General features: G+C 45.7%; 2 protein-coding genes across 3 annotated transcripts; both read left to right on the top strand.

Annotated features, from left to right (window-relative positions):
* The first annotated feature begins 8584 nt into the window (after positions 1–8584).
* Positions 8585–14445, top strand: RPLP0 (ribosomal protein lateral stalk subunit P0). Its single transcript, XM_044275423.1, has 8 exons — positions 8585–8635; positions 10256–10361; positions 11014–11189; positions 11271–11358; positions 12145–12291; positions 12432–12617; positions 12705–12845; positions 14247–14445. The coding sequence occupies exons 2-8, from the start codon at positions 10308–10310 to the stop codon at positions 14397–14399; spliced, it is 945 nt and encodes a 314-aa protein (XP_044131358.1). The 5' UTR covers positions 8585–8635; positions 10256–10307; the 3' UTR covers positions 14400–14445.
* A 7567-nt stretch (positions 14446–22012) lies between these two features.
* GCN1 (GCN1 activator of EIF2AK4) lies at positions 22013–100678 on the top strand. 2 transcript variants are annotated; one of them, XM_044275420.1, is made up of 58 exons: positions 22013–22069; positions 28499–28601; positions 33331–33394; positions 33474–33605; positions 33684–33792; positions 34445–34543; positions 34655–34789; positions 35206–35274; positions 35354–35462; positions 41299–41373; positions 43627–43755; positions 43848–43898; positions 45558–45656; positions 46684–46857; positions 47163–47315; positions 48728–48820; positions 49295–49370; positions 49456–49615; positions 55633–55822; positions 55901–56025; positions 64555–64733; positions 64812–64905; positions 66624–66737; positions 74317–74515; positions 74645–74794; positions 75316–75494; positions 75585–75665; positions 75978–76121; positions 76271–76398; positions 79481–79670; positions 81425–81495; positions 81656–81821; positions 81947–82141; positions 82275–82521; positions 82613–82734; positions 84105–84219; positions 84382–84561; positions 84665–84885; positions 85215–85283; positions 85699–85837; positions 86080–86276; positions 86386–86528; positions 86630–86747; positions 86853–87068; positions 87573–87737; positions 87856–88017; positions 88143–88235; positions 88330–88473; positions 88913–89182; positions 89264–89377; positions 89463–89693; positions 91417–91610; positions 91980–92094; positions 92190–92286; positions 92980–93128; positions 93223–93330; positions 95323–95541; positions 100179–100678. In XM_044275420.1, exons 1-58 carry the CDS (start codon positions 22052–22054, stop codon positions 100302–100304), a joined length of 8007 nt encoding a protein of 2668 aa, XP_044131355.1. In that variant the 5' UTR covers positions 22013–22051; the 3' UTR covers positions 100305–100678. The 2 variants fall into 2 exon arrangements, with proteins under 2 accessions (XP_044131355.1, XP_044131356.1); XM_044275421.1 differs by lacking the exons at positions 91417–91610; positions 91980–92094; positions 92190–92286; ... (2 more) ...; positions 95323–95541; positions 100179–100678 and having other exon boundaries at positions 89264–89376; positions 89461–89689.
* The last annotated feature ends 9905 nt before the right edge of the window (positions 100679–110583 follow it).

Genomic DNA, 110583 nt, shown 5'->3' with positions numbered 1-110583 from the left:
AATTGCTAGGAACTCATTCATAACTTATAGCAGGAATAATAAAGGAATGGCACAGCGAAGAGTCATGAATGAATGGATGGTCCAGAATTATTACAAGGGGAATGCAAATAGTTATTACAAACATGTTACGAGAGGTGGCAGGCCCAGTTCAAACTTATCTGAGACTAAATCACACCTCCAGATGTGGCTGACCTGCGGTGGTCATGATGCCCGACTGGTCCTAGCTGCTGGATTTGGTGTGTGTGGCACCTGGATGGGCACTTCCGCTCCCCTATTTGCCAATATCAACATCCGTTGACATTGGAGGGGACACACGTGACCTGTGATTTGCGGCAGCGGTGATCTGCTCCCATTGTGTTACATCACATGTGACATAAGGGGTAAAGAGGGAGCAGAAGTGCCGGAGAGGGAGCCACACAGACCAGGTGAGTATCACCACCATGGGTCGACCTCTTCTGAAGGTCTGATTTGGTTTTGAATAACACCTAGGAAAGTGCAGATAGATTATTATAAGTGGATCCCACTGATGCATCCAAGGGGTAGGCTTGGCAGGGGCAGATTAACCATAGACCAGGCAGGGAAATTTCCTGGTGGGCCGATGCCCCCCCAGCCCTCCTATCGGGTGCTGGCTGGGTACATAATGAGCTCTCAACAGTAATTAACGCTGTGAGAATCAGACACTCGTGGATCTGGCCAGCGAACGCACATTCCCTCCTAAATTCAACTGCTGTGGCCCGCACCTCCTGGACCTAACCCCACTGCTCCATATCTTAATCAAAGGCAACTGGAGGAGGACAGCAGGTGGTAGCTATTGATGGCCACCACAGAGAGGTAGCTTTTGGGGCAGTATATTGTGGTGTTTGGTTCTGCTGGGATGGTATTTTGCACTATAGTATTGTTGCCCCACCGTCTGTTAATTTGGGTCTGCCTACAACATGTGGCCACTTTTAGTGTCCCCCTCCCTCTCTTTCCTGGGCCACTTTAAGTTCCCAGACCGCCCTTGAGGATTGGGATTAGACATATTGGATTTTTATATCATTTTTTGTTCTGCTGGGGGATAAAGCTGCTGTCAGATGGCAGCAACTTCATTTCCTCCCACCTATTAAATAGGCTGGGCCAAGCATGCATGTCTATGGGGAGGGTGGACGAGATAGCTGAAGCTAAGTACTACCACTAGACACCAATAAGCAACTATCTATTAATAATGGGCTCTAGAGCAGGATGTAGAATAGTGTGACTGTATATCTCTTATACAAAGTGTGGAAAATAATGGGGGTCATTTACATCATTAACGCTGGTCTTTGATTCCTCTCTGCTCTGCTGTAGGATTCGGCTAATTGATGAAGAGGCGGGAATCTCACGCACCTCCGGCAGTCTTTGCGCCAGCTGTGACCACTACTCCAGCCCCTGCCTGGAGTAGTATTCCTCCAACACTTACATAAATGTTAGTAAATTTGCTAGGGCAGATGTTCTGGCCCCCACCGCTCCCAAGTGTTAAATGAAGCATAAAAGTAACTATGCAACAAAATTTTGCGGCACAGATTTGAAAAAAAAAAGTTTTAAAACAGGCCTTGTGGCTATTTCTACACCAAAAATTAGGTTAATGATCAAAAATGATAGTAAATGACCCCCAAATAGTTTTTGCCTTCACCCAGAGGTGGGGAACCAAAGAATGCAGTTACAGAATAACCGTTTTAATTCTGTAGTAGTGTGCGCTTCACTCTGCAGCCGAACACTTAACATTTCCCATAAGTTCTCATATCCCGTGTTCAAATTCTTCATTTCAACTGTACATAGCCTCCTTTCCGGCCCACATCAACATCTTTTTTTATTGTCCCTTTATTTTCCAGTGTCATGTATGACCCACCTATTTTAAAGGGGTCCTGAGAGGCCGGTCGGGCATGCCTGTGCCCGCTCCATTCATTTCTATCTGTATTCCTGAGATAGCCACAGCGCTCGTCTATCTCTGTAACTCCCAAAGAAATGAATGGCGTGGCCACACGTATGTGCGGCTGGCGGCTCCGTTTGTTGCAGGGGGTAGAGTTCCCCCGTTCTCCCAGCGGTAGGACCCCCACTGATTTAATGGTTATGTGTGCTCCCATTTTTGGCACTGAATGTATAAACTAAGGGGTTGAAAATACTCCCATGGCACCGTATCCTGGGCAGAGAGACTGTTCCACAATAAGTTTAATATCTCACTATGATGATGGGGTAGTCACAGTTTGGCTCCTGATTCAGCAGCCCCATGCCAAACAAGTGACCAGGATTCCCTGCATGGTTTCTGAATGGCTTTCATATGCCTGCCAGGGGATTTCTCCAGTGTGGAGACTGGCATCTCTGTGAGCTTGTGCTATGTACCGCTCAGCACGACAGGTGCAGTGATGTCACTATATGGTGCCCGTCTGCTGGGAGAGTACAGGCTGGTGAATGGTGGAGCAGGGCGCTCCCTGCTTCACCATTGTAGTCAACTGTGTATACATCCTCAGGGCACAGATACAGTTACAATCAGGATGTACTGTACCTCAGCCGCCAACATTTGGGACGTTTCGGAGGTGTGTGTTCGTTCCTGATGTAAGCAATGAAGACCCACAGTCCAATATAATTCACGTAGTACAGTGTACAGGATGAAACAGCTGCGTATGCAGGGATGCTCAACCTGCGGCTCTCCAGCTGTTGTAAAACTACAACTTCCATCATGTCCGGCTGTAGGCTGTCAAGTAAAGGAGTTGTGCGGTGGCATAATATTGATGGCGTATCCTGAGGATAGATCATCACAATCAGAGATTAGTGGGGTCTAACTCCCAGCACCCCCCCCCCCCCCCCACGATCAGCTGGTTGAAGGGAGTTGTAGCGCTTGCTTAATCCCTGCGACCCCCTTCAAATAGCAAATTGAGTCAGAATCCCACCGATCTGATATTGGTGGCCTACAAAAAAACTGGCCATACTCACTATAACTACAATCAGTAAAAGTCTATATCCCTGATGTGATCCCAGATTTTTACAATCCTATTAGGGACATATCGAGGATATAGATATTGGTGACTTATTCTCAGGATACAGTCACAGAGCACCTTCACCAGTGTAAAACGTAACAGTTACTGATAATATTTAAAACTAACCCATCATATATATATATATATATATATATATTATAGTATCAGATATGGTCCTGTGCTCTGTGACTATATATATATATATATATATATATATACAGTACAGACCAAAAGTTTGGACACACCTTCTCATTCAAAGAGTTTTCTTCATTTTCATGACTATGAAAATTGTAGATTTATACTGAAGGCATCAAAACTATGAATTAACACCTGTGGAATTATATACATAGCAAAAAAGTGTGAAACAACTGAAAATATGTCATATTATAGGTTCTTCAAAGTAGCCACCTTTTGCTTTGATTACTGCTTTGCACACTCTTGGCATTCTCTTGATGAGCTTCAAGAGGTAGTCACCTGAAATGGTCGTCCAACAGTCTTGAAGGAGTTCCCAGAGATGCTTAGCACTTGTTGGCCCTTTTGCCTTCACTCTGCAGTCCAGCTCACCATAAACCACCTCGATTGGGTTCAGGTCCGGTGACTGTGGAGGCCAGGTCATCTGGAGCAGCACCCCATCACTCTCCTTCATGGTCAAATAGCCCTTACACAGCCTGAAGGTGTGTTTGGGGTCATTGTCCTGTTGAAAAATAAATGATGGTCCAACTAAACGAAACCGGATGGAATAGCATGCCGCTGCAAGATGCTGTGGTAGCCATGCTAGTTCAGTATGTATTCAATTTTGAAGAAAATCCCCAACCGTGTCACCAGCAAAGCACCCCACACCATCACACCTCCTCCTCCATGCTTCACGGTGGGAACCAGCCATGTAGAGTCCATCCGTTCACCTTTTCTGCGTCGCACAAAGACATGGTGGTTGGAACCAAAGATCTCAAATTTGGACTCCTCAGACCAATGCACAGATTTCCACTGGTCTAATGTCCATTCCTTGTGTTCTTTAGCCCAAACAAGTCTCTTCTGCTTGTTGCCTGTCCTTAGCAGTGGTTTCCTAGCAGATGAAGGCCTGATTCACACAGTCTCCTCTTAACAGTTGTTCTAGAGATGTGTCTGCTGCTAGAACTCTGTGTGGCATTGACCTGGTCTCTAATCTGAGCTGCTGTTAACCTGCGATTTCTGAGGCTGGTGACTCGGATGAACTTATCCTCCGCAGCAGAGGTGACTCTTGGTCTTCCTTTCCTGGGGCGGTCCGCATGCGAGCCAGTTTATCTGAAATAAATGAAAATAGTATCAACATACAAACGATGTGATAGATTCAAAAGAGAACAAGCACTGTTACATATTCCCCACACTCACCTGATGGCCTCAATGCAGAATGTAGATGGGAATTATGTGGATAGTGGAAGTGCGGTTGGCCTGCCAGATATGGGGGGCCTCGTTCATCCTGTTGAGTGTGGGGAATATGTAACAGTGCTTGTTCTCTTTTGAATCTATCACATCGTTTGTATGTTGATACTATTTTCATTTATTTCAGATAAACTTTTGGATAAGCCCAATGACCCTTTATCTATTTCATGGATGGAGCCGCCTATGGACCCCGGAACACGCCAGTGAATGAAGTGACCATAATGAGGAGATTTGATGGGCGGTGGCGGATATGTGTCCAAGTGGGCGCTTGGATGCGCAATATGTCTACTGACCTCGACAAGTTATTTTACAATTAGTGAACATTATGAGTGGATATACACTGATATTATAGTTTGCTGTGCAGATAGATGGGAAGGGTTTGTCCCATTGTAACTGCACACATAGAAAGAATACTGCAGTGGGGACCCGGTGGAGAAGATGTGATCACCTCTGGCAAGTTGGCCGAGTTAGATTGCTAACTTCCCCCCCGTCCGCCCTCCACACATTGAGGTTGTAGATGTATTGTGACATGTAATGTTATGCACCATTATCTATTCTGGCACTTCCGCGATCGCCCTCATAGAGATATGCATCTCACATCTCCTTGGACACTGAACACGCCCCCTGATGCTGCGTGACATTTGCCGTGTCACATGACCTGGCCCTCCTCCCCTCTGTGCTGTTGTTCCTGCGATGCGCTCCATTGGATGACGCGGCGGTCCACGGAGTTGGCACGCAGGTGCGCGGCGACGTCGGGGGCGGGACCAGTGACGTCTGACCCGGAGCATGCGCACTGCAGACTGAGGGACGCCAACGCTGGCTGGCTCTATGGGCACATGGACGGTGAGCTCCATCATGTTGTTTTTAAGTGTAGACTTGATGCAGCTGCATCATGGATAAAAGATTTTAACTCTTTATGCACTGAGCACATATGCACTTTATGTACGTTTTGGAGTTATGGACGCAAGGGACATAAACTCTGTTTAAGCTAGATGTACGTACATATAATAATTGGAATGCACATATTCATTGTAATTATGGATGATCACCATTTGTAATTTTTATACCTTTTTGTATGATTCATTTGTAAATGTTTACCACACACAAATGTCACGTGATGATGTAGTGAGAGATCATGTGACCTGATTGATGACATGTGTAATCACTGATTGTAATTGGTTTGTATTGAACTGTGGGTATATATACCTGGTTGTATGCACTGTTATGTAGCTTGATAAAGGCCTCATTGAGTAGGCCGAAACGTTGCTGGATTAAAGTTGTTTTGGGGTCTTCACCCTGCCACCGAAAGCTGGAAGTGCTGCCTCGTCATTTGTTCAGTGTGTATCTTGGAGGAGGGGCCGGCCTCTGTGAGGAATTGCACCCAGTGCACAACGCCTGACTGTGCTGCTGCAATATTTGTGATTCTATATATATATATATATATATATATATAATTAAAGGGCTTCTGTCACCCCACTAAACTGTTTTTTTTTTTTGTGTACTTTGCTAAAATCGTACTTTTATAATATGTAAATTGCCTGTCTACCAGCAAGTAGGGCGGCTACATATTATAAAAGTAAGTTTTTAGCAAAATCTACTGAACCAAAATGATTAATCACATTATGTATGGATAAATCGCATTATAGGGATTATAAGTACACAAAAAAAATATATAACAGTTTAGTGGGGGTGACAGAAGCCCTCTAAATTACACTAGTGACTGACTTGGATTTCTGATGTCCTTATTGATCAGAACTGTGATCTGATCACAGGATACAGTATTATGCCATTGCACAACCCCTATCAACTACCTGACACCTACATCTGATTGGCCACAGTCTGCTTTAGGTCTGAAGCCTACAATACGCTGGGTCCCAGCAGAGAGTGCACTGTCCCACTGCAGGTGGTGTGATGAGACCACACAGCACTGCCTGCACCAAGATGCTAACTGGGGGATCCTGGTGCGGTGAGTATAACTTGTAATATTTTGGCCATCTGTGGCTAGTACAGTCCTGATCAAAAGTTTAAGACCACTTAAAAAATGGAAGAAAATCAAATTTAGCATGGCTGGATCTTAACAAGGTTCCAAGTAGAGCTTCAACATGCAACAAGAAGAAATGGGAGTGAGACAAAACATTTTTTGAGCATTCAATTTAATGAAAACAACGAATAAACTGAAACAGGCTGTTTTTCAGCTGATCTAAAGTTTAGGACTACACCTCCCAAAAAAAACTAACCCCCCCCCAAAACAGAAATCCAACTTCCAAACATGAACTCAGTAATGAGTAGCTCCGCCGTTATTGTTTATCACTTCAAAAATTCATTTCGGCATGCTTGATGCAAGCGTTTCCATGAGGTGAGTGGGAACATTTCTCCAAGTGGTGAAGATGGCCGCACGAAGGCCATCTACTGTCTGGAACTGTTGTCCATTTTTGTAAACTTCCCTTGCCGTCCATCCCCAAAGGTTCTCAATCGGATTTAGACCAGGGGAACACACAGGATGGGACAAAAGAGTGATGTTATTCTCCTGGAAGAAGTCCCTTGTCCTGCGGGCATTGTGTAGTGTAGCGTTGTCCTGTTCAAAAACCCATTCGTAACCACACAGACGAGGGCCCTCAGTCATGAGGAATGCTCTCTGCAACATCTGGACATAGCCAGCGGCCGTTTGACGCCCCTGCACTTACTGAAGCTCCATTGTTCCACTGAAGGAAAAAGCACCCCAGACCATTATGGAGCCCCCTCCACTGTGGCGCGTAGAAAACATCTCAGGTGGCATCTGCTTGTCATGCCAGTAACGTTGGAAACCATCAGGACCATCAAGGTAAATGTTTTTCTCATCAGAGAATAAAACTTTCTTCCACCTTTGAATGTCCTATGTTTGGTGCTCTCTTGCAAAGTCCAAACGAGCAGTTCTGTGGCGATCAAGGAGACGAGGTCTTTGAAGACGTTTTTTGTTTTTGAAGCCCTTCAGTCTCAGATGCCGTCTGATGGTTATGGGGCTGCAGTCAGCACCAGTAAGGGTCTTAATTTGGGTCAAGGATCGTCCAGTGTCTTGACGGACAGCCAATTGGATCCTCCGGCTCAGTGCTGATTAATTTTTTGGGTCTTCCACTTGACTTTTTTGTTCCATAACCCTCAGGATCATTTAAGAAATTCCAAATGAATGTCTTACTGCTTCCAACCTCAGCAGCGATGGCGCGCTGTGAGAGACCCTGCTTATGCAGTTCAACAACCCGACCATAGTCAAAAAGGGAGAGTTTTTTTGCCTTTGCCATCACAACGTGCGACTACCTGACAGAAAATGACAATGAATCCACATCTTTGCACAGATTTGGCCTGTGGTCCTAAAATTTGGATCAGCTGAAAAACAGCCTGTTTCAGTTTATTCATTGTTTTCATTAAATTGAATGCTCAAAAAATGTTTTGTCTCACTCCCATTTCTTCTTGCTGCATGTTGAAGCTCTACTTGGAACCTTGTTGAGATCCAACAATGTAAAATATGATTATTTTTTTTTGCCATTTTTCAAGTGGTCTTAAACTTTTGATCAGGACTGTATACTTGTAGTTATGATGATGTTTATGATGTACAGTATTTGGTGGCATTGTGCCAGACAGTAGGTACAGTGATAGATGGGGCAGCAACAGGCACAGAAATGTGGGTAATAGTGGGAGGGTAGAACACGCCAACTGTAATCACTTATACAGCCTGCAGAACGTCTGTGTACAGCTGCTATGGTTACTGTATGGAGGTAATACTGGTCATTGTATAGTGCTCTGCGAAGTAACAGTATGGTAATATTGTGCTTTGGCATTCCCTGGGTTGGGTGCCTGCTCAGCTCTCAGATGTTTGGGGTTAATTAAAGAAAGCATGTATCTCCAGCATCTTCCTTTAATTGCTCTTTTACTGCTGCATGTTCTTAGATGCACTTTGCCTTGCAATGCTTTGAACATTCGGAATAAGCTGTAACTTTACATCCACTCCAGTAGGGGGCCCCCCATTTTATTCACTTACAAAAAGACAAACTTTTCAGTAGCATGTTCCTTTAAGAGTACAAGATTGAGTGATTGCTTTAATATCCAATAAGAAGCGAAAGAGCGAAATGTCATAGCCAATCAGCATCGTAGTCTCGTATTTCTAGCTTGCTGGTTGGTGGACACCGTGTAATATAAAAGCGGTGGGCCCGACTCACCCTTCCTTTTACCTCCCGGAGCCCTCGTGTGAGGTATGTTCGGCCTACCAGCACGGCGGCTGGAGGGTGTTCTGTGGCCCCAGTTTACGTCTCTGTACACGGCTCGTGTCTAATGTCTTGGCGCCGTGTCCTGCCGCAGGCTTCTGTTAATGTGTTCCATGTGAATGGCGGCCTGACGGCTTACAGTTAGCAGTGCTCGGTCTATGGGGCTTCCTCTGAATTGCCATGTGTTCTGTGGGCATTACCTCGTAGCTGCCTCCATGTAACAGTCTACGTGCAGGGTCATGTGATAGAAAGTACAACCTTCAGAAGTCTGTTACCGAGTCCTAGTGTGTAGGCCCCTAGAGTTGCATAGGCTCCACTGCCTCCTCTGGACCTGGCTTCCTAATGCTTTGGTCCCACTGGTTATGTAAATTATAAAGGGATCCTTTATCCCATCATGTGTACTTGGATAGGATATGCCATGCAGGTCCAACCTCAAGAACGGGGCGCCACTGAATGTCGGGGTATTTCAAAAATGTCCCCTTTATGATAAATTCAGTGATCACTTAGTGAATTAGTGATCACTTTGTTATTGGGATTGTCTATAGCAGAGAACCCCTTAAGGCTACTTTCACACTAGCGTTTTAGTTTTCCGGTATTGAGATCCGTCATAGAGGGTTCAATTCCAGAAAAAGGCTTCAGTTTTGTCCCCATTCACTGTCATAAGGGACAAAAACAGAACGGAGTGCTTCAAAATTGCATTCCGTTCTGTTAAGTTGTGTTCCCAGACCGGAGGGCAAACCGCAACATGTTGTAGTTTTCTTTCTGAAGACTGATCCGGCATGACCCATAATGCAAGTCAATGGGGACGGATCCGTTTTCTCTGACGCAATAGAAAACTGATTCGTCCCCCTCTGACTTTCAATGGAGTTAGTCTTGGCAATTTCAAAGATAATACAACCGGATCTGTTCATAATGGATGCAGATCGTTGTATTATCAGTAACGGAAGCGTTTTTGCTGAACCCTGCCGGATCCAGCAAAAACGCTAGTGTGAAAGTAGTCTTAAAAACCAAATGACACCGCTCCTCGTGCTCCTTTAATTCCGCTGGTAATTAACAGGCCCTTCTGGGTCTGCAAAAGGTAGGATGTTTTATCTTTGGCCTCATCTTGCAGATCGCAGCCCCATTGAAGTACATGGGTCTGCACTGCGATGCGGGGTGCCCACACCCGGTGTCTGTGTTTTGCAGATTCACTGTTGGGGTTTGCGGTCCACAAAACGGACACGGCCGTGAGATACACCCTAAAAGGATTTTCTGACACCATTGCACACCTCGCTGCTCCTGTTTTCCGGCTGCATTGCGGTGGGAAGGATGCTGTCCTTCCTTCACTGCCGTGCGGCTAGAGCGGGCAGCTGATCAGAACATACCGTGGGCGCGTTCTCTCAGTTGGACCTGCCACTAAACTACGCAATAGCACAGCTTAGTATTGAAATACTGACAGTACCGATAAGCAATAAAATGGTATTGTGTAGCTCCCTGCTTGTGGAGGTTTGTAAACCTTGCTCTGTATAGCACAGTACTGGTTTACAGCGGGTTGTAGTAGTAGTCCGTGCAGATAACTGTTATGTAATGTGCTGCTTCTCCAGCTGATGTAAGTATCTCTTTCACAAGATCATCAGGTCTTTAAACCCTTTTTGTGGCAATCCTTGGAAGCACTGACAAGATGCCCAGGGAAGACAGGTCTACGTGGAAGTCCAACTATTTTCTGAAAATCATTGTAAGTATTTTTGTTGTTGCTTCACTTGATTCTGTAAATGTGTAACTTTTATAGATATGTTAAAGGGGTTGTTTCAGGAGCTGAGACAATCCCTTTGAGGCTACTTTCGCACCTGCGTTAGGTGCGGATCCGTCTGGTTTTGCACAGACAGATCGCAACTATAATGCAAACGCTTTTATTTATTTTATTTTTTTCGTTCATGATAATGCAAACGGATCCGTTTTGACTTACACTGAAAGTCAATGGTGGACGGATCCGTTTTCAATTGCACCATATTGTCAGTGAAAACGGATCTGTCCCCATTGGCTTACATTGTAAGTCAGGACGGATCTGTTTGGCTCCGCATTGTCAGGCAGAGATCAAAACGCTGCAAGCAGGGTTTTGGTGTCCGCCTGCAGAGTGGAATGGAGGCTGAACGGAGGCAAACTGATGGATTCTGAACGGATCCTTATCCATTCAGAATGCATTAGGGCTAAACTGATCCGTTTTGGGCCGCTTGTGAGAGCCCCGAAACGGATCTCACAAATGGACCAGAAACGCCAGTGTGAAAGTAGCCTAAGTGATCTTGACCATTCTGGTACACATTTACAGATGGGCTACTAAGCCTGTAGTTTTACAGAATTTATACAAACGTTCTTGTTTTTTCTTTCAGCAACTGCTGGATGACTATCCAAAATGCTTTATCGTGGGGGCGGACAATGTTGGCTCAAAGCAGATGCAACAGATCCGTATGTCCCTGCGAGGGAAAGCCGTGGTGCTGATGGGAAAGAACACCATGATGCGCAAGGCTATCCGTGGCCACTTGGAAAATAACTCTGCCCTGGAAAAGTGAGTCTTGACTTTGCTTTTCATGAATGATGTATTTTCGTCTTCTTCAAGCAATTAATTTCAAATTTTTTTTTTTTGTAGGCTTCTGCCTCACATCAAGGGAAATGTGGGATTTGTTTTCACCAAGGAAGATCTTACAGAAGTGCGAGATATGCTACTTGCCAACAAGGTAATCACACCTCCATAAGGTAGAAGGTAACCTGTAGCTATTGGCAAGGGACCTCTTGGCTGTAGGAAATAGACTATCTCAGGGATGGACTGGGAGCTTAAAGTGGCCCTGCAAAAAAAATCTTTAAGTGACCCCATGTTGTATGCTGGTCCCAGTCGAAAGAAGTTGGGGGCAACAGAAGTAGGTGGGGCTAGCAGTACCGTAGTGCAGCACAAAATACTGACACCCCCGTTACAGTACTCAACTGTATTACCATTCTAAAAACAGCAGTACAGTTGAATTCAGTAGAGCGCCACTGGCCAGGAACAGAAGTACCTGATGGGCATAAGATCATTTTGTACCTTGCCAGTGAGCATGGGGAGTGCTTAGGCGGCCCTCTGGGATATTTCCTTGTAGAGTTTATGGCCAGTCCGCCCCTGAAGGTTCTACATAGTGGTTAATGTCAAGCTAAAATGATATCCTGCTGTAAAGTACAATTAGCTACCTTCACATGTATAACATGGTGTGTTGATTGCTTTTGGAATTGGTTAGACTGCATGGTAATTGCACATGGCTCATTCTTACTTCCAAGTAGCAGTTCTCACTATTGGCGATAAAAACTGAGGGATAAAGAACATTGTTCACACTGCAAAGACTGTACGTACATACCTGAAGTCTGATGCGGTGCACCTTTACTACGCAGAATGAGGAAAGATGTGTTTTAGCCGTATATAAGGAATGCCAAAGTTAGTTTGTTCATCAAAACTTTACACAGTGCCCTAATTTTTGAAAAAACTGTCTTGTTAGGTGCCAGCTTCTGCTCGTGCTGGAGCCATTGCACCTTGTGAAGTCACAGTGCCTGCCCAGAATACTGGTTTGGGTCCTGAGAAGACATCCTTCTTCCAGGCTTTGGGAATCACTACTAAAATCTCCAGAGGAACTATTGAAATTCTGGTAAGCAATGGTCTTGGTGGCCAAACTTAAAATGCATTTCTTTATAAATGAAAGCTGCAAATGAATTTGGTTGCGTAGTCTGAGTTTCTCTAGTTCATATAGGAGTAGGTGCAGCCTAATGGCAAAAACTTCTTCTGCAGAGTGATGTACAGCTGATTAAGACTGGAGACAAAGTAGGTGCCAGCGAAGCCACCCTGCTGAACATGTTGAACATTTCTCCATTCTCCTTTGGTTTGATAATCCAACAAGTCTACGACAATGGAAGCATCTACAGCCCAGATGTCTTGGATATCACAGAGGATGCCCTGAGAATTCGCTTTTTGGAGGTATGTTACCTATGCAAATTATAAGGTTCAAATATAGTTGCAAGCTCGTGTGACTTGAATCTACAATTTTATTTTTATTTTTAATAGGGTGTGCGCAATGTGGCCAGTGTTTGCCTGCAGATTGGTTATCCGACTGTCGCCTCTATACCTCATTCCATCATCAATGGATACAAGCGGGTTCTTGCTGTTGCAGTGGAGACAGATTACAGCTTCCCATTGGCAGACAAGGTAAGGCTACTTTCACATTAGCATTTTTTGTGTATCTGTCATGGATCTGCAAAAACACTTCATTACAATAACACAAGCATGCATCCGTCATGAACGCCATTGAAAGTCAGAGGGATGGATCCGTTTTCTATTGTCAGAAAACAGATCGGTCCCCATTGACTTACATTGTATGTGTCAGGACAGATCCTTCTAGCTCCGCACCACATTGCAGACAGAAAAATGCTGCTTGCAGCGTTATTCTGTCTGCGATGTGAACGCAACCAAACAAAATGCATTTTGATACGTTTCGTTCAGTTTTGTCCCTATTGACAATGAATAGGGACAAAACTGAATTGTTTTCTTCCGCTATTGAGATCCTGTGAGGCAGGTTTCAGCAGGGAGCAATAGGACGTGCATGAAGATGATTCTAGATAGGTCTGCATCCAAAGAAATCCTATCACTGCTTGAACTTTAAAACCTGCTTTGGAAGAATGGTCAGTCTGACCGATGCCTAAATAAACTGCTCCAACAGTCTCCTGCTGCCACCCCGCTCCAATGTACTGGTAGTATTAAAGGGGTTGTGCTGGGTTTTAAACTTCTCCCTGCCCCATTCCTCTCATTGTGACTGCTATAGAGAAGCAGGCTACAGCACTCGGTTATCTTCAGCAGTCCAATAGAGATGGAGTGACTGCAAAATGTGGTGCTGCGCATAGGCCCTAACTCTAATCTATATTTTTATTTTTTTGGTACAAAATTAGAGTTCTGTGAAATAGTCAACTTTTCTATGCTAGGAAAGGCATAGAAGTCTTCAGAAGTTTCCCCTTAATGTTCATTAAGGCTTTTACCACTGGGGTTTTTGGACCTTATTGATCAGCTGGTTGTGTGGATGGGGACAACCCGTTTAAAAGGGTCATCTTGGAATAATACATTTATAGCAAGTGCCTGCAGCCTGCCTCTCTAAACAGAGGATTCATACTTTTCTGCCCCCCGCTGCTAATTCTTCACACTGTGTCCATGTTCTGGTCCTGCAGGGTTGACATCCGGCACAGCATGGTAACATGCTCCATTGCAGCCAATAACTGGTTTCCACAGTAACATAGCCACAGGTGGCACCTCACTGCTGCTTGTTTGCTGCAGTGGAGCATGTGTCCGTGCTGCATCGGTTGTCACCACGGCGGGGACTGGAACATGGACATGGTGGAATTTATTGTGGAGGGCCAGAGCTGCAGAGAGCAGGTGAGTATGCATCTTTAGTTTAGAGAGGCAGGCTGGGGGCACTTGATAAAAACTCATTATTCCCAGAGAACCTCTTTAAAGGGGTTATCCAATACTATGCCTGTTGTGCTTTAGTTCGCATAGTCAGTCTGTCTTGGTCTGCTTTATATGATCGTGTTGGTATTTACTGGGCCTTCTGTTTTGCAGGTCAAGGCTTTCCTGGCAGATCCATCTGCGTTTGCTGTCGCTGCTCCTGTTGTAGAGGCTGCTTCTGCTCCCGCTGCTGCACCTGCTCAGGAGGAGAAGAAAGAAGAATCTGAGGAGTCTGACGACGATATGGGATTTGGACTCTTTGATTAAGATGTTTCATCGGTCAAATTACATCAATAAAATTCCATATAACTAACGCCTGGTGCTTTGTGATTTAATATGAAGGTGAAACACTGTGCTATTAGTTACTGACTGAACACAGTAGATCAGATCGAGCCCTACCAACTCCACACAAGGGTAGAAGGTGTGCAAATGAGCTCTTGCCAAGTTCTGCCTCGAATTCCACCAGATATAAGGCAGATACCTTATAAGTAAATATTTGACCTTTTTTAAAGGCAGACAGGTCTTCGATAATCAAGCCAGCATCTCATCTGCAGACAGCTGTAAAAGGTGGAACACTGACTTGTAGGATACACCTGCCTTAGATCTGCTGGCATTAGGCTGGGATTAGACCTGAGCGGTTTACAGCGCGTTCCTACGCGCTGTAAAACACTCAACAGGCAAGAACCAATGATTCCCTATGGGAATGGTTCTCACCTGAGCGTTTTACAGCGCGTACGATCGCGCTGTAAAACGCCCGACGCCCCAAGAAGTACAGGAGCTTCTTTGGGGCGTCTTGTCGCGTGTTCCCGTACATAGACTTTTGGGAACGCGCGACAATGGGCGTTCGCTTGTTCCGGAGCCGCGATTGTAAACGCGCATACAATCGTGCATAAAGGGCGTTCCATCCCGAACGCTTAGGTCTGAACCCAGCCTTAGAGGCAGAGCTTAAAGGGAACCGGTCACCAGGATTTTGTGTATAGAGCTGAGGACATGGGTTGCTAGATGGCCACTAGCACATCCGCAATACCCAGTCCCCATAGCTCTGTGTGCTTTTATTGTATAAAAAAAAATAAATGATTTGATACATATGCAAATTAACATGATACAGTTCTGATCAAAAGTTTAAGACCACTTGAAAAATGGCAAAAAATCTTATTTAGCATGGCTGGATCTTAACAAGGTTCCAAGTAGGGCTTCAACATGCAACCAAAATAAATGAGTGAGACAAATTTTTTTGAACATTCAATTAATTGAAAATTAAAAATACTAAAATAGTATACTTATTAGGTATCGCCACATCTGTGACAACCTGGTCTATAAAAATATCACATGATCTAACCTGTCAGATGAATGTTGTAAATAATAAATTAAAACTGCCAAAACAGCTATTTCTTATCTTGCCTCACATAAAGTGTAATATAGAGCAACCAAAAATCTTATGTACCCTAAACTAGTACCAACAATACTGCCACCCTATCCCGTAGTTTCTAAAATCGGGTAATTTTTTGGGGAGTTTCTACTCTAAAGTTGCATCAGGGGGGCTTCAAATGGGACATGGTGTCAAAAAAGTCCAGCAAAATCTGCCTTCCAAAAACCGTATGGCATTCCTTTCCTTCTGCGCCCTGCCGTGTGCCCGTACAGCTGTTTACGACCACATATGGGGTGTTTCTGTAAACTACAGAATCAGGGCCATAAATATTACATTTTGTTTGGCTGTTAACCCTTGCTTTGTTACTGGGAAAAATGGATTAAAATGGAAAATTTGCCCAAAAATTTTAATTCTGAAATGTAATCTCCATTTGCCAATAACTCTTGTGGAACACCTAAAGGGTTAACTACGTTGGTAAAATCAAATCTGTTTTGAATACCTTGAGGGGGTGTAGTTTCTTAGATGGGGTCACTTTTATGGAGTTTCTACTCTAGGGTTGCATCGGGGGCTTTAAATGGGACATGGTGTAAAAAAAAAAACAAAAAAACTGTCCAGCAAAATCTGCCTTCCAAAAACCGTATGGCATTCCTTTCCTTCTGCGCCCTGCCTTGTGCCTGTACAGTAGTTTACGACCACATATGGGGTGTTTCTGTAAACTACAGAATCGGGGCCATAAATATTGAGTTTTGTTTGGCTGTTAACCCTTGCTTTGTAAAAGTAAAAAAAAAAAAAAATGGAAAATCTGCACAATTTTTTTTTTGAAATTGTATCTATTTTCCATTAATTCTTGTGGAGCACCTAAAGGGTTAACATCAGTTTTGAATACCTTGAAGGGTGTAGTTTATAGAATGTGGTCATTTTTGGGTGGTTTCTATTATGTAAGCCTCGCAAAGTGACTTCAGACCTGAACTGGTCCCTAAAAATTGGGTTTTTGAAAATTTCTGAAAAATTTCAAGATTTGCTTCTAAGCCTTATAACATCCCCAAAAAATAAAATATTCCCAAAATGATCCAAACATGAAGGGGAATGTAAAGTAATAACTATTTTGGAGGTATTACTATGTATTATAGAAGTAGAGAAATTGAAACTTGGAAATTTGCCATTTTTTGCAAATTTTGGGTAAATTTTTTTTTTTTTTTTATAAATAAAAATGTTTGTTTTTTTAACTTCATTTTACCAGTGTCATGAAGTACAATATGTTGCGAAAAAAGTCTCAGAATGGCCTGGATAAGTCAAAGCGGTTTAAAGTTATCAGCACCTAAAGTGACAGTGGTCAGATTTAAAAAAAAAAATTGCCAAGTGCAGAAGGTGAAATAGGGCTGAGTCCTTAAGTGGTTAAAAGCCCAAATCTGTGCAAAGAATTGGATTCATTGTCATTTTCTGTCAGGTAGTCACACGTTGTGATGGCAGAGGCAAATAAAACTCTCCCTTTTTGAACATGGTTGGGTTGTTGAACTGCATAAGTAGGGTCTCTCACAGCGCGCCATCGCTGCTGAGGTGGGACGCAGTAAGACAGTCATTTGGAATTTCTTAAATGATCCTGAGGGTTATGGTACAAAAAAGTCAAGTGGAAGACCCAAAAAAAATTAATCAGCACTGAGCCGGAGGATCCAATTGGCTGTCCGTCAAGACACTGGACGATCCTCGACCCAAATTAAGGCCCTTACTGGTGCTGACTGCAGCCCCATAACCATCAGACGGCATCTGAGACTGAAGGGCTTCAAAAACAAAAAACGTCTTCAAAGACCTCGTCTCCTTGAACACCACATAACTGCTCGTTTGGACTGTGCAAGAGAGCACCAAACATGGGACATTCAAGGTGGAAGAAAGTTTTATTCTCTGATGAGAAAAACTTTAACCTTGATGGTCCTGATGGCATGACAAGCAGATCCCACCTGAGATGTTTTCTACGTGCCACAGTGGAGGGGACGCCATAATGGTCTGGGGTGCTTTTTCCTTCAGTGGAACAATGGAGCTTCAGGAAGTGCAGGGGCGTTAAACGGCCGCTGGCTATGTCCAGATGTTGCAGAGAGCATTCCTCATGACTGAGGGCCCTCGTCTGTGTGGTAACAACTGGGTTTATCAACAGGACAACGCTACAGTACACAATGCCCGCAGGACAAGGGACTTCTTCCAGGAGAATAACATCACTCTTTTAGCCCATCCTGCGTGTTCCCCTGATCTAAATCCAATTGAGAACCTTTGGGGATGGATGGCAAGGGAAGTTTACAAAAATGGAAAACGGTTCCAGACAGTAGATGGCCTTCGTGCGGCCGTCTTCCCCACTTGGAGAAATGTTCCCACTCACTTCATGGAAACACTTGCATCAAGCATGCCGAAACGAATTTTCGGAATGCTGATGCCGAACAAACAATAACGGCGGAGCTTCTCATTACTGAGTTCATGTTTGGAAGTTGGATTTCTGTTTTGGGGGAGTTTAGTTTTTTTTTTGGAGGTGTGGTCCAGCCTGTTTCAGTTTATTTGTTGTTTTCATTAAATTGAATGCTCAATTTTTTTTTATCTCACTCCCATTTCTTCTTGTTGCATGTTGAAGCTCTACTTGGAACCTTGTTAAGACCCAGCCATGCTAAATATGATTTTTTGGAATTTTTCAAGTAGTCTTAAACTTTTGATCAGGACTGTATGAGTCTTGTCCCTGACTCATCTCGGACAGGACTCATCTCAGGGTAATTTGCATATGTATCAAATCGGGTTTTTTTTACACAATAAAAGCACACAGAGCTATGGGGAATAAATATTGCTCATGTGCTAGCGGCCATCTAGCAACCCATGTCCTCAGCTCTATACCCAAACTCCCGGTGACAGGTTCCCTTTAAGAGCTCATTTGCATCCCTTTCTTTCCAGAATTCCAGAGGAGCATGTATGGCCTATAAGTGTCATCATGCGGTACATTCACACGACCGTATAATATACGCATTTTGTGGAATAGATGCGAATCCATTAATTTCTATGGGTGAATAAAACATGCGGACAACGTTCATTATGTTGTCCGCAAAAATATGAAGCTTGTACTACTATTGTCCGCAGAGATCTGTCCGCCGCCCCTTCAAGTCAATGGATCCGCAAATTGTGGTTTCCGTATTTTTGAAGGCCTAAATTTTTTTTTCTTTTTTCCTTCCGTTTTGTTTGTAGACTAAAAAACAGAACACAAACGGAAGTCATCTGTACCCAAAATGCAGACACACAGTTCTGTTATTTGAGGACCGCAAAACGTAAAGGATTACACACGGTCGTGTGAATGTACCCTAAGGGTGTTAGAGGCAGATGAAACTGCCCTGTCCATGTGAGCTTAGAATCTATGACAGGGGTGCACAACCTGCGGCCCCCTGGTAACTATGTATTTCTATGTCCTGTGGCTGCCCAAGTGTATTTTTCATGTATTCTCCTATTAGATGGGAGTACTAGAAGTGTAACTAGACATTTATGATATATACTCTATGTTCAATATGCCAAAAATATAGTATTTCCGTTAGAAGTACCTCTTTAATTTTTTTTTCGGCCCTTGGAATTGGTTTAGGCTGACAATGTGGCCCCCAACCAGAAAAGGTTGTGCACCCCTGATCTATGATATACAGGTCCTTCTCCAAAAATTAGCATATTGTGATAAAGTTCATTATTTTCTGTAATGTACTGATAAACATCAGACTTTCATATATTTTAGATTCATTACACACCAACTGAAGTAGTTCAAGCCTTTTCTTGTTTTAATATTGATGATTTTGGCATACAGCTCATTAAAACCCAAATGTCCTATCTAAAAAAATTAGCATATTTCATCCGACCAATAAAAGGAAAGTGTTTTTAATACAAAAAAAGTCAACCTTCAAATAATTATGTTCAGTTATGCACTCAATACTTGGTCGGGAATCCTTTTGCAGAAATGACTGCTTCAATGCGGCGTGGCATGGAGGCAATCAGCCTGTGGCACTGCTGAGGTGTTATGGAGGCCCAGGATGCTTCGATAGCGGCCTTAAGCTCATCCAGAGTGTTGGGTCTTGCGTCTCTCAACTTTCTCTTCCCAATATCCCACAGATTCTCTATGGGGTTCAGGTCAGGAGAGTTGGCAGGCCAATTGAGCACAGTAATACCATGGTCTGTAAACCATTTACCAGTGGTCTTGGCACTGTGAGCAGGTGCCAGGTCGTGCTGAAAAATGAAATCTTCATCTCCATAAAGCTTTTGCAGCAGATGGAAGCATGAAGTGCTCCAAAATCTCCTGATAGCTAGCTACATTGACTCTGCCCTTGATAAAACACAGTGGACCAACACCAGCAGCTGACATGGCACCCCAGACCATCACTGACTGTGGGTACTTGACACTGGACTTCAGGCATTTTGGCATTTCCCTCTCCCCAGTCTTCCTCCAGACTCTGGCACCTTGATTTCCGAATGACATGCAACAGTCCAGTGCTGCTTCTCTGTAGCCCAGGTCAGGCGCTTCTGCCGCTGTTTCTGGTTCAAAAGTGGCTTGACCTGGGGAATGCGGCACCTGTAGCCCATTTCCTGCACACGCCTGTACACGGTGGCTCTGGATGTTTCTACTCCAGACTCAGGTCCACTGCTTCCGCAGGTCCCCCAAGGTCTGGAATCGGTCCTTCTCCACAATCTTCCTCAGGGTCCGGTCACCTCTTCTCGTTGTGCAACGTTTTCTGCCACACTTTTTTTCCTTCCCACAGACTTCCCACTGAGGTGCCTTGATACAGCACTCTGGGAACAGCCTATTCGTTCAGAAATTTCTTTCTGTGTCTTACCCTCTTGCTTGAGGGTGTCAATGATGGCCTTCTGGACAGCAGTCAGGTCGACAGTCTTACCCATGATTGCGGTTTTGAGTAATGAACCAGGCTGGGAGTTTTTAAAAGCCTCAGGAATCTTTTGCAGGTGTTTAGAGTTAATTAGTTGATTCAGATGATTAGGTTAATAGCTCGTTTAGAGAACCTTTTCATAATATGCAAAATTTTTTAGATAGGAATTTTGGGTTTTCATGAGCTGTATGCCAAAATCATCAATATTAAAACAATAAAAGGCTTGAACTACTTCAGTTGGTGTGTAATGAATCTAAAATATATGAAAGTCTAATGTTTATCAGTACATTACAGAAAATAATGAACTTTATCACAATATGCTAATTTTTTTAGAAGGACCTGTACAGGGAATAGAAACTAGAGGTCAGGGAGGGGAGTACATTACATTGTAAGATGCCTGACCGGGTCATTGATGGGCACATGAGGACAATCTACAGGTGAAACTTGAAAAATTTGAATATCGTGCAAAGTTCATTTATTTCAGTAATGCAACTTAGAAGGTGAAACTAACATATGAGAGACTCATCACATGCAAAGCGAGATATTTCAAGCCTTTATTTGTTATAATTTGGATGATTATGGCTTATAGCTTATGAAACCCCAAAGTCACAATTTTGAGGTCCCCTTTGCTCAGGGGTATGGACTAATTAGCTGACTAGAGTGTGACACTTTGAGCCTAGAACATTCAACCTTTTAAAAAAAAAAAAATATTTTAAGCTGCATTAATGCAATTCCTTTTAAGTTGCATTACTGAAATAAATGGACATTTGCACGATATTCAAATTTTTCCAGTTTCACCTGTATTAGATATCTGGTTTCACAACAATTTGGTAACATCTGGTCTGAACCTTTCTAGATTCATACAGAATGCAATATATTTGATGATATTCCATCACACTGTATTTTATGGTTGCAGCCTTGTTTGCCTAATCTGCATTTACTGCAGTGAAAGTGATTGTAAGGGTAACAGCGGGGCAGGAGTCCACAACTCCCAGCAGGTGCACTGACTGCACTTGCTCAACTGTACTCAAAATTCACATAACTGAACAGGGTATACTGGGAGTTGTAGTTTCAAAAAAGTGTCAGATTGCTGACCCTGGGAGTACCGGATCTGTAGTGACATACATGATAAGTGACAGGTTCTGCCAATATTGGTGCGATTCATCATCTAATGTCTACGGCGGTGGCAGACACCTGACAACATAATGGGGAGCTCGGATGGAGACCCTGGCCATCATTGGCTTTCTCTCCAATTCAGAAGACATACATGCATGCTCAGCTGATCTGGCGATGCATGTGTTTGAGAGAGAATTACGAAAAAAAAGCCTGACACCTTAGAAGGAAACTACAGCTGTGTCTTATTGCTGTGCTGAGACGTCATGCTGTTCCTCTGACCTGCTAAGACGGAATTTCAAGCCAAGAAGTTAGAGGAAACTACAGCTTGGGCCAGCCCTTATCTCCCTGATATTTTCCAGGAATAATGCATCGTGTATCCGGAAGAGAGTGCATGGCCTGGTCGTACAGAATGTACTGCACAGACGTATACAGAAATCTGGCAGAACACCAGCCAGCTGTACCGGAAGTGACGTCCCGGGCAGGCGCCTCATCCTGGAACTACATGGCGGAAGCGCGCTGGTAGTGCTTCCTGGGTCAGCAGGGCCGGTAAGATGGCGCCGGACACGCAGGTTGGTGTGGCATTGGATGGGATGATTGATGTGTGACTTGATGTTCCTCTCTGGTAGATGCCCGTTGTGTAATGGCTGTAGTGTGCAGGTCTCTGAAGACGTGCATGAGAATGAGGCCCCGTGTGAGCTCTGCCCTACCATACGGGTCGCGCCTGCGGTTTTTCTAGAGCTGCCAGTGATGGGCGCAGTTCTGAAGCTGCTGACGAATCAGGAGCCCTCCCCCCTTCTGTTATTGATCACCCATCCTGTGGTATTCCGTTTGTTAAAAGTTACCTCCTCTGCATAGGCCCCCCACTGCTAAGAGAACTGGTACCCCCATACCTGGATTTGATGCAGACTTTCTGCAGATCGCTTCTTTCCAAAGAATTGGACAGCGGCGTGTGCAGGTAGCCTTACACAATACTGAGGGGTTGTTACAATCTGGTGGCTTTAAGGCCATCCACACACGTTAAAGGGGATGTCCCACTATAAGAACCTGTCCACAGGAGAGGGGATACCTAGGTGATCAGCAGGGGCCCCTTCCTTTTACTGAAAATGGACACACTTGTGTTTGCAGCTCCATTGAGCTCTATGGCAGTGTTCCTCAACTCCAGTCCTCAGGGCCCACCTACCGGTCAGGATTTGAGTGTATCCCACAGAATGAATACCTGTGGTAAGTCCTGATGCACTGACACTAATTATATCACCTGCTCAATACTAAGGAGATCTTGAAAACATGACCGGCAGGTGGTCCCTTAGGACTTGAGTTGAGGAAACCCTGCTCTATGGGACTGCTGGAGATAGCCGATTACAATCGCTGGGGCCCCTGTGGATCAGGGAATAAGTGCTTATAATGGGAAAACCCCTTTAAATGAATGTGGGCCCAATCTGCTGACTATCATATAGGTGCCTGACTCTGCCCTAGTGCCGGTGTTCCGGAATTTTCTGCTACCCACGTCACTTCCGGTAGTGACGTGGGAGGTGTGTCACTCACCTCGGCTCCTCATTGGCTCTGCCGGGGGTTTGGTAGCGCAGGCGCGGAGGATTCAGCCGTAGCGTGAACGCGCCGAAGGTAGCAGAAAATTCCGGGCCACTGCGCATGTGCGAAAGACGGCTGAACGAGCAGAAGATTCCGGTCTACTGCGCATGCACGAAGCCGGAATTTTCTGCTACCTTCGGCTCCGCCTGCTCCGAGCCGTCTTGTTTAGCAAGCAGAAGGTAGCAGAAGATTCCGGTCTACTGCGCATGCACGAAGCCGGAATTTTCTGCTACCTTCGGCTCCGCCTGCGCCCAGGACCAATGAGATTTGAACTACTCTAGGCGTGCATGCGCCGTGGCCTGTCATTTTAACCTCAGTGCAGCAAGCGAGCCTGTTATACTCGCGCTTGCGCATGGACATGTAAAAATTTGCGAGCCATTTAACTGACTCGGCGCTGCGCATGCGCGAAAAAGACGACCAGGCGCAGTAGCGCCGAGTCAGTTAAATGGCTCGCAAATTTTTACATGTCCATGCGCTTGCTGCACTGAGGTTAAAATGACAGGCCACGGCGCATGCACGCCTAGAGTAGTTCAAATCTTATTGGTCCTGGGCGCAGTAGGGGCCGAAGGTAGCAGAAAATTCCGTCTTCGTGCATGCGCAGTAGACCGGAATCTTCTGCTTGCTAAATAAGACGGCTCGGCGCAGGCGCAGTAGGAGCCGAAGGTAGCAGAAAATTCCGGCCCACTGTGCATGCGCGAAGCCGGAATTTTCTGCTACGTTCGGCCGTCTTTTTCGCGCATGCGCAGTGGCCCATAATTTTCTGCTACCTTCGGCGCGTTCACGCTACGGCTGAATCCTCCACGCCTGCGCTACCAAACCCCCCGCAGAGCCAATGAGGAGCCGAGGTGAGTGACACACCTCCCACGTCACTACCGGAAGTGACGTGGATTCCAGATGAATACTGTGCAGCACACCGAGAACAGGAGCAGATTTTTCCATTATACCGTATCTCTGTAGCCTACACACTGATGGAAATCGCTGACGTGTGAATAAAGGCTCCTTTGGGCTACATTCACAGGACCATATTTTGTTTCCGTGCACATTCGTTTTTTTTTTTTTTTTGTTTTTTTTTGTGGATAGGATGCAGACCTATTCATTTCAATGGGTCCGCAAAAAAATGCGACAGCACACGGTGTGCTATCTGCATCCGTATGTCTGTTCTGTAGCCCTGCAAAAAAACATGTCCTATTCTTGTCCGTTTTGCGGACAAGAATAGGCTAGGCATTGTTACAATGGATCTGAAAAAAAAACTAACGGATGCCTTACCGACGTCATTGGTTTTATTTTATTTTTTGTGCATCCACAATTTGCGCACCGCAAAACACATACAGTCATGTGAATGTAGCCTTAGGCCTCATGCACACGACCGTTGTGTGCATCCGTGGCCGTTGTGGCGTTTTTTTTCGCGGACCCATTGACTTTCAATGGGTCCGTGGAAAAATCGGAAAATGCACCGTTTTGCACCCGAGGCCGTGATCCGTGTATCCTGTTCGTCCAAAAAATATGACCTGTCCGATTTTTTGGACGGACAACGGTTCACGGACCCATTCAAGTCAATGGGTCCGTGAAAGAACACGGATGCACACAAGATTGGCATCCGTGTCCGTAGGTTGCTTTCATACAGACGGATCTGAAGATCCGTCTGCATAAAAGCTTTTTCAGATCTAAGTTTTCACTTCGTGAAAACTCATATCCGACAGTATATTCTAACACAGAGGCGTTCCCATGGTGATGGGGACGCTTCTAGTTAGAATACACTACAAACTGTGTACAAGACTGCGGCACCTGAAGGGGTTAATTGTACTATCATATCCCCCTGTAAGAGATCAGGGCTGCCAGGCAGCAGGGGGCAGACCCCCTCCCCTCCCCAGTTTGAATATCATTGGTGGCCAGTGCGGCCCCCCCTCCCTCTATTGTAATAATAGCTTGGTGGCCAGTGTGCGCCCCCCATCGGGCCCCCCCCCCCTTCCTCCCTCTATTGTAATAAATCGTTGGTGGCACAGTGTGCGCCCCCCATCGGGGCCCCCCCCTTCCTCCCTCTATTGTAATAAATCGTTGGTGGCACAGTGTGCGCCCCCCATCGGCCCCCCCTCCCTCTATAGCAGTAACAACATTGGTGGCCAGTGTGCGGCCTCCCATCAAAAAAATATGACCTGTCCGATTTTTTTGACGGACGAAAAAACGGTTACGGACCCCGTTTTTGCGGACCGTGAAAATAAACTGTCGTGTGCAAGAGGCCTTAGGCTCCTTTCACACTAGCGTTCGCTGGTCCGCTCGTGAGCTCCGTTTGAAGGAGCTCACGAGCGGACCCGAACGCCTCCGTCCAGCCCTGATGCAGTCTGAATGGAGCGGATCCGCTCAGACTGCATCAGTCTGTTCAGCCTCCGCTCCGCTCGCCTCCGCACGGACAGGCGGACAGCTGAACGCTGCTTGCAGCGTTCGGGTGTCCGCCTGGCCGTGCGGAGGCGAGCGGATCCGTTTAGACTTACAATGTAAGTCAATGGGAACGGATCCGCTTGAAGATGTCACCATATGGCTCAATCTTCAAGCGGATCCGTCCCCCATTGACTTTACATTGAAAGCCTGAACGGATCCGCTCAGGCTACTTTCACACTTAGAATTTTTTCTAAGTTATTAATGCAGACGGATCCGTACTGAACGGAGCCTCCGTCTGCATTAATATGATCGGATCCGTTCAGAACGGATCCGATCGAACGCTAGTGTGAAAGTAGCCTTACACTGATATATTTAGCAGGTGATTGTCGGGAAGGAAGTGTTCCTTCCTGCAAATCACCTGCTCATCAGTGAAGGAGAATGCTACTGTTACATGCAGAGATCTCCTCCACAGTATGGGAAGGAGTGATCACTATGCTATCACTCGTCCGCATACATAATCATTGCTTGCCGGCAGCAGAACATGTTTAGACAGCAGGATCTGCTGCTGGCAGACAACCATTTTGGTGCCCACATGAAAGGTGCGATTATCGGAAGAACGAGCGAATCGCTCATTTATTGGGTAATCGGTGGCACCTTTACACCGCCAGATAATCGATAACAAGCATTCCTATAAACACTTGTTAATAATTATCTGGCTAATGCTTGGCCTGTGAAAAGAGGCCTTATGGCCTACTCCTTAAAGGGGTATTCCAGTGTTAGAAGTTATCCCCTATCCAAAGAAAAGGGGATGACTATCAGATCATGGGGGTCCTACCTCTGGGACCCCCACCGATCACGAGAACGGGGGGCCCCATACCCCCTGTAGCCACCCTGAAGTCGCTCTATTCATTACTGTGGGAGTTCTGGAGATGGCCAAGCATTGTACTCATCTATCTCTGGAACCCTCTCAGAAATGAATGGAACAACCGAAACACCTCACTATTACAGCACTGTATAGAAGCCAGGTCATTTTTCACACTCCTATAAAGTGGCCCCTTAGCAGCATATGCTGACACACACAGCCATATGATAGCGGACTGAAGAAGCCTGATTCTATTAAAATTGTTTCAGCTGTTTTCCTGAATTCTGTTTCCCTCCATTTTTACCTGTAATTTCCTCTATTTTGAAGATTCATAATATCAATGTAACATGTTTGTGTTATTTCCATTGATTTCTATGGGAAGATTAAACCTTCATATGGCATATTAGAAGATACAAAATGTTCCTAGTAGTACAGTCTAAAAGAAATAGGGAGAGATTTATCAAACTGGTGTACAGGAAAACTGGGTTAGTTGTCCATAGCAGCCAATCAGATTCCACCTTTCTTTTTCCAAATGAGCTTTGAAAAATGAAAGGTGGAATCTGATTGGTTGCTATTGCCAACTAAGACAGTTTTCCTTCACACCAGTTTTGATAAATCTCCCACATTTAATATTCCAGCTGTGCTATAAAAAGTCTTACTTGTAGTCCGAGCGTAACTTTGAGATGCCCTTAAAGTGTCACTTGGCAAGCACTAATCTCTGAAGCACTGCCATTAAACAGAAGGGTGTTCTTGCTGCGCCGGCTCCCTTATTGCAGGAGGTTGTTTCTATATTAGACTGTATTTTCCCTTCTATCTTGCATTAATCTGCACGCCCTCATGTACCTGGTGGCACATTGGATCCACTGTTCTTCTGAAGAAAGCTTTATATACCTGTATGGATCCATGAACCCTGCATGTGTCACCTGTTGGAGCACCATGCAACAGCTAAGGCTACTTTCACACTGGCGTTTTGGCTTTCCATTTCTGAGGTCAGTCATGGGCTCTCACAAGCGGTCCAAAACGGATCAGTTTTGCCCTAATGCATTCTGAATGGAAAAGGATCCGCTCAGAATGCATCAGTTTGCCACCGATCAGTCTCCATTCCGCTCTGGAGGCGGACACCAAAACTGAGCCAAACGTCCTGGCACACAATGTAAGACAATAGAAAACGGATCCGTCTCCCGTTGACTTTCAATGGAGCTCCTGACTGATTAGTCTTGGCTATGTTACAGATAATACAAACGTGACTGATGCATGCGGTTGTATTTTTGTAACGGATCCGTTTTTGCAGATCCATGACGGATCCGCCCAAAACGCGAGTGTGAAAGAAGCCTTATCAGAAGGTGTTCTCCCCTAGAAGCAATGCACCTAGATGAGAGTAACTCTGCATCCACGTGATGCATGCCACTATTATTTGTCAGGTTCATATAGAAACTGACCAAGAAAAAACCATGTCAGAGCGTTTGATGAAAGTCTGTAAATGTTATTTTATACCAGTAATACACTCGTATGCATTGCAATGAAAGGGTTAATAATATATACGGTACCGTAATAATTTTCTTTGTACATTTATCTTACTGATTATAATTGCTGTCTCCTCTCCTGACATGTCTGTTTTAGCCACTACTTGCCTTCCCCATGCAATTCTGGAACATGTTTTCTCATGACATTGGCGCAGCCTTCCTCTATTACTCCTTCTAGAAGTTATGAATGAATTGCTAGCCGCCTACAATTAGGCTAGGGCTATACTGGTTGTGGCCATGGTCACACAGTATCTATCATCCCATAGAAATGAATGGTATCGCAGTGCAAGTGACCTGTGCTGCGAACCCATTCATTTCTATGGGATCACCGCTATTCTGTGATCCTATCTGTGACTAGTATATAGCCCTTGCCTAAAGGTCTAACTGGGAGTTACCAGTTTGGGGGTGGCGGTCCCTGTATACTGTGGCACTAGTCCAGTCTGTGCTGCCAGTGCCAGATAATTCATAAACGTCTAGAAGACATAATAGAGGAATGGCACAACATAGAGTTGTATGAAAAAAATGCTCCAAAAGTTATTGCATGGGAAATGCAAGTAGTTAATAAAAGAGACAGGTCCCCTTTAATGTAGGCACTTGGGCCTCTGTCTCTTCGCCCCTCTGCTTGGCTGAGAATGTACTGCTTGTTCTAGGTACAGGACACCCTGAAGAAATTTGCATCAAAGGTCACAACCTCAAGTGTGAAGGAACGGAAAGAGATTTTGAATGAATTGAAACTATGTATTTCTTCTAAAGGTGGGTATCATCCAAGTAGCAGCTCTGCCTACTAATGCTGCCAAAATGTTACCCTCCCCTTATTTCTATGCCACAGCGTCCATGTGTGACACTGTATGGACGGGGGTGAAATCCAGCGCTCCGCTGTCGTGGGATAAAATATTGGACCTAGTTGTCTGATCAGCCAAGTCTTCCACATTTGACCATACAAATAAATCCCACGGCCGGGCCTGATCATGATGAGATACAAATTATACCCGGTTAAAGGGAATCTGCCACCAGCGACCACCCTATCAAACGGTTTCCATAGACACCTATCATTGGTTCACCTGATTAACCCTTTCAAAACCGGGAGATTTTCGTTTTCTTTTGCTTTCACATTTTTACTCCCAGCTCTCCCAGAGCCATAACTTTTTTTTTTTTTTTTTTCATTCACATAGCCATATAAGGACTTGTTTGTGTGGGACAAAATGTGCTTTCTAATGGCATCCTTTACATTTGCATACAATGTGGTGGGAAGGTGGAATAAAAAAAAAAAAGTGGCTGGAACTGACTGGTTACTTTTATTCTCCAGTTCATTATGATTACAGCGATACCACATATGTATAGTTTTTCTTACATTTTATGACTAAAAAAATAATTTGGAAAAAAACAATTGCCATATTCTGACCCCATTTTTTACTTTTATGTGTACTGAGCGGTGTGAGGGTTCCTTTTTTTGCAGGACGATCTGTACTTTTCATTGATACCACTGGGCTGTGCATGAATTTTTGATCACTTTTCATTACAACCAAAAAACAGTGAATTGACCGTTATGACTCAACCCTCCCCCCATTTCGCTGTTTGCTGTGTGAACGCAGTCCACGCTCTTCTAACGTCCCAGCAGAGCTCCTGATTAGATAAAAGTATATACAAGCTCAGGAGAAACGCACAAGACCTGCTATGGTCTCAAGCAATTTCCCAACTTTATTATCAAAACATACAGTCTTATAGGTTAGCAGGACAAAAGAGGCACACCGCCAAGGGAGTGGAAATCGAAATTACTAATTAGATTAGTTATTCATATAAGGCAATACTTCCTGACCATACTAACGGCATCTTAGTAGTTAAGCTTCTGCATTATCTTATCTCAAGTTTAGCATTCTTTAGCAACATCATATGAAAGACAGAAAGATCTATCTGGTCTTAAGGTACGGCCTCTTGCACACGACCGTATGGCTTTTTCAGTATTTTGCCATCCGCAAAAAATACGGATGACGTCTGTGTGCATTCCGTCTTTTGCGGAACGGAACAGCTGGCCCCTGATAGAACATTACTATCCTTGTCCGTTATGCGGACAATATTAGGACATGTTCTATCTTTGAACAGAAATACGGAAACGGAAGGCATACGGCGTACCTTAATTTTTTTTTTGCGGATCCATTGAAATCAATGGTTCCGTATAGGGAACGCAGAAAATGGAACGTAAATGGGGGAAAAAAAAATGTTTGTGTGCGAGAGGCCTAACTGTGGGCGTACACAGCTTGACCACAGTTCAAACCATTTCCATCACAGCCGCATGGGATAAATATTTTTATATTTTAATAGTATGGGAGTTTCGCACTCAGCATTTCTCATGATGTTATTTTATTTTTTTTTTAATTTTGGGTAAAAGGGGCTGATTTGAATTTTTGTATTTTTTTTTTATATATTTTTTAAACTTTTCATTTTTTTTTTTTACATATTTTAATAGTTCCCCTAGAGGACTATAGCATGAGCTTTGGAGTCTATTAGAATTACACTATGCTCCTATAGAGCCCTTCCACAGACAGGTTCTCCAAAGGAACTAGTGTGCGGCAGCACTGTACCACTCCTGAGTACAGAGGCTTCCGCACACTGCATCCAGCTCCCCCGATCCTCGCCAGAGCAGTGAAGGAGGGGCTGGCCAAAGAAAGGAGTGGAGCTTGGGTGCAACAGGAGCAATGGTGACATCCTCATTGCACCAAAGACCTAATTTTTACTTATTGGGAACTGAGCCTCGAATGAACAAAAGAAAACAGCGGTTTAATCTGGTGAAGCGCAGCTATGTTGTCGGGAATATAAAGCAAATTGCTTTATATAAAATAAATGATCAAAAAAGATTTTTTTTTTAAAGGATATAGATCCTCGAGGTGGACATATAAACACCTCAAAAAGAGTTTGATCGGTTATTTAATTATATTGTGCAATCAGTAAAACAAGTTACAAGCATCAATGCAAAAATTTAGAAATGATTTATTATACAATAATTTAAAATAGAAAGATAAATCAATGTGAAACGAAAAATCTTAAATAATACACAGTGATATTCAGTACCCAAAATTTGCCACCAACACAAATACCAGCGTATACACAGTACCTCTCAGACAGAAGAAAATAATACAATCCATCTAAACCACAATTTTTAGATATAAAAACTTAATAATGTTAATAAAAAATACGAACCCTTGCTCTGCACCCAACTATGGCAAATCTTGGATAATGGGGTAGCAATATAAATTATCAATCCTGGTATTGACTATGGAATGAAGTTATTCCAATCAGAGAGTTATCTCTGAAATCAATATTTAGGTCTTTTATTCAGTAATATGCATAGTTACTGAGTAGTGACAATATTGATGTAGCACTTTTAACAACTATACATCCGCCAACAGCGGGGAGTTTGCTAAATATCAGGCTGATTAATTTATATCAATACTACACCAAAGTTATACATTACCGAGAGTACAGATGGTGTGCAGGGACTAAGGGAAGTCAGCTCTAAGGTACAATCTGGTCATTAGGATCTTTCTCCTGGGTTTTCTGTGTTTTCTCTTTTTTTCTTGTTGGTGGTCCCTTTCCTCAAGTGTGTGTGCTTTATGATCAAAAACTTATCAGTTAAGCACACCTTCCTAGCTTGGAGTTTTCCAATCATTGTCGGTTAGGCGTGTACATATGATTAGGTCTGTGATGTCATTGTATTACCCAAAATGCACTTCTGCATTTGGTGTAATGTTACTCATTTAGCCCTAAGTGACATTATTACCTAAGCTATTAGTATCATTCTATTAAGGGTTAAATATCCAAATATGACTATCTCTCACATTCTATACACATGACCTCTGGAACCTAAATCAAAGCTATAGCGATTAATTCTGACACTTCTTACCAATTAAGGACAGACTTCTAGGCGCTGCTTTGAATGTTTCTCACACAGTTAATTTATGGGACCGATAATAATATGAATGAGCTTTGTTTTTTCACAGAGATATCTGTGCCTCCTCTGCTACACCAACGGTTAATTGATTGTTAGTAAAAACACCACATTTTTACAGATACTCATTAACATTCCCAAAACTGTCTTCATCATATAATAGGAATATATGCGTTCCTAAGAATATATATATATATATATATATATATATATATGTATGTATGTCTTGTTGATTTTACGCGTATATAGATATCGCAGATTTTCTGCCTCATTAATAAATACGAAACTGTAGAGATAATTAGCACTAGTTGCATCTAGAGAGCACCCTTATCTCTTGTCATAAATCCATAAGGAGACAAGAAGGCCTCTTTTCAGACTGGTACATTCATGAGAAGAAATCTTACTAACAGTGTTTTAGAAGTAAATATTCTCCTAGCGAGAAAAATAAACAAGATACTGGATACATCAAGGTCCTTCATAACATATAACTATATAAAATAAGATATATGTCCTACTGATTATCTTATGATAAGAACTAACTAAAGCTCATTATATGAATACACAGTTACTATAGACTTTTGCTTAATTAAAAGGCATTAAATATAAGACTGATAGGTACCATATGTGCATAGAGAATCATCTTATCTCAGCCATAAACTTAGAGGAGGTAAGAATTTCTCCTCTCACACTAAGGCTACTTTCACACTAGCGTTCGGGCGGATCCGTTCTGAACGGATCCGCTCATAATAATGCAGACGGAGGCTCCGTTCAGAACGGATCCGTCTGCATTATTTTTAGCATAGAACAGCTAAGTGTGAAAATAGCCTAGTACGGATCCGTCCAGACTTTCAATGTAAAGTCAATGGGGGACGGATCCGCTTGAAGATTGAGCCACATTGTGGCATCTTCAAACGGATCCGTCCCCATTGACTTACATTGAAAGTCTGGACGGATCCGCACGGATCCGCACGCCTCCGAACGGCCAGGCGGACACCCGAACGCTGCAAGCAGCGTTCAGCTGTCTGCCTGTCCGTGCGGAGGCGAGCGGAGTGGAGGCTGAACGCCGCCAGACTGATGCAGTCTGAGCGGATCCGCCTCCATTCAGACTGCATCAGGGCTGGACGGCTGCGTTCGGGTCCGCTCGTGAGCTCCTTCAAACGGAGCTCACGAGCGGACCAGCGAACGCTAGTGTGAAAGCAGCCTAACACATCTGCAAGAATAAACACTGATCAGTAGTAACCTCCCCATTAACTTATATTCCACTCTACATGAAGGTTCACACAAGATATATATGAATATAATCCAACATGGCTATTATAGGCCATTAATATCCACTATAACTAGAATAATTATATAAATGTTTTATACACTTATGAAAAAGCACAACAATGTGTCTATGCAACCAGCTAGAGGTCACTGGTGATAGATTCCTTTTAATGGCAGTGTTTTATCTTGAGACACTGTAATCTATTTGGCAGAGGTATAGGATGCACTTTGCTTCATGCAGTATGTTTTAAGTGTGTTTTTTTTTTCTTCCAGATCTGCCAGAGGCTGCCGTTAAAGGTCTCTCCAAGTTATTCTGCCTAACGCTGCATCGATACAGGTGAGAGTTTCGTGGCTGCCGTAGTGCAGTTCTCTCCAAGTCTCTGTCATTGAGTGATGCCATGCTTGTTATTTCACAGAGATGCAGGGTCTCGTCGAGCTCTTCAGTCTGTTATCCAACAGCTGGTGGAATCCCAGCCAGATGCTACTGCCAAGAACATCCTGCAGTCTCTTCAGACGTCTGGAGTAGGGAACAAGAATGTAGAACCCAGGTAGTGTCTGCGCTGTGCGGCTTTACTGTTAGTAGAATGGCATTCAGGGTTATTCATTTATTGTCTCATATCTTGCAGCAAAAGCAGCAGCTCAGCAGCAGCCTTGGCCTTGTCATGGACCTCCGTCATTGCCAGGGTCGTATTTTCCATCCCTGACAAGCAAGAAGGGGATACATGGAAAAAATTGGTGTGTATTTATCTTATGCGTCAGATATATGATGATGGAAATTTGCGTGCGATTTTTGTGTTAAATGGTTTGTGGATTTCGATGTCAATTGGAATCCAGAAATGGCATTAAAGGAGATGTCTCCTTTTACGGCATTAATCCTATGCGGTAAAATGGTCAGTGTGATTACGGCGATACCACATATGTATAGTGTGTTAATACTGAGTAAGAAAAATAAAAACTTAGAAAAAAATGTTTTTTTTTCTTTTCATCGCCATATTCTGACACCTAACTTTTTTGTAGTTATGTGTATCTGCTGTGCAACCTCCTAGATGTTTCTCTTTAAATTGGCTCAGGGCTACTTCCACGGCTTAGCTGACAGAATGGGCTTTCCAGCAGTATGGATCATGTGACCGCCCACTGCCCTTCTGAAAATTGTATTTCTTAGGTGCACCCCACCTTTTGTGCATCCTTGTATATATCAGTAGGCGGTCCCCATTGATTTTCTTCATGGGCAACACCATGAATATTACATGATCCCTATTATAAAAGTCTCTTTGGGGGGGTACTAGTGGCCAGTCTTTTGTACACACTCGGCTTGTTCAATCATTTTTCCCTGGCTGATAAACTTATTATTTTTGTTTACTTTTTGGTATTTTGTCCCGCTTATTAGGTTGAGTGCCAGTCATTCCTATTGATGGATGTACTAGGAGGCTCACACAGGCATGCCGTGCTAGGTTCTTCAAAGAAGATAAATACATTATGGAAGGAGGTAACCATCTTTGATTTACCTGTACCAATGTGTTATATCTGTAATACGTAACATATTCAGCTCATAGACAAATATACTTGAGTCTTAACATGTATTTTTCCCTCTCCTCAGAATCCCGGCCTTGTGTCTAAATATCTGGATGCGCTTTTCAGCCTTGAACCCAACCAGAAATACGCTGGCATGCTTGGCCTTGCTGTCCAGTTTTGTGTGAAGCACAACGAGGTGGCCACTCTGAATAAGTACAGGGTAAGTGCGAGGAGCTTTAAAGGGTCCTTCAGGAATTATTTAAAATAGCCACCTCTACCTGAATGTGAGCAGTACTGGTTAGTGGGGAGAGGAGGCCTCATTACACTTTACACTCTTGCACTTGCATATAACACATATTAGTGAGTTGACCTGTTGGGCTGCTCAGCCATAATTACATATCGTAGGCAGGATCGCATCATTACCATCTGTTGTAGAGCAGTGCAGTGAGGTCTCAACCCCTCTTGGCAGCTCTGCAATTGGAGGCAACCAGTCCTGCCCATTCTAGGACAGGTTGCTGACAGTCATTTCAAATCTTTCCAGGAGAACCCCTTTAAAGTGTCTGCCATTGAAGTAGCTCAGGTGTAAGTGAAACAATGCTGTATTACAACTAGCCATTCTGTTACTTCCCCCTGCAGAGTAATCTCCTAGATTTCTACGTCAAAACGGTTCTGATGAGTAAGGTGAAACCGCCAAACTATATACAGGTGAGGAACTTTCTTACTGGTTGATTTCCCATAGTGTCAGTCACTGGCAGGTACTTACTGGAATGTGCTCTGCTTGTAGGAGAGTTGCACCCCACTTCTGCAACGTCTGTCACACGATGAATTTAAAGAACAAGTCTTACCCGTGCTACAAAAGTCTCTCCTACGTAGTCCTGAAAATGTGATTGAAAGTAAGTCTACCAGGAATTATTTCTTAATAAATAAATCCATTTGGAAGTTGAATAAGTGAATTTTCTCGCCCAGTTTCCTTGGGGGACACAGAAGACCTTGGGTATAGCTCATCTCCCTAGGAGGCGTGACACTAAGTAAGAACTGTTAGCCCCTCCTCCACAGCTATACCCTCAGCCTGGAGAGAAAGGCTGCCAGTTTTAGCTTAGTGTCCAAGGAGGCAAGACACTCCCTGCTACTGCAGGGCTGTTTTCTCCTTGTTTAAATTTTGATTTTTACTTTTTTCTTTTCTTTTTGTTCCAGATCATCAGGGACAACAGAGACGCACTAGACCTCTCTGTTTCTCCCGGGGTTGAGCTGCGCCAGTGCCGGTCATCCGCACTGCTGCCTCCCCCACAGAAGACAAGGTGGATCAGGGCAGCCCAGCTCCCCTACATCCCGCCAGCGCAAGGGTCGCCCGCACGCCAAGTCCCTCTTCCAGCGTCCTGCCACTACGGTGCCAGTAGCTGAAGGGGCGACCCTGCTGGAATGGACCGAGGGTGAAGACGACTATGGTGAGAGAGTGGCTTCTCCAGCCCTACGTCCCCCACCCCCCACCCTGGTCTCCTGCGTGCCTGACCCCCCATACTGGGCCTCTGGACCCTTCGGTCACTGCTGGACCTAGGCTGGCCCCTGGGGTGCTGCGGGGCGACATTCTACTCCTGCTCCCTCTCCTCCCTTCTGGCCCTCATGGGACGTTTTAGCAGCAGAATGCTGAGAATAGGCATTCACTTATCAGCGTCCCTCCTGGGAACGCTGTGCTCGCATCCTCACGGGCACCCAGTCTCAGGGTCCCCCCATCCCCTCACCGATGCGCTGCTCTGGACCGGGGGCTTTTTCCTGACGGCAGTGCTGCTTGGGTTTTTTACTTCCCGGCCTGCTCGGCCGCACCTCCGGCGCTTCTTCCCGGCCTGCTGGGCCGCACCTCCGAGCTGGGCCGCACTCCGGCACTCCTACCCGGCCCCCGACTGTTCTGGCCTGCGGGGTAGACTCCCGCGGCCGGCATCTGGCTGAGCACGATGCTCCAACGATTCCGGCCGGCCGTCGGCGACTTCCGGTCGGCCGGGCGCCGCAAATTTTGGCCCAGGCTTCGGGCCTACTGGGCCGCATTCCGGCGCTCCACCCGGGCCCCTGACTTCCGGTCCGCGGGGTGGGCTTCCGCGGCCGGTTTGTCCGGGCAGTCCGCTCCGGTTTCCTGTGCGGCCCCGGTCAGCCGGGTGCCGCAGAAAATTTAGGCCCCGGCTTCACGGCCTGCTAGGCCGCAATCTTCCGGCCTCTGTTGAGGGGGCGGGAACTTCTCCGGGCGCGAATCCTTCCCGCCTGGAGGTTCCCCGCCCCCAGGGGATCACGGCGCCGCCTCCTCCTCCCTTCCAGGTTGGTTGGCTGTTAACCCTTCGGGTACCGGCGGCTCCCGATGGGCCTATATGGCTGGCGCCCCTCCCCCCTCTACTTCTATGCTGGGCACCTGTATGGTGGCACTTCTTTCTGCCTCAGTGAGGCTATTTTTTATTTAGAAATGCATAAAATGGTTAACTAATGGATATCTTGTGCGCTGCGCAGGACGCTGCAGCCTTATCTCGGTAGCGCCGCCTGTATGCGTGCTCCTTCCATGAGCGGCATTGTGTCGCACTCCCCGGCTGGTGCATGTTTCCCTTCTAAGTGGTTCTTGCCCTCTCCGGGATACAGCGCTGGCCAAGTGCATGCGCTCTCTTTTTTTCTGTAGGCAGAGTTCGTCACCCTCCAGCTATGGTGCCTGCCATGTGCAGACAACCCCTTCCTAGGCGGGATACTGCACTCTCTCGGGTTGCAGGCTTGCCTGGTGCATGACCCCCCGCTTAGGTGGAATACTGCACTCTCACCGAATACGGTGTTGGCCATGTGCACGAGAACTCTGCACTCATTGGATTCGCTGCAGGCCATGTGCACAACCCCCTTCCATAGGCGGAATGCTGCACTCATTGGATTCGTTGCCGGTCTTGTGCATGTCCTCCTTCCATAGGTGGAATCTGCACTCTCACCAGATACGGTGTTAGTCTGGTGCACGACCCCCTTCCATAGGGGAACGCTGCACTTTCACTGGATTCACTGCCGGCCATGTGCGTGATTCCTTTCCATAGGCGAAACGCTGCACTCACTGGATTTGATACCGGCCATGTGCATGACCCCCTTCCATAGGCGGAATGCTGCACTCACTGGATTCGCTGCCGGTCTTGTGCATGACCCCCTTCCATAGGCGGAATGCTGCACTCACTGGATTCGCTGCCGGTCTTGTGCATGACCCCCTTCCATAGGCGGAATGCTGCACTCACTGGATTGCTGCCGGTCTTGTGCATGACCCCCTTCCTTAGGCGGAATACTGCACTTCATTGGTTATGGTGCTGGGCAGCCGGCCATGTGCATAACCCCCTTCCATAGGCGGTATGCTGCATTCTCATTGGATTCGCTGCCGGCCTTGGGCATGCCTTCGTCCCTCAAGCGCCATGCATACGCCCTCACTGACTGGGGTCGTTCTCTCGCTGGTAAGTTGCTGGCCGCGTGCATGACCCCCTTCCATGGTGGGATGCTTGCAACTCACTAAATCCACTGCCGGCCATATACATGTTCCCCCTTCCGTGGGCGGTGTACGGCACTCTTACTGGATTCGCTGCCGGCCATGGGCATGTCTCCTTTCCTCAGGCAACATACACACACTCTCACTGACTGTATTTGTTCTCTCGCCAGTGTGCTGCTGGCCAGGTGCCTGACCCCCATCCATGGCGGGGTGCTCGCATTCTCCCTGGTTGCAATACTGGCCATGGGCATGGCTCCCCCTTCTGGGCAGCATACTGCACTCTCACCAGATACGTTGCTGGCCTCTAAGATGGGTGGAATGCTTGCACTCCCATTGGATACGGTGCTGGCCTTGTGCGTGACCACCCCTCATTCCATGGGTGGACTTTTTGTGCGCTCACAGGACTCACAACTGTCCTTGTATATGCTGTGCTGGACTTGTACTTGTCCCCATTCATTGGCGGAGTAGTTGTACTCTCACAAAATTCGGTGTTTGGTGGATTATTGCACACTCACTTAATGCTAGGATTACCCTGTGCATGTCCACTTTTCACTAGGTGGACGTCCTGCTGGATGCGGTGTGGCCATGTGCATGGCCCTCTTCTGGGCGGAATATGGTATGTCTTACTTCTCTGAAGTAGGTGCTGGTCTTGGGCATCACCCCCTTGTGGGGCGGGCTTTGCACGCTTGCTGCCCGCAATGTTTGCCAAGTACATTGCCCTCTCTTCTGGGCGGACTGCTTGCGTTCCGTCGCATGCCATACTAGTCCTTTGTGTATGTCCCCCCTTCCGGTTGCACTTTGCACTTCTGTGGATTCTGTGGGACTCTGTGGCTGGCCCTCCTTGCTGTTTGACTATTTCGCAGTGGGCGGACGCTCTTGGGCACTCTGTGCGTTGTTGGGCCGTGTATGCCTTCTCCTTCCGTAGGTGGGTTGGCTTTCTCACTGCTTATGGGGCTGCTTGTACGTATGCCTCCATTCTTCCTGCGACTTGACGTTTTTCTCTTGGGATACGGTGATTGCCGCCGGCCTGGCATTCTTCTCTGAAGAGATCTTTCTGTTCACCTGGCCTGGACGGGCTCTATTGCTCTCTACTGCAGCGAGCTGGGTGGTATCCATTCTCTGTTCAGAGGGTATATTTGGTGTTTCCGTTGTGACGGTATCCACCATATTCGTTGGCCCTTCCGCCTGGGGAGTGTTTGTGGTTCCTAGATGTGTACCCATTAGTTAACCTGTGGCATTGCTTCCCAGCGCAAGCGGTCACATGGTCGAGAGTGCTGTCTCCAGCGTCCCTCGCAGTCTACGTTGGCTCTGGCGGGATTACGGTTCCCTCGCCTGTTGCCTTTCCTCCTCTTGGATGCGTTTTGGTTTGAGTCCTTCCTGTTGGCACCCTCCGTGCTTCAGTTTGGTTTGCTACCAGGTTCTAGCCGCTCTTTTCGAGCAGGTCGCCCAACTTCTCTTGGTTGCTCGATTACCCAGGTCTCAGGGACCTCCACTTTCGATTCGTTAGGGTATTCGCCTTCTGCGAATTGGTGAGCCGGACATCTCGGAGTAGCGGAGTTCTGCTTTTGAGCGGTCCTGTGGCTTCCCTGTTGCCCGCTCCTCCTTGCGGTTGGAGGCTGTCATCCGTCTTCTCGGCTATTTTTCTCTCGACGGCTCTGTTTTGGCTTCTCCGGGGTCAGTTTTACTCCGATGTGGCTTCTGCCCCGGCCAGGCTTCAGGGGCTGTTCCTTCACTGCCCTCCCCCCTGGGGAGACCATGGTTGTTCATATGGATGGTCCCGGTGTTCCTTATGACCTCGTACTGTCTCCATGGTTCACACTGGCTGTACTAGCTGTGTGCCTATTACCGGGTTTGCCGCATTCTGTCCTCCCGCTGGGTGCAGATTACTTTTACCATTCTGGGCGATGGTCCTACTTGGACTTTACCTTCTCGGTAACCTGGCGGGCCTACTTTCTTCTGTCAAGATTACCCTTCAGGCCCCCACACCGGGACTGTAGAACACCACCTTCTTGTGGTGGCTACAACGACAAGGACTTTAGCCTGACTTGTCCTGGAGTCTGTTGGATACTGGCCGGTCCCTTTCGGTTCCTTCCGTTTGTCCATCTGCTCCCCCACTCCGCGTGGATTCGGGACGGCGTTGCTCGGGGGCCGACGGGACCAGTTTTCCCGACCTTTTTGCCCGTGTCACTGATTTGCGCTTACTCGCATTGGGTTTCCTCCCGTCTGCCCAGACGAGTCCAGCGAGCACACTAGTGTTAGCTCCCGGCCGTGCTTCGTCCAGGTTCTGTTGTCTGACTTAGGGTCTTCCCTGGGGTTCTTTAGGAAGCTGGTCATTCACCCAATTCTGCCTTTCTCTTCCCATGATTCGGTCTTCTCCAGTCTGGCCTGGACCTGCGACTGGGACTCTGTTACTTGAGTTGTCTGCGGTTTTTTGTTTGGACGTCTCCGACTCTTGTCGACGCTCGGTCTCTTGTTTCCAGGAGGTCCGCGCCAAGGTTAACGGCTCCTGGGTGCTTTCCTCCGCTTTAACCAAATGGCTATTGCTGTGGTTACTGCTCAAGGGCAGGGTTCTGTTTTTTTGGTGTCACCGTTCATTTCACCAGAGCGGTTGGTGCCTCCGGGGCCGGAGGCCTTGGGCTTCAGCCATGTCATTGTGCAGGGTGGCCACGGTCTTCCTTGCACTCTTTACCAGGTTCTCCTGAGTGCGTACTCTGGCTTCGGCGGCGGCTGCTGCCTTGGGCCGCCTGGTTTTTGCAGGCGGCATTTCCTTGCTGCCTTCGGGTGCTTCGCCTTGGTGCTGTGGTCCCTCCCCTCTTGGACTGCTTTTGAACGTCCCAAGGTCTTCTGTGTCCCCCAAGGAAACTGGGCGAGAAAACGAGATTTTTGTATTACTTACCAGTAAAATCTCTTTCTCGCTCTTTCCTTGGGGGACACAGCACCCACCCATTCTTTGGTTTTCTCTGCACGGTTTCCGAGTTGTTTTACCCGTTGGGTAGTTGGCTTGTTGGTTCCACTTTTGGACTTTGCCTTTTTTCACTACTTGGACACGCAACTGGCAGCCTTTCTCTCCAGGCTGAGGGTATAGCTGTGGAGGAGGGGCTTAACAGTTTTTTCTTAGTGTCACGCCTCCTAGGGAGATGAGCTATACCCAAGGTCTTCTGTGTCCCCCAAGGAAAGAGCGAGAGAAAGATTTTACTGGTAAGTAATACAAAAATCTCGTTTTAATCCTTTTTTTTTTTTTATTTCAGCTATTTCCTCCCTTTGTGCTTCTGTGACTCTTGATCTGAGCCAGTATGCCCTTGACATTGGTAAAGGATTAGCTGGTATGTATCATTAAAAGGGTTTTCCGAGAGTTTTTTTATTTTATTTTTTATACTGCTGACTCAGTATGCGATCGATGGGGTTTCGACACCCGGGACCCCCACTGATCAGCTGTTTGGGAAGGTAGCGGCACTCTGTTTGGGAAGCGATGCGGCCTTTTCCAGATTTGCCTAGGCCATATTGCGTCTCATTCATCAGTCATGTGGCCTAGACGAAACCGGCCCCATTGGAGTCAATAGGGCTGAGCTGTTATACCAAGCACAGCTGCTATACAGTGTACGGCACTACGGCGAGCTTCTGTGCCTTCTTAAACAGCTGATCTGTGAGGGTCCCAGGTGATGGACCCCCACCAATCAGATATTGATGGACCTCTTCACATGCAATATGGAAAACGTCTTGTGTCTGACTAGAGTGCATATATAGTCATGAATTAAGTTTATCTAAACCCCCTTTGACCCAGGGAATAACAATTTATTTCTCTATTTGTTACATGCTAAGCTGCTTTCACACTGCCTGGAGTTAGGTCTCCCTCTCTTGGGCTCTTATAGATGATACGCTGTGCTCCTATACTATGTGTGGGACTGTAAAGGTAGCCACACACCTTTGACTAAAGTTGGCCGGACCAGCCGACCATTTAGTTTGTAATTGATGGTTTGGCCTATATTGGAACAGGATTGAGCATGTTGAAGTTCAGCATGTCCGTGCCTTAGTTCTTAAAGGAGATAAGCCTATGTCGGACAGCGGATTATCCCCTTTGCCCATTCAGAACACATGCATGCTCAGTTGAACCAAGCGTTCAACTGTCAGCTGAAAGGGGGTTGACCTACTGGCTATTGAATATGTATGAACACCTTTATCTTCTATATCCCCTACTTCATTATGTAACCAGTATGCTGTGACTAGTGAGGGGACAAAATAATGAAGCGTATTGCAAAAACACATTAGTTGGCTAGTGTTCCCCAAAATCTACATTTATTAGAGTGCCTCCAAATACAAATAAAATTGGTAAAATGTGTTAGTATTGATAACGTTCCAGCTGCCTTACTGAAGATGCAATTATGATTGAGTTCCATTAAATGGTCATTGCATGTAGCCATAGATTTATCTTTTAAATAGATTGGCCATTTGCTAATGTAATTTGTCTAAATTACATTAGAAATTGCCCAACCCCTTTAAAAGATAAATCTCTGGCTACAACGGCCACTCGATGGAACTCAAGGCATATCTGACTATATACAGTCTTCCAGCTGACCCAATGGAGGTGTTTAGCTGCCCCAGTGTTAGTTAGCTGAACAGATAGACCTTTCAACCTCCACGTGGAAGGCCTACAAGATGGTGGTGACAGCTTCCTCTGGCTGCCCCTGGGTCTTCACTGTTCTTTTGTAGTCGCTGAATAGCAAATGGATGCATCGGGTGCCTGCACATAAACAGGCAGCATAATCCCCTGTATTTGCGCAATCGCCAGATGAGTCCATGCCCTACAGAATACAGGGTCCCCAGGAGCAGCCATAGAAAGCGGTTGCTACCATCTTGTAGGCCATGGACGTGGCAGGTGACAGTTAAGGGCACTTTCACATTAGCGCTATTATTTCTGTGCTTCTCAGTTATAGAAGCAGAAGAACGAAAATAATGGAAGTGCCGGATTCGTCACATAACTGACAGGAACGGAGCCTTAACAGATCCCATTAACTATATTAGGATCTGTTAAGTTTCTGTTTGGGAGAACTTTTTTTGTGGATGAGAAAAAAGTTCTTAAGGCACTGAATGGAACTTCTGACGCAGATGTGAACGGAGTATTTTTACTTCACTGACAACTTGGGGCCCTCAATAGGTCAGCTGGGGGACAGAATACAGTAACGTATGTGGCATTTTGACAAATTACATTAGCAACTGCTTTCAATGTGAGGGACACATGAATATGGAGCTTTGTATATAATAAAATGGTTTCTTTGAGTAAAGAAATGTTACGTTTTTTGTTAAAAAAAAATTAAAATGAAACAGGCGTAACTGATGTAAGGGTTTGCTCCGGGAAAACTATGCTTTAGCAAGACTAGCGCTAATGACACATAGTGATGAGAATCGGGTTTGTCAGTGCTCCTCTTCTGGTAGATGAAACGATCAGGTGGTTGAAATCACCCTCAACAGCAGGCTTCAGGGTATAGTTGGGAGACCTACACACTTTTTAGATGTCAACAAGGAAGGTTCAGTTCTAAATGTATACTCGTTCCAAAATGTTATTTCCTTATCTTTTTAAGGGCAATTGAAATCTAACAACCCACAACTTATGGATGGAGCTGTGGTGGCTTTGCAGAACCTGGCCCACCAGTGCAGTGACCCAGCTGCTGTTGAAGCCCTGGGAAGGCATTTGTTTGCGATCCTAGGAGGTGAGATACATGTGTAATGTACAATGTGTGATGTTGGTATACGCACAAAGCCTCTGTGCATAATATAATATTGGTATAACATTATATTTCAGGTTCAGAAGGAAAGCTTTCAGCTGTGGCTCAGAAGATGAGTGTTCTTTCAGGTGAATATTTTTAGCTTTAAAGGCACATAATGCAGGGAAGCACACAAAGGTTCATGGAATACAAACTGGGTCTGCCATTTAGACCCTTGTTGTACCTTAAAGGGTTATTCCCATCGCAGACAATGGATGGAGGACCTGGGTTTCCCGGGGTCTGGCCACCACCAAGCGCTGCTCCCATACTGCCCCCGCTCCCATTCATTTTTATGGGGCCGACGGAAATAGCACGACTATTTTCGGCGGCCCCATAGTAATGAATGGAGGGTGCATGCGCAGTGCGCCCTCCACTACTTTCCCCACTCCATTGTCTGTGTAGGTGCGGGTCCCACCTATCAGGCAATCCTAGCGATATGCCTCCATTGTCTGTGATGGCAAAACCCCTTTAGTACTGTGATACTGCATGTGGTTTAGCATGCTACAATTTTTCCCATAGATTTTATAAGTAGAAACCTCAGTGACTTTGTGAAGAATCCTAGAGCATGGACCCCAAATATGTGTGTGTAAATGAGCCCTAATTCTCATACATTTTAGAAATTTGTGTAACCGGAAAACCCCTTTAAGCCTATCCTCTGTTACCTTGTGTCTACAATAAAGAAAGTCGCCCAGCACAGGGAATAAAAGGCCCATGTTTTATTTGAATCCAAATTAAAAAAAATCAAGTGCTTATTTGCATTTTTGCTGGATCCGGCAGGGTTCAGCAAAAATGCTTCCATTAGGATAGTACAACCGGCTGCATCCATTATGAACGGATCCGGTTGTATTATCTCTAAAATGGCCAAGACTGATCCGGCACTAAAACCATTGTAAGTCATTAGGCGCCGGATCAGTTTTCTTTTGTGTCCGCAAAAACTGATTCGGCTCCATTGCTTTACATTGTGTTTCATGCTGGATCCATCTTGCTCTGCAACCAAATGGAACGGAATGCATTCTGGTGAACTCAGTTCAGATTTGTCTGTCCCCATTGACAATGAATGGGGACAAAACTGAAGTGTTTTCCTTTGGTGTGGAGATCCTATGATGGATCTCAATACTGGAAAGGAAAACGTAGGTGTAATAGTAGCCTTAGGGTCCATTCACCACAAAACACGGACACCGGCATTTTGCGGACCGCACGTGGCTGGCACTATAAAAGTGGATGCGGACAAGAATAGGACATGTTCTATTTTCAGCGGGGCCACGGAACGGAAGTGTGCTGTCCGCATCTTTTGCGGCTCAATTAAAAAAGGATGGGTCCGCACCCATTCCGCAAAATTGCTGACCTTTTTTGCGGACGTGTGAATGGACCCTTAGAAATTCTTATGAAATCTATATTTGGAGATTGGCGAGCACAGTGCTCAACTATCTACAGCGGACCTATATAGAATGAATAGTGTGACAGTACACATGCTTGACTGCCGATCCATTAATTTGAGGGACTTTGGACCCCGATTCTTTTGATTGGTGGGGGTCCCATCTGTTCTGCCCCAGACCTGAATAGATACTTGTTGCCTACCCTGTGGATAGAAGATAATTTATAATACAAATCCTTATATATAACCCTTATTATATAATACACATGGATGCAGGTTGCGCTGCTTCTGTGGTTAATTGGTGACTATATACTGAAATTATCTGCTGAATAGTTTTTTTTCAGGCATTAATTGTTACAAGTTCTTTTTTAAGGGATTGGTGCTCTAAGTCGCCATGTTGTTTCCGGCACCTCAAGTCAGGAGCTGAGCGGGACAATTTCAGAATTATTTATTCCTTTTCTTCAGCAGGAAGGTAAGAACGTGTACCTTGACCAACATGATTTTGTTTAGTTTGAGGGATTGCTAATTTGCACCAGTGTTATATAACATACAGCACGTAATGGCACAGGCGCTTGCAGCTGGCACCCTTAACTCCCTGCTGGGATTGTAGATCCTGGCAGTTTAAACCCTCAGATTCCACAGTTCATAGGAAGACATAACAAAAACGATCTAAAAGAAATGTGTCGGCAGAAAATGACCTATTGTTTAAATCACGTTTTTTATGTTTAACATATTTTTATAGGACTTTTGATGATGTTAATTTTACTTTTCCATGTCAATATCTATATTTAAAGAAAAGCTATAACATCCTGCAGTTTTCCCACTGGCCACTAAGCCTAATAATATGCATCACATTACTGCAGTCACCTGCTTATCTGTCATCCTGATTCCTGCCTGTATTGAGATCACCTCTGTGTATAGATAAGACAGGATCCTCCATTTACAATAGGTGATTGTCAGAGCTCATCTATTCCTTCCTTGTACAATGACCTCTGCACAGGTCACAGAGCGTGCCCAGAAGACGCTACCATAGAAGTCAATAGTGTCCCCTTCTGACCATTGTGTCTATGGACCATGGAGCTGCCGTAAAGCAATTTGCTTAATGGTTTCTAAATGCTGTTAAGAACAGCTCAGGCAAGATGGCCGCTGGTCTTAAAAACCCATATATCCGGTTGTGAATTCGCTAGTTATGAAAAGACGCAGACCATTTTCTATGCCTAAAACGGGCATAGAAAATGATAAATAAGTCGGACCTGCCGGCCCATCCCCTATGGTTAGTAATTGACCCCCTTGGTATTTATACTTTTTGGTCTTTATTATTTAAACCCTGAATCGAAGAATTCATTTAGCTATGGTAGTAGCAAATCCAAGTGCAAATTTATTGGACTAGATTAGGAGTAAGTGTGCAATCGGTTAGAAACGCTGGCATAAAACCGTCCTTCATATCCTGTATGGGATGGAAAATGTCTGTTTGTAATACTACATTTCTTTTTCTGCAGTTCATGAAGGAACTCTTATTCATGCTGTTTCGGAGCTTGCTCTGTGGTGCCAGAAGTTCACTACTGAAGTTCCTAAGAAGCTCATAGAATGGTTTCAGAAAGCTGCTTCTCTCAAGACCAGCACCTCTGGAGTGAGGCATGCATATTGCCAGTGCATGCTGGTATCGTTCAAGGGTACGCTCAGCAGTGTTCTTCATTCATACATGACTACACATTAAAGGGGATTTCCACGACTTACAGACGGTTGACAGAGATGTGTAGTTTTGGTGCCCAGTAACGGACGGCGCTGGAGCATGTGAAAATAGCTGATCGTTGGGAGGGGGCTGTTAGACCATCTTGATGTTGATCCTAAGGATGCGTTTCATCAATAAGCACCTCCTGGAAAACCCCTTTAAACTATAGCATCATGTATATTTGTAAAAAATTGTATATAAAATTACAGAAAAAAAAAGTGATGGCTACTATTCTGTTTTTTGTAGGGGATACACTGGGGCAAGCTCTGGGACTTTTACCCCTTTTGATTCAAACTGTGGAGAAGGCGGCAGCACAAAGTGCACAAGTATCCATATTAACAGAAGCCCTGGCTGCGGCTGTGCTTGTTTGTCGGATTTCTGTCACCGAAAGTCAAGTTGGTAAGATTTTATATGTTACCTTCTGCCATCGTTTTAGGGATTTCACTGATAACAATTTCCTTTTAAAGTCAATTTTATCATTTTGGATGTAAAATCCACCACTTGCCTGTTGGGCTTTTTGCACAAACCAGATTCATTCAATCTGATGCAATTTATCATTTTATACACCAACTGCTGCTGACTCCCGACCGATCCTGGTATTATAGTGCAGAGCTGCATTCAAAATCCTGCAGTCTTTAGTTTAGAGCTAAACTTTCCCCCAAGTTCCAGTAACAACCAGCAGAACTGGGAAGGCATCTATGTACTATAATACCAATGTACTTGTGCAGCTATTATTGCAACGTAGTTTGCAAATATATTTATACTGAATAAAATAATGTTTATCCAGTTTCATGATATCGATAACCTATCCTCAGGATAAGTCCTCACTATCGGATCAGTAGTGCTCTGACTCCTGGCATCCCCAGAAAAAAAAAAGTCCAGATAAACGTAGAAGGGGATGCAGCGCTCGAAGAGCCCCGCCAAACAGCTCATTAGGATGAGGTGTGCTGGGAGTTGGATCCCCATCAATCTGATATTGCTAGATAGGGCCCTATTCACTAGAGACGAGAGAATTTCCGCTTATGAAATTAGTTTGCGATTCGTTTACTAGTAAAAGCAGAATTGCATTATCAATTCTGTTACCGCGGACCATAACGCAATTTAGAGACATTCCGTTATTCATTCCGTCATAATAGAAGTCTATGGGCGCTATAACGGATCCGTCCTGTTTCCGTTATGCAGCCTATAGACTTCTATTATGACGGAATGCCTCTAAAAGCATTCCGTCATGGAATTGCGTTTTGGTCCGTGGTAACGGAATCATAACTCAATTCACCTTTTACCACCAAAAGAAGTGTGAACGAATTTCAAAATATGAAATTTGCTCATCTCTAATCACAAGACTATTGTACTGTACTGACATGATAATGACTTGAGTACAGTATAGTAGACCCCCTATCAGATAAGCATTGACTATCATAAATCATTATGATGCCGTCTGGGTCAGATGAGCCACGGTTGGTCCGGGAGATGTGGCCGACACACAATCCGTGTTTCCTGGACTGAGCACGGTCATGTGAATCAAGCCTTATACTGTATATTCTCCTGTGCCACGGTGCAAAAACAAAAATACATAGTTGGAGATTGAATCTATTTTACATATCTGCAATCTTAGAAATGACAACAGCATTTAATGATTTGAAGGACATCTGTCCTTATAAAAAAAAAAGCACTGTGATCGATGGGGGTCGACGTGTTGAATCTCCCTCCTGTCGCCCTATTGTTCTTTCTATAATCCACACTCCGCTATATTTTAGATTGCATACATTCACCATTTCCTTTTTTATGTTTGATATTTCCTTTCTTTGCAGAAAACAAGCTGAACAACTTTTGGCAATTGCTGTCTGATGACAAGAGACAGATCTTCACTTCTGATAAGTTTATTTCCGTAGCAACTGAGGAGTGTAAGTAAAATGAATCTTCACTTGAATAGCCTGCTAATATGTTACACTGCTTGCTTTAATCAGCGTGTCCTTAGTTTCTAGTGTCTCATTTTACCCAGATCTGCCCTTCAATTAAAATGCCTTTTTTTTTTTTTTTTTTAACCAAACCTGCAAAATTGACGTAACCTTTTGTGCGTATTTTGGTAATGATCAACCTATAAAGTGAATGCCTTTTTTTATTAGTTCAGTAGTGTATATTCTTTTATGGTATATGCCATAAATGTCTGATAGGTGCGGGTCCCATCTTGGCATATGTGTTCTGAAAGTAGCAGAACCGTAGCAGTGAATGGAGAAAGCGGCACATGAGTCTCTCTCTCTCTACCTATAGGACATTAATGTCCTATCAATATTCCATATATGTCCACATTGGACAACCCCTTTACATCTCAGTACGTAATGAAATGATCATTGTATCTTAATGTTGTCTTTCTTTAGGTCTTTGCACACTTTTGCAGTTATGTGAGAGGCTTCTACTAGACCACATCCACAGGTTCCCTGACAACCGCGCTCAGTAAGTTCACAATTTATGGTGGCTTTATACATTTTGTTTCCTGTAATGACTGGAAGGTTTATTGTCCCTTTGTTTTGCCTTTTAGACCATACTACCATGCTTTGATTCTTGTCCTGCTGTCTCGCTCATGGAAAGTACGGAAGCAGTGTCAACAAACCATCAAGAAGCTGCTGGCCTCTCTTGGGGGTACCAAACTGTTGCATGGCCTCTTGCATGAGCTGAAGGTTGTCCTAAATTCAAACAAGGTAGGGGATTATATCTGCTTCCCCTGGGACAGGAGTTAAAAAATTATTTCTCGCCCATTTTCCTTGGGGGACACAGACCTTGGGTATAGCTCAGCTCCCTAGGAGGCGTGACACTAAGTAAAACTGTTAAGCCCCTCCTCCATCAGCTATACCCTCAGCCTGGAGATAGAGGCTACCAGTTTTAGCTTAGTGTCCAAGGAGGCAAGACACTCCCTGCTACTGCAGGGCTGTTTTCTCCTTGATATTTTATTTTTCTACTTTTGATATTTACTTTTTCCTAGGGATACCAGAGACGCATGGACCTCTCTGCTCTCCCGGGGTTGAGCTGCGCCAGTGCCAACTTATCTGCACTGCTGCCTCCCCCACAGAAGCAATAGGAGGATCTGGGCAGCAATGGCTCCCCTACATCCCGCCAGCTAGGGGGTCGCCCGCACGCCAAGCCCCTCTTCCAGCTTCCTGCCACTGCGGTGCCAGTGGCTGAAGGGGCGACCCTGCTGGAAAGGACTGAGGGTGAAGACGTCGGACGGTGAGATGGCTATTCCAGCCCATACCCCGTCCCTATCTGCAGCATCTACCCCTCTGGGTAAGGGGGGCACCCGTGGTCGCTCATTCTGAGCGCTCATCTGCAGGACAATGCAGCACAGCAGCATCCTCAGCACCCCCACGCCGTTCCCCCCCCACGCTGCTATCTTTCTCCCCCCCCTCCCCCTCCCCCTCCCCCTCCCCCTCCCCCTCCCCCTCATTCGGGGCTGACTCCATTTTTCACCCCCCCCCCCTTCCCGCCGAGAACGGGGGGCGGGGCTTAGCGGGCCCGGCAGGGGGCGGGGCTTACACACGCGTCATTTTGGGGGTGGAGCTACGTTCTCCTTCACAGGAGACATTTCAAGCGCTGGAGGGGGCGGAGCTTGTTCCCCGCGCTTTCTGCTGAGGTTTCCCGCGCTTCCTCACTCCTGACAGGAAGCTGGGACACGGTGGGGGACTCTAACCTCCTGTGTACATCGCTCGGCTTCTGTGGGCGCTCTCTGCTGCTCACTGCTGTTCACTGCTTCTCTGCTGCTGCTGATCTGGGCCATCTCCTGACGTTCTTCTGAGGCACTGGTAGGACAGTTAACCCTCTCCTAACCCTCCTGGTCATAGCTGCTATAACCCTTTGTGGTCTCTATATTAGAGTACAACCACACTTCAGCATGTCAGATCCCACAGGTGCCCCCAAACCCTGGTACCATGCCTGTACCGCCTGTAAGGAACTTTTTCCGCGTGGGCAATCTGGGCCGCATTGCCTTGCATGTCAGGCCCCGGTGCAGGGCCTGCTTCCCGCTGCGCCCCCCGGTGCCTCTGAACCCCCTGACTGGGCTAGGTCTCTGTCTCAGGCGGTGGAAAGCCTTACACACGTAGTGGGCCGTCTCGTGGATAGACCGCCTCTCCCGCAGGCTGCCACAATCCCTGTCGCACCCGCTGGGACTACCGTTTCTGCCGCCCCCACTGGTTCCCTGCCTCCCAGCGAATCTTCCAGGGCCCGGCATACTCAGAAACGTTCAAGGGTTGAGCGCACATCTTCTCCAGATGCTTCGCTCTCTCCGCCATGCGTGCGAGCTCAGTCAAGTCTATCCTCTCAAAGGGATACGCTTTCTGAGGGAGAACTGGCGGATTCGGACGTGGACATGGACTCAGAGCTTCCGTCCAAATTGGCGTCCGCGGTGGGGCATCTTGTCACTAGCATCCGTGATACCTTTCAGCTACACGATGACCCCCCCAGCTCTGAACAGGCCGGCGTGTCCTTTCTCCGCCCCAAACAGGCCTCCAAGGTTTTTTCCCATACACGCTGATTTTTCTTCTGTGGTATCCAAGGCTTGGACTCGGCCTAACGTCCGCTTTATTACACCCAAAAAGCTGGACATTTGTTATCCCTTTCCAGCGGATTCTGTGACCACGTGGACATCCCCGCCTAAGGTTGATCCTCCCGTGGCTCGCCTGTCCAAAAGCACTACTATTCCTGTACAGGACGGATCTTCCCTCCAGTCTGTTGAGGACCGTCGTACGGAATCCCTCTCCAAGGCCATATTTACTGCCTCTGGTTCGGCCCTTAGACCGGTCTTTGCCTCCGCCTGGGTTGGCAAAGCGGTCTCTGAATGGGGTTTGCAACTGGAACGGGAGTTGGGGTCGGACGTCCCTGTTCAGGACCTCCGTTCCTTAGCCCAACTAATTGTTCAGGCCGGAAAATTCGTCTGTGAGGCCTCCCTTGATGCGGGTGCCCTGATTGCCCGTTCCTCTGCCCTGGCAGTTTCTGTCAGGAGGGAACTCTGGCTGAAGGTTTGGGCGGCGGACGCCGCTTCCAAACGCTCTTTGGCCGGCCTACCATTCACTTTTCGGAACCCGTCTGGACGAACTTATATCAGAGGCCACGGGTGGGAAGAGTACTCACCTCCCCCAGTCCAGGCCAATGGGCGCCCCCCGTGGTCGCGCTGGTTCGTCCCGTTTTCGGTCCTTTCGCAAGCCCACCGGGTCTAGACCCGCGGCCAGTTCTTCTTCCTCTGGCCCAGCCCAGGATAGACGCAAGAAGCCGTTTTTTTCGGACGCAACCTACCTGGCGCAAGTCCCAGCCTGCACGGGCTCCCACAGGCCAGCAGCCCTCTGCCTGAAGGTGCGCCCCCACCCACCCGGGTGGGGGGCCGCCTTCTCCTATTCAGGAACGTATGGCGGGCCCACATCTCAGACGCATGGGCGCTCGAGATTGTATCTTGCGGATACAAAATCGAATTTGCGTCCATTCCGCCAGACCGTTTCTTCCGATCCCGTCCTCCGCGAGATCCCGTACGAGTGGCCGCCTTCTTCGCGGCCATTCACTCTCTAATGGACAAGGGTGTCGTCGCCCCCGTGCCTCCGACGGAAAGGTTCAGGGGGTTCTACTCGAACCTCTTTGTGGTTCCCAAGAAGGAAGGCTCAGTGCGTCCGATCTTGGACCTAAAACGCCTGAACCGTTTTCTCCGACTGCAGAGATTCCGGATGGAGTCTCTCAGGTCCGCAGTGGCCTCCCTGGAAAGAGGGGATTTCATGGCCTCAATCGACATTCAGGATGCATACCTCCACGTTCCGGTTGCTCCATGTCATCACCGCTTCCTGCGCTTCGCGGTGGGGGACGATCACTTCCAATTCGTCGCCCTTCCCTTTGGTCTGGCGACGGCTCCTCGAGTGTTCACCAAGGTCCTGGCCCCTGTCTTGGCCCTTCTACGTTCAAGAAGTGTTTTTCTTCTCCCATACTTGGACGACATCCTGGTCAAGGCACCCTCCTTCTCTCAGACATCCCGCAGTGTGGAACTCACTCTGGAGACCCTGACGCGGTTCGGTTGGATTATCAACCACCCCAAATCTTCCCTTACCCCCTCCAGACGGCTGATCTTCCTGGGGATGCTCCTGGATACAGAGTTGGCGGAGGTCCGCCTTCCGTCGGACAAGCGTCTGGCCCTTCGCGGGTCGGTTCGCAGTCTCCTCCGTCATCACCGCCCTTCCCTCAGATCCAGCATGCGGTTGTTGGGACAGATGGTTGCCTGTTTCGAAGCGGTGCCGTTCGCACAATTCCGATCCCGCACCTTTCAGAGGGCAATTCTGTCGGCCTGGGACAAATCACCGAGGAGTCTGGACAGGACCTTTCTTCTGCCTCCCCTGGCTCGGGCTTCCCTCGGCTGGTGGTTGCATATCCCTCTTGGGGAAGTCCTTCCTTCCACTGAACTGGCTGGTGATTACCACAGATGCCAGCTTACGGGGGTGGGGGGGGGGGGTTTTCCCTCCCCGGTCCGTCCAGGGCGTTTGGTCTCTATCGGAGTCCAGACTTCCAATCAATATTCTGGAACTGAGGGCGATTCTTCTGTCCCTCAGACACTGGACCCATCTGCTGAGGGGCCACCCTGTTCGGATCCAATCGGACAATGCCACGGCTGTGGCATACATAAACCATCAGGGAGGCACTCGCAGCGCTGCAGCGATGCAAGAGGTGACCCTCATTCTCCTCTGGGCGGAGACGCATGTGCCGGCCTTATCTGCGATTTACATCCCGGGGGTGGACAACTGGGCGGCGGATTTCCTCAGCCGGTCCACCATCGACCCGGGAGAATGGTCCCTGCACCCAGAGGTGTTCGAAGCCCTTTGTCTTCGCTGGGGTCGCCCCGACGTGGACCTCATGGCCTCCAAATTCAACCACAAGGTCCCCCTATACCTGGCCAGGGCACGGGACCCGAAGGCATACGGCGCCGACGCGCTCGTCCTTCCGTGGCGCGAATTCTCCCTTCTGTACGTCTTTCCTCCTTTTCCCCTCCTGCCACGGGTTCTTCGGAGGATCGCGGCAGAGGGCGTTCCCGCGATTCTAATCGCCCCGGATTGGCCCCGCCGGACTTGGTACGCCGACCTAATGTTGCTGTTGGCAGACGCACCGTGGCCACTGCCCTCCAGGGAAGACCTTCTCTCTCAGGGACCGATCTTCCACGAGCATTTAGGCTCGCTACGTTTGACGGCGTGGCTATTGAGACCGCCGTCTTAACGCGACGGGGTTTCTCCGCGGACGTAGTCCGCACCATGATCCAGGCTCGTAAGCCCGTATCCTCTAGGATCTACTATCGGGTTTGGAGGTCCTATCTGGGGTTCTGTGAGTCCCGGAGCATCCCACCTCTCCGGTTTTCTCTTCCCACAATCCTGTCCTTCCTCCAATCGGGTCTGGACCTGGGGCTGTGCCTCAGTTCTCTGAAGGGTTAGATTTCGGCGCTGTCTATTCTTCTCCAGCGTCCCCTGGCCCCTCTAGGGCCAATTAAGACCTTCTTACAAGGGGTGGCTCACTCTGTTCCGCCGTACCGCCCTCCAGTTCCTTCCTGGGACCTGAGTGTGGTGCTCTCGGCGCTCCAATCAGCCCCCTTCGAGCCTTTACGGGAGGTCTCCCTTCGCCTTCTGTCCTGCAAGGTCATCTTTCTTGTGGCCGTCACGTCTCTCCGACGGGTGTCGGAGTTAGCGGCTCTTTCTTGCTCCGAACCTTTCCTGATCTTCCACCAGGATAAGGTTGTGCTTCGGCCTGTCCCGACTTTCCTGCCAAAGGTGGTCTCCGCCTTTCACATCAATGAGGACATCGTCCTTCCGTCGCTCTGTCCCTCTCCTTCCCACCCCAGAGAACGGGAACTGCACCGTCTGGATGTGGTCAGGGCGTTGAGGATTTACTTGGGGGTCACCGGGTCCTTTCGGCGCACGGACTCCCTGTTTGTGGTTCCGGAGGGTTCGCGCAGAGGGTTGGCGGTCTCCAAGGTGGCTATTGCCCGTTTCATTAAACTGGCGGTGTCTGAGGCTTATCGAGCCAAGGGCAGACCTCCGCCTTTCGGCGTCACTGCTCATTCCACCAGAGCAGTCGGAGCTTCCTGGGCGCAGAGGCATCGGGCCTCGGCTGAACAGTTGTGCAAAGCAGCCACTTGGTCCTCTCTGCACACTTTCACAAAGTTCTATAGGGTGCATACGCATGCATCAGCGGATGCTGCTTTGGGCCGCCTGGTTTTGCAGGCAGCGGTTTCCTGATGCTCTGGTGGTGTTCCGCCTTGGGTTTGTGGTCCCTCCCTTCTTGGACTGCTCTTGAACGTCCCAAGGTCTGTGTCCCCCAAGGAAAATGGGCGAGAAAAGGAGATTTTTGTATAACTTACCAGTTAAATCTCTTTCTCGCTCTTCCTTGGGGGACACAGCACCCACCCTTCTGTGTTTGGTTACAGGGTTATGGTCTGGCGCCCCGTTGGGTTGCTGGCTGGTTGTTTCCGTTATTGGTTGTTATCCTTTCACTACTTGGACACGCAACTGGTAGCCTCTATCTCCAGGCTGAGGGTATAGCTGATGGAGGAGGGGCTTAACAGTTTTACTTAGTGTCACGCCTCCTAGGGAGCTGAGCTATACCCAAGGTCTGTGTCCCCCAAGGAAGAGCGAGAAAGAGATTTAACTGGTAAGTTATACAAAAATCTCCTTTTTGCTAGATTTACAAGCAACATTTCTCCTTTTCACAGCTGTTACCAGTTGATAATTCAGTCACCGATTCTGAGGAAGTAGCAGAGCCTGGAAAATGTAACCTCTCACCAAGGGTCCTCCAGGAAGCCATTCATGCTCTTACATGTGTCCCAGGGTTAGAGGCTGACTCTGCAGAAGCAGAAAATCTGGCACAAGAGCTTCTGGTGCTGGCTAATCACCAATTTGTTGGTAAGAAGAAGACAAATTTGAAGAAAAATAAGGGTGGCTCACTCCTTGTGCCTTCTAATGTTTTTCTTTTATATTCAGCCTCCTCATACAGGGACCTGTGGGTGGACCTTATGTACAAACTGAAGATTGACCCTGCTGAGTTCATAAACAAGAGATTTGATGATTTTCTACCTGTAATCACTTCTAATACTACTAGTGACCAGGTAAGTGTACATTACATTTAGATGGTGACGTATATGTCTAAAACAAATTACAGCTCATATTAAAGCTATAGCAGCAGCCATTATAGCCCCAAATCCTTGGTAGAGTTAGAATTCCTGTTTCATTTTAGTTTTCATCTGCAAAACCTGCCTGCTCATTCTCTACATTGGAACTACTGGCCTTGGGTTGACAGTATCAGCCTGACCTTGAAAAACCCATTGCAAAACTATGGAGGAGATTTACTAAGGCTGGCGTTTCTTATAATCTATGCCAGTAAAGCTTGAAATGTATTAATTTAAACATTCTGGGCATAGTGAGTGGTCTGTATGCACAGTCATAGAGGGACGGCTGTCAATCACTGATAGGACCGCCCACATGACTCCTAAGCCCAGAAGTTGAAATAAAAAAAAAATACACATTATACTGACTCTTCCAATAAAAATACCAGTCTGCTTAGATCCTCAGACTCTACAACATGCTGCCTGCAGATCGCATTGCATTTTTATGGTCACCGGTTCCTATTAACATCAACAGTTTTGTTTTTAAAATTATTTTTATTAGGGTGGGTTCACACTAGCGTTATGGAGTCCGTTATGGCTTTCCGTTATAACAAAGTCCAGCTAGGCAATAACCCTTTGTAGAAAGATTACACTTTTAATAATAAATGCCACAACAAAAGATCCACTGATGTCCCGAGGTGCAAGGATCCACCAGAAAAGGACATACTAATTACCTTGATAGGGGAACTGTCCCTAATTGCATGCCCTGAGGCTAGACCCTCTGCCCAGGGGTGAACCCTAATGGTGGGGACCCCCTGCCCTCGATCCTAGGCTAGCGACTCGAGGGCAGGGGGTCCCCACCATTAGGGGTCGCCCCTGGGCAGAGGGTCTAGCCTCAGGGCATGCAATTAGGGACAGTTGCCCTATCAAGGTAATTAGTATGTCCTTTTCTGGTGGATCCTTGCACCTTGGGACATCAGTGGATCTTTTGTTGTGGCATTTATTATTAAAAGTGTAATCTTTCTACAAAGGGTTATTGCCTAGCTGGACTTTAGTACTTACTACTCCTTAAACCATTACATATAACTCTATTTAGAATTGCTGGACTTTAATTCTTTCCGTTATAACAGGGTTATAAAGGAAAAATAACGGAATCCATAGGATATAATACAAAAGGGAAGCCTTTAAGAGGCATTCCATTTTGATTCGTCTTAATAGAAGTCTATGGGAAAACATAACGGATCCGTCTGGGTCCCGTTATTTAAGACTGAAAACAAAGTTCTGTCGACAGGACTTTTGTCTTCCGTCTTGCATAATGGGAACCATCCGTTTTGATTCCCATAGACTTCTATTTGGACAGAGAGCAAACGGAATGCCTTTTAAAGGCGTCCGTTTTGCATTCCGTCATAATGTAAGTCTATGGGCAGCAAAACGGATCCGCCCTTCCGTCTTATGGATTCCGTTATTTTCCGTTATAACGGAAAGCCATAACGGACTCCATAACGCTAGTGTGAACCCACCCTTAGTTTTATAAAATGACAAACATCACTTTACAATAATTTGCACAACACGTGCGAATACAAATACCAACATAATAAGTATGCCGCATTTGTAGATATCTGATTCCCCAATTTAAGTTTGATAAGGGAAAATGGTGACAATGTGCAGTGTGACATATTTGTAACACTTGGTATGCAAATAAAATATAAACTGGATGGGGTAAAAACAGGGAAGGGAAGAGTATAGGAAAAGAGGGGGAGGGATTGATGAGGGATCTTACATCGATTGAAGGGATGTTATACTCTCATTCAGTGGTCAGTGCACCAATGAAGTAGGCACACGTGGTTTAAAGTGAATACTATATATTAAGGACTCGCAAAACCTCGGAAATCCTTCCAGGGTTGCCAAATTGTTGCAAATTTGAGGGGTGTTCGCATTTCCCAATGTGCTAGTTGCTCTAGCCGATACAATTGGTCACCTCTGTTGATCCAGTGTTGAGCAGGAGGAGGCTATGCTTGTCTCCAGTATGTGGCAATTAGCAGTTTCTAATGAGACCTGGCAAAGGGTGTGTGTGTTTTTCGACCCTTTTAAAGCCAGTAAAAACACCAAATAAAATATTTTAGGGGTTACCGGTATTTTTGTCTTGCGAATGTTAGATAGCATTGTACAAATTATTGTTCTGTGATAGGAAAATAGGTTGGGGAGACCCAGACCCCCTCTGTTAGGGTGTTGGGTTAAATACTTTTGGGGTAGCCTAGATTTTTTACCACCCCATAAAAAAGATGTAAATATGCTCTGTAGACGTTAAATTTTTTTGGGGGGGTATTGGTATTGGTAAGGCCTGTAAATAGTATAAAACCTTGGGGAGCAATAAGGTTTTTAGAAGTGTTCTATGCCCAAACCAAGAAACAAAAGATATCTCCCAGGAACCTAATAACGCCTCCAATTTCTCTGGTACCGTATATCTGGAAAGTTTGTTGAGAATAAGGATGTGAAATCTGGGGTGATTTTTATTTTTTCCCCCCCGAAGAACACCATTGATTGAGTAGTCCATTGAAAGGGGGGTAGTTTTTTGTAGTTTATCTTGCAATTGTGTCGATAGGGAGACATTTAGTACAATAGACTTTGAGAAGTTAACAGAAAATTTTGAAAGGGAACCAAAAACTTGAAGGAGCGATGTGATCGCCGGGAAAGCCTGACATGGATTAGTATTAAATAGAAAAACATCGTCCGCGAATGCTGCTAGTTGATGGGTTTTAGAACCAACCTTGACATTAGTGATGAGCGAACTTCTGTTTTAAGTTCGGCGTCTAAAGTTTGGCTTCCGGTTAGCGGAGAATCCCGATATGGATCATGATATGGATTCCGACTTCCGTTGTGGTCCGTGGTAGCGGAATCAATAATGGCCGATTATTGATTCCGCTACCACGGACCACAACGGAAGTCGGAATCCATATCGGGATTCTCCGCTAACCGGAAGCCGAACTTTAGACGCCGAACTTAAAACAGAAGTTCGCTCATCACTACTTGACATCTTTCACCTCCTGTGATTGTCTAACAGCTTGCGGAAGAGTTTCAATAACTAAAACAAAAATTAACGGGGAGAGCGGGCACCCCTGTCTGTTTCCCCTGGATATGCTAAACAAAGAGAGCTTGCCATTCACCAAGACCCGAGCCGTCGGGTTGTTGTACATAACCATTACCTCCATCTTCAAAAGAGGTTGGGATACCAAATTTAGACATAGCCTGAGACATAAATAACGAATCAACTCTATCAAAAGCCTTTTCGGTGTCCATACTTAAGGCTAGTGGTGTTGAGGAGGTCTTGGCTATTTGTATAAGTTGGATCACTCTCGCAGTGTTGTATTTCCCATCTACCGGGAATAAATCCCACTTGTTCTGATGAAATGAGTTCTGGTAGATATATTTTCAATCTATTAGCGAACCTTTTAGCATATAGCTTGATGTAATTGTTCAGAAGTGATATTGGCCTGTAATTTGAACATAATGAATGTTCTTTGTTTGGTTTTGGTATAATGGAGATTTGCACTGACAGCATGTCTCTGGTGCACACTGCCAAGAAGTGGGGCAAAAGTATATTTTTAAAAGTTATAATAGTAGATAGGAAGACCATCAGGGCCAGAACTTTTATTCATAGGTGACTCTTCCAAATCTGCCTGAAGTTCTGTAAGCAGGAAAGAGGATTTTAATTTATGAATCTGTTCTGGCTTCAGTGAAGGCAGATGCAGTTTTTCTAGCCAATTTTGAATCTGTTGAGTTTTATTTCGACATTGAGAGGGAGTTAAGGGCTCACGTAGATTATATAGTCTACTATAATATTCACATAATTGCTTCGCAATAAGATCTGTTTAGCGATATTCCTGCGAATTAGAGGATCTAATAAGAGAGATAAAGAAGGTGACTCCTTTTTTTATTTGAGAGAGTAATATTTTCGACGCTTTATTACCATGAGCGTAAAATATTTATATTGCGTGGATAAGAACAATTTCGCAGTTTTGAGTGTTTAAAATGTTCCTCAGTTCTGATCTCATGGTGTCCAGACGTGCCAGGGTATCTGTAGCTACGTTTATTTTATGTTGAGATTTGCCTTAAAAGGTCTTGAATTTTTGCCCGTCGCTGGTTTTTAATATGTGCATGATGGGCTCCGATATCTTCCTGACAGGAATATATTGGCAAAAGTCTCAGCTTTTAATATCTGAATTTATGACTAGCCAGTATAGTCAGTGGCATATCCGTTTGGTGCATTTCTTCTGTGATTTATATGATTATATTTTCATCCGCACAATGCTCCGTTTTGTGTAGGATGCCTTTGTGGTGCATGTGGACCGCGCCGACATCCTCCACCGTATGCAACTTTTTTTGCTAGGGATAGTCGTTTGCTGCGGTCCACATGCGGCGGGGCTGCTCCCCCAATGAAAAACACGCTACAGTGTTAGGGGTTGAGCAGCTCCCCCAGATTTGCCACTATAATGCGATAGAGTGCCCGCCCCGCATGACTGATTTGTGGGCATCCCACAACATCGCTTTTGAGATGTTAGTGGCTTTTATTAATTGGAAATATTCTTCCATAAGACCAGCTAACTTAGAGATATGAGGGCCAGTGATCAGGGTTTCATTTAGTCTCCACCTAAATTCTGTCTTCTGCATGTTTGGTATTACAATACTAAAGAAAACTGGAGCATGATCGGATAATAGAATATTTCCGATTTGTGCAGAAGGGAATGAGTTGGAAAGAAGATATAATCCACTCTTTGGTAAGAGTGATGCGCTACAGAGAAATAGGTGTAATCTTTCTCATTGGAGTGCATTGCTCTCCATGCATCCACTAAACCTTGGGTAGCCAATGAATTTTTCATCTTACGTAGGGATGACAGACATCGTAGAAGACCCGGTCGAGCAATAAAGACTCTGGACCAAAGCCACATTAAAGTCACCACCTAACATGACCATGCCTTCTGCGAAATCTCCAAACTTGGCGATAACATCACCAAGCCAGTTCGCTTGGGCAGTGTTGGGAGCCTAGACATTTCCAAAAGTGAGCAGCTGAGGGCCTATAGTGCCCTTGATAAAGATAAATCTACCTTCTCCGTCAACCATAGTTGAATGATGGACAAACGGGGTCCTTTTATGTATAGCTATACTCGCCCCTCTTGATGCAGGGTGAGGTGATGGGCTATGATACCATCGATTGTATAGCAAATGTGACAGTTTAGGTATATGGTTGACTCGGAAGTGAGACTCCTGTATCAAAGCTACATCTACTTTCTTTTTGTGTGGAAAGTGCCAGATTGGGCTCCTTTTCGGCAGAGCGTTAAAGAGGACCTTTCATCGGTCCAAATATTGTGAACGAAGTATCATGACATACACAGCGGCGTCCAGGGATCTCACTGCACTTACTATTATCCCTTGGCGCTGCTCCGTTCTCCCGTTATGTCCTCCGGTATGTTCGGGGACTTGGTTATAGTAGGCAGAGTCTGCCCTTGTTCTGCTGGGCGTCTCCTTCTCCTAGGCTGTAGCGCTGGCCAATCGCAGCGCAGAGCTCACAGCCTGGGAGGTTTTTTCTCCCAGGCTGTGAGCTCTGCAATGCGATTGGCCAGCGCTACAGCCTAGGAGAAGGAGACTCCCAGCAGAACAAGGGCAGTCTCATCCTACTATAACCAAGTCCCCGAACATACCGGAGGACATAACGGGAGAACGGAGCAGCGCCAAGGGATAATAGTAAGTGCAGTGAGATCCCTGGACGCCGCTGTGTATGTCATGATACTTAGTTCACAATATTTGGACCGATGAAAGGTCCTCTCTAACATTGAAAGTACATACCTGCAAATTAGGCATAAAAAAAAAAAAACATAAAAGCACATTATTTGCTTGTTTGACCTGTTGCTGAGACACTGCGTCTCAGCAACAGAACCAGGTCAAACAAGCAAATAATGTGCTTTTATGGGGTTTTTTTATGGCTAATTTGCAGGTATGTACCTTCAATGTTAGAGGGGGAAGGGAAGACTAGAAAAGAGGTAGGGGAAAAATCATGACCAAAAAATACAACATTCAACAATAGAAGAGAACCTTGTAGGTCGCAGCTATTCAGGCTCCAGTATCGGTAAAGCCTGGGAGGGGGTCTATACACAGTAGACCAATATCCAGAGCGAGCATTAATTTCTGGGCTGAGTACATAAATGTTAGTACACAGGGTGAAAATGAAGATAAAGATAGAAGGGGTTATAAGGAGAAAGAAAAAGAAAATGAGAAGAGGTAGAGTAGCCGTGAGGTAGTAGCAGCGAAGCTTGACCGGTCAGGCAGGTAAGGCAATGGTGCTATTCAGTGTCCCTCTTATCTCGTTTGGTGGCTTGATGTTCCGAATTCTTGGATCTCTTTGGTATGGGTGAGGCTACTTGCCAGGAATCCAGCATTGGCAGAGGGGGAAGCGCAGCAACATTCTGCGCAGGGCACCAATCTGGAATTTCCAGACTAGAAATGTCCAAGGCATCATAGATCTTCTGTAAATCTGCGTGTGCTCGGACACGTGTTTACGATTTGGGGGTGTTAATCAAGAGACCAAAGGGATAAAGACATCGATAGGTAATCTGGCGTTTTTGCAGGACATCTAGTAGGGGTTTCATGAGACGCCTCTTCTTTAAAGTCATAGGTGACAAATCTTGGAAGATAGCGACGACTGAGCCTTTAATCTCTAACCCTGCTTTCACACCTGAGCGTTTCCAAAACGCGTTTTTGACGCGCGGTTGTTGTAATAGTAAAGCGCGTTTGACGCGCGTTTGTGTCATTGACTGCAGTGTCCTATGGCCACAAACGCGCGTCAAAACGCCCCAAAGAAGCTCAAGTACTTGTTTGAGCGTCGGGCGTTTTACAGCGCGATCGTACGCGCTGTAAAACGCCCAGGTGAGAATCATTCCCATAGGGAAGCATTGGTTTTCAAGTGTTGAGCGTTTTACCACGCGTTTGAACGCGCTGTAAAACGCTCAGGTGTGAACTTAGGGTTATGCTTTGGTGGAGCGGGCTGCAGCTAGAATTTGTTCCTTTACTAAAAAGCTGGTTAGGCGACAAATTACGTCTCTGGGAGGTTCCTGTGGCTTTGGCACTGGTCTAAGTGCTCTGTGTATTCTGTCCATTTCAAACACCTCAGGGGATTCTGTTGTAACCAGGTGTGCAAAACACTGCGCAATAGCCTGTCCCAGGACTAACGGATTCTGGGATTCCCTTAAAGGATAACTGTCATATTTTTATTTTATTTGCTAGTTTATTACAGCTAGGCATGTATACCTGAGTTAGTCTGTCAATGATTGTCAAAAGATCTGTAATTACCTTATAATAACAGCTTTCATTAATGTCCTCTGTCCGTTTTCACTGCTCCCTTAAAAGACCGTTGCTATGGCTTGGCTGTCTTCCTTTTAGTATAAACAGAAGACAGAGGGGTGGTCCTTCACACTGCATGCCTGCATTAGGCTTCAGAGTGAGGAGGCGTGTCTCTAAGAAATCCAATCTGATTGGCTGACAGGAAGCTGCTGGCTACAGCAAGTTTGTATGTGACCTGAGGGAATGCAGTTTTGTCCTCAGAGAACTGGCAGAGGAGCCATCTTGAGAAGATCCTCATAATGTAGGATTCAAAACAGCTGTAACTAAGGGGAAAACTCAAGGAAAACTGTGGTATGTGAAGAAACTAAAGATTGCTTTATGCATAATGCTTCTGCAGCAGTAACATATGCTAAAATAGATTTTTTTTTTATGAAAATATGACCGTTATCCTTTAAGCCGAAGTTTATTTCTTCTCCCTCCTATTATCATGGTCTTCGATTAGGGAGTATAGATACGGTAGTTAAGATGAGCTTGGGCGCTATCTAAATTATGGGAAACATGCTCACCAAATTCAGTAGTGGCGTTTTGGGCGGCTTCCAGCATCTCCACTCTAGCACCTAGTTGCCTCATGTCCTGCTTTATGTCTTTGAGGCCTTGACGTATAGATATTAAGCAGTTCCTTCATAAATGCTCTAGATATTGGTAAATCATCAGGAGAGGCCGCGTCATCTTGGTCGTGGTCTCCGTCGCCATCTTGGTTTCACTTCTCACCTCCGGTTTCTTAACAGATCTATCCATGTCGCTTTGGCTGGATGACATTTTTGTCTGCCCAGAGTTTCTTTACCCTTTTCTCTTGTAAGCTTGCCCATTTTATTTTTTTTATATATATTTTTTAAATCGGATCTTTTTTATTTATTTGACAAAGACATTTATACATGACATAGCTTTATTACGCTCGCTCTAGCTTGGTCTGCATCGGAGCTCTCTATGCTGCGTGCTTCCTGCTCGGCTGCCAGACTCCGCCCTTAACATCAACAGTTTTGATTGACAATGCTTTGACTATTGATCATATAATCTTCTAGAAAATGCTGGTAGCAAATACTTCTTGGTGTACAGAGGCTAGTGATTTACTTGCTCTGGGAATTGGTTTCTGATCTTTTTTTCTTGTAATAACAAAGTGGCATTACTTTTTTATTTCAGGCTGTCCTCAACGCAGCCGGGGCACTGTCTCGCATTTCTCCAGACCGAGTACTTCCCAGACTGATAGGTATTATAACGGAATCCCTGCAAAATCCTACTCTGTGTCAAGTTACCCGAGAAGAGTATGCTATAATGCGGACCCCTGAGGGAGAGCTGTATGACAAATCTATTTTACATAGGTAATTATTGCTATGAATTCTTGCATTTGGGACTTCAAATTTTGACCACAAATGTTTTTAACATTATTTTTCTATTAGTGCTCAACAGGAGAGTTTAAAAAAGGGAAATATGAAGAGAGAGAATAAAGCTTACTCATTCAAGGAACAAATAATTGAGCTGGAGCTAAAAGAGGTATATTCTTATTACTTATAGATTCATGCCATTCCATATTTTGTTTGAATGTAAGAACCATATTCTAGACATTCAGGAAATGCTTTGTGTGCCGAGGCATCCAGGTGGCGTTCTTCCTAAACTCCATCCTGCCCCACCCTCTGCAGAACTAAATGCGTCCTATTTAATCGGGTTATCCCGTGATTAAAAAATGAAAATCCGATATCGTATGGTACATGGCAATCTCTCTCTAACAAAGCTAGAACCAGCCCTGTACCTCACATGGATCCAGAGATCTCCACATTCATTGCTCCAATTGTTCTGCTAGATTTAGTTCAAGCTGACAGCTCGGGGGGGGGGGGGGGGGGGGGGGGTGTCCTTTCTGGTGCCGCTGGTGGCAGTTGAAGGATGGAACTGAGCATGTGCTTCCATCTCAGTGAGCAGAACAGAGAAATTAGAAGAAAGAAAAAAAAAAAAAACAGCAGGTGGCGATATACTTAAATTTCAGTGAACAACTCAGTGGCTATACTAATTTTTAATTATATATTATTATTTTTAATTATATGCAATTGCAAGAGTATTCAGATGTAGGTGCTGGTATATTATTATTATTTTTTTTGTTTTGTTTGACAATCCTTTTAGGCCTCTTTCACACGGGCGAGTTTTCCGCGCGGGTGCAATGCATGAGTTGAACGCATTGCACCCGCACTGAATCCTGACCCATTCACTTCTATGGGGCTGTTCACATGAGCGGTGATTTTCACGCATCACTTGTGCGTTGCGTGAAAATCGCAGCATGTTCTATATTCTGCGTTTTTCACGCAACACAGGCCCCATAGAAGTGAATGGGGCTGCGTGAATATCGCAAGCATCCGCAAGCAAGTGCGGATGCAGTGCGATTTTTCACGCATGGTTGCTAGGAGACGATCGGGATGGGGACCTGATCTTTATTATTTTCCCTTATAACATGGTTATAAGGGAAAATGGCATTCTTAATACAGAATTGCTTAGTAAAATGGGGATGGAGGGGTTAAAAAAAAAATATATATATTGGTGATGGATCATGTGACGGGCCATGTGATGAGCGCAGTGACGTCACCACAGGTCCTTTTCCTCAAAGAAGAAAAAAGAATAGAAACCAGGCTGCGCGAACAAGTGGATTAAGGTGAGTTTAATTTGTATTTTATTTTTTTTAACCCCTCCATCTCTATTTTACTAAGCATTCTGTATGAAGGCTTAGTAACGCCCGTGTGAAAGCAGCCTTAATGCAGACAGAATCAGAAATGTGAATTAAGTAAATATCCATAGTCTTAAAGGGGTTGTCCGGGTTCAGAGCTAAACCCGGACATGTCTCCATCTTCACTCTGGGCTGGGGCTTTTTTGTTTATATTATTACACTGCTAGGTGGAGGCTTCCGTCTAGCAGTGTTCCAGGTGACGTCACCGGCTCTGATGGCTCTAGCCCGTTTTACTGGCTAGTGCAGCGCTAAAGCCCGCCCATTAGCGCTGGTGACATCACCGGATCTCCAAAAAATGCCTTTGCCCTACGCGATTCCTCACTGGGCAAAGGCGAGCATCGGAGCATGAAATGCTCATGTCGGGGGGACTGGAGGGGTGAAGATGGGGATATGTCCGGGTTCAGCTCTGAACCCGGACAACCCCTTTAACTGTCTTTATGTAGAGTTTGCAAATTTCCGTGTGAAAATGTATTTTTATACTAACTATTGTGATGCTTTGCAGGAGATAAAAAAGAAGAAAGGCATAAAGGAAGAGCTTCAGCTAACAAGTAAACAGAAGGAAATGATTCAGGCTCAGATGGAAAGAGAGGGTCAAATCCGGAAGAGACTAAAGGAGGTGAGGAAACCAAAATATGAACTTCTAGTCTACCACAAAGCAGATGCCAGTTATGAAGGGGATGCTAAAAACACCAGTTAGTTGCAAATTCCATGTCGGTGGCCTAGTGAAGCCTTAGCAGATAGGTTTTGGATATAGCACACTATTGCTACAGTAGGTTGGCTCAGTACTATATAAGGTCCACCTTAGGCTCTGTTCACATCACTGCCATTTATTTCTTATTTTAGCCCATGATAGAAAACCGTGGAAGCTCTGGTTCCATCAAATGACTGAAAGGAATAGACGCAGTGGACCACATTGACTGACTGTATTGTGGTCTGTTGGGTTTCTGTCAGGGAACCGGGCATTTCACTAGATGAAGTGTTGCAGCATGCTGCACCATTTTGTCTGACGTTGGAAGCTGGAACGGATTGTGACGCAGATGTGAACACAGCCTAACCTATATATTGCATTAAAAAGACAGGGAATGTGTCAAAAACTATAGGAACCTTTTAGCTAACTTTGTTTGTAAGAGGCCCACTAGATGTTTTTAATTGTACAGTTTATGAATGCACCTTTTAACTTGAAAACTGGACAAATGCATACAGAGTAACCCTTTAAAACAGTTTGGAAGTCTTGTATGGGTCCACGCTAGGTCTCCACAGGCAGGCTTTCACTCACAGGAAGATTCTATGGAGATTCCACAATGTTACAGGCACATCTCCAATAACAATCCCGATACCGACCAGCAAAGTTTCTTTCCTCCTCTCCTTCAGGAGAAACAGAACATAGTGCAATACCCAGGGTGTTTAATATTAAGTAAGGTTTATTGTACTTACAAACATCAATAGGTAAAAAGCATGTGTAGATGCCCGACCCGGGTTTCGCCTTTGCCCCAGATGAAGCAAAGGCGAAACCCGGGTCGGGCATCTACACATGCTTTTTACCTATTGATGTTTGTAAGTACAATAAACCTTACTTAATATTAAACACCCTGGGTATTGCACTATGTTCCGTTTCTCCTGAAGGAGAGGAGGAAAGAAACTTTGCTGGTCGGTATCGGGATTGTTATTGGAGATGTGCCTGTAACATCGTGGAATCTCCATAGAATCTTCCTGTGAGTGAAAGCCTGCCTGTGGAAACCTAGCGCGGACCCATACATATGTACTTTGGCTGATTTTCTGGAGAAGGGACTTACTCCAAATTCTGGGACTGCTGCTTCACCTCTTCCTGATATCACACAGAAATTTTCTTTGTGTCTTATGTTTGGAAATCATAAAAGTTTTTTTCTCGCCCAATTTCCTTGGGGGACACAGAAGACCTTGGGTATAGCTCATCTCCCTAGGAGGCGTGACACTAAGTGAAAACTGTTAAGCCCCTCCTCCATCAGCTATACCCTCAGCCTGGAGAGAGAGACTGCCAGTTTTTGCTTAGTGTCCAAGGAGGCAAGACACTCCCTGCTACTGCAGGGCTGTTTTCTCCTTGTTTAAATTTTGATTTTTACTTTTTTCTTTTCTTTTTGTTCCAGATCATCAGGGACAACAGAGACGCACTAGACCTCTCTGTTTCTCCCGGGGTTGAGCTGCGCCAGTGCCGGTCACCCGCACTGCTGCCTCCCCCACAGAAGACAAGGTGGATCAGGGCAGCCCAGCTCCCCTACATCCCGCCAGCGCAAGGGTCGCCCGCACGCCAAGTCCCTCTCCCAGCGTCCTGCCACTACGGTGCCAGTAGCTGAAGGGGCGACCCTGCTGGAATGGACCGAGGGTGAAGACGACTATGGTGAGAGAGTGGCTTCTCCAGCCCTTCGTCCCCCACCCCCCACCCTGGTCTCCTGCGTGCCTGACCCCCCATACTTGGACCCTTCGGTCACTGCTGGACCTAGGCTGGCCCCTGGGGTGCTGCGGGGCGACATTCCACTCCCTGCTCCCTCTCCTCCCTTCTGGCCCTCATGGGACATTTTAGCAGCAGAATGCTGCGAATAGGCAACCACATCGCCTCCCTTCACTTATCAGCGTCCCTTCTGGGAACGCTGTGCTCACATCCTCACGGGCACCTGGTCTCAGGGTCCCCCCATCCCCTCACCGATGCGCTGCTCTGGACCGGGGGCCTTTTCCTGACGGCAGTGCTGCTTGGGCGACCGCACCTCCGGCGCTTCTTCCCGGCCTGCTGGGCCGCACTTCCTTCCCGGCCCCCGACTGTTCCGGCCTGCGGGGTGGACTCCCGCGGCCGGCATTTGGCTTGAGCACGATGCTCCAACGATTCCGGCCGGCCGTCGGCGACTTCCGCAAATTTTGGCCCAGGCTTCGGGCCTACTGGGTCGCATTCCGGCGCTCCACCCGGGCCCCTGACTTCCGGTCCGCGGGGTGGGCTTCCGCGGCCGGTTTGTCCAGGCAGTCCGCTCCGGTTTCCTGTGCGGCCCCGGTCAGCCGGGTGCCGCAGAAAATTTAGGCCCCGGCTTCACGGCCTGCTAGGCCGCAAACTTCCGGCCTCTGTTGGAGGGGGCGGGAACTTCTCCGGGCGCGAATTCTTCCCGCCTGGAGGTTCCCCGCCCCCAGGGGATCGCGGCGCCGCCTCCTCCTCCCTTCCAGGTTGGTTGGCTGTTAACCCTTCGGGTACCGGCCTCCGTGCTTCAGTTTGTTTTGCTCGGCTGATGGGCCTATATGGCTGGCGCCCCCCCCCCCCCCCCCCCTCTACTTCTATGCTGGGCACCTGTATGGTGGCACTTCTTCTGCCTCAGTGAGGCTATTTTTTATTTAGAAATGCATAACATGGTTAAGCTAATGGATTTCTTGTGCGCTGCGCAGGACGCTGCAGCCTTATCTCAGTAGCGCCGCCTGTATGCATGCTCCTTCCATGAGCGGCATGGTGTCGCACTCCCCGGCTGGTGCATGTTTCCCTTCTTTGCCCTCTCCGGGATACAGCGCTGGCCAAGTGCATGCGCTCTCCTTTTTTCGGTTGGCAGAGTTCGTCACCCTCCAGCTATGGTAACTGCCATGTGCAGACAACCCCTTCCTAGGCGGGATACTGCACTCTCTCGGGCTGCAGGCTTGCCTGGTGCATGACCCCCCGCTTAGGTGGAATACTGCACTCTCACCGAATACGGTGTTGGCCATGTGCACGAGAACGCTGCACTCATTGGATTCGCTGCAGGCCATGTGCACAGCCCCCTTCCATAGGCGGAATGCTGCACTCATTGGATTCGTTGCCGGTCTTGTGCATGTCCTCCTTCCATAGGTGGACTCTGCACTCTCACCAGATACGGTGTTGGTCTGGTGCACGACCCCCTTCCATAGGGGACCGCTGCATTTTCACTGGATTCACTGCCGGCCATGTGCGTGATTCCTTTCCATAGGCGAAACGCTGCTCTCACTGGATTTGATACCGGCCATGTGCATGACCCCCTTCCATAGGCGGAATGCTGCACTCACTGGATTCGCTGCCGGTCTTGTGCATGACCCCCTTCCATAGGCGGAATGCTGCACTCACTGGATTCGCTGCCGGTCTTGTGCATGACCCCCTTCCATAGGCGGAATGCTGCACTCACTGGATTCGCTGCCGGTCTTGTGCATGACCCCCTTCCATAGGCGGAATGCTGCACTCACTGGATTCGCTGCCGGTCTTGTGCATGACCCCCTTCCATAGGCGGAATGCTGCACTCACTGGATTCGCTGCCGGTCTTGTGCATGACCCCCTTCCAGGGGCGGAATGCTGCACTCACTGGATTCGCTTCCGGTCTTGTGCATGACCCCTTCCTCTAGGCGGAATACTGCACTTCATTGGTTATGGTGCTGGGCAGCCGGCCATGTGCATAACCCCCTTCCATAGGCGGTATGCTGCATTCTCATTGGATTCGCTGCCGGCCTTGGGCATGCCTTCTTCCCTCAAGCGCCATGCATACACCCTCACTGACTGGGGTCGTTCTCTCGCTGATAAGTTGCTGGCCGCGTGCAGGACCCCCTTCCATGGTGGGACGCTTGCAACTCACTAAATCCACTGCCGGCCATATACATGTTCCCCCTTTTGTGGGTGGTGTACGGCACTCTTACTGGATTCGCTGCCGGCCATGGACATGTCTCCTTTCCTCAGGCAACATACACACACTCTCACTGACTGTGTTTGTTCTCTCGCCAGTGTGCTGCTGGCCAGGTGCCTGACCCCCATCCATGGCGGGGTGCTCGCATTCTCCCTGGTTGCAATACTGGCCATGGGCATGGCTCCCCCTTCTGGGTGGCATACTGCACTCTCACCGGATACGTTGCTGGCCTCTAAGATGGGTGGAATGCTTGCACTCCCATTGGATACGGTGCTGGCCTTGTGCGTGACCACCCCTCATTCCATGGGTGGACCTTTTGTACGCTCACAGGACTCACAACTGTCCTTGTATGTGCTGTGCTGGACTTGTACTTGTCCCCATTCATTGGCGAAGTAGTTGTACTCTCACAAAATTCGGTGTTTGGTGGATTATTGCACACTCACTTAATGCTAGGATTACCCTGTGCATGTCCCCTTTTCACTAGGTGGACGTCCTGCTGGATGCGGTGTGGCCATGTGCATGGCCCTCTTCTGGGCGGAATATGGTATGTCTTCCTTCTCTGAAGTAGGTGCTGGTCTTGGGCATCACCCCCTTGTGGGGCGGGCTTTGCACGCTTGCTGCCCGCACTGTTTGCCAAGTACATTGCCCTCTCTTCTGGGCGGACTGCTTGCGCTCCGTCGCATGCCATACTAGTCTTGTGTATGTCCCCCCTTCCGGTTGCACTTTGCACTTCTGTGGTTTCTGTGGGGCTCTGTGGCTGGCCCTCCTTGCTGTATGACTATTTCGCAGTGGGCGGACGCTCTTGGGGGCTGCTACTCTGTGCGTTGTTGGGCCGTGTATGCCTTCTCCTTCCGTAGGTGGGTTGGCTTTCTCACTGCTTATGGGGCTGCTTGTACGTATGCCTCCATTCTTCCTGCGACTTGTCGTTTTTCTCTTGGGATACGGTGATTGCCGCCGGCCTGGCACTCTTCTCTGAGGAGATCTTTCTGTTCACCTGGCCTGGACGGGCTCTATTGTTCTCTACTGCAGCGAGCTGGGTGGTATCCATTCTCTGTTCGGAGGGTATATTTGGTGTTTCCGTTGTGACGGTATCCACCATATTCGTTGGCCCTTCCGCCTGGGGAGTGTTTGTGGTTCCTGGATGCGTACCCATTAGTTACCCTGTGGCATTGCTTCCCAGCGCAAGCGGTCACATGGTCGAGAGTGCTGTCTCCAGCGTCCCTCGCAGTCTACGTTGGCTCTGGCCGGATTACGGTTCCCTCGCCTGTTGCCATTCCTCCTCTTGGATGCGTTTTGGTTTGAGTCCTTCCTGTTGGCACCCTCCGTGCTTCAGTTTGTTTTGCTACCAGGTTCTAGCCGCTCTTTTCGAGCAGGTCGCCCAACTTCTCTTGGTTGCTCGATTACCGAGGTCTCAGGGACCTCCACTTTCGATTCGTTAGGGTATTCGCCTTCTGCGAATTGGTGAGCCGGACATCTCGGAGTAGCGGAGTTCTGCTTTTGAGCGGTCCTGTGGCTTCCCTGTTGCCCACTCCTCCTTGCGGTTGGAGGGTGTCATCCGTCTTCTCGGCTATTTTTCTCTCGACGGCTCTGTTTTGGCTTCTCCTGGGTCAGTTTTACTCCGATGTGGCTTCTGCCCCGGCCAGGCTTCAGGGGCTGTTCCTTCACTGCCCTCCCCCCTGGGGAGACCATGGTTGTTCATATGGATGGTCCCGGTGTTCCTTATGACCTCGTACTGTCTCCATTGTTCACACTGGCTGTACTAGCTGTGTGCCTATTACCGGGTTTGCCGCATTCTGTCCTCCCGCTGGGTGCAGATTACTTTTACCATTCTGGGCGCTGGTCCTGCTTGGACTTTACCTTCTCGGTAACCTGGCGTGCCTACTTTCTTCTGTCAAGATTACCCTTCAAGCCCCCACTTCGGGTCTGTAGAACACCTTACTGTGGTGGCTACAACGACAAGGACTTAGCCTGACTTGTCCTGGAGTCTGTTGGAAACTGGCCGGGTCCCGTTCGGTTCCTTCCGTTTGTCCATCTGCTCCCCCACTCCGCGTGGATTCGGGACGGCGTTGCTCGGGGGCCGACGGGACCGGTTTTCCCAACCTTTTTGCCGTGTCACTGATTTGCGCTTACTCGCATTGGATTTCCTCCCGTCTGCCCAGACGAGTCCAGCGAGCACACTAGTGTTCGCTCCCGGCCGTGCTTCGTCCAGGTTCTGTTGTCTGACTTAGGGTCTTCCCTGGGGTTCTTTAGGAAGCTGGGCATTCACCCAATTCTGCCTTTCTCTTCCCGTGATTCGGTCTTCTCCAGTCTGGCCTGGACCTGCGACTGGGACTCTGTTACTTGAAGTGTCTGCAGTTTTTTGCTTGGACATCTCCGACTCTTGTCGACGCTCGGTCTCTTGTTTCCAGGAGGTCCGCGCCAAGGTTCACGGCTCCTGGGTGCTTTCCTCCGCTTAACCACATGGCTATTGCTGTGGTTACTGCTCAAGGGCAGGGCTCTGTTTTTTTTTTTTTTTTTTTTTTTTTTTTTTTGGTGTCACCGTTCATTTCACCAGAGCGGTTGGTGCCTCCGGGGCCGGAGGCATTGGGCTTCGGCCATGTCATTGTGCAGGGTGGCCACGGTCTTCCTTGCACTCTTTACCAGGTTTTCCTGGGTGCGTACTCTGGCTTCGGCGGCGGCTGCTGCCTTGGGCCGCCTGGTTTTTGCAGGTGGCATTTCCTTGCTGCCTTCGGGTGCTTCGCCTTGGTGCTGTGGTCCCTCCCCTCTTGGACTGCTTTTGAACGTCCCAAGGTCTTCTGTGTCCCCCAAGGAAATTGGGCGAGAAAACGAGATTTTTGTATAACTTACCAGTAAAATCTCTTTCTCGCTCTTTCCTTGGGGGACACAGCACCCACCCATTCATTGGTTTTTTTCTGCACGGTTTCCGAGTTTTTGTTTACCCGTTGGGTAGTTGGCTTGTTGTTTCCACTTGTTGGACTTTGCCTTTTCTCACTACTTGGACACGCAACTGACAGTCTCTCTCTCCAGGCTGAGGGTATAGCTGATGGAGGAGGGGCTTAACAGTTTTCACTTAGTGTCACGCCTCCTAGGGAGATGAGCTATACCCAAGGTCTTCTGTGTCCCCCAAGGAAAGAGCGAGAAAGAGATTTTACTGGTAAGTTATACAAAAATCTCGTTTTTTGGTCTATTTTATATTGATGGCTATCGCCAGGATAGGCCATCAATATCAGATCAGCAGTACCCGAACCCTCACTGATCAGCTGTTCAAGGGTAGCTCTGGCACAGGAACAACACAGCTCTGTCCACTGTAGCGCTGTTCCCATTCACTCGAACGGGAACAATGCTGCAGTAACCAGTTACAGCCACTACCTTTTGAAAGACATTGTGTAGTTCTGTGGCCGGTGCTACCACCTAACAGCTGATTGACGGGTTGTCGGACCCTGCCAATCTGATAGTGATTCCCTAAGCGGAGGATAGTTCATCAGTATGAAAACTGTAGAAAGTCCCTTTAAGTCTCTGATATTAGAATTAACTTTTTTTTTTTTCTTTTTCTTTTTCTTTTTTTAGTTGGATGTGGAGCTTGAAAACGCCATTAGGCTCCTGGACTGTATCATACAGCAGAACTCCTCTGGGCTTTCTCAGCACATCCCGACACTGACCAGCAGCTTATTGCCTTTACTCAAGTCTCCACTAGCTGCCTTCCGGATACATGTACTCTTTGTGCAGTTGGCTGGCTGCGTCATGCCAGCCCATTTAAAAACATTTGGTAAACATCTTGATTTTTTCCCCTTCTCGTGCTTCTTTTAATAATGTCTGGAACAGGATTTGTCCTGTAATGAGGCTTTCCTTTGCATCTCTGAGAACTGGCAGTGATATCTGGCTTCTTTCTGCATAGGAAAATTGCTTGCCCACATTACTCTACGCTTGTTGAAACCAGAATGTACTCTGGATCCTGCCTGGTGCCAGGAAGAATTGCCAGTAGCTATGAAGAGAGCAGTAAACCTTCTATACGCTTATACAGTCCCCAAGCGAAAGGATGACCCAGGTGACAAAAGCATGGTTTTTATTTTTGTAGCTAAAAGGGGTTGTCATTCTTTATATTGATCGTCTAGTCTCAAGTTAGGCCATCAATATCTAATCGAGGTGGGTAGGTTGGGGTCCAGCACCCTGATCCCCCGCTGATCAGTTGCTCAGAAGTAGCTCCGGTGTTGGAAGTAGGTGCCGGGACTACACCGCTCTGTCCATTGTGTAGTAGGTGTAGCTGGTTACTGTAGTGCTGCTCCCATTCACTTCAATGAGATCAGGGGTGCAGTAACCAACTTCTAGCACATTACTATGTTGGACCGAAACCGGAAGAGCAGTGGGAAGTGGGACTTTGGGGCAGCCGTGATACTAAAATCATATTAGTGCAAATGCATTGAAAGCACTTTTGTCTGGTTGGGCAGTGCTTTTAAAGATGGTGCTAACATTATAACATAAGTAGGTGCTGGTGTATAGTTCATCTAACCAGTATTTAGTATCTTGCATTTGGATTGTGTGATGATTGGATGCTATTCTTTACTACAGGGACAAATCCTCTGTCTGCACCAGCATTTTCCGTCGTTTTCCCTCTCCTGAAAATGGTTCTAATGGAGACCACCAATAACAGTGAAGATAATGAAGAACTTCTAGTAGAAACATTGCATATTATCACTGTTCATTGCCAACTTCGGGCTTCCCAGAATAAGGCTAAACTTATTGATGAGGCAAGTCAATTCACCACGGCCTGTGTAATTATGATTTTCGGTAGATTTTTCTTAAGCCATTTATCTATTTGTCATTTTTGTTATCTTTAGAATGGTCCGGAGTTGCTGCCTCGCACAGATATGTTACTGTTATTAACTAGAGTTATAGGAACTGCCACCCCAAGGTTGCAAGTAAGTGTGAGCAGTACTTTGTTCAATTGTTTTCTCCATTTTTGAGGATCCATTTTTTAAAAATCTTTTTATGCTAAAGAATGCAGAAGTAACCACCCCCCCACCCACCCTATGCGTACCAATCGGTAGCTCAGCTATTAAACATTTGTAGTACAAACTGTTTAGTTGCCCTGGGAGCCATATTGAAATGGAAAAAGGAATCCTGGGTGAGGGGAGTTGAGTCCTTATTGTGTAATGGTATTGTCAAAGGCTTTTATTGCCTGTTGTAAGGTTTGCTTGCTCGTAGCCCATACTAAATTAAACTTCTCATAGGTCCTGGCTTCCAATGCCCTGACATCACTGTGCTCAAGCAGTGGCGGAGGAGCAGGATGTACATATGCAGAGCAGGACGAAATTGATGTTTTACTTACAGCTTTACAGTCTTCCTGCTCAAACGTGCGAGATGCTGCTCTGCGGGTAAGTACCGGTCACAGGTATACGCAGTTTTCTGCTACATTTCTCTATTGTTGTTAGATCAGTGTCTATACTTTATGTTTACGTTCAGTTTATTGAAGGTGACACATTCCTATTCAGCTTTACCCTGTGAAATTCTTATTGTACTTTAGGGGTTAATGGAACTTGAAATGGTGTTACCAATGCCAGACACAGATGAGGTGAATGGACTGGCCTTGTTGCACAGACTCTTGGTGATGAAGTTTGATGTTGAGGAAGAAATAAAAGCACAAGCTGAAAGGTGAGGCGATGTCGAAGGTGAGCACTATATGTCTGATTTGTTAGGCTACTTTCACACTTGCGGTGTTATTGCGGTATTGAGATCCGGCAGAGGCTCTCAATACTGGAATTAAACAGATCCGTTTTGATTTTGCACATCAGGGTGCATCCGTTCTGTTAGAATGCGGTTGTGTGAAATCAAAACGGTAAAAAAACGTCATTGAATACGTTGAAAGTCAATGGGTGACGGATCTTGTTTTTTAGGCTCCTACACCATTTATCCGTATTGAGATCCTCTGTCAGATCTTAAAACCAGAAAATAACGCAAGTGTGAACACAAGATTTTTATTCTTACTGCTTGTACTAATAACTATATCTATCTGTCGCTGCTGTAATAAATAGTGCAAGGTGCATTAAGGGTTAAAGTGGTATGGGAGGAGGCTCATAGAAGTCGCCGCCTGTTTTAGAGCCTGGGATCTGGGCTCGGACATAGTGTGTACCCTGTAGTAACAGGTAGGAGGATGAGGGGGGTAGGTTATAACCTGTAGGAAGGGAAGACAGAGCTTACCCGGCCTGTGTCCGGCCAGCTTGTCCAGAGGTGCCTTGAATCTGCATCCTCCTGAAGCAGGCGGTGGGAGTAGCGCAGAAAAGGCCCTAAGAATTTGCGGCAGGACACAGAGAAAGGAGGGGGAAGTGGAGGGAACTTCAATCCCCGCCCCCAAAATGTAGTCGGTCCCGGGCTATAATGCGGGGAAGAGCAGGCCCAATCCCTTTGTACCTCCTAAAGAGGCCTCCATTCCCCCCTCCCCTCCCCGCTTTCCAATATAGCGGTGCAGGTGCTAGGAACCCCGGCCGAATGGAGATGCCGGCCGGGTGTGAAGAGCACGCGGGGAGCCGGAGCTGTAGTAGGCCGCAGAGAAATCGGGGCCTCAATTACAAGTGGCCTCGGCGGAGGACAGGATCAGAACGCCACAATAAGGAGAGAAAGGCCCTGTAGAATGAAGGCATTGCGGCTACGCAGGGCTTTCCTTCACCCTCCAACTCCCAACAGGAGATAACACATGTAGGGGACAAGGCGTTGGTGGGGGTCACTCACTAAAGGTAACCTGAGAAAGGGAGGTAGGAGGAAGAAGGGGGTGTTTGGGGCCAAAATACTTAACCGTCTGGTGTGTTCTGCGCCACTGGTTCCAGCCAGGTCACCACCTTCGGTGTGCGGCCCCTTGGGGAGGGCCGCTTCACTGGAAACAGAGGGGACTTATCGTGGTCGACCATGGTGACCCGAAGGCTGGCTGGAAGCAGAGGCTTTGGAAACCCCTGGTCCTCCTTGTCTTCTGGAGACGGGGAAGGAGCAGCGGGCTTGAGGACCCCCTGGTCTCCCGTCTCCTAGGTGGGGATGCAGGCAGTTAGGACTGCCTGTAATCCAGCTGGAAAAAAGAAAAAATCAGACCTGCAAAGCAGGGAGGTCTGCCTCCTACAGACACTACGCTAAAAACTGATTTAGCTTAGTCCCTGTGGGAAGGGTATAGCTGGAGGAAGGAGCTCACACTTTTCTGCTTAGTGGCAACAGCTATACCCACGGTCAAGCCTGTGTCCCCCAATGATACGGATGAGAAAGTAGCCTTTCATTGCTTACTAGAATCACAGCCGTGGTGAAACACCTCATTTTTTTTTGTTTTGTTATGGTAATCACTGTGTCTGTGCTAGACCGGTCCTCTCTCTGGGGAACAGCGTAATTCAGAGAAACTAAGAAAAGATTCTCCAGAATTATACAACAGGAATATAATAAGTATTTACTAAGCCAGACCTGTCAGAAGAACAGACACCTCCTAGTTAAAGCGGTTGTCTCACTTCAACAAATGAGGTTGTCTCACTTCAACAAATGACATTTATCATGTAGAGGAAGTTAATACCAGGCACTTCCTAATGTATTGTTATTATCCATATTGCTTCCTTTGCTGGCTGGATTCATTTTGTCACCAAATTATACACTGCTCGTTACCATGGTTACAGACCACCCTGCAATCCATCAGTGGTGGTCGTGCTTGCACACTATAGGAAAAAGCATCAGCCTCTCTGGTGGCCGGGACCATGGGAGCGCACATAGTCTAGTCCAGGCATGTCCAAACTGCGGCCCTCCAGCTGTTGCAAAACTACAACTCCCAGCATGCCCTAATGGCTGTAAGCTATCCAGGCATGCTGGGAGTTGTATTTTGAAACAGCTGGAGGGCCGCAGTTTGGACATGTCTGGTCTAGTCCTTTTTCCTATATTGTGCAAGCATGACCACCGCCAATGATGGATTGCAGGGTGGTCTGTAACCATTGAAACAAGCAGTGTATAGGGTCATGGAAAAATGAATCCAGCCAGCAAAGGAAGCAATATGGATAAGGGTACTTTCACACTAGCGTTTTTCTTTTCCGGCGCTGAGTTCCGTCCTAGGGGCTCAAATCCGGAAAAGAACTGATCAGTTTTATCCTAATGCATTTCTGAATGGAGAGTCAGTCCTTCAGGATGCATCAGGATGTCTTCAGTTCAGTCTTTTTGACTGATCAGGCTTTTCAGAAAAACGTAGCATGCAGTATTTTTACCTCCGGCCAAAAAGCCTGAACACTTTGACTGAACGCCTGATCAGGCTTTTTTCCCATTGACTTGCATTAACGCCGGATCCGGCCCTGTGTGTTCAGTCAAAACGGATCCGGCTTTTGCATGTTAAACCCGAAAAATGTGAAAAAAAGTCAAAGTCCATAAATGGCGGATCCGTTTTTTCCAATGCATTTTTCCATTGTGATCGAAAGCCTGATCAGGATTCAAATGTAATCCGTTTTCACACGTTTTTCCGGATCCGGCGGGCAGTTCCGGTGTCGGAATTGAACGCCGGATTAAAACAACGCTAGTGTGAAAGTAGCCTAACAATACATTAGTAAGTGGCTTGTAATAACTTCCTTTTCATAATAAATGCCACTTGCTGAAGTGAGACAGCCCCTTTAACATTGCTACGAGCTGAGTGTGGGTTGGACTGCTCCGTGAGTACTAGACCTGTTATGTAATAAGTGTAACCATCTCATCGATTATATAAGGAGATTTTTTTTTTTCTTATTTTATTTAGATTTTGGGACGCACTGGACTTGAAATTACAAGCAGGCCTCTGTTCCTTACTAATTAAAGATGTAATTCATCATGAAGAAGCAGTACGACAGGCCGGCGCTGAAGCGCTTTCTCATGCTGTGGCTGCGTATCGTAACCAGGCCTCAGAGTCCATGAATAAGCTGATTCAGCTGTATCATGAGAAGCTTTATGTAAGTGTATGTCAGTAAAACATAAGGCGGGCAAGTCCTCACGAGGGGAATATTTCATGCTAGTCTGTGTTGATGTTCTTTACGCACCATTTTTCAAATTTAATATATGCTTAATAAATCTAAACCTGACACTTGTCTAGTAATGCTACTCCAGTTTTTCTACTCACCTACATTACTGGAGTAACTTGCCAATTTTTTTTATTTTTATTTTTTAAAGTCTCATTAGTAAATCTAGAGTGAAACATAGCTAACCTCACCCACCTTCCCATCTGTATTTCAAAACTGGAACTAATGGTGTAAAAAAGCAAAAGTCGCAAAATGTTTACGCATCAAGGCCAAAAAGTTGCAAAAGTCGCAAAATGTTTACGCATCAAGGCCAAAAAGTTGCAAAAGCCCCATTTTGGAACCTCTTTGATGCCAGGGAGTGATACATTCGACCAGTGTCTTATTGTGGAAAAAAACAACAGTAATAATTGTAAGCAACCAACTCCGCCATAAACATGTCTGCTCGGATTTTACATTTTTATGCATTTTTATATGGACGGCTCAGTGGTTAGCGCTGGAGTTCTAGGTTAAAATCCAACCAAGGACAAAATCTGCATGGAATTTGTATGTTCACCTCATGTTTGCATGGGTTTCCTCCCACACTCCAAAGACATACTGATGGGGTATTTAGGTTGTGAGCTCCATTGTCGAGAGCACTTGATGAGTGTCTGTAAAGCACTGCAGAATATGTTGGTACTATATAGCTAATAAATAAACCTTTACCATACCCGTAGGCCCCTTTCGCACGGGCGAAAAATTCAGTGCGGGTGCAATACGTGAGGTGAACTTCAATGGGGCTGTGCAGATGAGCGGCAATTTTCACTCATCACTTGTGCGTTGTGTTAAAATCGCAGCACGTTCTATATTCTGTGTTTTTTACGCAACGCAGGTCTCGCAGAAATGAATGGGGCTGTGTGAAAATTGCAAGCATCCGCAAGCAAATTTGCTAGGCGATAATAGTAAATTGCTAAAAGTCAATTTACTGTATTATTTTCCCTTATAACATGGTTTTAAAGGAAAATAATAACATTCTTAATACAGAATGCTTAGGGGTTAAAAAAATAAATTAAATTAACTCCCCTCATCCACTTGTTCGCGCAGCCAGCATCGTCTTCTTTCTTCTTCTTTCAAGACCTGCAAAAGGACCTTTGAGCGTGGTGACTGCAGTGCAGGTCCTGCTGAATGAAGATAGGACCTGCGTTGATGTCGACTGGGCGTGATTACGTCATCAAAGGTCCTTTTCCGGGTCCTGAAAGAAGTCTATGCTGGCTGCGCAAACAACAGGATGAGGTGAGTTAATTATTTTATTTATATTTTTTTAACCCCTCAAGCAACATTTTAGTAAGCATTCTGTATTAAGAATGCTATTATTTTCCTTTTATAACCATGTTATGAGGGAAAATAATAAAATTAATAGAACATCTAACCCAAACCCGAACTTCAGTGAAGAAGTTCTGGTCTGGGTACCACATTCACTCTTGCGGAAAAAACGGAAAATTGGAACGCAATCGCAGACAAAACTGACTGCAATTGCGTGCCTACTTGTGCGGTTTTCCTGCAATTCACACGCCTTATAGTGGTAAACACATCTGCTTTTGGGTGAGAGTAGATGGCCTCTGAGGACTTTTTTTTTTCTCCTGTGTGGTCAGCTTACCCCTATGGAAGTTGCAGAGCGACTTATGATTAACTCTATATATTCTTTGATTTAGAGACCACCTCCTGTGCTTGATGCTTTGGGAAGAGTCATTTCAGAGTCTCCTCCTGACCAATTTGAAGCAAGGTACCAAACCTGATAGTTCCAGATATATAAAAAATTCTATCTATCTATCTAATCTCAATATGTGTGTGTTTGTGTTTTTATGTGTGTCATGCATTTTTCTTCTATTTGTTATCAGGTTTCCGCAGCTAAAAACTTTGTTTCAAATTTTCTTTTCTTTTAGGTGTGGAGTAGCTCTAGCAATGAACCAGCTGGCTCAGTATCTAGACAGTTCCCAAATTAAGCCACTCTTCCTGTTCTTTGTTCCTGATGCCCTTAATGATCGACACCCCGATGTGAGAAAATGTATGCTGGACGCTGCGTTGTCTGCACTCAACACACATGGAAAGGTGCGGCAGACATCGTGGACTGGTGCTTCTCGTGCACCTCTACAGTTGCTGATAGTATTTTAGTCAAGTCTCTGATAGTCCCATGCCTGAATTAGCTGTTAAATGATACCATCTTTGTTTTTCAGGATAGCGTTGGCTCTTTATTGCCCGTGTTTGAGGAGTTTTTGAAAAACGCTCCAAATGATGCCTGCTATGATGCCGTCAGACAAAGCGTTGTCATTCTTATGGGTTCACTGGCAAAGCACTTGGACAAAAGTGATCCTAAAGTTAAGCCAATTGTGGCCAAACTAATAGCTGCACTCTCTACTCCTTCACAACAGGTATGTGTGTGTGTGTGTATATATATATATATATATATATATATATATATATATATAATTTATTTTTAACCAATTTTAGTATAATGTGGTTTTCGGTCTGTTATAGTCTTGACCTGGTCATGTCCTCTCACAGGTTCAGGAATCTGTAGCCAGCTGTCTGCCACCTCTAGTACCAGCTATCAAGGAGGACGCTGGTAGTATGATCCAGAACCTTATGACCCTTCTTCTAGAGTCTGATAAATATGCAGAACGTAAAGGCGCGGCTTATGGTCTTGCGGGGCTAGTAAAGGGATTAGGTATTCTTTCCCTGAAGCAGCAGGAAATGATGACCACCCTAACGGAGGCTATTCAAGATAAAAAGAACTTCCGGCGTCGGGAGGGTAGGAAATGGAAATTTTTTTATATAGATTTTTTTTTACAAGACTAAATCTAAATGCAAAAGTTTTAAATATTGGCGATTTTCTTTCCCAGGGGCGTTGTTTGCCTTTGAGATGCTCTGCAGTATGCTTGGTAAACTATTTGAGCCATATGTGGTTCATGTGTTGCCTCATCTCCTCCTGTGCTTTGGTGATGGAAACCAGTATGTGCGAGAGGTAAGAGTTTTATGACACATGAATATATGAAATATTGTTTTTGGTATCATTATTAAACCCTGAAGTACCGGGCCATTTTTTTATTTCGCATTTTCGTTTTAGCTTTTGGATGGTAGACAAGATAAAATGTTTAAAATTTTCGTTACTTTTCCGGAGGCAAGTTGTATTTTGTTTATTTTTTTTATTTACCATATTATGATCTGGAAAATGGGAGAGAAAAAAATTGTGAGGTGAAAAAAATATACTCATAGTTCCACATTTTTTTGGGGGTTTTGTTATTACAGAGTTTACTATTCACTAACCCTGGGTTCAGACCTGAGCGTTTTACAGCGCGTTCCTACGTGCTGTAAAACGCACAACAGGCAAGAACCAATGATTCCCTATGGGAATGGTTCTCACCTGGGCGTTTTACAGCGCGTACGATCGCGCTGTAAAACGCCCGACGCTCAAACAAGTGCTTGAGCTTTTTTTTGGGCGTTTGTCGCGCGTTCCCGCACATAGATATTCGGGAACGCGCGACAATGTGTGCACGGCTGTCTCTGTATGCGCGCTTGTAAACGCCCGTACAAGCGCGCATACAGAGCGCTCCTTTCGGAACGCTCAGGTGTGAAAGCAGGGTAAAAGTCACAACGATATGACTTCAACACCCAGAACGTTTTTTCCCATCGACAGAGCTTTGTCAGGGTTTTCTTTCTGCAGGGCGAACTGTAGTTTTTATTGGTACATTTTGGAACATGTACGTCCGTTGGATCACTTTGTATTCCATTTTTTTGTGGGGGGAAAAGATGACAAAAAATAATTTTCTCCGATTGTGTTTCCCATACCCTGCAATAGAATACTACTGCAGTCTGTGACAGGCTGCCTGTCAGGCCTCGGGCACAGTTTTTTAGGCAGCTCGCTATGACAAAGCTGGAAACCTTCACAAGGCCCCAGGCTGTCATTGCAAATTATCAGAGCCCTTTTTAAGGCTAGGTATACACGACGACATTTGTCGCACCAATGTCGCGCGACAATTTTTATAATGGAAGTCTATGGTGTCGCAATCCATTCAAGATGGATTTTTCTGCGACTGTCGCTTCGCATGCTGCAGTGCGACACCATAGACTTCCATTATAAAATTTGTCGCGCAACAAATGTTGCAGTGTAGTTGTGCCCTATCATGCGACAAATGTCGTCGTGTAGACCTAGCCTAATACAGCAGGCACCCGCCAGCAGTGATCTGCATCAGAGATTAACGTCGGTCCTGGTCATGGAACCCCTCAGATGCCAGTGTTGGTAGCAACCATGACCTGTCTTCACTACATTTAGCAGTGAATTTCATTGTGACAGATTCCCTTTTAAATTTGATTATTTATTTTATTTTATTTTAGGCTGCTGATGAATGTGCTAAGGCAGTGATGAGTAATCTCAGTGCCCACGGTGTAAAGCTTGTATTACCGTCACTCCTGGTGGCTCTTGAGGAAGAATCCTGGAGAACCAAAGCTGGTAATTTTATACTTGTCATTTTAGGTAGTTATGACTGAGCCAAAATCTGTGGGATTTCCATGACCATCTGCCACTGTGTTATTTTTGTACGTCAAATGCATGAATCATTGCGAGCTGAACTGTTTAGTCCTGATGGTGCTCTTTTCTCTTGTTTGCTTTAAGGATCAATTGAGTTATTAGGAGCAATGGCATACTGTGCTCCAAAGCAGTTGTCATCTTGTCTTCCAAATATTGTGCCCAAACTCACTGAAGTGCTCACAGATTCTCATGTAAAGGTGCAGAAAGCGGGTCAACAAGCCTTGCGCCAGATTGGCTCAGTAGTTCGTAACCCAGAAATTCTAGGTGAGAGGAGTGATTTCTTTTTTTTAATGAAGAAAATTTTATTAATTCAAGGGAAGTTTATTTTTTGTCATATTTTTAACCGCTGTGATGTTTTCTGTTTCAGCAATCTGTCCAGTATTGTTGGATGCACTTACAGATCCCTCAAGAATGACACACAAGTGCCTGCAAACCTTGCTTGATACAAAATTTGTACATTTTATTGATGCTCCTTCTTTAGCCTTGATTATGCCCATAGTCCAGCGGGCATTCCAGGATCGCTCTACAGATACTAGGAAAATGGCTGCCCAGATTATTGGAAACATGTACTCGCTTACTGATCAGAAGGTAGTATTGTATTTCATGTTATCAGAAATGGTGGCCTATAATGTAATACATTTATTTTTAATTTGTATGAAATATACTCACCAGCTTTATCTTATGTATTGCACACTAGTACGGGCAAAGCTCTATCTCCTAACCTGTCTAGTTTCCGTAGTATTTGCCTTTTCTGGTTACGTCATGACCTGTGTGTACTATAAATCTATTACCTATAGGTGTTCAACAATGCGCAGAAAATGAAGGTGTTTGATCTGTAAAAAGCTTGTTTATATTTGTTATAGTCATGATGATTTATGTAATGCACAATAGACATTGATGTCATTTCTTTCATTCAGGACCTGGCTCCTTACCTCCCAAGTGTCGTACCTGGACTTAAGGCTTCTTTGATCGACCCTGTTCCTGAAGTAAGTCCCATGGTCCTCTTGATTTCTCTTTATAGAATGATTTGGTAGATTCATAAACACTTTACTGATACTGTTTTACGGTGGATTCTGGGATACGGGAATACGTAGGCTTGAACAGTGGCTAAGTGAATACATGATTTGCTGAATAATAGCAGTTATAAAAGGCATATACAGCAGTTATATAAAGTTGTATAAAGTATAGAAACAGTCGCTTAGCTCGGCTCAAGTTTACCCTCTCTGATAATCAAGGAGTATTTATTAACCCTTAGTAATGGTCACAGAATATTCCAGAATGTTGCTTAACAGGTGTGTGCGTTGAAGCTTCTGTCTAAGCTAGAAGTTTAGAAGTAGTAGAAACAAAAAGAGCAAAAATGAATCCTTCCATCCAGATACTAAATGTGTTCCCACTGTTTAGGTTCGAACTGTGGCTGCTAAGGCATTGGGTGCAATGGTGAAGGGAACAGGGGAATCCTGCTTCCAGGATTTGTTGCCTTGGCTGATGGACACTTTAGCATCTGACTACAGCTCGGTGGATCGTTCTGGTGCAGCTCAAGGTAAGAATTGTGGTATACCATAAAGTGTATAATATAAAAGGCTATGAAAAGCTTTCTAATAGTGAAATCATTGGGTTCAGTTTAAAGGGTAACTAAAGCAAATGACGGCACACAAGTGAATAAAGCATTAGTGAGTGTAGTATGTGATTATTGTAGATGATTATGATTTCATTTCAAGTTGAGCTCATTAAAAAAATAAAAAAAAGCTAAATGTTAAAAAGAGCGCTATCTCTGTATTTCAGGTCTTTCAGAAGTGATGGCCGGTTTAGGTGTTGAGAAACTTGACAAACTGATGCCTGAAATTGTATCGACAGCTAGCAAAGTAGACATTGCTCCCCATGTCCGAGATGGTTATATTATGATGTTTATTTATCTGCCTATTACTTTTGGTGACAAATTCACCCCATACGTTGGGCCCATCATACCCTGTATTCTAAAGGTAAGATGTCTCCTGTGCTGTAAGGATGCAGACATAATGAGCATGTGTGTGCATATTTGCACAATTTTGGGACACTTTGTCTTTTCTAAGCTAAAAATTCTCATTGCAGGCCCTGGCTGATGAAAATGAGTTTGTACGTGACACAGCTCTGCGCGCGGGTCAAAGAGTAATCAGCATGTATGCAGAGACAGCTATCGCTCTCTTCCTGCCGCAGTTGGAGCAGGGCCTGTTTGATGATCTGTGGAGAATAAGGTAAATGTCTGTGCGGAATCCTAAATGATCAGACAATGCAGTTGTATCTTATATTGTCTCATATTGGGATTGGAATATCTTGTGTTCTTTTTCATCATCAGGTTTAGCTCTGTTCAACTTCTCGGTGACCTTCTATTTCACATATCTGGTGTGACTGGAAAAATGACTACAGAAACTGCCTCTGAAGATGACAACTTTGGGACAGCTCAGTCCACAAAGGTAAATTTAGGTAGTTTTGTGCCATGGCACTTCCGTGTCCTAAGTGATAAGTTTTTATATTACATTTTCAGTCCCCTTCCTAATTAAAGCCAATTTTTTTTTAAGGCAATCATTTCGGCCCTTGGAGGCGAAAGGAGAAACCGTGTCCTTGCTGGATTGTACATGGGACGCTCGGATACACAGCTAGTTGTTCGTCAGGCTTCTTTGCACGTTTGGAAGATTGTTGTTTCAAACACACCACGCACACTCCGAGAAATTCTGCCTACTCTCTTCACATTACTGCTAGGATTTCTAGCCAGCACTTGTGCAGACAAGAGAACGGTGAGCACCTTTAAGGATCTCTGCCCTTATAAAGGTTTTTTTGAAGTTTTTAAACTTATGACCTATACTAGGTCATCAGTATCTGGTCGGTGGGAGTCTGACACCAGGCACCCCCGCCAACCAGTTGTTTGTGAAGGCAGTGGTGCTTGCAGTAGCACCGCGGCCTTCTCACAGCTTTTCCTAGGCCATGTGACATCCCGTTTATAGGTCACATGTCCTAGGCACAGCTCAGCCCCATAGAAGTGAATGGGGCAGAGATGCAATACCAAGCAGAGCCTCTATCAAATGGGTGGCACTGTGCTTGGTGAGCAGAGAGAAGGCCGTGGTGCCACTGACATTGGCGGTGCCTTCTAAAGCAGCTGATCGGCAGGTTCCTGGTTGTTGGACCCCACGGCTCAGATACTGATAGGTCATGAATTCAAAAATCTCGAAAACCCCTTTAACAATAGAATCTGCATAATGTATATGATGTGCTTAATTAAGAATTTGTTTTTTCTGTCTTAGATTGCAGCCAGAACACTTGGAGACCTTGCCCGAAAACTTGGGGAGAAAATACTTCCAGAGATAATTCCAATTTTGGAAGATGGTCTTAAATCTGACAAGAGTGATGAAAGGCAGGGTGTATGTATAGGCTTAAGCGAGATAATGAAATCAACAAGCAGGGATGCGGTGAGTTACAGAACAAAGATTTTCTGCAACTTATTTTTACTATTAGTGTGTTATGGAGGCTGTGAGTTTCTTAGGCTTTCCTTGTACCCTTAGTGTTTTACTCTCCCACTTCTTACAGGTGCTCTTTTTCTCGGAGTCCCTTTTCCCAACTGTGAGAAAAGCATTATGTGATCCCCTTGAGGAAGTCAGAGAGGCTGCAGCCAAAACGTTTGAGCAGTTACACTCTACCATTGGTCACCAAGCCCTGGAGGACATTCTGCCATATTTACTGGATCAATTGGTAAACCAAATGAAAATAAGTTAGCCAATGTAGCCCAGCCCCATACAACCTAAGGCTGGTATAGCTTTGAGCATTTTTTTTTTTTTTTTTCATGTTTTTACATTATTGCATTTTCTCCAATTTAGGAAAATGAAGAAATGTCAGACTTTGCCTTGGATGGACTTAAGCAGGTTATGGCAGTGAAGAGTCGTGTTGTACTTCCCTACCTTGTTCCCAAGGTGGGTTGCTTAAAACATTTGGTATAAGTGACAGATAACATGCTTATGTTGCCTCGGTGGCTCCTATTACAGTTTTTTCTTTTTCTTTTCGTAGCTAACAAGTCCCCCAGTGAACACTCGTGTGCTTGCGTTCCTTTCAGCAGTGGCAGGTGATGCTTTGACCAGGCATCTGAATGTCATCCTTCCTGCTGTCATGTCAGCATTGAAAGCGCAACTAGGAAAAGAGAACCAGCAAGTGGTAAGTAGGGTGATTAGCTATGCTGTGTCATAGGTGGATAGTACTGTCCTTGGCTTTGCCCCAGGGAGCCTGGCTACTGGCATTGTCAAGGTGTCCATATACCTTAGATGGCTGTCCTCCCAGCCCTGAGGATGCATATCTTCTCAGTGGGGAGAGGATTATAAGCTGCTGCCAAACACCTCAGTTGTCATCTTATCTTCCATGGAAATGATGGATCCAGACATTGGGCGCACTACCCTACAAATAAGTCAATTCTTTTGTCTGGGCACCTTTTAGTTCTACATTTATTTTTTTCAGTTTTTTTTATCCATTCGGACATTTATACCTTTTTTGTTTTAGGACCGTTAATGCTTATAGTGTGAAATTATACATTTTAGTAATTTTGTTATATTTGTAATTCTTTTCAATCTTTATTGTTTATAACTATATTGTGAACTAGGAACTGGCAAACTGTCAAGCTGTCATCCTGTCTGTGGAAGATGATGTGGGTCAGAGGATCGTAATTGATGATTTACTGGAAGCCACTCGCAGCTCTGATGTTGGAATGCGTCAAGCAGCTGTTATTATACTCAATATCTACTGCGCAAAAACCAAGGCGGACTACTCGGCACATCTCAGGAGCTTGATTTCTGGACTCATGCGGTTGTTTAATGACGCTAACAGTGTAGTTCTGAATGAAAGCTGGGATGCGCTAAATGCTATAACTAAAGTGAGTAGAAGAACCTCTTTATGTGCATGAGTAGCAAAGCAGACTGTTTTTTTATTTTACTGTTACTCCTTTTCTCTGTAGAAATTAGATGCTGGAAGCCAGTTGTCACTGATTGATGACCTCTATAGAGATATTCGCATGGTGGGAAACGATGCCAAAGGAGAGAATGTGCCTGGATTCTGTATCCCAAAAAAGGTACAAGAATAGCCATCTGGTTGTAACAAAAGCCAATACCAACGTGTTCTGAAATGAGATCTCAAACTTCTTTGTGTTGTTTTAGGGGGTAACATCAATTCTGCCAGTGCTAAGAGAAGGTGTTCTTACTGGGAACCCAGATCAGAAAGAAGAGGCCACCAAGGCATTGGGCTTGGTTATTAAATTGACATCTGCACAAGCTTTGCAGCCTTCTGTGATTGGAATCACTGGACCTTTAATCCGTATTTTGGGAGATCGTTTCAGCTGGAGCGTGAAAGTGGCTCTTTTGGAAACCCTGAGTCTTCTTCTAGCTAAAGTAATATTTACCATAAAAAATACCGTTTGTTAACAATCGTTTGAGTGTGTGTATATGCGTGTGTATGCATGTGTGACGTCCTACTGCAGCACAAATGCATATGGGTTTTATTCCCCTAGGTACAACCAGAAGAGACAGGTTAACAAGCTTAATTAAAAAAACTAAATTAATCAATCACTTGCCTGGTTCCACCCATAAAACCCCGAAACCAGTGAAGGCTCCCTGTATTTTTTTTCTCTTAGGTTCAGAAGAGACAGATGTCGTATCCTGGAGGGATATAGAACTTTCCAAGCTGTATACAGAGAGCGTTCTCTGTCCCTCAGCTTGAAGGTGTACTAAGATGGTGCTTTTCCATGGGTGGTAATCCACCGCACATCTTTTACACAGGGCATGTCCCTTGCCGCACTGCGCTATCACTAACCTCCTCCTCGGTGTATGAGGCGCCATAGTTTGTGCACACATGCCAGACTGAGAGCGGGCATTACCCAGCAAGTGCAGGGATGCTGGTTCATGCGCTGTTTGGCTGTGGGGAGCCAGGACTAATAGAGCATGCATGAAGGCCTGGCATGGAAGCCCAGTGGCCATGTGACAGGAAGTGTGCAGTAAATCTTTCCGGAAGATTCAAGCTGTAGGCGTGCTCTGCCAGACCGCTCAACCCTCTGCCTGTCAGAGTAAGTATGGCTTGCTGGCCTGTGATGGCTTATCTGAAGTCTTATTGCCCTGCGGTCCTGACTGTCTGCTGGAGGTACTTCACAGAGGTTAACCCTTTGCAAGGTGCTGTTATCTGCCTCCTTACTGAGCCTATCTGCTGGAATTGAAGGATCTGTCCTGACAATATTATACGGCTGCTTAATGGTCTTAGAGACATGGGTAACTGTCTGGTTCTTCGAACAATGCCTCGATCCCTTCCAATGGTGGCTTTCCAGTGCTATGTCCAGATCCTGTTGGAGAAGAACGGGCATCAGTTCATCTGTTAGATGTAAGAAGAGCTATCTTGTGTTATCTAGAGAAGACGGAACAGTTTAGATTGGCAGAGAATCTGTTTGTACAGCATCATGGTCCAAATAAGAGTAACAGAGCGAGCAAGGCCACTCTTGCCAGATGGATACACAGTACTGTAGAAAGATGGAAGGAAATTCAGTGTCGCCTTAACATCAAGATGCACTCAACCAGATCAACTGCAACTTCATGGGCAGAGCTGGCGCAGCTGTCCCTTCACCAGATCTGCTTGGCAGCAACCTGTTCCTCGAATTCCACCACCTTCATGAAACATTATCAACTGGATCTGATACAGGTAGAGGGCTCTACTTTTGGCAAAACAGTGCTGGAGTTAGCATCTTCTATACCCCCTCCCCCCCATTAATATTTTTTTGCTTTTCAAATCCCATATGTATTTGTGCTGCCGTAGGACGTCCAGGAAAGTGAAAATTTACCCACCTGAAATTTTCGTTTCCTGTAGTCCTTAGGCAGCACATCTTTCCCTCCCTTATTAATTACATATTTTGCTTCATTGTAATACAAGGAGGCTTCACTGGTGTCGGGGTTTTATGGGTGGACCTAGCAAGTGATTGGTTGATTTAATTTAGTTTTTTAATTAAGCTTGTTAATCTGTCTCTTCTGGTTGTACCTAGGGAAATAAAACCCATATGTATTTGTGCTACCGTAGGACTACAGGGTAAATTTTCACATATATATAAAATTTCTCTTTTTTTACTTTTCTTAGGTTGGCATTGCATTAAAACCTTTCTTGCCACAACTGCAAACCACTTTTACCAAAGCTCTACAAGACTCAAATCGTGCTGTACGGCTCAAGGCAGCAGACGCCCTGGGCAAACTTATTGTTATCCATACAAAGGTTGACCCTCTCTTCACAGAACTGCTGAACATCATTCGTTTATGTGAAGACTCTGGTGTAAGGTAACTATTTGACAGTTGGGCAGTGATTATTCCTATGAACGTCTGCTCATTAGCTGCATTTACACGCAGCAACTACTGAGGGCTGTATGGGGTAGCAATCATTACTACAGTCTTTCGTCCCGTGCAGTTTCCTTGTTTATTGACAGCACATCCCTCTTTACACAGGACAATGTACTGACTACAAACAAGGATTTTATGTGCGGCATAAGAGCTGTATTTGTCAGGTGATCAGCAGTACTCGATTCTTGAAGCATGCTTAAAAGGGCCTTTAGGTTTTTGTATTTAGATCCTGGTGTCTTTACAGTAGTGTACATGAAACAATGGGGTCATAGCTTTGTATGTGTACTAAACTAGATGTGTTGTTTTCAGAGAGACCATGCTTCAAGCTGTACGTTTCATTATCCAAGGAGCTGGAGGAAAGATGGATGCAGCAATACGGAAAAGCTATGTGACCATGTTAATAGGGATGTTGGGACATGATGAGGTAGAGTAGTTATTTTAAATGTATGCATAGTTGTGGTATTATTATAGAATTTAGGGACTACAAAGTTATCTCTTGTCATTTTTTTTCTTTGTCAGGATGCTACACGCATGGCATCTGCTGGCTGCCTTGGAGAAATTAGTGCGTATCTTCCAGAAGAAGAACTTTCTGCACTTCTGCAGCAGCACCTTCTGGGTTTGTAGACCTTTCCATCATAATTGTAATGTTCACATGTAGTACCGTAGCAGTATAATCTAAACTGAGTTTTAAATCTGTGTAAAATTTTTCCCTGCTTTTTGTTAAAGGGGTTGTGTCACGTCATCAAATGGCATTTATCATGTAGAGAAAGTTAATGCAAAGCGCTTAGTAAGGTATTGTGATTCTCCTTGTTGCCTCCTTTGCTGGCTTGATTTTTTATTTTTATTTTTCCATCACATTATACACTGCTTATTTCTAGGGGTTATGAATCGGTGGCCATGCTTGAACACTATAGGAAAAATCTCCAGTCTCTCCTGTCCGTGGGAGTGCATATAGGCACGCACGTGCAGCAGCTCCTGTCCCAGCCACCTCGTATCTGCACTGCAGCGGTGGTCAGTAACCCCAGGATATGAGCAGTGTATAATGCGATGGAAAAATGAATCAGGCCAACAAAGGAGGCAATATGGGCAATCACAATTAGCTGACTTGAGACAACCCCTTTTAAGATAATGTCTCTATTAGCGACTACATCAGTTTTGTGCTGTGGAGAGCAGTAGCTAAATGCTGTATATCACATCAGGGGTTAGATGGCTAAAACAATTATTATATGTATGGAACTCTTCACTTGTCTGCTGTTTGTAGCTACAATGAAATTCTGTAGTAAAGACGAGGTTCTCTTTCTATATACAGCTGATTTTACTGGAATTGACTGGATGGTTAGGCATGGGCGAAGCATGGCTCTTTCTGTGGCCATAAACGTTGCAGCAAAAAAATTATGCACACCAAAATTCAGCAGTAACGTTGAGTCTATGGTCCACAGCAACGCAACAGCTGATAGGGTAAGACAAATATTTCTAATATTTGATTGTAGTCTGTGCTGCTAGAAACAGAAGCAAGTGCACATCATATGATGATCATTTTTGTTTCTTGTAGATTCCTATTGCTGTAAGTGGAATACGAGGAATTGGTTATCTTATAAAATATTACATTGAGGCTGAAAATGGAAACCTTCCCGCTAAACTGGTAACCTTGTTAGTAAAGGTACGTATAAGAAGCAACTGTCCATATAAATACTTATCACACTTAAAGGGGATACCCACCTTAATCACAAATAACGCCCCATGTTGGAGAAAGTTTGTAATATACTTACTGTTCCAAAGTTGCATGGATCAGCCTTTCCGAAAACCTGGTCAAGTGGCGCTTCTCTTCTGAAAACCCAGCTTCGACTGGCATTATCATCTTTACCAGGTTTCCAGCTGGGCTATCAATGGGACATTATTTCTGCTTCTGGGCTAGTACTATTCCTTTCTTCAGCGCATGCAAATGAAAGCTGTATTTTTAAAAGAAGCGCATAACATGACTAGGTCCCGGACCTGGTCCCCAAATCAACATAACTTCTGAACAGTAAGTATATTACACATTTTCTCCTACAGGGGTGTTAAAGGGGGTTTCCAAGACTTTTTTTATACTGGTGACTTATCCTTTGGATCGGTGGGGGTCCGACATGCCAGCCAGCTGTTCGAGAGGGCATCGGCAGTTGCGTTGCAGCCTTTTCGCAGCTTGATCTAGGCCATGTGACTGATGAAGTGAATGGGGCTGATCTGCGATACCAAGCACAGCTGCTATACTATATACGGCGCTGTGCTTGATAAGCAGAGAGATGGCCGCTGCACTATTGCAGGCGCTGGTGCCTTCTCAAGCAACTGATCAGCGGGATCGCGGGTTTGGGAGCCCCACCAATCAGCTAATCCAGAGGATGGCTAATCATTGTAGTCTCTCAGAAAAAAAAAACTTTAATTTTAATTAAAGTGGGTTTTGCTGGACCTGCTGGCTCCCGGGAAACCATTTAATATTTTCTTATTGTCTTCAAATGTGTAAAGCTTTCACTGTATGCAAGATATTCTACATTTTTTAAAAGGGGATTTTTAAGGGAATGATTAAGTTTGTTATAGTAAAAGGTCTGGACTAGAGATGAGCAAATAATTTCATCTCATCAGTAGGGCTTCTTCACCTGTCGCCAAGTAGAGCGCTCGGCTATATCCAGAACTCCCATAGAAATGAATGGAGCGACCGACCGCTCTGGTTATTTTAGGGGAGCAGCAAGGGGCCTTCAGGGGGTATGGGGGCCCCATTCTCATAATTGGTGGTGGTCCCAGTGGTATGCTCCCCCACCGATCTGATAGTTAGATTCACTCACCTCTAGTCTGGACATTTAAAAGTTACTTCAGTTTTTCAGGTTTTGAGTATATATTTGTCTCTGGAAATGCTCATCTGAAAGATGTCCATAAAGGGGTTAAAGTAGTGGTCTTTAAGGATGTACACCTCCTTTCTTAAACTGACACCTGAGCAATATTGTATGAGAGAATCACAGATTACTTGCTGTCAGACCGTGATGCACTAAGCAGGCCTGTTCTCTTTTGCTACTCACCCGCTTTGTTGCATAGCCCAATAAGCAATGGTCTGGTCCTCCATTTTACCTCAGAATCTGAGGACTTCATAGCAACCAAACAGAATCCACTTTCTAGAACTCCTTTCTCTATTCCTGTAAGTCATGATTCCGACAGGTGTATTTTCTGTCCATGTGCACAACAGACGGCACACAGACCCCCTACAAGTCATTAGTGCGGTTTACAATGGTGCAGTGCATGCATTGTTCTGGTCCATTTGGAGAAACTCAGGGCATGCGCTAATCTAGTCCGTGTCATCTCACTGGACATGGACCAGAGACCATTAGAGACAATTGTCTTCAGTGGACACCAAATTTCATGTCCTACACGGACATATGGACCTCACTTTGTTTAAAAAATGGTCAATGTGTTACTGTTGCAGCATGGACAATAATACATCTGAATCCGGCCTGAATAACCCAGAGGACCACCTCTGCATAACAGGAGTAATGAAATGCAGTTTTTGGTTTCCTATATTTATTACAGACACTATTCCTCAATTTGCATAATTTTGGAGCAGTAAGCCCATTTCTTATTTGATACTTAACTAACTGAATTACTGTCGGGTTTATATTTTTCCCTACAGTGTCTCCAGAATCCGTCAAGCGATATTAAGTTGATAGCAGAAAAGATGATCTGGTGGGCAAACAAAGACCACTTGCCTCCACTAGACCCACTAACTATTAAGCCAATTCTCAAAGTGCTACTAGACAACACAAAAGACAAAAACACAAGTGTGCGGGCATACAGTGACCAGGCCATAGTCAACCTTTTGAAGATGAGACTAGGCAACAACATCTTTCAGGTATGTATCCACTTGAAGGGTTACTTAGATTCTGCTGTTTAAAGGTTTACCTGACCTCAGTATTTTCTTCCACAGCTGTAATATAATGTATAATATAGCAAGATGTAACCAAATAGATATTCTGTCTGGTGGTGATTTAAATTTTTTATATATATATATATATATATATATATATATTATATATATATATATATATATATATATATATATATATATATATATATACATACATACATACAGTGTATATCAGAGGCGTATCTATCGCGAGGCAAACAAGGCATTTGCCTGGGGCGGCAAAATGCCTTGTTTGCCTACACAAATACTTGCCGATCGATCCGATCCTTCACTATGCCGCTGCGAGCGGCAGCATCGCCGGCGCCGCATAGTGAAGGAGTGACTTATCACTTATCTCCTCCCGACCCCAGCTGTTTTCCTACCTGGCCTTGCTACCCACGTCACTTCTAGTAGTGACGTGGGAGGTGCGTCTCTTCCCTCCGCTCCTGACTGGGTTTGTTGGCGCAGGCCCCGTAGCAGAATATTCCGGCCCAGTGCGCAGTAGGGGGCGTAGTAGCAGAAAATTCCGGCTCCTACTGCGCCTGCGCCGAGTCGCCTTATTTGCGCATGCGCAGTGGGTCAAAATATTCAAAATACAAGCGGCAGCCACAGCCGGCCGGGAAAAGTCTGCCCAGACCGGCTCCCTCCTCACACAGACAGTTGGCCACTTTGCCTGACTGACTCCTGGCCTACGTACCCTGCGAGGAGTGTCCAGACCAGGACCAGATCCTGAGGTCCAGGCAGAGGAACAAACAGGAGTGAGTGAGAGTGAGACAAGAGAGTTAAAAAGCAAATACTGCACGTTCACAGTGAGAGTGAGACTCATAAATAAAGGTGGTATGATGTCAGACTGTCTATAGTGGCCCTGGCCTCTCCTTGAGGCTGCCCCATACAGACTGTATGGCCTGGGGCAGCCTCGAGGAGAGGCCAGGGCCACTATAGACAGTCTGACATCATACCACCTTTATTTATGACACAGACACAGTGCACTATTTGCTTGTGGCAGCCGGGCAGCCCCCAATCCCCCATACAGTTTAGTGTCTCCTTGTGGCTGCCCCCGGCCCCCCATACAGTATAATGTCTCCCCCCAATGCCATACAGTATGTATAATGTCTCCTTGTGGCTGCCCCCGCCCCCCATACAGTATAACGTCTCCTTGTGGCTGCCCCAGTGCCCCATATAGTATAACGTCTCGTTGAGGCTGCCCCCATACGGTATAACGTCTCCTTGTGGCTGCCCCATACAGTATAACGTCTCCTTGAGGCTGCCCCATACAGTATAACGTCTCCTTGAGGCTGCCCCATACAGTATAACGTCCCCTTGTGTTTTTTCTTTTAAACTGGTATTTCTTGCGATATATATATCGTTATCGTGATAAATTTCTTAATATTGTTATGCAAAACAGGAAAGGGTGGAGCCTAAAGAGGAAGGGGTGGGGTTTACAGAGGAAGGGGTTTGGCCGTGACAGGAAGGGGTGGGTCAAATTTATATTAGGGGGGTGCCCGAGTTTAGTCTCGCCTAGGGCAGCACAAAACCAAGATACACCACTGGTGTATATGTGTATGTGTGTGTGTGTATTCTAAGTGATAGCCCACCCTAAGCATAGACCATCACTAGCTGATCAGTCGGGGTCCGGCACCCTGCACACCGATCAGCTGTTCTGTGTGGTGCTGGAACTGCACAGCACCATCAACATTATAGTGGACCTTGTCAATGCAGTGCTACCCACACTGAAGTCAGTGGCACCAGTACACCACAGCAGTACTGGAGTGCTGTCCACTACAATTACGATGTTCTGTAGCTCCGGTGACAGGGCTACACAGCACAGCTGATCAGCAGAGGTGCAGGGGGTTGGACCCTGCCAATCAGCTAGAGATGTCCTATCCTGAGGATATTCCATCACTTCAAAAAGTTTTAGACAATCCCTTTAAGCGTTTAAAGTTGTCAATACATTCTATAACTATGTTGTAAGTTTTGAAAGCCAAGAAACAAACCGTATCTGTGAATAAGCACACACAGTTATCCTCCTAAAGTTTTCTAAATTTGAATTTCTTTGCTTTTAAAGAGCATCTGTCAGCTGATTTGCACCTATGAAACCGTCTAACCTGTTGTATGTGTGCTTGGCAGCTGAAGGCATTTGTGCTGGTCCCATGTTTATATGTGTGTCCATTGCTGGAAAAAAATAATAATATATATATATATTTGCAAATGAGCCTCTAGGAGCAACGGGGGCGTTGCCATTACACCTAGAGGCTCCTCTTTCTCTGCAGCTGCCTCACCCTCTCCACTTTGATTGATAGGGCCAGGCATAGTGTCGTTTTCACAAGCTCCTGGTCCTGCCCGATCAATGCGCTCCAATAGTACACCACCAGTCGTTATCTCCCTTCCTCCTGTGCCGTGATGCATGTTGAATGTTAGAAAAGGGTTAAAGGGGATTTCTGAGATAAATAAAAATCTCAAAGAAGTTCTCGAATAGTCTAAAAAAGTTGATGTTCTACTTGCTCCTTTCTTCAGCGCTGTTCTCTGTGGTGTTGGTCCGGTCCTCCTGCTGCCTTTTTACTAATTGCAGAGGTGATGTGTCGGTATTCAGCACATGACTGCTGCAACCAATCACTGTCCTCAGCAGTCGGAGGGCATTGATTGGCTGCCACGGTAACGTACAACACCTGCTCATCACTGATCATGTCATTGATGCTTCTTGGTTGTGATTGCTGCTGAGCGCCCTGAGGCAGCAATAGCACATTCAACATCTATTCAAGATGATTATGCGTTATAAATCTGGCCAGAAGTAAGTTAGGAAAGCAATTTAGGGAATGTATTAAAGGGGTATTCCCATCTCAGACAATGGGGGCATATCGCGGGCACCTGCACCTATATCGAGAACGGAGCGGGGAGCGCTGTGTCTGGAGGACCCCACCACCAAGCTCCATCCACCACCAAGCGCTATTCCCGCCTCTCCCATAGAAGTGAATGGGAGCGTGCCGCGTATGCGCGATGCATGCTCCCATTCATTTCTATGGAGCAGAAGGCAATAGCCGAGCCAGCGCTCGGCTATTTTCGGCGGCCCCAAAGAAATGACTGGAGGGTGGCTGCTCCTTCACTTTCGAGGCTCTGTTCTCGATATACGCGCGGGTCCCAGCGGTGGGACCCGCACCTATAAGACAATGGGGGCATATCCTAGCTATATGCCCCTATTGTCTGAGGTGAGAAAACTCCTTTAATTGTCTTAAAAAGTTCAAATAAACTATATACAACATTTAATTTCAGCATATAATGAGAGGTACAGTTTAGGCTGCTTTCCGTTTGCGAGATCCGTTCAGGGCTCTCACAAGCCGTCCAAAACGGACCAGTTTTGCTCTAATGCATTCTGAATGGAAAAGGATCTGCTCAGAATGCATTCTGCTTTGGAGGCGGACATAAAACCGCAGCTTGCAGCATTTTGGTGTCCGTCTGACAAAACTGAGCCAAACTTATCCGTCCTGACACACAATGCAAGTCAATGGGGACGGATCCATTTTCTATGACGCAATCTGGCACAATAGAAAACTGATCCGTCCTCCATTGACTTTCAATAGTGTTCAAGACGGATCCGTCTTGGCTATGTTACAGATAACACAAACGGATCCGTTCTGAACAGATGCAGACGGTTGTATTATCTGAATGGATCCATCCATGACGGATCTGCACCAAACGCGAGTGTGAAAGTAGCCTTAAAGAGGACTGGTCAGCAGGTCCAACCCAATTAGTTCCGGCAGACTGCTTGGTTGGTTTGATCCTGGCGATATCTTTCTAGCTAAAATCTGTCTGCTGTTAATGAGATGTTAGTTTGCATCAATATGCCAAATAGCGCATCAGTGCCCTGAGGGGCGAGCACTAGCACCAGCACCTCGGTGTGCCTCAGCTCTTCTGCTTTCCCAACTGACTAGACCAGGCATCCTCATTGAGCTCCTGTAATCCAGCGCATGCTCTGTAGATTTAATAGTCGGCACATGTGCAGTACATCTTCTTTTGGTTTCCCTGCTGCTGAAATTATCACATTCTATTGAATGGAAGCAGCGCTGCAGCAACCAGCCCTGGCCACTACACTGTAGTTCTGCCTGTTTACTGTATCAGAGCTACAACAAAGCCGCTTCCACCAGCACCACCACCGATCTGATATTGATGACCTGTCCTAAGTTCAGTGCCGGAGGACACCTTTTAATAAATTCGAAATGTAAGGCATCTTGAACCTAGATCAGAGAGCCAGAAGAAGTGCCAAATTCATCACCGAGGGACATTTATCAAGACTGGCTTTCCCATACACCAGCCTTGATCCCTGTGCTTCAGATTAAGATGCTCCTGGCAGTTTGTATGCCAGAAACTGAAGTGTGCATCCGCTATGGGATGACTTAGACGTCAGCTATAACTTATGACAATTTCTGGCATAAGTTGTAGTAAATTCCCCTCCTGCCAAGCACTGCCCCTTTTCTCAACACTTTAGAAAAGTGGACTGCAAAATATGTACAGTCGTGTAAATGTACCCTTAAACTGAGCTCTGTATGTACACAACAGATATATTTATTAATGTGTTTTTTCCCCCCCAGGATATAACAAAGATACTGGACACTGCTAGCTTAGAGATGCTGAATGAAAGCAACCGGAGATCTCTGAAGAAGCTTGCAGCGCAGCCCGACTCCACCGAACAGATAGATGAAACTATCCTGACGTGAATATTGGCTGCATCAGCACTTCCGCTCTGAACATCTACTTGATATTAAATGCACTGATTATGTAGTGCACAGAAACTATTGGCTCCCCAATGAACTAAATGAAGTTTAAATTGCTGTTATCTTGTATTCCCTTCAAAGAGTTGTTAAAATACACTTAAAATCTGTCATGAAACATAATGTGTGATAAGAAAATTGGTATTGGCTATGGCAAAATATAGTAATGGACTTTTTGTGAGTGAGATGGAGATTGTCATGAACGCTGGACCACATGCCCTGGCAGGGAGACCCTAATTTTCCATATCTAGATAGATTCAGAGACCGGGGGGGATTTATAATTTTATTTGCACGAGAATGCCGGTAGGAAATGCCCCACACAAATTGTTAAAAAAAAAGTGCAGATTTATTCCAATAGGGCATATTCCAATAGGGCAGTTGCATATATTCTCTATTTAAAGGGATTCTGTCACCTCTTTTTACCTTAGAGATGCGGACATGCACGGCTAGATCGCCGCTAGCATGTCCGCAATATACCTGTCCTATATCTCTGAGTGGTTTTATATATATGTAAATCAGCCTGGTAAGGAGCCCAAGGGGCTGCACTAACCGTTCTGCACCCCAGCCATGCCCCCTGTGAAGGAGCCCAGCACCGCCTGTATCCAGGAATCTCCATGCTCACAAAGTCAGATCGCCGTAATCTCGCGGTGCGCGGGCTCGCTCTCCTTACCAGGCTGATTTACAGATAGATATATCTATCTATCTAATAAATTTTTACACTCAATAAAACCACCCAGAGATATGGGACAGGTATATTGCAGACATGCTAGCGGCGATCTAGCCGTGCATGTCCGCATCTCTATAGGGTAAAAAGTGGTGACAGAATCCCTTTAAAGATGTGCCAAATGTATCGATCAGTGTACCACGTTTGCTAATTTTTTTTGAAAATTATGGGAACACTGAAAAACTAACCTCAAAAATGTAACTCATGATAAATTCCCTCCTATGAATTTGATCTGGAAACAGCAAAATATGGTCATGTTTGTAAAATGCGGCCCCGTTGTGTTCCTTCAGGTTTTGAGATCCGGCACAGGATCTCAAAACCTTAATAAAACCCTTCCATTTCATTTTGTCCGGATCCGGTTGTATTAAATAAAAACTGAACAAACCGGATCAGACATGAAAATCATTGCAAGGCCTCATGCACACAAACGTATGTATTTTGCGGTCCACAAAAAAATACGGATGACATATGTGTGCATTCCGTGTTTTGCGGAATGGAACAGCTGGCCCCTAATAGAACAGTCCTATCCTTGTAGGTAATGTGGACAATAATAGGACATGTTCTATTTTTTTCGGTACGGAAACGGAATGCACACGGAGTAACTTTTTTTTTGTAGACTTATTGAAATGAATAGTTCCGTATACGGTCCACACACACACACAAACGGTATGGACATAAAAAGAAAATGCATTCGTGTGCATGCTTTTTTTCATTACCGAAAAGACCAGATCCTGTACCATTGACACTAATAAAAAAAATAATATGAAAAACTGAAACACACAAAGATGGTTGGTTTTTCGCTATGGTTGCTAGGAGCTGTTGTGGATTCCTCAGTTTTTTTTGTTCACTTGTGTAAAACAAATACATCAAAAACTGATGACCATAAGAACTTAAAGGGGTTATCCGAGTCTCTTAAACAGATTACCAATCCTCTTAAAGTGAATAGGGCTGAGCTGCGCCTAGGCTACGTGTCCCATGGTTGTGGTGCCACTGGGGTAAGCAGCAAGAAGACCACAATGCTTACAGGTGCGCCGGGGCCTTCTTAAACAGCTGATCGGCGTGGGTACTGGGTGTCAGACCCCTACTGATCAGATGTTGATGACCTATCCAGAGGATAGGTCGTCAGTTCCAAAGAGTCAGATAACCCCTTTAAGGGTGCATTTACACAACCGTGCCGTGTGCGTTCCGAATTTTACTGAATGCACAGGGCTGGTGATATATAGAAACTGCCTATTCTTGTCTGTGGGGCCGCGGAACAGAACAACGGATGCGAACAGCACACGGTGTGCTATCTGCATCTTTTGCGACCCAATTGAAATGAATGGATCAGCAGGATGGGGATGCAGACCCAGTCATACAGTTGTGTGAATGAGCCATTTCAGAAAACACTGAAGCAAAATGGAGCCAGAACTGTCTTTTTTTCCACTGCCAAAACTGAGACTCGTTTAAAATTGTGTGCAGGAACCCTTAAAGGGGTTGTCTGAGAATACTGAAGATTTAACTGATGCCTGCAGCCGGACTCCACTGTGGAAAGAATCCTGCTTACCTGCTCCCTGCCTTTCTGGTCCTGTGCACTGGCTCTCATGTGTCCATCTTCCAGTCTGCAGCTTGTTTACTTCCTCCGCAGCATGGGCATGGTCACCTGCTCTGCTGCAGCTTTGTGGTGATGTGCCCGCAAGAGACACATCACTGCTAAAGCTAGTTTTTGGCTACAGCGGACCATGCCGGTGAGGAAGTCAACAAACGGTGGACTGTGGAAGATGTGGACACATGGGAGCCAGTGTGCAGGACCGAAGCAGGTAAGTATTCTTTCCACAGCGGAGGCAGGCATCAGTTAGAACTTCAGTATTCTCAGACAACTCATTGAATTATCACTTCAGACACAAACTAAACTAGGTTATGATGAGTGCAGACTATAAGTGAGTAGGTGGTATGACAAAGATTGGCAGAATATCCAATACCCCAGGGCAATGCATCGGGCATAACGTTTACTTTTAGCGTTCTGTTAATCTCCAACCTTTGGCTCTACATCTGTTGCAGAATTACAACTCCTAACGTGTGGCTGTCATGGAATGCAAGGAGTTGTAGTCTTGCCACAGGTTGGAGCTGTAAATATAGAATTGCAGAGCAGATCACAATATTTCAAAATCGTTGATGGATTTGATGTTTTTTATGTTCAAGCAAATATGTTTAAATGATTACATTCAGAATAAATAAAAAATCCATACCGTCTACTAATTTAGCATGCTTATGGCAAATAGTGTGCTAGTCTACGTATTTTATTCACTTCACTTAGGCTGCTTTCACACTAGCGTTCGTCGGTCCGCTCGTGAGCTCCGTTTGAAGGAGCTCACGAGCGGACCCGAACGCAGCCGTCCAGCCCTGATGCAGTCTGAATGGAGCGGATCCGCTCAGACTGCATCAGTCTGGCGGCGTTCAGCCTCCGCTCCGCTCGCCTCCGCACGGACAGGCGGACAGCTGAACGCTGCTTGCAGCGTTCGGGTGTCCGCCTGGCCGTGCGGAGGCGTGCGGATCCGTGCAGATCCGTCCAGACTTACAATGTAAGTCAATGGGGACGGATCCGTTTGAAGATGCCACAATGTGGCTCAATCTTCAAGCGGATCCGTCCCCCATTGACTTTACATTGAAAGTCTGGACGGATCCGTCCGAGGCTATTTTCACACTTAGCTTTTTTTAAGCTAATATAATGCAGACGGATCCGTTCTGAATGGAGCCTCCGTCTGCATTATTATGAGCGGATCCGTTCAGAACGGATCCGCCCGAACGCTAGTGTGAAAGTAGCCTTAAATATGACTTTGGATTTTTATGTTCTGTTAGGTGGTCTCTAAAATGCTCTGTAAGACTCCTTCACACACAGTTCTTTTAGCATTTTTAACTGTTTGAAAAACAAAACATGAAACAAAACTACAACTTCCACCATGTCCTGCTGTAGGCAGTCTGGGCATGCTGGGGGTTGTAGTTTTGAAACAGCTGGAGAGCCTCAGGTTGGCCTTGCCTGCTTTAGAGAATGCTATTGTTAAAAACAATGCAGAAAAAAAACTATATAATTATAATAATTTGAGCATTCTGTGTTTTGGAAGAATACTATAAACTCCAAAAAAATCAATAAGACAAAATTAAATGTATGTAAACTTTAATTTGCTATATATGGCCTTTAGAGGGGTTGGCCACCTTTTTTCCATTTTTGGCAAATCCCCCTCCTGGCCAAACTTGAAAAAGGCAAGCATACTTGCTCCCTGCTCCCCACCGCTTGGCTGCCTTGCTCAGGTCCCCATCACTGGCCTCAGTGGTGTCCTGTTTCCCTTGCATCAGGTCAATTGGTCACGTGATACAAGGGGGGCAGGTCAAAGCAGATGTGTACAGCGGGGAACCTGAGCAAATAAGGTGGGACCAAGCAGGGAGCATGTAAGTATGTTTCCCCATTGCAGTTCTGGCCAGGAGGGGGATTTGCCAACCACGCCCCAAATGTGACAATTCCCTTTTAAAGGTTATATAGCAAAAGGTCTGCATACACTTTATTTTGTCTTATTGCAAGCCCTTTAAAGGCAATGGACACCTTTGTGGGCATTCTTTTATCACTGAATTCTACCCATTGTGGGCTAAAAAAATATAAATCTTTTTTTTTTTTACATTTTTTAGTTTTTTTGACACCTTTTACTTTCAGTATATATGCAGATTTTTGCTTTCTGCTTCACAGTGAATCTTTACCAGAATCCTGTTTGACAGCTTAATCTAGCCCTTATCTTAAGGGCTCATGTACACAAGCTTATTTTTTTTTCCGTGTCCGTTCCATTTTTTTTATTGCGGACTGTATGCTAAATCATTTATGTGAATGGGCCCGCAAAAAAACCCCACAGAAGTTACTCCGTGTCCGTTTCGCAATAAAATAGAACATGTCCTATTATTGTCCACATTACGGACAAGGATAGTACTGTTCTATTAGGGGCCAGTTGTTCCCTTTCACAAAATAAGGAATGCACATGGACATCATCTGTATTTTTTGTGGATCAGTTTTTCATTTCCAAGTCGCAGGAAAAGATGCGGACAGCACACCATGTGCTTGTTTGCACATACGTTCAGCAGCCCCGCAAAAAAGGTAGATCATGTCGCAGCCACGGACAGGAATAGGCATTTCTATCATAGTGCTAGCCATGTGCAGTCCGCAAAATGCCCCAGCAGAACCAAATACCATAGTACAACACAATATACTGCCCCAGCAGAACCAAATACCATAGTACAACACAATATACTGCCCCAGCAGAACCAAATACCATAGTACAACACAATATACTGCCCCAGCAGAACCAAATACCATAGTACAACACAATATACTGCCCCAGCAGAACCAAATACCATAGTACAACACAATATACTGCCCCAGCAGAACCAAATACCATAGTACAACACAATATACTGCCCCAGCAGAACCAAATACCATAGTACAACACAATATACTGCCCCAGCAGAACCAAATACCATAGTACAACACAATATACTGCCCCAGCAGAACCAAATACCATAGTACAACACAATATACTGCCCCAGCAGAACCAAATACCATAGTACAACACAATATACTGCCCCAGCAGAACCAAATACCATAGTACAACACAATATACTGCCCCAGCAGAACCAAATACCATAGTACAACACAATATACTGCCCCAGCAGAACCAAATACCATAGTACAACACAATATACTGCCCCAGCAGAACCAAATACCATAGTACAACACACAATATACTGCCACACAATTTAATTCCCCTAGCTTAGCAGAACCAAATACCATACTGCAACACAATACGGCACCAAATTGCACAATGCAGCACAATATACTTCCCCAGCAGAACTTTTAGTTTTACTGTGATGTTTGATTCTTCTTAAGGCTCATGTACACAACCGTAAGTATTTTGCGATCTGCAAAAGAAACGGATGATATCGGTGTGACGTCCGTTTTGCATACTTTTTTTGCAGATCCATTGTAACAATCCCTGTCCTTGTATGCAAAACAGACCAAAAATAGGACATGTTCTATTTTTTTGCGAAATGCACTTGCGAACATACAGAAATGGAATATACACGGAGTTGGTTCCGCATACAGGCTGCAAAAACCGACCTCTACATAACTTCAGCCGATCCACTGCCCCTTGTAAATCTACACCTCTCCTTGCTGGTGTAGATTTAGACAAGGATGCTCAACCTGTGGCCCTCCAACTGTTGTAAAACTACAACTCCCACCATGCCCTGCTGTAGGCTGTCTGGGCGTGCTGGGAGTTGTAGTTTTGCAACAGCTGGAGGGCCGCAGGTTGGGCATTCCTGATTTAGACCATTTTCTACACTTAAAACAGATGAGATGGGCCTGCCATCTAGCCCGCCCTCTTCCCCACCCACGGCCACTTTTGTCTACCTGGGGTGAGCGGGGAAAAGTTTCAGATTGCGGTGCAAACAAACTTTGCAAAGAAATCTGCGCCAGAAATACATCTAATATAGTAAATAACCACCTAAACATTGCAAACAAGCTTCTACTTAGTGTTGTATCTAAATAGCACAACTGTTTAAAGTGAGCCTCCAATTGGCATCATTTTATGTTTATATGCCTGAATATACTTACCCTATGGCCGTGATGGCTAACCTCCGGCACTCCAGCTGTGGTTAAACTACGACTCCCAAGAGGTACACTTGCTTGGCTGTTTTCAGCCCATATTCAGAGCAGCAGAGACTTGAAACCCCAGACCCATTGCGAGTTCTTCAACCAGAGACTCAAAATCAAGAACATGTCATGTGCTGGATGTCAGAACAGTAATCATATCTACAGGCAACTACCCGGCAACAAATATGCAGAGGAATGGCCGGACAAATAATGCTGCACGCAGCAGTTTTTGTCCGCCTGCTTCTTTGAATTTTTGCTGGCTAGTGGCCAAATCTCCACTGTTTCCCATTATAGTAAATGGGGACGGACAGTATCTTGGCAGTGCACGGTTGCCCTGGTATTCACAGATCCGGCCAGGTGTTCTAGGCTGGAACAACCTGCTGGATCTGTTTACCGCAAATGTGAAACAGGCCTAAAGCTGCAACCTGGTTTTCTTCCTCTAGTTTCATGAGGCATTACAGACTTGACATCCGTTCTGCAGCAGGGTCTGTTTTCGGTGAGTGAGTACTTGAGTAGGCGGCTGACGCTCCCTCTCCATTGAGTAGATCCTATTTCTGTGTGCTGACGAGGACAAGCAGGAAATGAAAATTTACTTACTGGAGTCCGTAGGCAGCACAGTATTCCCACTCTTAATAAAAATGTATTGCTACATACAATATGTGGCTGTGTGTGCTCTGTCTGGTCTTGTAGCCTGCTGCCCATTAAGCTAATCAACCCTTATTGCTTGCTAACATGTCTCTCTCTTCCTTGTACCGAAGGGAAATTAACCCATTTGTGTGTGCTGCCTACAGACCCCAGGATACAAAAATGTTAAGTGCATTTTTATTATATCATAGGTAGGATTGCATCATTACCATCTATTGTAGAGCTGCGTAGGGAGTCCCCAGTCCACTTGTATAGGTACGAGTCGTCCCATTGAAGTGAATAGTATGGCCCCTTGTAATTACACCTGCTCACCGCTGCGATGTTGACGGCGAGCAGGTAAACAATGAAGGGAAGGCTGTGCTGGTACACGGCCTTCTGTTCATCCAACTGATCGGCAGGGGTGTTGGGTGTTAGACCCCAGCCAATCTGATATTGAAGACCTATCCTGAGGATAGGTCATCAATAAAAATATCCCAGAAAATCTCTTTAACGTATACATTTTTTGTATACGTCAAACTGATTGCAATAACGTGATGTGAACCGACCCTAACACATCTGATGAGGCTGATTTGATCAGTATGCACCAGTATTTTGAATCTAAAATAAGAACTGGATGTTGAAGTGGAGGAAGAGAAGTGTAAATCTTTCTATTATATTCCCCTGTGTTTTTTTTTTTTTTTTTTTTTTTACTAAAAATGCTTTATAACAATCAATCGTCATCATCATAATACATACAGAGTGCTGTGACGCAGCACAGGCCACAGTTGCCACCCAGAATTTTCTTTCTGGACAACTTATCCCAAAATCACGGATAGCCAACAATTTTTACAGACAAATTGGAAATAATACATGTTTAAAGCTCAATATAATGATAATAACTCATTACCAGCATTTACTGTGAGTGTAAAATGATAATTACCACCAAAATAATGTAGTCAGGTACCACCAACCTCAAAAGAAAAATCACGGACAGATCAATTTATTTTCACGGACAGAGGAAAAAAAGTAATCTATTTATACGGTTGGCAATATCCTGAGTGGCATTCTTGACCACCATGCGAACCATGTAATTGTGTGGGGCCCCTGCCCATCTGGCAATTCAGGCAGTGCCAGTTGACAGTGGTGCACAGGAGCCTATTGCTCTCGTCCCACCATTCAATCTCCTAAACCTGAAACCTATGAGGAAGTATACCGGCATTTCACTCCGTCCTGCACTGGGTCTTAGGCTGCACAAAGGCGTCACAACAGCGCAGGTGTATGTGATGATGTCATCTCGCAGCCTGTTCATGCCCGCAGAGTAGGTGGCATGTAGCACTAGTGACAGTTGTTTTTTTTTTTTTTTATCTCCAAGTGCCACTCCTAGAGGCACTGGTGCACTGCTTGGCCTTGGAGACATTGTGCTAAATGCAGGCATACCGCCCAACCATCCCTCATCCGGCGGGATAGTCCCGGATTTCAGTGGCCGTCCCGCAGTCCCAGAATGGGTGAGGTATGTCCTGCTCTCAGGCAGCTGTCTCTGCATCCATAGGACGCAGAGACAGTTGCCTGTAATGATGAAGCAGGGAGATCCCTGCTTCATCATTCCTCCCCCCTGAAGGCGCTCCACACTGCTGGTCTTTGCGGGGGGCATGGCTGACAGTAAGCCTCTGCTCCTCCACACAGACCAGCAGCACCACGTGTATTCTGTCTGCTGCTGCTGGGGAGCGCAGATCATCGAGGACCCAAGTGAGTATTTAGTGTTTGTTTTTTGTTACTTCCTGTGAGGGGGCACATATCTGGCCATAACTACTGTGAAGGGGCATAACTACTGTGAGGGGGCACACATCAGGGCATAACTACTGTGAGGGGACACATATATGGGCATGACTACTGTGAGAGGGCACATATCAGGGCATAACTACAGTGAGGGGACACCTATCTGGGCATGACTACTGTGAAGGGGCCCATATTGGGGCATAACTACTGTGAGGGGGCACATATCAGGGCAAAACTACTGTGAGGGGACACATATCTGGGCATGACTACTGTGAGGGAAGCACATATGTGGACATAACTACTGTGTGGTGGCATAAAGGGGAATATAATTACTATGTGGGGGCATTTAGGGGACTGGGTGGAATTAGGTAAATAGTTATGTTTTGGGCAGGGTTAGGGGTGTGGCCTTTTATGAAAATAATTTGCCACGGCGTGTAAATATTGTCCCTCCTTTTGAATAGTTGGAAGGTATGCATTGGGGCACTGCTTGGGGACATTATGCTAAATGCAAGGGGCACTACTGGGGGCATTATAATAATGCAGGGGGCACTGTTGGGGGACATAATACAGGGGGAATTGCTGTGCCATTTTAATAATACAGGGGGAATGTAGGGGGACATAGCAGGCAGCAGGATAACACTGTTGGGGCACAAGGAGGGGGAGGATAAAAAGTGAGGAATCTAAAATGTCTGTGTGTTAAACCTCGCAGAGTTGCAGCTGGAATATTTCGTCATGGCAGTCTGGTCTGAATGGAGAAGATGAGAAAAGAGATTGTATACATCAGAGGAGACGTCACTGGATATAAGAGTTATGTGGTGCGTATACAATGTCTGATTCAAATATGCCTTTAGCAGTAGGGCTGGGGGTAGGGGTTAGGCCTCATGCACACGACCGTTGTGTGCATCCGTGGCCGTTGTTCCGTTTTCCGTGATTTTCTGCGGACCCATTGACTTTCAATGGGTCCGTTGAAAACTCGGAAAATGCACCGTTTGTCATTCGCCTCCGTGATCCGTGTATCCTGTCTGTCAAAAAAATAAGACCTGTCCTATTTTTTTGACGGACAACGGTTCACGGACCCATTCAAGTCAATGGGTCCGTGAAAGAACACGGATGCACACAAGATTGGCAACCGTGTCCGTGATCCGTGGCCGTAGGTTACTTTCATACAGACGGATCCAAAGATCCGTCTGCATAAAAGCTTTTTCAGAGCTGAGTTTTCACTTTGTGAAAACTCAGATCCGACAGTATATTCTAACACAGAGGCGTTCCCATAGTGATGGGGACGCTTCTAGTTAGAATATACAACGAACTGTGTACATGACTGCCCCCTGCTGCCTGGCAGCACCCGATCTCTTACAGGGGGCTGTGATCCGTACAATTAACCCCTTAGGTGCTGCACCTGAAGGGGTTAATTGTGCGTATCATAGACG

The sequence above is a fragment of the Bufo gargarizans genome, chromosome 1 (assembly GCF_014858855.1).
Source record: "Bufo gargarizans isolate SCDJY-AF-19 chromosome 1, ASM1485885v1, whole genome shotgun sequence".
Taxonomy (NCBI): domain Eukaryota; kingdom Metazoa; phylum Chordata; class Amphibia; order Anura; family Bufonidae; genus Bufo; species Bufo gargarizans.
The sequence above is the reverse complement of the archived record's forward strand: the minus strand, read 5'-3'. Positions and strand labels throughout refer to the sequence as shown.

Excerpts from the sequence above, each read along its gene's own strand:
- RPLP0 (XM_044275423.1), top strand. The coding sequence starts at position 10,308 with ATGCCCAGGGAAGACAGGTCTACGTGGAAGTCCAACTATTTTCTGAAA. Across the intron at positions 11,359-12,144 it reads ATATGCTACTTGCCAACAAG|GTGCCAGCTTCTGCTCGTGC; the intron begins GTAATCACACCT and ends CTGTCTTGTTAG. Across the intron at positions 12,292-12,431 it reads GAGGAACTATTGAAATTCTG|AGTGATGTACAGCTGATTAA; the intron begins GTAAGCAATGGT and ends CTTCTTCTGCAG.
- GCN1 (XM_044275420.1), top strand. Across the intron at positions 48,821-49,294 it reads TTCCGTAGCAACTGAGGAGT|GTCTTTGCACACTTTTGCAG; the intron begins GTAAGTAAAATG and ends GTCTTTCTTTAG. Across the intron at positions 92,287-92,979 it reads TCTGCAGCAGCACCTTCTGG|CTGATTTTACTGGAATTGAC; the intron begins GTTTGTAGACCT and ends TTCTATATACAG.